Source organism: Mesoplodon mirus (assembly GCF_964341445.2).
Source record: "Mesoplodon mirus genome assembly, chromosome: 18".
Lineage (NCBI taxonomy): Eukaryota > Metazoa > Chordata > Mammalia > Artiodactyla > Ziphiidae > Mesoplodon > Mesoplodon mirus.
Window position 1 is genome coordinate 55805207 of NC_138994.1, and position 142612 is coordinate 55947818.

The 142612-nt window shown below is 44.7% G+C and overlaps 3 protein-coding genes and 1 long non-coding RNA gene across 16 annotated transcripts; 2 read left to right on the forward strand and 2 right to left on the reverse strand.

The window, feature by feature from the left end:
• Window positions 1-12508: 12508 nt before the first annotated feature.
• Window positions 12509-17404, reverse strand: LOC309793811. Its single transcript, XR_014291948.1, has 3 exons — window positions 17313-17404; window positions 16461-16557; window positions 12509-13340 (listed from the first exon to the last, which is right to left on the reverse strand). It is a non-coding gene; the product is annotated as an uncharacterized lncRNA (long non-coding RNA).
• A 431-nt stretch (window positions 17405-17835) lies between these two features.
• On the forward strand, window positions 17836-60069 carry RHBDL3 (rhomboid like 3). 3 transcript variants are annotated; one of them, XM_082603141.1, is made up of 9 exons: window positions 17836-17981; window positions 19491-19514; window positions 33396-33554; window positions 37400-37636; window positions 40812-40960; window positions 43069-43181; window positions 48500-48600; window positions 56679-56739; window positions 59692-60069. In XM_082603141.1, the coding sequence occupies exons 1-9, from the start codon at window positions 17871-17873 to the stop codon at window positions 59961-59963; spliced, it is 1227 nt and encodes a 408-aa protein (XP_082459267.1). In that variant the 5' UTR covers window positions 17836-17870; the 3' UTR covers window positions 59964-60069. The 3 variants fall into 3 exon arrangements, with proteins under 3 accessions (XP_082459267.1, XP_082459268.1, XP_082459269.1); XM_082603142.1 differs by lacking the exon at window positions 19491-19514 and having other exon boundaries at window positions 37400-37624; XM_082603143.1 differs by lacking the exons at window positions 19491-19514; window positions 33396-33554 and having other exon boundaries at window positions 37400-37624.
• A 1672-nt stretch (window positions 60070-61741) lies between these two features.
• LOC309793021 (protein Njmu-R1) lies at window positions 61742-79622 on the reverse strand. Of its 5 annotated transcripts, none has more exons than XM_082603138.1 (10): window positions 79328-79613; window positions 78372-78452; window positions 75847-75972; window positions 74799-74939; window positions 74496-74553; window positions 72567-72686; window positions 71719-71783; window positions 71429-71565; window positions 70509-70612; window positions 61742-63196 (listed from the first exon to the last, which is right to left on the reverse strand). In XM_082603138.1, exons 1-10 carry the CDS (start codon window positions 79465-79467, stop codon window positions 63158-63160), a joined length of 1011 nt encoding a protein of 336 aa, XP_082459264.1. In that variant the 5' UTR covers window positions 79468-79613; the 3' UTR covers window positions 61742-63157. The 5 variants fall into 5 exon arrangements, with proteins under 5 accessions (XP_082459264.1, XP_082459261.1, XP_082459263.1 ...); XM_082603135.1 differs by lacking the exon at window positions 61742-63196 and adding an exon at window positions 63203-63778 and having other exon boundaries at window positions 79328-79614; XM_082603137.1 differs by lacking the exon at window positions 61742-63196 and adding an exon at window positions 65485-67282 and having other exon boundaries at window positions 70556-70612; window positions 79328-79614.
• Window positions 79623-83655: 4033 nt separating this feature from the next.
• Window positions 83656-98788, forward strand: ZNF207 (zinc finger protein 207). Of its 7 annotated transcripts, none has more exons than XM_082604126.1 (12): window positions 83657-83832; window positions 85265-85391; window positions 89645-89783; window positions 90500-90670; window positions 90790-90865; window positions 91379-91426; window positions 92509-92579; window positions 94371-94528; window positions 95706-95798; window positions 96796-97038; window positions 97634-97793; window positions 97936-98788. In XM_082604126.1, the coding sequence occupies exons 1-12, from the start codon at window positions 83792-83794 to the stop codon at window positions 98094-98096; spliced, it is 1488 nt and encodes a 495-aa protein (XP_082460252.1). In that variant the 5' UTR covers window positions 83657-83791; the 3' UTR covers window positions 98097-98788. The 7 variants fall into 7 exon arrangements, with proteins under 7 accessions (XP_082460254.1, XP_082460255.1, XP_082460252.1 ...); XM_082604127.1 differs by having other exon boundaries at window positions 90503-90670; XM_082604128.1 differs by lacking the exon at window positions 91379-91426 and having other exon boundaries at window positions 83656-83832.
• Window positions 98789-142612: the final 43824 nt, after the last annotated feature.

Sequence of the window (142612 nt, forward strand, 5' to 3'; positions counted from 1 at the left end):
CGCTGCATTCTGGTAAGGATTAACTTCTACCTGCTACCTCCAAGCAACAGTTCAAGTGCTGCTTACACTGTATTTTAGCTAAAGATCTCAAGAACAAAATGGAGGGAATTCCCTGGCGGTCCTATGGATAGGACTCCGCACTTTCACTGCTGAGGGCCCAGGTTCAATCCCTGGGTGGGGAAACTAAGGTCCCTCAAGCTGTGAGGTGCGGTGTGGCCAAAGACAAACAAACAACAACAACAAAAATGGAAAATCTAGATTCTGATACTCTAAGCAAACCTAGGCCTGGGGGAATTGACAGATAAGCATTTAGGTGAGCAGACAGTCCATTGTCATCCCACTTCACCTTAGGTCAGTTCACGTGTGCAGGGGTGCGTGGTGGGGTGGTATCCGTTTCTTTCCTCTTTGTGTGATATTTAAAGGGTGCTTACATTAAGGGGGCACCCAATCTGCATGTATCTTTACCCACTCATCGATATGAGTTCTTAAATTCCCCGCTAGCAGGTTGGATTCCCATTCATCTTGTCGGTAGGATGGCTCTATTAGGGTGCCTCTTCTCCAAAAATAGAAACAACAAAAAAGGCAACAAATCCTCCTGAGAAGTGGGTATGGGGTTATAGCAGACAAGGGTAAAATGCCTGTCACAAAAGATAACCTGTTTTGCTCATCAGTAAGTCATCTGTCCTTTGACTTCTCAAGGTCCTGGAGAAACAGGAGCTCAGCTGGCTGTGAGCTAGTTGGGACCCCTACATATGCTTCAAGCAGTGAGTAGTTTGGAATGGAGGGCAAGGTAGCGGTCCCTTCTTGGTTAAGAAATAACTCCTGAGCCCTTGTAGAGGGCAGTACAGCATAGGAAATTCTGGATTGCAAGATGAGAATGTCTGTGTACCAGCAGGCTTCTGCCTTCAGGGTCCAGTCTGAGGCCCTGGGGATGGAGGGATCCTCAAAGTGCTTTGACCTCTTGCCAGGACAGAAACGGAAAAGTGGCTAGAAATGTCAGGAATTGGTAGGTCTCGTTTTCCTCCCCCACTCCCTGCCTCCCACATAAAGCCCCAGAAGGAAAGAGCAGCTTAGCCCCCCTACCAGCAATACTGAACAGTCACCCCCACCCACCTCCAGATCACCCACCTCTAGCCTGTATGGGAACCCTGACCCTTGGGGAAAAAATGCTGACCTACGAACTCCCCCCATTCTCCTCTAATGCACCGAGAGCAGAGTTTTGACTGAACTCATCAATCCTTTCTTTGGAACCTGTTCTTCCAGCTTCATCTTCCTTCCCTTGTTTCCTTTATTTCTAGAATTCTGAGAGCTGTACTGTTCATTGTTTCTGCCCATCATTGTTAAGGGAGAGATATGGAAACATTCCCATGGTAACAGTTTCATCTCAAAATATCTGAATGCTATTAGCTGCTTTCCCACTCCAGGGAAAAGACTAGATTCTTTTTTTTCCTTCTTCATCTTCAGAGAACAGTTGACAGTTCCTCTCTACACTGCAGGGAGGCCTGCCCAGGTCAGGAGTAGAAACTGGAGAGCCCAGAAAGTGAGACTTGTTTCTTAGCTAACTTCACTTTCTGAACAAAGTAGAACCATTTCAAAAACTTTAAATTATGTGGCTCTCATACTGACCCAGAGAATTGCTGGTGGAAGCACTGATGAAAATACCGACTTCCCTGGGGGAAATCATCACCTGAGAACACATGCGAGGGGCCAGCACAGACATGGTTCAAAGCCCCACACGCCGCACTGTTTTACCGCAGAGCAGTGTGGTTTGAGCAAATTCAGACGTACGTGCTGATGTCGTTGGAGACGCAGCGAGAGGCAGTGGGACGAGAGAGGGTTACGCTTTATGTTCACGGCAGGCTTTATGGTTGACAAGGGATTTTCAGATTGAAATAGGATGATGCAAGAGACAGGACGCATTTGTTTTAAATGTGTATATTTGTTGTCTCACTGTTTTGATGGGTCAGAAACTTAGGAGCAGTTTAGTTGGGTGGTTCTGGTTCAGAGTCTGTAATTAGGTCGCCGTCATCTGAAGGCTTGACTAGGGCTTGAGGATCCCTTTCCGAGATGGCTCGCTCATACGGCTGTTGGCAGGAGGCCTCGGTTCCTCACCACATGGGCCTCTTCCCGTAAGGCTACTTGAGTGACATGGCAGCTCGCTTCACCACAGTGCAAGTGAGTGAAGAGCTAGAGAACAAGGAGAAGCTGCGTTTTCTTTCATGACCTAGTCTCGGAGGACACACATTGCTTCTGCCATATTCTGTCTATCAGAAGTGAGTCACTAAGTCCAGCCCACACTTCAGGGGAAGGGAATTAAGCTCTACTTCTTGAAGGTAGGACTATCAAAGACTTGTGAACATAATTTAAAACCATCACATCATAGTAGTTATGCAAAAGAAGGAGGCAGTGCTATATGTACTGATATGAGGCAATCTCCAAGATATATTCAGTGAAAACAGCAAGATGCAGAACAGTAAGTTTGGATACCATTTGTAGTTTAAAAAAGCAATGAGGGATACATATGCAAATATACACACATATGGTCTCATATACATAGATTATCTCTTAGAGGATATGCAATAAACTAGCCTCGAGGTAGGAGAGAGATTTGCTTCTGTACCTTTTGAATTTTATTTGTGCAGCTATTACTCATCAATAATAAAATAAAATTTAATTTAAAAATACATTAAAATAACAGAAATAAATAACATTGTTGCAAGAATTCAGAGTAAAAGAATGACCAGTTTGGGTGGAATGAATTTTAAACAGCTACTGGGGTAGATGATTTCTGGGGATTGGTTTGCTTGCTTGCTTGCTAATTTTCTTTGAAGCTAGTTTGCTTTCTTTGAAGGCATGTGTTGAGACAGGAGGCTGTAAGCAAGAAGTTCAAGGAAAATAGACTGAGCTCTCTGAAGGAAGGCACTTGGGAGAGAACTTCCTCAAGCTCCCACACCATATATACCTGCATTTGTATGTATCTGTTGTCCTTTCTCTTCTGTTAATACGGATAAACTGTCCACAAGGCAGCCCCATTACTTCAGCATTAGATTCCATCCCCTCTCATATGCATCCTCCGGCAATGCTCTCCCTCTCCACCCCCTGCATCATCAACTTTTCTTTTTTCCTTTGTGCTGGATTTTTTTTTTTTTTTTTTTTTTGGCCACACTCCGTGGCTCTTGGGATCTTAGTTTCCTGACCAGGAACTGAACCTGGGTCCTTGGCAGTAAGAGCGTGGAGTCCTAACCACTGGACTGCCAGGGAATTCTCTCTCCTGGATGTTCTTATACAAACATATTGTTATTTCTGCCTTCTGAAAAAATGATCTTGTCCCCATTCTTCTGTTCCCCTTTACAGTAGCATTGCTTGAAAGCTTCTCCTATGTCTTCTCCTATTCTGTCACTTAAAAACTTGAGATGTAATTCACCCACCATAATATTCACCTGTTTAAAATGTAGGATTCAGTGGTGTTTAATATATTCACAAAGTTGTATAACTATCACCGCTATCTAATTCAAGAACATTTCATCACCACCCCGCAAAAGAAACTCCATATACATTAGCAGTCAGTTCCCCTCCAGGCCCTGGCAAACATTAACCTACTTTCTGTCTATGAATCTGCCTATTCTGGATCTTTCACATAGATGGAATCATGCAATATGTGGCCTTTTGTGTCTGGCTTCTTTCGCTTAGCATGTTTTCAAGATTCATCCATGTTATTGCATGTATATCACTTCTTTTTATGGCCAAAAAATATTCCATTGCATGGATATACTACATTTCGTTTATCCGTTCATTAATTGATGGATTTTGGAGTTGTTTCCACCTTTTGGTTATTATAAATAATGTTGCTATGAACATTTGTATGCAAGTTTTTGGATGGACATATGTTTTCAGTTTTCTTGTGTATATACCTAAGCGTGGAATTGCTGGGTCATATGGTAACTTTTTTTTTTTTTTATCATGGTGTTCTGAATTCACAGAACAATTTTTTTAAATTTATTTTAATTTTATTTATTTTTGGCTGCGTTGGGTCTTCTTTGCTGTGCGCGGGCTCTCTCTAGTTGCAGCGAGCAGTGGCTGCTCTTCGTTGCAGCACACAGTCTCATCGCAGTGGCTTCTCTTGTTGCGGAGCACAGGCTCTAGGCGCATGGGCTTCAGTAGTTGTGGCACGCAGGCTCACTAGTTGTGGCACAAGGGCTTAGTTGCTCTGCGGCATGTGGGATCTTCCCGGACCAGGGATCGAACCCATGTCCCCTGCACTGGCAGGCGGACTTTTGACCAGCGCGCCACGAGGGAAGTCCATGGTAACTCATTTTTAACATGTTGAGTAACTGCCAGACCGTTTTCCAAAGTGGCTGCCACATTTTTACGTTCCCATCATCCTTTCCTGACGTTACACTTGTTATTGTCCATCTTTTTATTATAGCCATCCTGGTAAGTGTGAAGTGATATGTCATTGTGGTTTTGATTTGGATTCTCTAACTACTAGTGATATTGAGCATCTTTTCATGTGCTTATTGGTCATTAGTATGTCCTCTTTAGAGAAATGTCTCTGAGTTCTTTGCCTATTTAAAAATTGAGTTATTTATCTTTTTATTGTCAGGTTGTAAGTTTGTTATTTTCTCTCATTCTGTGAGTTGTCTTTTCATTTTCTTGATAGTGACCTTTGAAACACATAAGTTTTCATTTTAAAGAAGTCCAATTTATTTATTTATTGTGTTGTTTGAGCTTTCAGTAACATATCGAAGAAACTGTTGCCTAATCCAAGGTGACCGAAATTTATACCCATGTTTTCTTCTAAGACTTTTAGCTGTTACATTTAGACCTTTGGCCCATTTTGAGTTAATTTTGTGTATTATGTGAGCTAGTGAGCCAACTGCTGTCTCCTGCATGTGGATATTCAGTTGTCCCAGCACCAGTTGTTGAAAAAAACTATTCTTTTCCTATTGAATAGTCTTCTCTAGGTCCATTCATATTGCTGCAAATGGCAATATGTCAGTCTTTTTTATGGCTGAGTAATATTCCATTGTGTGTGTGTGTGTGTGTGTGTGTACACACACACACACACACACACACCACATCTTCTTAAGCCAGTCATCTGTTGATGGGCACTTAGGTTACTTCCATGTCTTGGTTCTTGTAAATAGTGCTGCTGTGAACATTGAGGTGCATGTATCTTTTTGAATTAGAGTTTTCATCTTTTCTGGATATGTGCCCAGGGGTGGGATTGCTAGATCATATAGTAGCTCTCCTAGCCTGAATTCTTGCTTTGTTTTTCTCTATAGCTCTTACCACCATTTTATATACTGTACTTCTTTTTTTTTTTTTTTTTTTGCGGTACGCGGGCCCCTCACTGTTGTGGCCTCTCCCGTTGCGGAGCACAGGCTCTGGACACACAGGCTCAGCGGCCATGGCTCACAGGCCCAGCCGCTCCGCGGCATGTGGGATCCTCCCAGACTGGGGCACGAACCCGTGTCCCCTGCATTGGCAGGCAGACTCTCAACCACTGCGCCGCCAGGGAAGCCCATACTGTACTTTTTTTATAATTAATTTTGTTAATTGTTAGTCTCCCCAACACTGTAAGCTCTGTGAGGGCAGAATTTTTGTGTTTTATTCACTGCTTTACTCTCAGCTCCAGCACAGTGCCTGGCACATAGCAAACACTCAGATACTTGTTTAGTGCCTGCTGGGGGTGGATGGGAGAGTGTAATAAAAAGGAGGGAAGATTAGCACATTTTATAGAGCTGTTTCCAAGGTCCTTTTCACATATCATTTGATTCTCAAAACCAAGAGGTATGGTATCATCATCCCCATTAAAAATATAACAACTGTGGCTAAAGGAATTTGGGTAACCAGTCACAGACCCAGTTAAGTAGCAGGACTGGGACCTGAACAAATGCCCTCTGTCAGATGCCTTGATTGAGGTTAGTACCCAGTTAGCAAAGGTCTTATGGGACAGACCGTAAGCTCCGTTCAGCTTTGATTTTGCGTGTGACCATTTCCCAGAAGAAGGAGCAGAACTTCTGACATGCACTTCGTACAAGCGCCACCACATTTCTGAGTTACAGCCTCCTAAGACAACTCCAGCATGACAGACCGAGCACGCTACCTGCAGATGCCCAGGAGAGCCTGGGACTTATTTTTAGCCAGAATAGGAAAAAAGCCGAATATCTTCTAGGAGAGTTGGCAACTGGCGGGCTGCTGATACAGCTGTGTTTATGTAAGCCAGCGGCAGAGGAGAGTATGAGGGTTAGAAAGGAGGCGGGAGGTGCTGAATCCACCTCTACACTTGCTGATGCTCTGATGCCCAGTGCCTTTTTGGGGGGAAGTTAGGGGTCAAGAGTTATCACTGAGGAGAGAGGTTTGTGCAGATAATTTGGAGGTTGTAGAGAACATGGGAGCAACGGTCCCCCTGGCCCACATGTCAGAGCATTGTCGAAGCGGTCCCTTAGAAGATGTGTCCACTGGTTCTTGGCCTCTTCCCAGCCTATTATCCAGGAGTAAATAAAAGAACAGAAGCTCATTCAAATGGTACAGCTGTAAAGCACGGCAGCTCATCTGATTCTGAGCGTGTTTCTGATGTTCCAGGTGAAAGCAATCCCTAACACCCTGTCCTACAGAAGTTGTCGAACCGTGGGCTCCTGTTTCCTCATAGAGGGAGAGAATAAAGCTTTAAAGGAGTCTTCTGCGGGCTCTCCTGAGGGTAATCACGGTGGAAACTTTTTCTAGTAGTAATTTTTTTTACATTTAATTATGAAAATGTTCAAATAAAAACAGAAATAAAGCAAACAGCGTAATGAACCCTCATGTACCCATCAGCCACTGTCAACAATTATCAACGTGGCCAGTCTTATTTCATCTGTTCCCCCACCCACTCTGAAATGATCTTGAACAAATCCCAGACAGCACATCATTTCATCAGAAAATATTTCAGTGTGTACCTGTCAAATATAGGGAATCTTTAAAGAAAATAACCACAACACCACGTTCACACTTAAAAGAAATAAACAATTTCTTAAGATCAAAATACAGAGTTCAGATTTCCCCAATTGTCTATAGTTTTTGTGGGTTTTTTCCCATTTTGTTTAAATCAGGATCCAAAAAAAGATTAATCTCTTTCCCTCTTTCTTTGCAATTTATTACTGAAGAAAGGAGGTCATTTGTCCTGTAGAGTTTTCCACAGTCTGAATTTTTCTGACTGCATCCCCGTGGTGGTTTTCAACATATTCCTCTGTAAATTTATTTGTTGACTACCAATTTGTTTCCTGTAAATTGGCGCTTAAATCTAGAGACTGGGTCAGACTCAGGCTCAGTTCTATGGCAAGAATATTTCACAGGTGGTGCTGTGTACTTCCCTCAGAGGCAGCGAATGACTGGTCTCTTTTTGTGATGTTGGCAGCCTAGAATCATTGCCTAGACCCCATTCACTGACTAATGCCTAGTCATTTTAAGGAACAAGTGTGGCTGCAATGTCTGTCTCTGAGTAATACAATCAGAAAGGCATTTCCTGGAAAATGTGTTGTCTGTTTCTTTGGTATTTCCCAGTCATGAAGAGAGCCCTGGAAGTCCTGGAGGCTGCACCCTGGGGTTGATCTGGAGCCCTTTAGGCTCCTGGGCTTTGTATGTCTCGGTTGGGTCTCGGGGTGCTCTGGCTATTTTTCCCCACTAGAGGACACTCTGGCTCCAGGACTTCATGTGGTTCCCCACCAGTCTTGCAACTCCCATGCCTCTCAGAAGGCCAAGGCTTTGGTGTGCATTTATTAGGCACCAACTGTGTGCCTCCTGTGTCAAGGTGAGAAGAGGTCAAACACAGTCTTGTGGCATTGTTTCCCGAGCTAGTTTCTTTGTATTCTCTTTTAAAAATAAACGACCCTAGGTACTTCTCCATCTGTTGGAAACCGCTTTAGACCTCCACAAGGTGGCTGCCTCCTGCTGTAAACTGCAAATTTGGTGCCTTGGTGTTGGTTTGGGGAAAAAAAAAAAAAAAAAAAACTGCAGTATATGGGCTTTTTGGAATGTGAATGTATCCAAGAACGATGCCAAAGTATATTCGTCTCTGAAATAATGTATTCATTTATTCAGCGCCATGTATTGAGTGTCCAGGGGGAAAAGGGAGGGACACTGGTGCTGACTGAGAGGTACTGTGTGTCAGCACTGTCTCATCCTTTTTATCCACACTATGGCAAGCTGTGTCTTATTAGCCTCGTTCATATCCACGGAAACTGAGGCTCATTGAGCCTAAGTGAACTAACCTGCTGGAGGCAAACAGAGATCTTATGAATAAAGATATGTGGTTCCCACTAAGCCCCCTAGATACCACACCGACAGGCATTGTTCTAAGAGGTAGAGAGAGGGAGCTGATCCCAAGGGCATCCTGTCATTGTGGAGGTCATGATCTAGCACGGAAGTTACAGCGAATGGACAGTTACAGACAGGTTCCCCAATAAGTGGTCATCCTCCCGACATACAGACTCTGCTGCTCTGCTGCTGTCCTTATGCAGGGGGAGGCCACTGACCACAAGTAAAAGGGCAACACCGGGCTCTGCAGTAGGGATGCCTTTGTGTTGACTGCCCACTCACCCTCCCCCCATCTGCCCTGCAACCAAGGCTTTCAGGAGCATCTGTGGGATTCAGGCTATGACCACTCTACCTGGAATACGTAGCAAAGCCAAGACAGACATAGCACATACCGCTCACAATCTAGTTTCACAGAGGAAGACAAAGGCAGACACATGTGATAGCAGGGGAAGACAATGAGCTCTTGAAGATTCTGTGCTAATGTAGCAAATAATTTCAAACCCACTCCCAGCCTAGTCCCCATTACCTCACAGTTCAGCCCTGGCAGCGCAACCAAACTCACATCATAGGTGCCCAAGCTGTATAACTGACTAAATGCCGACAGTTACATTAAGGAGAGAGAATGACAGCTGGCAGTTAGGAGAATGGACTGAGTGGCTTAAGCTGGGAAAGAAGATACAGGTGGCAGGTATCTAAAGAAACAGAGCTAGGAGGACTTGGAGAGGCCCAATCCCCATCACCACCTCAACCTCAGGCAATCAGAGCTCCTCCAGATGAGCCCTAGGATAATGAATGAGCCATCAGCCAGTGCCTTTGCTCTCCAATGGAAGGACCCCACCCCCTGCAGACCGTCCCTCTGCAGATACAATTGTGCTCCAGGAACCATCTGGCAAATGTGCCTGTTCCTTCAGCGGTTCTGGTATTTCCCTGACTTGCCGCCCTTTTCTCTTGGATATAAATTGTTGCAGCAAGCCAAGCCAGCAGAATGCTTACTGGTGTTTCACAGGCTTTCCCCGAGCCTGGTTAACCCCATGGCTCACAGCCTGTGAGGCTGTTCACAGCTAATGGATGTCTTGGATGTGTGCGTTTCTCCTCTCTGCTGTTCTTGTGTCTACGGCAGTATGCAGAGCAGGCATACAAGCTGCAGACTGGAGCCGCAGCAGCCAGATTGAGAGGCCGGGGGGGAAAGCACATTTCTGTTGCAGGACGTCCTTCACGGAGAAGGGACAGGTCAACTCCATCTCTCTGCAGAGGACTTGGACAGCTCCCCGAGGAGCCACAACAGGCCGCCACAGCTGTAGGACAGATCACGTGCTCCGGCCGCACGTGGGAGGCTGCCCAGCAAACCCAGACTGCCCATGCCAGGCAGCCACTGGCCCCCATTTTGCACAAAGCCACGTTCCTCCTCTGACCCAGCCTGATGGTGTACAAGGCTGGAGAACTGTGGGTCACCTTGGAGCCCCTGGAGCCAGCCCCCTATTTCCAGCCTGCTTTACTGATTCTAATTTAGAGAACTGATAAAGGCAGGAGATGGAAGCGGAGACTTATTAGTCTCTCATCTCCTTGGTGATATGCTTTATGGACAGGGAGGCCAAGCTGAGCCATCAACCATAAGCCCCTTCACCCCCATCCAGGGAGTTGTTCCAAAGGGGTGGGAGAGGAAGCAGTCCATGCAAAGACTCCCAGAATGTCTCCATCACCCTAACAACAAGCGGGCAGTTTCTATGCAGATTCACACCTTCCTGCCTTAGTACACGCAGTTCCCTCTGTCTTGAACGCATCAAGCCTCATCCACCTGGCCAACTCCTACTTGGTCTTTTAAGATTCAGCTCTGGCATCATTTACTTGGACCGTCTTTCTGCCGCCACATGCTTTGTATATATCTCTACTGAGTACCCATCACATTGTACCTGCAGTTGTTTTTTTTTTTCTCTAGCATTTTAGCATGTCGTCTTCTCCACCTGTCTTAGACCTCAATGAGGGTCTAATTCATCTGTGTCTGGAGCCGCAGGCTGTCAAGATGTTTATCAGCGGTGTTTGGGAGGGGAAATCAGAGATCTCGGAATTTCAAGGTGGATTCTCCTACTGAAATCTCCTAGTCCCACCCACATGTTTCACAAAAGACAAAACTGAGGTTAGGAAACTGTGCCTTCCCCAGGGTCACATGGCTAAATAAGAGCTTGGACAAGAACCCAGGTCTGCTGACTCCTGGGCCTGCTCGCAAGTGCTGAGGAATCACATCCTGATCTGTATTTGCCCTGGCCAGCCTGGGTGGAAGGGATGATCGAAAAGGAACAGGCTTCTGAGCAGACAGCAGGAGAGCAAAGGATGAGAGTGAGAACACTTGAACTGCAGAGCTGCTGGAAGAGGAGTCACAAGTCATCTGACCTCTGCGTTTATAGATGAGAAAATGGAGGCCCACGGGGTTGAGCTGCTTTGCCCAAGGTCGCACAGCAAGCTGGTGGCAGAAGTAGGACGAGAATGCAGGCTTCCTGATTCCCGAGAGATCTGAGGGCTCACCTCCCACCCCCACCCCGGAAAGAGGATGACCAAGCCCCCATGACCAGCTGCTGTCCGAGGGGCGGGTCCCTGGAGTCTTGGACTCCTCTGGGCTTTTCTCTCCCTCTCCTGGTGGCACAGCACTTAAGCAGGGTGCGTTCTGCATAAATAATAAAGACTGCTTCCCTTCCAGGGAGGAAAGCCGCGTCTGGGCAGGCAGGGTGACAGATGGTATTTACAATGTGTACTGAGAAGTTCTCACACAGCCTCACTTGGGCTGCGTGGCTGAGAGATGGAGGAAACAGATTTGAGCGCCCGCTGTCTCACTCCTCTGCCTGGTGTTCCTGCTGCTGCTGCTGCCACCACTGCCGCAGTTCTCTTCTGTCTCCCTTGGGCCGGTTGCCCCATGTCAGCCTGGATCTGGAGCTCCAGGGTGTTTGCTGCTGCTGCTGCTGCGAACTCGTCATCAGAAAGCCTGCCTCTGGGGCTTCCCTGGTGGTGCAGTGGTTAAGAATCAGCCTGCCAGTGCAGGGGACACGGGTTCGATCCCTGTTCCGGGAAGATCCCACATTGCCGCGGAGCAACTAAGCCCATCCGCCGCAACTACTGAGCCTGCGCTCTAGAGCCCACGTGCCACAACTACTGAGCCTGCCTGCGCTCTAGAGCCCGTGTTCCACACCAAGAGAAGCCACCGCAATGAGATGTCCAAGCACCGCAACGAAGAGTAGCCCCCGCCCACTGCAACTAGAGAAAGCCCGCACACAGCAATGAAGACCCAATGCAGCCAAAAATAAATAAATAAAATAAATAAATTTTTTTTAAAAAGAAAGCAAGCCCGCCTATGGACCCCAAGGCATTCTTCCCCATAGCGCCTCACCAGAGGACTTGCTGGATTAATGGACACTGTTCCCCGAAGGAGGCCAAGGAAGTCCTCTGAGGCCAAACACTGGGCAGAGTTCCCAGGAATTCTGACATCTGGGAGGCCTTCCCCAGGCCTGGAGAAGTATGACTAGGACAGGTCCGTTCACTGAGCACATACTTGCTGTGAGTCTTCTAGGTGCCAGGAGTCGTTCTAGGAGTCAGAGATTCTGCTGTAAGCAGACAGAATCAAGTCCTTGTCCTCGTGAAGTAGCCCCTCAAGCAGGAGGTTCACCACGGGCTTTGTGACAAATTGCCTCCAGACTCTCTCTGTCCCTTTCACTCTGCACAGACTCATGTCTGGCTCTGTGCAGTGGGGAGTGACAGCAAAGCCGTCCCCCTCCTGGGGGCACTGCACATGTAGCTTAACAGAAACAAAGCAGAAAAACAATCCAATGGCTTTGCTCCACAGCCAGAGACACCCCCCACTGTTCTGACTCCTACTAGCCTGCAGCTGGACAAGCCCCCCCGGGTGCCCTGACTTAACCCCACCCGCTTGCCTTGGTAGAAGGTCACTGCGGTCAGTGGTCAGGGCTTTGGCCTTTCACTCTTAAAATAAGAAATTTGGTGAGAAATGGAGAATCGAACCTCCTCTGGGCCTGGGGATCTTACTGTCCCCATTTGTACCTGTTCTGCTACCTCAAAAAGGCCAGCTTTTTGAGGATGGAATGAAATGACAAATGTGTAAGTGCTTTGATATAAAGGCAGCAGGGATACAATTGTATTTTCATTATGCAGAAAAACTTTTCTCTATAACATAAAACTTGTTTCTTGTTGAAGGCTGAGAGTAATAACTATGTAATTAGACTCCATGTCAGATCAAGAGACATGCTCTGTTTTTCATTAAACAGACATTTGTTCAGCTCCTACAGTGTGCAATGTTGTGTATTGTGATGGGTGCGAAATTGAATAAGCCATAATCTCTCCTTCAAGGAATATATATTTTCATACAAGGAAGACAAAACTTAGATAATTTAATGCAAGGTCAAAAGAAAAAAGTGATCCAGAGGAAGCAGTGGTCCATTTGGGCTTGGAGGGTTGAGGAAAGGCTTCTGGAGGAGAGAGCATTCATCAGAGAGGCACACGATTGCACATGAACGTGCTGTTTGCTAAGGACACAGGGCCTGCCTGTGGCATAACCAAAGATCACACAGACTGTTGGAGGCCCAAAGAGAATCCAGAAATGGGACCCTGGGGACAGCCTAGCCCCAAGCAGATGGCAGAGAAGGAAGGGGAGACCCAGCAAAGTAGCTGAGAGTCTCCCTGAATGTGGGGCTGGCTGAATCTTGGAACCAGGAATGTTTCCTCTGCTTTTCTGAGCTTCACTTTTGGGTGCCCACGCCTGTCTCTGAAAGGGCTTGGTGTCTGTGGACCTAGGCGTCTTTCAGTAATGATTTAAGTTCCTTGGAAAATTGGCCCTGGCGTGAGAGAGGAAGAGACGAAAGGAGAGGGAAAAAAAAAAGTCCGTTTAGCAGTCATGTTCCGTTTGATCTCCTCGACAGCGGGCAATAACGGAAGAATGCTGGAGCTGGGGATGGAGGGTGGTTGGATTCCAAGTGGCGGTCTCCTCCCCGAGCTGCGCCCGCTGTTCGGACTTGAAGACTTCAAACATGACTGGGGGATTCCTGGAAGACAAAAGAATTCAGGGCCGGGGCTTGGATCTCAGTCAAAAATAACTCATGTCTTCATCTCGGGCAGCTCAGGGCTGTTTGCAGGTTTCTCAGAAGATGGAGCTCCACGCGGGCAGGGAGGACTGTGAGGGTCAGTTTAGGTTTGCTTTGGGGAGAGAAAGGACCTTGAAGGGTGTGGGCTGTTGGGTGGGAAACTGTTGTTGAAGCCGAGAGGTTCTGGAAAGTCACCCCCGTTTACCCGCCTTCTCGGCGCTGCCATTTGCTTTGAGCAGTAATTACAGCCCTTAATGTTTCTTCCCTGGCTTCTCATTAGCTCACGGTGTCCACAAACAAACTCCCGACTCCCCTCACCGCCCGCCTTCCCTCTCCCAGTGGTTCCTCCTGGCTTTCCTGGTTCCCCATGGCAGCCCCATTGTTCCAGCCCCTCCCCCACCCCAGGTCAGAACATCAGGTCTTTAAAGAAATCCCCTTCCCTGTCTTGGTGGGTGCATCTTAGACACTCAGCCCCCAGACAGCTCTTCCTCACTTATCCCACTGGGCTGTTACTAGAGGATTATCTAATTTTCTCCCAGGAGGCCAGGGCCTGGGTCTTATTCCCTTTGTATTCTCAGCACCTCGGCCAGGGTCTGGCAAAGAATGGACACTCGCAATGTGTTAGTTGAATTGCTCTCTTGGGCTACTGCCAACTTAATCTTCCTAAAATGCTGCTCCAGTTAGAAGCCACCACTGCTTCTCCATCGCCCATTAAGCAAGGTCCAGCCTCCTCAGACTGGTACTCAAAGACTTTTGTGACAGTTTCTCACCCACCTGGCCATCCCCACTTTGTGCTCACCCACTGACTTGTTCCCAGGACAGTCCGTGGCTTTCCTGTCTCTGTGCCTTTACTGCAGTGGCTCCTTCCACAGAGAAACCCTTCCACACAAAGCTGCCCCCCTTTCAAGGTTCATCTCAATAGCACGCTCCTGCCCCTCTGAGCTTAGTTTGATCCTTCAGGGTTTGAACCGCTCGCTCCCAAGCTCTTATCCTGTTCTGCATTGACTTAGTGTCTGGATAGGAACTTCAAGAGAGGTCATGAGTGTAGAGCTCTTACAAAATGAAGAGCAGGGTGTAAATGCCAATCAGCCCTTGCTTGCTGTCATCTCCAGGTAGACCCGGGGTTCCCTAGGGCAGAGCCTGTGAACATCTCTGAGCGCCTGGCCGTGCACCGTTCAGTGAAAGTGAGTGGTCACCGTGCCCCTTCTCTCCTCTGTCCCCAGCAGGGCTCAGAATGTGCTGATCCTCAGGTTGTCTCAGAGTGGGACAAAAGCTATCAGAGAGCCTGGCCACTCCCACCCCTCAGAGGTTCTGGGCCTCAGGACCCAGGCTCCACATCCCACTACCTGCCGGAGAGTGGGTTATTCCCAGTTGCACATTCCCCTGGGGCTGAGGGGTCCAATGAGCTGGCTGGTGAGGCTGAGGCAACACTGAGGGCGAAAGGTGAGTGTGGCCTGAGGTCCACAGGGGATGCTGGATGTCACAGCTCGTCTCCAAGTCCAGATGGCCATGCTCCTTCCAGCAGGGGCCAGGGAGAGGGAACCCATCTCCCGAAGGGAGGATTCTGGCTAGAGGTCAGGAATTCTTCCCTAGGAGACTTTTGGGAACAGTCTGCCAAGGTGGGGTGAAATGTTCTAGGACAGAAGGAAGAACAAGATACCCTTCTGGATACTTCCCAGAGTCTCGCTGCTGCCCTCAAGACTCTTGGATGGCACCTCCCATTCTCATCTCCCTATGCTCAGGCCAGCCTTCTGTAGGGGATCTTTTTTTTTTTTTTTTTTTTTTCAGTTCCCTGACCAGGGTTCTAACCCAGTCTCTCAGCAGTGAAAGCTTAGAGTCCTAACCACTGGACCTCCAGGGAAGTCCCTGGAGGGATCTTTTTAAATATTACCTTCCTGCTCACAATCCTTCGATGGATCCCCATTGCCCTCAGGGTAAAGTCCAAGCCCCTTTCTCAGGAAACTCACAGCCCTTCAGACCCTCCACTCCAGGCTGGGTTCTTTACATTGAGCACCTTGCTCTCATTTCCAGCCTTGCCAAATTGCTTGTAGTTCCCCTCCCAAACCATACTGCTTCCCAAGCCCAGCCTCTGCCCATGCTGTTCCCTCTGCCTGGAATGTCCCACTTTGCCTGGTTCTGGGGCATATCCTTTGGGAAGCCCTCTTGGACCCACAGGAACCCCCCCTCCTTTGGGTTTCTGTACCCCCTGGACTTCCCTGGCTGTCACCCCCAATTAAACAGTTTCTGAAGGTCACTGTCTGGATGCTATCCACCTCTCCCTTCCCAAAGTTCTGTCACTGGCACTTAGTAGGAGCTCAAGAAGTGCTCAGGGAGGGGCTTCCCTGGTGGTGCAATGGTTGAGAGTCCGCCTGCCGATACAGGGGACACAGGTTCGTGCCCCAGTCCGGGAAGATCCCACATGCCGCGGAGCGGCTGGGCCCGTGAGCCATGGCCGCTGAGCCTGCGCGTCCGGAGCCTGCGCTCCGCAGCGGAAGAGGCCACAACAGTGTACAGCCAAAAAAAAAAAAAAAAAAAAGAAAAGTGTTCAGGGAACTGAACTGAGCCTGCTGAGGTCCTTTCCACTGGAGAAGATGAAAGAGTTGGATAGGTTGATAAGAGCTGTTCCTTGGCTGGAGAAAAGGCAGAATCCAAAGGGCAGCTGAGGTCAGAACACTGCCCAGGGCTGCTGGGCATCTCACAGAGACCAAGCCCTCTCTGAGCTCTTCTCCTCCCCCCTCCCCTGGAACCGCCCACTTCCTGGCCCACTTCTCCAGCCCCAAAGATCTAAGTGTAACACATCCAGCACCCGGGTTGTGTCATCCGGCAGTGACACTGACCTCAGGGCCCCCAGCCACCCCTTGTCCTTCTGGGCTTTCCACGATGAAGTGTGTCGGCCTCTCTTCTGTCCCCTGAAGGCTGTTTTCAAAATCACACCCTATGCAGTTTTATTTACAAGGAAATCTTGGCAGGATCTTGACTTAGTAGAGTAGGGCTGGGGGGAGGGTGGTGAGAAACAAAAATAGTTGGAATGATCACACTTTCTGAAACCGAGATGAAAATTGGTGTCTGTAGCAAACTCACCTAATTAGAACGGAGTTAATTTCCTTCTCTGTGTTTAGGGGGAGCAGGCATTGTCAGGTGAGATGGTCACAGGTTGGATCCTGGGGTTATGTGTTTGCTTTGGGAAGATGAGAGCATTAATTGCAACTTTCACGACTGGAGAAGAGCGTCAGTTTCTGAGAGGGACAGGAGCAAAGGCTGGTGGGGGAGTGGGTGGTGGTAAGAGGGGTGGAAGGAGGTGTGGGCTGGGGACTGACTGTGGGACATCACCAGAAGTGAATCCCTGAGCCCCCTGGGAGAGCCGGGCCCCTGTCCCAGCCGGCCACTGGCACCATTTCCAGGCACGGCCTCTGCTTAAGGGAGACAGTCTCTCCTGGGAGGTCTTTCCTGCAAGGAAACGGCACCAATTGTTTTCTTTAGAACCCCCGTTCCTCTGGTCTAACTTGATTCCTACTTGCTGTAGTTGCTTTACCTCCCCTCTCCCAGTTGGGGCACTTCCCTGGTCTTACCTTTGTAACCTGGTCCAGTGAAGCCAGGGCACTGTCACATAGCTCTGGGGTGTGGGGAGGGAAAGATTTAGGGTCTGGGGTCCGGGACTCCCCTGACTTCTCTCATCCCTAAACTACTGAGCCTGCCTGGACCTCCCAGGATCTGAGACCGAAGTGAAGAGAGATGGAAGGGTGGTCAGGGCATCCTGTCTTCCCAGCCTCCGGCCCCCAATTCACTCCCGGTTAACTCCGACATTGCCAACTTAGTGAAAACCTCGCCCCTGCCACCGTCACGCGTCTGCTGCCTCCAAGTCATCTTTAACCCGGTGGGTCCCGGCAAGTAGACGCTGCACCCCCACCCCCGACCCAGTCCTGAGAGACAGACCTGAACCCGGGGTGGAGGCAGGTGGGGATGGGGCCATCCCCGCCCGGGACCGTGCAGCCACTTCCCCGCCAAGCCCGCCGCAGCCCTCCTCCTCTCTGGGCCGCGGCGCTCTGACCGATTTGGCCCGGGTGGTGGCGCCCGGGGGTGGGGGGGTAAGGGGCGGCGGTCCCAGGAGCAGCCCCGCCCCCGCCTGCGCACCGCCCCCGAAGAGTCCGCGGGGAGGAGGAGACTCGGGTGCGGAGCGGGGAGCGGGAAGGCAGCGCGGGGAGCCGGGAGGCCGGGGCCGGCCCAAGGGCGCCCTCGCCTCGGAGCCGGGCGTTGGGGCCGGGGCGGAGGCGGAGGCCGGCGGGGCCGCGGGAGCCGAGAAGTTTGCGGCGGAGGGCCGGGCGTCCCGTGGTCGCAAGACGGCGGCGCGGGGGCTGGGACCATGGGGGCGGGCGCGGAGGCGGCGCGGCGCGCACTGAGAGCTCCGAGCGGCGCGGTCGCCGCGGCGCAAAGTTAGCCTGGCGCCCCGGGACGAGCCCCGCAGCCGCGCCCGGCGCCGGACGCCGCCTCGGCATGGGCGAGCACCCCAGCCCGGGCCCCGCAGTGGCCGCCTGCGCCGAGGCGGAGCGCATCGAGGAGCTGGAACCCGAGGCCGAGGAGCGGCCGCCGGCGGCGCCGGAGGACGTGAGTGCCCTCTCCCCCGCCCGGGCAAACTTTCTGGGGGGCTCCAGGGGGAGAGCTGCCCCCGGCTCGCCCCCCGCGGGGCAACTGGGAGGTTTCAGGGTGACGCGGGAGAGCCCCGGATTGGCCGGGTCCCCACGGGCGAGAGAGGGCGGAGGGACCGGGCTCCCCGAAACGCGCGCGCCACCCCCCGCTTGGGCTCCCCGGGCTTCCCTTCGGAACGCAGCGCCCACCGCCGTGCTGGGGACCCGTCGGCCGCCGGAGACCCCTCCTCGCGGCTGGTGCAGTGCCTGGGACACGGCGTTTTCCCGCAGAGGCGGCCGCGTCACAGCAGTGGCTTGGCTCCCCTCCCTCCCACTCGCGACCTGCGGGCTCTCCGAGTCCGGGGAAGGAGCGGGCGCCGCAGAGTCCCCGGAACCCGGCGGCGCAGACCGGTCTGGCGACCCCCTTCACCGCTCCCGGATTAGCTCTCGCCCGGCACCTGCCCTGTCGCGACAATGATTGAAATTCAAGCTGGCCCCTGTCCCTGAGCCCGGCCGGAGGAGGGAGAGAAGGAGTGCTGGGAGCGCTTTTGCTCCCAGAGGGGGGCTTAGGAGCCCCAGACCACGTCGGTGCCAGCGACGGTCCCCTGGGCGAGGATAGGGAGGGGCTGCCCTAGAGGGCTTCCCTGCCATCTGCTGCCTGTGTCTCCCTCCCTCCGGTCCTGGGAGCTGTGGGCAGAGCCGGCACTGGGGAGTCCTGGGAACTGGAGTTTCTTAAGCTTCTCCCTCCCGAGGCTAACCTGCTAACAGACGTGAAAAATTGGGCAGACGTCCTGCCCGTTCCCTCTCAGGGTGGGGACAGGGAAGTGAAGCCAGGCCCTCAACCTACCAGACCTCAGCCGGAAAGTCTAAATTGGGTTGTATCCCCTGTAACTCTTGTGCTTAAACCCCTCACTTGCTTCTGGCCCCAACACTCTGGCAGACTCTCATGTGCTCATCACTTAGACTCAGTCTGGAAAGAGGCCGGGGGTGGGTTTCAGTGCAGGCGGAAACCCCCTCCTCCCAAACTACAGGCAAAATGTTAATGCTTATGCAGGGGTGGATTTTCCTGACAGGGGTCATTGGCCCCCAGCAGGTGGAGACCGTTGCAGCAGGTCTGATGGAATTGCAGGAATTGCACCTGGGCGTGCATTCCCACGGAGCTAAGCTTTAGCCAGCAGAAGTTATTAGAGGCCCTCGGACGGAATTGGACGACTTGATTTAGCAATTGTTGAGGATCACCCTTGTTCTGCTGATCCCTCCTCCTGCCTGTCCCAGAATGAGGGACGCTGTCTCTCCCCAACCTGAGTTCTCCCACCTTTGCTATGTGTAGACTCGTTTGGGAAGCTTCTCCCAGGTTTTCCTGATCTCTTGTCCGCGCGGGTCCCTGAGTCTGGGCAGCAGCTGGGAGGCTACAGAGGCCTTGGTGATAACTGTGTTTCTTTCTTTCTCTCTTCTTCCTCCTCTCCTGCATGGCCTCCCTCTCTACCAGCACTGGAAAGTCCTGTTTGATCAGGTATGTGAGCAGTTAAATCCTCTCCCCCCACCCCGCTTCCTTCCAGCCCTCCCCGCAGTCTCCCTGCTTGCGTGGGCTTCCCCAGCTCTGCACTCCTGAGATGGTGACGTGGGGGCGTGGCTTAACGCAGCTCTGGAAATGAACGGTCCTGCTCTCCAGGTTTAGGGGGGCGGGCTCCCCTGAGAGATCCCTCCCTCCCTCCTCCTCCCAACGCCACTTCACCGGGACCGGCTTTATACCAGGGAGACACTGGACAATATGTATTGAAAGCCTGGGACGTTCTCTGTATGCCAGGGGATCACCTTTGGGGATGGAGAGGAGGGGGAAGGGCTTAAGTTAACGTCCCCTTTCTTCTTCGCCCTCCACCGTCAGAGAGCCACTGGAGTCAAATCTCTGCCATCCTTGAAGGGCGACTCGATATGAGCACTTTTGAAAGCTGACTCTAATTTTGCTGCAGGGATGGGGGAGTCATAGCTGGAAACTTGTATGTGATTGTTCGCAATGCTTAGAGCCTAGGCGTGGTGGATGGAGTTGGAAGTGCCACGCATTGGCTTTGGAACCGGGAGACGGACATTTGACCTTCAGCAGGGAAATGGTTCTCTTCTTTGCTTAGTACTCCTGTTGCGTGCTGTTGTTATGTGTTTCCTTCTCCCTCCCCGTTTCACGATGCAGAAGGAGAGGTGGCAAGAGCTGTCCCGGTGTGGGGAATAGTGAGCATTGTGGTCCTGGGGTGAAAATGACTATACCGTGAAGTGTGTGTGACTTTAAGAGACCAGTCTGGTTGGGCCAGAGGGAACGTGTTGGGTTGGAGAGGTAGATAAACCTGAAAAAGTAGCACGGACCAGACCTGTTGGAGGCAGGGGAAGCCTTTGAAAGCTTTTTTGACAAGTTTGTTACCAGATCCAGGCAGCGCTTTGGGAAGATCCTGTGTGAGAGTGGGATAGAGGTGAGATGGGTTGCAGGGATGAGAGGAGCTGGCCGGGAGCCTGCTGCCATGAATGGAGACAAGCACCTTGACTTGGAAGATGACAGTGGGAGTGGAAAGGAGGAGGGACATGGTGATGGGAGAATTGGAAGATCTTATTAGACCCAAATAGCTGAGGTGAACCCCATGGATAACTTGGAGGTCCTGCCCCTAGGAGGAGAAGGAAAAGTCAGGCTGGGGGCAGGGGGGTTTGTAAAATTGACAACTTTGGTTTCAGACCAGTTCAGTTTGAGGAGTCAGCTCAGTGCAGATGGCCAAGTGGGACTGACAACACGGAATTCCGCTTGAAAGGCATGGTGGGCCTGGGGTGGGGATTGGGGGCTGTCATCCACCTTAACACAAGGCCTGGCTGTGGCTTGGGGAGCATCCTGCTGCTCCTGTCCCTCTGGCATACACCATCTCTCCCTCCGGCTCTTAAGAGTACAGCAGCTTCTGGCCTGACGCCCTGAGGCAGGAGGGAGCTGCCTGCTGCCACAGATGCCACGACCAGCAAGCTGCCAGCCCTTCACACCTCCTGCCAGATTTAGAATCGAAACCTAGAACAAAGTGTATCATTCTTTTTTTCCCCTCTGTCTGTGTCTTTCTCATTTTGATTAATTTCCTTTGCCAATCCCTGCGTGTGTTTACATTGTAAGACGAACTATTTGGGCGAATGGAGGAAAACTTTGAGGGGAAAGAATCTGGAGCTTGAGGGAGCAGAGAGAATGTATAACACCTAATATCAGCACGTGGTCTATGAAATCCCATTTCTCCCACTGTAGGGAGATCCTGGGTGTCACAAAGAGCATCCACCTGCTTCTGGGAAGGCCCACTCAGAAACCATTCTGGACAGACAAAATTAATTCTCAGAAAGAAACTCCCAAAACTTACTCTGGACAGTTTTTTCTCTCATGATAAGTTCTGCCTTAGGTCCACTCCCCAGCCCTCACGTGGCTTTAGCAGCCTGTTTCTGTTGTTTTCCTTCCTGTGGGTGCTTCGTGTTTGAGAAGAACTGCTCCTGAGCGGGGGCCTGACCTCTGGCAGATATCCAGTCCCTCTGCGTCTGTTCCCCCTCCTTTGTGCAGCCCCCCTGGACCGTTCCCCTGATAGGGCTGAATGCAAAGCCGGTGTGAAGCTTCATAAATGGATGTACAACTTCAGAAGGATGCCGGGTTATTTGGAAAGCTGAAGGGTCTTATCCTCTCTGACGCTTCCTCTGGGCCTACTTAAAGGAAGGCTTTGGTGATGGTGAACTTGGTGCACTCAGGAAAGAATATTTGGCTGGTGGTTGCAGGCAGCCTTCCCACAATTTCTTACAGAAATAGCCCTGATGGGTCAAACTCTGCTGAACGGGGTAGGATTCACATGACATCCGTCAGAATCCCTGTAAACTAATGTGGCCCTGGAATTCACCTTCCTGAGGTCACTGGATTGGGAGGCTGGCCCCAGGCAGTCCTCCCTCCCATCCTGGGTCAAGGGGATGCCAGCGGCCACCTGGTTTCAAACCAGGATCAGCTGGGACCTTTTTCCAGGTGTTAGGAATGGAATTAGACCAGTGCCTCTGTGCTGTCTGGTTCTTCAGCATGTAGAGTAGCTTTGACCCAGCATGTCCCTAATTGGATCCAAGGGCTGGAGCCATGACCTTGGCCTTTTGGTCCTCTGTGGTTACCCCTCAACTCAATGGCCAGAATGCCTTTTGGGGAGTTGCAGGTGCAGAAAACAGGTGACCCCAGTCCCTTGGAAGTTTACCTGGCCGCCACCCACCCACCGGCATCCTGGATGTTTGTCTGGTCTGCTCAAGCAGGGGTGTAACACGCCACCCAACCTCACCCCCTCCCCAGTGTTTCCTCACAGGTCCCAGAAATTGCAACAGACAGGAACCCTGAAGATCATCACGTTGACCCCCAGATGTTCCAGGTGTTTGTTCCCTGTTTGAACTGCTCCTTAAGGAAATTGTCTTTTCATATCCTTGGGTGGTTTTCCTAAATACTAGATTTTAAAGTTACCATAAATATTAACCCGTCATTATAGTGTAATATCATGGTAAAAATGTCTTATTTTTCTACAGTTGGATCTGTTGGGCCTTTCCTTCATGATTCCTTATGTTGCTTTGGAGCTGAGACACTTTCCTTCCCTCTTCAGATCGCATAAATATGTGCTTCTGTTTCCTACTGTTTTTTCTGAATAAAAAAAAAATCGTCTAACTCTTTACTCCATCCAGATCCTATTCCTATCCAGTTACACCAGCATCGCTTATTAAGAAAGGCTTCATTTATTTATTTACTTATTTACTTAATTAAATTTTTTTTTTTCTTTTTGGCTGCTCCACGAGGCATGCAGGATCTTAATTCCCCGACCAGGGATTGAACGCATGCCCCCCGCAGTGAGGGCACAGTGTCTTAACCACTGGACCGCCAGGGAAGTCCCAAGAAAGCCTTCCTTTATATATTGAAAAATTGTATCATTTGGTAAATTTTTATATGTGGTGAGGTTTATTTTTGATTTCTGATCTATTCCCCTGATATTTACAATTGTGCCCAGGTAATGTACCCTTTAGTTATCGCTCCCACAGGTTTCCTACAAGATCCTCTTTTTCAGGTTATGCTCTGATAGTTTCACTCCCAGTCCCTTCCTGAACTCCAGGGAGGTGCCCTCAAGGACCGAAGGTCAAATAGCAGGTCCATGGCAGATATGGGACTGGAGCCCGTTAACCCATAAAAGCCTTCCAGGGTTGGAAAACCATTTCCAGGTTCACCCTTACAAATGCCTTCAAGATCTCCAAATGTTTAATGAGCAAAAGGGTTTGGAGCAGTCAACAGAGCACAATTGCTTTACAAGCTCAAACAAGCAAGAGGGAAAAGGGAGAATTGAAAGGAACTTGATCCTGTCTCCCTTTCTCCCTTCCCACTAGGAGCATGCATTTTCCAGACTCCAAGAAGGGACCCTAACTTTGCTTATCTCCCAGAAGGGAAGCAGACAAATCTTGACTATCCCTCCAAAATTATAAACATGCTACAAACACAACACGGAGCTGCTTGTGTGGGCTGCTGGGGAGAACCCTGAAAGTGGGGTCAGAGAGTCCTGGGTTCAAGCCTTACTGACTTTGTGATTGGGGTCAGTGACATTAGCTCTCCAAGCCTCAATTTCTTCATCTCTAAAATGGGGGGGATCATCTTTAACTCCAGGGATGACTGTGGGAGTTAAATGGAAGTGGAAACTCTCTTAATGATGTCTGATACCCAGTGGGCTTTTTTTTTGGCCATGCCGAGTGGCATGTGGGACCTTAGTTCCCCGACCAGGGATCGAACCTTTGCCTCCTGCAGTGCAAGCGCAGAGTCTTAATCCCCAGTGGACGTTTGACAACTGTCTTTTGACCAGGAACCAGAATTTGCTGGAAGAAGCATAGGGCTGCTTCTGAGATCCAGGCCCCTATAGGGAAGGCCGCTGCCTCTAAACCAGCTCCTTCCCAATCCCGGCTCCTGGAGAGATAGCCACTTCTGCGCCCGGAGGATTTTTCTCCTTGCATTCCCCAAGTGTCTCCCCTATCCAGCCCCCTTGCCTGCAGCCTGAGCGTCTTCCCTTAGTCTGACCCTGAAGCCTGCCTCATTTACAACCCTGCAGCCTGGCTTAAGAGGGTTCTGGGAGCTGGAAAGAGGTTCAGTTGAGACTGCTGCATGGATTAGTGAAGAGCCGCACAGAAAGCACCTGCCCCAGCGTCAGCCCCCAGGACACAGGATGAACCAGTAGAGAGGGATTCCCTTACTCAGGCTCTGCATCTCCAACCCCTTATCAGGTGGCGTCCAGGCCCCTAGAGTCTGTGGACTTCCCTCCACCGCAAAGCCAGCTTCCCTACCCTGCTCCTGCCCCAGTGACCCCAGCAGTCGTGCTGAATTAACCCTTTTATCCCTGACCACTCCCAGAAATGCATTTGATAGCGGTTGAGCAACAGGGCCACGGGACCTGAGGTTGTTTGCTGCCTTCCTGCCTGCCTGACACGGAACAGGCACGCGCATGCTGGAGCGAACAAGTTCAGCTACATCCCTGCACATGTTGTCTTGGGTTCTAATGTCTGCTCCAGGGGCAGGCCCTGACTGTGCGGCCACCTCACCTGTGTCAGCCCTTCTGGGGCTGCCGCCACCTCAAGGACTGGGGATTATTAGAAGGTCGGTGGAAGCATCTTGTCCGATCTGCTCATTTTGCAGATGAGGAAACAGAGGTCCGAGGCCTTCTGAGGTCACTTGGTGCAGTAATGTCAGAGCTGGAACTAGAGTCCGGCTCTACTTTCTTTCTCTCTCTGACCGGTGTTCCTGCCCCCGGGCCTCGCAGGCTTCCGTCTGCTTCCTTGGCGCCCTGAGTGACTCAGGCAGGGGCGAGGACACGGAGTCTGCCTTGGGCCCCAGTTCTTCTCCTCGCTGTGTGACAAGGGGCAAGCCGGGTAACCTCTCCAAGCCTTGGTTTTCTCATCAGTAAGCTGCCTGCCCTCAGGGCTGTGGTGAGGCCTGATGAGAGGGTGTGTGCATAGCACGTGGCTCGGTGTGTGGTGAGCCCCTGATAAATGTGGTGGTGGTTACCGCGTTACTGGAATTTAAAGAAATTAACACCGTTTTCAAAATAACCTCTGGCACATAATAGTTCTAGGTCTTGAATCAAAGTGTCCAGATCCCCAGTCTGGGGTTCCTTCCACCATATCAAGCTGACTTCTTCAGGGCAGGAGCTGGAAAACCACGTTCCCCCTGAACTTCCCAAAGAAAGGAGAGAAGTGTTTGGATAGAGGCTGCCTGGGGGAACGTGGACGCCCAAGCATTTTCCCTCCGCTCACTGGCTGCCTGCATGGCAGAGGGTGAGGGCGAGAACGAGGCATCGGGCACCACGTGGCCAGACCCCAGGGCGGGCCTGCTCTGCCTAGTGTTCAGATTTGGCAATTCCTGGTAGTCGGCTGTGAGACTGGGCCCAGGGCGCTGTTCTCTGTTATGGAAGTGAGCTGATGTGTATCTCGAGTTGTGGACAACCCACTCCCCTCCTTCTCCCTGGATCTCTCTTTTCTGGGGAACCAGAGGGATCCCTTGGTGGCTTTCAGGAGAAGCAGCAGGAGGAAATGAATTTAGGCTGAAGGGGGTGGGATGGGGCAGATTAAGACCCCTCCCTGCTCGAACCCGCTCCCACCTCTCCCGGCCTGCAGCTCCCCTGGGACTCCTGCCTTTATGGCTGTGACTCGGCTTCAGTCCCCAGGTGTCCTTGAGGGTTGGACCTGGGCGAGGCAGCACAGGTGTTACGTCTGCTCCTGGGACCCAAGGGGCCTGCCTCTGAGTCACAGCCCCCAGCTGCCCCCTCAGAGTCTGTGTGTCTCCAAGGCCTTCTGTGGTGTGAAGTGGGAGCAGCAGGGTCTTCCAGGAGGCTCTCTCTCAGGGTGGAGATGGGCAGGGCCTGGAGGAAAGAGGCGGCCCCCACTGGACCCCAGCGTTCTGCCTTCCGGGGAAAGTCTGAGAGCTCTTCTCCTCATGGCCCAGGTATTGAGAGAGAGAGAGCTGGGTAGTTTTCTGGAAATTTGCCAATTGTCCAGCGGCTCAGCCTGGATTCAGGCCAGGATGTCCTCCGCTTCTCTGCTGAGGGAAGGGTGTTCTAGCTTCCTAATCAGCCTGCCAACCTCAGATCCTGGCATTCAGCTCTTTGACTTATGGGGGGGATGTTCAGGAGCCTGACTTGGAGCTTCTGGGAGAAGCCCCTTGAGAGGGATGAGCTCCCTCCCCCGGACCCCTGGGGTGGCAGCTGGAAGAACAGAAATAATGTTAACTGGGAATCTTCGAATTGCTGAAGCTTCCCCAGCTGTCAGATGCCTGGCCAAATCCCAGGGGAGCACCAGAGCCCCTCGTGCCTCCATGTGGGGAGACTGGAGAGCAGGAGGGGTCAGAACCTGGCTTTTAGGAACTGGTCTCTCTTCTTCCCAGGGAGGCTTGAGGTCTTTATAAATCCTCTCCTAGCTTCAGCTGAAAGCAGGCCCGATGGTAGCCTGTTTTACTCACTGAAGTGCCTCTGGACAAGTCGTTCATCTCTGTGTGCCTTAGTTTCCATATCTGTTAAATGGGACTAATCACACTTATACTCTAGGGTTGATGTGAGAATAAGAGCAATCAAATATTTGTGCCAATGAGTATTTCACGTCTGGGGGGAAAGTCAGGGGATGGTGTGAGGTGGTTTTCTCTGTGGGGTGAATTAACATCTTCATTTGCAAGGCAGACGCGCTAGAGAAAGCTGCTACTCCCCTAACCTCGCCTCCTGACCTCAGCAGCTGCAGGCCTGGGCCTAATTTATGGGGCTGTAAATATCCCTGAATGGGCCTGAGTTCCCTGGTGGGCTCTGGCTGTTGGATGGGGACAGCTCTGCTGAGCTGGAAACCCCTGGGCAGCCTCATTAATTCCGCTCTGCTCAGAAGCCGGTGATGATGCAGGGAGCCAGCAGATGAGCCATGGTAACCCCCTAAGCGGGGAGGGGCGGTTGCCTGCACCCTCCTCTGCCCCAGCACGCACACCATGTGGTCCTTTCCCAGGGCTTACTCTGTCTCAGTGGACAGAGAGGGGACAGTGGGGCCTGAGATGGGAGGCTTCCTTAGACTCCAGGTCCCGACCTTCCAGGCGTGAGAGGTCTGCACAAGGATGGCTCCCCAGGTGCTACCTTTGGGCTCCCACACCCCTCACTGAGGACATGGACCTCTCGAGATGAAGGAGAGGGAGAGGTCCCCTGGGAGAAAGAAGAGACCAGACATGTAATTGTCCTGGAAATGAGTCGGTGCAGATCACACATAACATAAGAGCTATAAAATAGACGTGTTCCTTTCTTCTTTCTCTTCTGCTTTGCTGCTGCTGGGTGGATTCTGAAGCCTTGGCCGGGCTCCTGGGCCTGCAGCAGGGAGGGGAGAGGTGGCGCTGCTGTCCTGGGTGCTGAGCAGGCAGATCCCAGACCCTGCGGGCTTGGTTCCCTGGAAGCTCAGCTCAGCCCATTAGGCCAGTCACTTCCTGCTCGGCCACTCCCGGGGCCTGGCACCCTCCTCACCCCTCTGGCTGGGGCCTGGATCCGGCAGGCTTCTAACTTGGCTGGAGGACTCCGGACAAAGTGTCAGCTACCTCGAGGGCCTGCGCCACTCATGAGATGGAGGCGAAAGGCTGATTCAGAACCACTGACAAAGGGGCCTGGTTTCACAAAAGGGAAAAGTAACTCTACTATGGATTCATGCATTTTCCCCGGATTGTGTCTCATGGAGTGTTACTGTGAAAAAATATTATGATCAAAGACCCAATAAGTTTGGGAAATGCTGGGCTGAACAAAATCAGACAGGATTCTCCACTGTAAGATCTTGAAGAACCTTTAATATGGTTTTATACATCATGCCCTTCCAAAAGGGTTTCCCAAACTTCTGGAACCACAACACCCTTATTTCATGCACCGTCTTGGGCCTGGTGTTCCACAAAACACACACTGGGAAACCCTGAGCCAGTTATATTTCATATGACAGAACAGGACAGAGAAAAACAAGGAAGAGCAATGCTGGACCAGCCAACCACTATGGAGGAACCCTGAACTATTTCCATCTTGACCACTAACTTGCTCTGTTACCTTGAACTAGTTTCTTTTGCTCTCTGCGCCTGTTTCCCCGTCCATAAAGCGAGTGTGATGCCAGACACGTAGTCAATCCTTAGCAAGTATTTGTTAGATGAACGAATGGGAGAACTGAACTGGGGTCTCTCGAACCCTTTTTAGCCACAGCATCCTAATGATGGGGGAGTGCAAGCTCTGGGCCCGTCCACCTGGATGTGAGTCCACCTGCACCAATTACCAGCTCTTCAAACTTGGGCAAGTCTTCTCTTGCCGTGTAAAATAGCACCTACCTCGTAGGGTTGTTGTGAGGTTTAAATGGGGGACCACATAATTTATTATCCAGATTGGGATGATTTTGAGGGTGAAAGGGGCACTGTTAATAATCATGCCCAGGGACTTCCCTGGCGGTCCAGTGGTTAGGACTCTGCGCTTCCACTGCAGGGGGCACGGGTTTGATCCCTGGTCAGGGAACTAAGATCCCTCAAGCTGCGCAGGCACAGCCAAAAAAAAAAAAAAAAAAAAAAGGGTCATGCTCAGGCAATAGGTATAAGAAGCCAGGACTGTCCCAGACAAACCAGGACATGGTGGGGTGACCTGAGGTTTCGATGAGGTAGTGCCTGATACCTGGTGGGTATTCTGCATACACAGCCACCATCATTGCTGTTCAGCCAGGTAGTATGCAGAAGGCCAACACAGAAAACAACTCAGAATGGGGCCGCTTGGCAACCCCCGCCCCGCCTCGCTGGGCTTCGGAAGTCCCCCAGCCCCTAGAAGTCTGCAGAGCAGTTTGAAAACCACTGAGGTTCCTGTCAGCTCTCCTGGATCATGACTTATAATTCCCTGACCTGCTGTCCTTTCCAGTGTCACCAGGTCCTTCCTACAGCACAGACCTCCCCCCTCCCCACCCCCAAATGTGAGCTGCCTCGTCCTGATTCCAAATTTCCCGTCAGCCCTTTGACCGAGCAAGGATGCAGAATTGAAGATCAGCTGCCCCCATGGGCTGTGTGGGTTGTGGATGGCTCTTTCCCCAGCCCCCATTTGCGTATGGTATGCTTAGGTATGCGGGGCTGGGGACGGACCACCTTACATCGCCCCAAGAAGGGAGAGTTCCTACTACATGGTGGAGGGGGAAAGTGAGGCAGTGTGGTTAATGATCTGCCCAAGATGGCACAGCAGCCGGGGCCGGGGTTCCTTCCAGAACTCTCCCCCAACTCCTTGCCCCAGAGGAGGGGAAGAGCCCTCGGTGGCAACAGTAGAGAGAGAATCCGGTGGGTCCTTTTTGCATCCAAGGTCATAAGTGAGCCAGGAGGGGGCCCAGGGTGGGAGATGGGATATGTATATGGCAAAGCATGCGTGGGGCGCCGGGGGTGGGGAGAACTGGCGACCTAGAGGATTAAGGGGCCAGAGGGCTGGGTCTGGTGGGATTAAGCGCCCCTGGAGTCTGGAAGCTCTTTTCAAGGCCAAGGCAGGAGGGCAGGAGCTGTGGGAAGGTCACTCGTCACTTTGTGTTTTCCTCCTCTTCTGTGTCAGCAGCCTCCACGCAGGCTGAATGTGGACGTGGCTCCCCCTTCACACACACACACACACGCACACACACACACACGGCCCTCCCCCTTCACACACACACACACACACACACACCCGGCCCTCCCCCTTCACACACACACACACACACCTGGCCCTCCCCCTTCACACACACACACACACACACACACACACACACCCCTGCACAGTGCTGGGGAGGCAGCTGCAAGGATGCTCCCGGCTCTCCAAGGGGCCCCTGCCTGCGGCTGTTCACAGCCCCATTCCTCCCGCTGCCCCGCCACCCCCAGACCAACCCTGGTCAGGTTGTCTCCAACCCACCCGGCCTAGACCTCATTCCAAGAGCCCCCCCTCCGCCCAAAGTGGGTGAATCCGGGTCATGGAGCACCCAGGACGGGGAGCTTCGGGGCCTTCAGTACATTATTGACAAGGAAATTGCATTTGTAGGGTTTGTTTCCCCCAAAGCTCCAAACCACGGTGCTTGTATGATCCTGTCCCCAAAGCTGCCCTTGAGAAGGCCCAAAGGCGGGAATGGTGTCCAGGAGGGTCGGCCAAGCCTCCATGGCAGGGCTGCTCCCTCCCCGCTTCGAATGAGGCAAGTGGAGCTGGACACTGAGTCCGGGGGGCCCTGGGCCCTGGAGAGCACAGCCCTGCGTTTGCTTCAACCCACCGCACCCCGAGGGCACGCTCCCCCCTGCTTGATGAATGAGGCTGAGGCAGTTATGGCTCGAGATGTTTACCCTAAATTACACAAACTGGTAAGTGGCTGAGACCAGAGTGGGATTTTGCCTTGCTGCTCGCAGCCTCCTTTAGAAGCTCCATCAGGGCGGTGGTACCCACCTCTCTCCGCCTCTGCACGAATCCTCTCTGTGTTTCTTTTTGTCTCCCCCTCGCTCCCTCTCTCTGCACTACCCCCCCACCCCGTGCCCCATGCCCCCTGCCCCCTGTCAGCTGGGGCTCTTGCCCTCATCTTCCCAGGTGTTCAGGGTGGTGGTTGGAAGGTGTCCCGTGTACATCTGTGGAGCCCAGGCAGCTGGCCCCTCCCTCCCTCTCCCACCCCCTCCCCCAGTCCCCCTCCTTCATCCCTGAGGCCTCATTATTAGCGTAGCTATGACCCCCCCCCGCATTGTCTGGGCTGTCTGGCCCTGGCATGAAAGGTACAGTTTTGGCAGAGAAGGGAGGCTCGGCCTGCTTCCAGCTCCTTCTCTGCGGTCTGGAGCCTGTAATGTGCTAGGGGCAGGCCTGGCAGGCCCTGGTGGGGGGTAGGGGGAGGAGCCACAGGGCAGCCCCTGTCACTAGGACGACAGCAGGGAGCCCTGGAGGGGGAGGGAGAGCAGGGGAGCAGGTGGTCCTTTGTCTGGAGCTGGAATGAGGGAGAGGGACCCTTGCCTGATCCCAGCGCCTCCACCCCACGCCCCCCCCCAGCTGCGGATGGGCCCCCGGGGCGGGGATTGGCTCCCTCCCCCGGCCTGGGCAGCAGAGGCTCCCTGCCCTGTGCAGCCCACTGCCCCCTGCCCTGTGCGCCAGTGGAGGGTTAGGGAGGGGATGCATCTTCCCAGGGCTCAGGGCTGCTTCTCATCCCCCACGTCAGCCCACCCAGTATGAGGGCCACGTGGGCCCAGGCAGCGGCCAGGCTGGTGAGTCCCTTTAGCCAGTGCCAGCCTGTGGAGACGGGAGGAGTCCCAGGCAGAGAAGGAGACCTTCCCTAGCTGCCGTCGCCACTTTGCCACTCCAGGCGTCGTTTCCTGTCTGAGCTATAAGGAGATGAGAACTGTTGCTGTTTGAGCTCTTTCCTGCTTTAAAAATCTGTGTAGAGTGGGCCCGTGAGGCTCCTGGAGCCCCCTCCACTCCCGGGCCTGCACTCACCTCTTTGACCCTTGACATTTGGCTTCTGAGCAGCAGAGCAGGCCCTGGAGGCTGACGGTCAGCGGCAGCCAGTGGTTAGAGGCAGTGCCAGGCTGCCCGGGTCTCAATCCTGGCTCTGCCACTTGCAGACACGTCACTTAACCTCTCTGTGCTCGTCGTTTTCCTGTGTCTCTACTTCCTCATCTGTGACATGGAGACAATCATAGGACCTGCTTATAAGGTCGCGGTTGGAGGTCAAAGAAATCATATATTTATGTGAGGTGCTTGGTATGATGTTTGGCCCCATGAAAACACTCAGCAAATATTAGGCGTTTTTGCTTGTAAAGATCTTTCTGGAACAGAGGGTAGGTGAGTTTCCTGACGTACTCGCTGGTGGGAACCAAAGAGGTGTCATCCCTGAAATCTGGTATTTTGAGTGGGGGGTTGGGTACACAGGCAGATTCTTAAATAGGCTCATTAGAGATGTCCTCACTCGTTGAGTTCCGGGGAGAATTGAAGGAGTCATGACTTGTGACTCTTGGCTGTTTCTCCTGGATTGTCTTAGACAGGCTGCACACAGCATCAGCCTTCCGAAAATAGTCTTCACTGACCTTATCCAGAAAAGAGGGAAAGGTGGATTCGGTCTTCCGGGCTCCCTTGTCATGCACACGCAGACGTCCGCAACGTTTGTCTGCCTTTTAAAATCTCAGCAACCCACAGCAGCACCTCCGTGTGCAGTGAATTCATGTGGGGACGCGGTTTGTGAACAGGACTTCCCTGGGCAAACTGGCAGCTGGTTAGTGTGTGCTGAGCAGGGAAAGAGAGGCGATGGAAGGGTGACAGAAAGCTTATGTGCTTCTCCGGGAGAGGTGAATAAGCCCCTTTTCTAACTGAACCTGTGAGCCTTTCCATGGAAAATGGGTACCTGTCTTTTCACCCAAACATCCACTTGTTCACCCAACAAATCTTCACCGAGTGCCGACTCTGCCCGGCTCTGTGCTATAAGCCCCGGGGATAAGTTGTGCACCAACCTGCAAGGAGTTGAAAATGGAGGCCAGTGCAGGGTGGAGGCCAGAGGGCTGTCTGACATGCAGGGGGAGCAGATCATGTATTGAGGGAAGGCTCCCTGGACGCGGGACATCTGAGGAGTCGGAAGGGTGAGTTGGAGTCTCCCAGGGAGCTGAGGGGAGAGAGGGAGTTTTAGGCAGAGGCGCCCACGTGTGCAAAGCTGCAGAGGGAAAAGGGCAACGTCAGAAATCCAACCAGGGACCTCCCTGGCGGTCCAGTGGTTAAGACTCCATGTTTCCAATGCAGGGAGCGTGGGTTCGATCCCTGGTCGGGGAACTAAGATCCCACAAGCTGTGTGGCATGGCCCCCAAATAAAGAAAACCAAAAAAACAACCAAACACTCAGAGCACAGTGTCTTTGGGGAGCCCTGTGTGCAGGTTGTGGGGTATACGTGGGTGCAGGCGTGGGAGAGGGGCTGGCAGGCAGATGCGGAAGTGCTGTCCAGGCTGTGCTCCCCACTGCCCGGGGCCTCGTGCCTTCCCCGTTCAGTCCCTCTGCGCCAGGCCCCAGATTTCCTCATCTTCCTCCGGTCATCGCCTTTTCATTCCCTCTTTCCCCTTGTCCAGGGTCAGGAGTTAAGGGCAGAGAGTAATAACCTCTCTGAGCCTCCGTTTCCCTTCTCCACGCACCACAGGGTTGCGCTGGGCCATCTCAGAGGTCTCTAGGGCCTTCTAGGGTTGTAAGTGGTTGTCCGCCCTATTTGGATGTTTCCCCTGGGGGCCTTGGAAACATCCCAGATGCCGCCTAACCCTCCGTCAGCAGAGGGCTGGAGACAGGAGCCGTGAGTGGTGACCGTGATGGGGCACCTAGGGCGGTGTGGAGAGGGGGACGGAGCCCTGCTGACCCCGCTGCTGTGTGTGCTTCTCCCTCAGTTTGACCCTGGGAACACGGGCTACATCAGCACATGTAAGTTCCGGAGCCTCCTGGAGAGCCAAAGCTCCAAGCTGGACCCGCACAAGAGGGAGGTGCTCCTGGCTCTCGCCGACAGCCATGCCGATGGGCAGATCTGCTACCAGGATTTTGTCAACCTGGTGAGCGCTCTGGGCCCCTCGCCCCTGGGAGAGGCCTGTTTGGGGAGGATCCTTTTGGATAATTAATGGGATCTGTTGGTCTGCAGCACTGAAGAAGTCCAGGCTTCAGCAGGTGAAAGGAAATCACCAAGGACCCAATTTCTCTTTATCTCTCAGTTCTGCTTTCTGCAGTGTCAGCACTACTCAAAAAAGCCCCAGGCAATTCCAGACTCTACCATCGTGGCAGCAAAGTGGCTGCAGCTGTTCCAGCCCTCATGCCCTCAGGCCTCACCATGAAGGGGAGGAGAGGGACTTTTCGTATGGTAGCTCCCACGTGAGGCCTGGGATTTCCTTCCTCCAGTTGGCCTAGATTGGGTCAGTGGGTTGTGCTGATTGAATCAAACCAATCAGTGCCCACCCGTGGAGCTGGGAGTGGGGTCATTTCCATGGAAACGAAGGATTGGGAGTGGGAGATGGGAGGTTATCGTTGGCAGGAGAGGAGATGGGGAGTGGATGTTGGGAGGATCAGGGCAGACCTTTCGGGAGCAGCGGGGCACATGGGTGAAGGCCGGAGCTCGTCAGACCTGCTGGCAGCTGTCCTGGGTTGTCGGAGGGGCTGGAGACGGGAGGCCCGTGAATCCTGCCCAGTGGTCTGGTGTCTTGGAGTCGGGACTTCCTCCTCAGTGGGGTTACTGCTGTGCTGTTCTGGGGGCTACTATGGCGGGATTGGAGTGGGGTTCAGTGGGGTTAAGCAGGAAGCATCCCTCTGTGGGGTAGATGGCACATGAGTAGAAGCTGCATGAACTAGCAGGGTGAACACGAGGCTGGAAGGCCCCACTTGGTTTCCCTATTGGTGAAATGGAAACAGTCGCCCCTCTTCTTGTCACCCATGAAGTGACTGGTGTGGAAGTCCCCAGGCTCTTGGAATTCAAAAGCGTCAGTGATGGAGGAGCCAGGACCTGCCATCGTGCCAGGTTTGCTTTCTGATGTGGATGCGTGGGCTTTGGCATTGTTTTAATTGCCTCTTGATTAAGGACCTGCCTTTGCCCAGAGGTTAGCGTGATTGCAAGGAGCAGCTGTAGGGCTTTTAGTGGTGAAGAAACCTGCTGTTGAGAGTGGACCCAGGGAGCAGATCTCCTAGAGGGCGGGGGTACAGAGCTCAGATAAGCAGGGGAGTTGGGGACAGTTGGGATTCATGGGATGGGCCGTGGAGGTGAGCCCCGTGACTGGGAACCCAGCAGTGCCAGCAAAGACCAGGCCATGGAGTTGAGCCTGCACTGGCTCGTCCACAGCCCCAGCGCCAGCATGTTTGCTGCATGCCCTGCTCAGCCCAGGGCAGAGTGAAGGCATGGCTGGGCCAGGGGAGCTGCTTCTCCCCAGCTGGGGGTTCGTGGAGTCCTCTGTGTGAATTCCCAACAGCAGATTACTTGTTACCATCGAGATTTCTCTATTTGAATTCTGAGCTGGAGCAGCCAGCCATAGCCTGGATTCTTGTGAGCAGGGCTGCCCTGGAGGCCAAGACTAAGAAGGGGTTCACCAGGGGGGAAGCTCTGGGCAGGGCAGAGAGCTCAGGGGCTGGAGTCAGGTGGGCCTGGGTCCTGCGACAGGCTCTGCCTTTGCCACTCAGTGGCAAAACTGAGCCCCGGTTTTCCCATGTGTAAAAGGAAGCCAGAGGAGACCCTCTTCAGGGCTGTGGCAAGGATGAAATAAGAAGAAGTGTTTGAAAGTTTCTGTTGCCTCTAAAGTTCTTCTACCAGGTTAACTCCCCTGCATCCTTTGTGAGCCCTTTCCCACCCCAACCCAGGCAGAATGAACCAACCTTACCCAGAGCCCCCGCAGTGCTTTTCACAGGCCTGTCTTATAGCACAGACCACATTGCATTACAGCTGAGTGGCCAGGGTTGTCATGTATGGGTGTGCAGGTTGTGGACTGCACAAGGATGCCGGGCAGAGAGAGGAATGGGGACTGAAATCTGGCCTGGGCTTTGTTCAGCAAGGCCTGGAATAGGTGCATCCACCTGGAAGGAGAGGCTCCCTTATCTAATTGGCACAAAAGCTCCACATGAGCCAGCATGGGCTCCAGAGTCAGGCAGATCTGGATTTGAATCCTGACTCTGTGATTTACTAACTGTGGGTCCTTGAGAAAATTTTACGCTCTCCAAGCTCTCATCCCCGTCTTTATAACGTGGGGATAATACTACGCACCAAATAATGAAGATGACATCCTCTTTTGCTGCCATTTGTGCATCTGTCTCCCCTGTATGCTCTGTGAGGCCAGAGACTGTGGCTGCTGCTCTGCCCGGCACAGTTCTAGGCACATCGGGGCACAGGTGAATGGTGAGTGTGTATGTGTGTACACACTGCTTCTCCTGTATTTATGCTGAGCTCCTTCCCACCACGGGTCTTGCAGATGTATTGTTTGTGAGTATATGTGTGGTACACGCACATGTGCATGTACACATCCAGGGATTGGGGGAGAGGACGGCTACAAACATATTTGATGACATGTTCTTATCTTGGGCTTGTAGTGATCATGGAGCCCCAAGTCCCATCCGCATTTACAGAACCACCAAGCCACTAAGAACCAGACCCAAGCTTTGCAGGCGTGGAGGGGATGGGAATAGGCCATCGTTGGAAGGGGTTCATCCAGGAAGGCCTGCTGGATGGGGGAGGCTTAGGTCAGATTTTTCAGGTGTGTGCAGAACCCAGGAGAGGGAACGGGGCACTGCAGATGGAGGCTTGTTCCACCTGGCCTGGTCTGAACCCAGATCCTCCCCAGCTCCCTGCCCCCTGACAGGTCTTCAAACCCATATGCCTTGGTTGGGCTGGCTCACCTTCCCTGCCCTGTCTGGACTCCTGCCTTCAGTTTTAACCTGATGTTCCTGCTGGGCCCACAGTCCCAGGAATATGTTGATAATCCCCACCCCGCAACCACAGAGCAGCCCCTGGGTGGCACTGTGAGCTCTGGGGTTGGGAGAGCTGTGTCTTTAGGACATCTCCCCGTAGGAAGGGTCTAGAGTGTGGTCGTGGAGGGTGGATGGGAGGTAACAGAAGCCTTGGGAGGCTGGAAGTCAGTAGGACCGCCTCTGATCTCTGGGGGTCAGGCTGACCACTGGGTGAGGCAGCCAGGACTCTGCCTGGGGAGGGGCCAGTCCTGGGGCTCCCTGAGCATCACAGTTCCCATGGAGGCACTCAGGGCTGATGATCTTCCACAAGCACAGCTTTGGATTCTGGTTCCGGGAACCGAGGATGCTGACCCCTACTTATCCTTCAGTTCTCACTGATGCCACCTCCTTCAGGAAGCCCTCCCTGACTACCTTGGGACCGGGTTGGACTCTTTCCTGTGTGCTCCCGCAGCAGCCTTCACTCCGAACCGTTACTTATTGCTGGTTACTTATCTGTCTTGAGCACCACTGTATCCCCATGTCTGGCAACACCTGATGCTTAGTAGTTGCTCAAGAAATTGTGATGGATAATGGACAGGTGGGTGGAAGGGAGGTATAGTGGATATGAATACAGGCTCTGGAGCCCTACTGAGTTTGAACTTGATGGATTCCTAAAACTCTCTCTGCTTTGGTCTGCTGTCTGGTGGAATGGGGTTATTCATGGTCTTTATCTAGCAGGCAGACTAGTGGCATCCATGAGCCAAGCTGTGATGTGCTTAGAACAGCCCCTGACACATAAGAGCTCAGTGAATATTGCTTCTTGTTAACTATTACATTTAACTTCTTGTTCACTATTACAGAAGAAAGAGGAGGGTAGAATCGGGCCTGGTTGGTCTAAGGAATGTGCTGGCTGGGAAAACGGGATGGGGCTCCCCTGAGGCTCCGGTTCTGACCCCCCTCCCCTGCCCTGTTTCCCGTGTAGATGAGCAACAAGCGGTCCAACAGCTTCCGCCAGGCCATCCTGCAGGGCAACCGCAGGCTCTGCAGCAAGGCCCTGCTGGAGGAGAAGGGGCTGAACTTCTCCCAGCGACTGATCCGCCACGTGGCATACGAGACCCTGCCCCGGGAGATTGACCGCAAGTGGTACTTCGACAGCTACACCTGCTGCCCACCGCCCTGGTTCATGATCACCGTAACACTGCTGGAGGCAAGGACGAGGGTTGGGGAGGGGCTGCTGGCGCGTCAAGAGGATATCTGCGGTCAAGTCGCTGCAAGTCAGGCCCTGTTACAGGGCACGCAAGTGTTGTCATAACCCCGGCCATAGAGAGATCACAAAGCTCATTACCTCAGGCAATGCGCCCTGCAGCAAAATCCCCATGTGACCACCTCCACCGAAAGCCACAGCAGCAAACACAATGTCAGTAGTTCATTGACGGGGGACTTAGCCGGGCTAACTCATGAAGACACCTTCTTTGAGTTCCTCCTGCAGCGGGTGTCCTCGGGGACACCTGTAAAGTAGGAATAACCAGACCTGCCCTCCTTCTCCCACAGGACTCCCCTAGTTAGAGCCGGAGAACGGCAGGTGGTGCTTTCTGAACACAAAAGCATTGCACAGATACATATGGGAGGGAGCATACATGAACAGGTAGATGTGGGCTTCACGTATTTTGCAAGAACATTCTCCCCTTAGGAAATCATCCATGTCTATTGTTATTCTAAAAGTCTCATGCTTATGCAGCAGAATCCAAAGTACCGCCTTCTGAATCAGCGCTCCTGTATGAGGAACTCTGAATGCTTTCTGCTCTTCAGCCCAAGAACCAGCGGGCCTCCCAACCCCAGCTCTTGAACGAACCGATGCTTGGCTTCCCTGGGGCGTTTTATAATCTCCATCGTTTCTCTTCCAGAACCAGGGGCCTACTTACCGCCCCTGCATATGTTCTTGTAAAGTTCCTGCCGAATCAAACTGCGGGATCATCATGCTGCATGGCGTCCCTCTTCTTTTTTTCTAAATCATAATATCTGGACTGCAGGCTAGAGCTCCTCTGTGGTTCTGGCTTCATCCAAGTACATGTGGAAGTTGTGATTTTTCTGAGATATTCTTGGACTTGTTTTCCAAGCGCTTACTGTGTTGGTCTATTTATTAACTTCTATTTGAGGACCAGTAATAACAAGCTGTCTTGGAAGCTGTATTTGCTCCCAGGCCACCTGTACCCACGGTGTTAGGTGGACAGAATGGCTCCCAGAGAGCCCCGGGAACCCAGCTGCTGGGAGGCCTGAGCCATTCCCAGTCTCAGCCCAGGAGGGCTTAGCCACACACTAATTACAGCTGCCTTCCCTCAGTGCATGCCTGCTTCTCACGTACTTTATCAATTTTAAACCTCACGATCACCGTGGAAGTGTAAGAATTAGTATCCCCGTTTCCAGATGGGGAAACTGAGGACCAGTAAATTAAAATAATTTGCCCAAGGTCATCCAGAGGAGTCAGATCTTGTGTCCAGATTGGTTTCAGATTTTCAGAAACCTCAGCTGTGTAATCTCGAGCCACCAATCTAGAAGAAACTGGAAAATGATGAAGTAACTGTTTCAGAGTCCTTATACTAAAGCCCAAGGTTTTTGTTTTACATACAGTTCTAGTAACCTGGTTTTCTGAGTCCGTAACAGAGTGAACATGGTGGGAAGCTACTAGAAGGGGCCCCCTACCAACCAACAATAGGAAGTAAGAACCTTGTTGTAGTACCTGGTCAACAACGTGCTGACACCCAGGCATTGCGGGAGAGGACAAAAGAAAATGTGAAAGCAAACCTGAGTCGTAAAGAAACATGAGAATTTGGGACCATTTAGTATAGGAGCAAAATCCCTATCAATTACTGGAGAAGACATCACTCCTACAGCCCAGATCAATACCTGAGACATCCTTAAAATTAAGGGACATGAATTTTGCATTCTAGAAAGAGTTCCAGGGGACTTCCCTGGTGGCGTGCTCCCAGTGAAGGGGGTCTGGGTTTTATCCCTGGTCAGGGAAGTAGATCCCACATACATGCCGCAACTAAGAGTTCACATGCCACAGCTAAGGAGCTGGCGAGCTGCAACTAAGGAGCCCACCTGCTGCAACTAAGACCCAGCGCAACCATATAAATAAATAATATTTAAAGAAAGAAAAAGAGTTCCAGGAAAAAATAGTTCAGATAAATACTCTCTTAGGGCTTAAACAGGTACACATCAGTCATCTTTAAAATTAACTTATGTGGGACTTACCCGGCGGTCCAGTGGTTAAGACTCCATGTTTCCACTGCAGGGGGCACAGGTTCAATCCCTGGTCGGGGAAGTTCCGCATGACACACAGTGCAGCCAAAAAAAAAAAAAAAAAAAAAAAGAACAATTATGTGAGGTGTTGGTGAGAATTCAAAGAAATTGAAACACTTGTGTACTGTTGGTGGGAATGGAAAATGGTACAGCCACTGTGGGAAACAGTATGGCAGTTCCTCAAAAAAATTAAACAGAATTACATGGTCCAGCAATTCCACTTCTGGGTGTATACCCAAAAGAATTGAAAATGGGGATTCAAAGAGATATTTGTACACCTGTGTTCATAGCAGCATTGTTCACAATAGCTAAAAGGTGGGAGCAACCCAAGTGTCCATTGACAGATGAATGGATAACAAAATGTGGTAGATACATACAGAGGATTATTAGGAAGGAAATTCTGACATGTATTACAACACGGCTGTACCTTGATGACATTATGCTGAGTGAAATAAACCAATCACAAAAGACAAATACTGTATGATTCTACTTATATGCAGTCCCTGGAGTAGTCAAATTCATGGAAACAGAAAGCAGAATGGTGATTGCCAGGGGCTGGGAGGCAGGGAATGGGAATTAATGTTTAATGGGTATAGAGTTTTTTTCAGTTTTACGAGATGAAAAGAATCCTGTAAATGGATGTTGGTGATGGTTGCACATTATGAATGTATTTAATACCACTGAACTGTACACTTAAAATGGTTAAGATGGTAAATTTTACCTTATGTGTATTTTACCACAGTTTTTTTTTTTTAATCAACTTATGTGGAATTGCCTCAGCCCCCAAGTGGGTATGTGAGTTATTATCAGAATTAAAGTTTAAAATCCTACAAACCCTTCCTGCTTAACACCGAGGAAATGTGGGCAGAGACCATGAGACCATTTTGTGAACATTTAACACAAAATAATCGAACAGAAGTGGGGCAAGAGATGGTGCAGGGCTAGCTTGGCTCTGGTTGTAGGGATGTCCCTCCTTCTGTGAGAAGGAAAGACGACAACTTCCGTAGAGATTCCAAATGTCAGCACAAGAGGGGTTCCTGGGCAGTTTCACACCTAGTAACAGGCTCTCTTCATCCTGTGCTCTCATCCAGGTTGCCTTTTTCCTCTATAATGGGGTGTCGCTGGACCAATTTGTGCTGCAGGTAACCCATCCACGATACCTGAAGAACTCACTGGTTTACCATCCACAGCTCCGAGCACAGGCTTGGCGTTACCTGACCTACATCTTCATGCATGCGGGGTGAGTACACTCTATCAAGAGTCCCTGTGGGAAAATAACTGGTCCAGAGAGCCTGGACTGAAATATATATATATATATTTTTATCTACCTGGACACAGGATTTGAGGTGGCTTCTTGAAACTTACGTAATACCAAACTGTATGAGTAAATTATTAAGAGTGTATGGGAGGGGCTTCCCTGGTGGCACAGTGGTTGGGAGTCCGCCTGCCGATGCAGGGGACACAGGTTTGAGCCCTAGTCTGGGAAGATCCCACATGCCACGGAGCAAGTAAGCCCGTGCGCCACAACTACTGAGCCTGCGCTCTAGAGCCCGTGAGCCACAACTCCTGAGCCCGTGTGCCACCACTACTGAATCCCGCGTGCCTAGAGCCTATGCTCCTCAACCAGAGAAGCCACCGCAATGAGAAGCATGTGCACCGCAATGAAGAGCAGCCCCCACTCGCTGCAACTAGAGAAAGCCTGTGTGCCCCAACGGAGACCCAAGGCAGCCAAAAATAAATAAATAAAATAAATAAATTTATTTAAAAACAAAGTGTATGGGAAAGGGAAAATAGAGAGAGGAAAATGCTAAAAAGCCAACAGAGAGCTTTTTAGCATATACACAGCATGTGATGCTATGTACTTGCTGTAAGTGGGTTATAAATTTATTCTGAGCTTCCTAGCGGCCAAAGCAAAGAGGGAAATGTGGTCAGCCACCAGGTTCATTGTCCATAAACCATGTGTGTGAGTGCCCTGTAAGTGAAATAAAGGGCAGATTTATTGACAGGAGGTCTCGCAATGTGGTGGCATGAGTCTTCTTGAGGAACTCTAGCGATACTTAAAGTCTCTGTTTGTGGAGCCATGTGGCCTCTTGTGGGGCCTGGAGTGCAATCTGTTCTCACTGGTACCTCCTACACCAGGATAAGGACCAGGCGACCACCCAGGTCCAAGTCCCTTGAAGAGCACAGTCTTGGCTGGAGACTGTTTTTACATAGTAGAAGCATGGAGTTGGGAAATCAGAGTCCCCAGACACCAGACCTCTGTGGTGTCTTCTACAGACTGTTCTAGAGAAGTAAAGGAAAAGCCTGGAAAAGTCCTGTGGGTGCCTGTCCCTGGGGTTGCCAATGGGAAGAGGATTATCCTGGCCCGCATGGCTCTTTCCTTGGCAGAAAGACCCACAGTGGCCAAGAGGAAGCTCCACTGTGGGCCTCCCTTCCTGCTGAGCCTCCAAAGGGGGCACAAGAGCCACCCCCTAACTGGCTGCACGTGCTGGGAAAGGTGCTTTGGCGTGAGGAGACTTCTGGATGGTTGTTGATGGATGTCTCCACTCTGAGCCTGAGGGGATGGATGCCTTGCCTGCTGTGTCCCAGCTTCAACTTCACAGGCTGAGGGGCAGGGTCGGGGAGGCACTTCATGCTTCAGTCTCCTCATGAGCCAAGATCTGGACACAACAGGAACTGGAGGATAACTTTGATATACTAAGCTCTAACAGATATCTTTCATGCTTGCACTTGTTTGGAAAACATCTTTCTCTTTAAATATCAGTAGGTCTTACAATAGTGAGCCAGAGCGACTGAGTAGCCTGGATAATGGACCAGGTCCCACACATCAGAGCCCAGGGCCGTGGTCCCAGCCTGACCACTAACCAGCTGTGTGACTTTAAGTCGGTCAGTGCCCCTCTCTGAGCCTCAGCTTCTTCTCTTGTGTCAACTGATGGAGTTGCTGCATCTTGACCGTTGTTAACCCCTCATTGGCAAGTGCAGACACTGCCAGTCATCACCCAGCCCTGTACCTGTGTTCCTGTCCCAGCTGGCAGGGAGGGTGTAAGGAACACTCCAAAATGGTCTATCTGCATTGTAATTCCTTCCCCTCCACCCCCCAGACTGTGAGCTCCTCAAAGGCAGCTATAGGGTCTTTTTTTTCTTAATTTAATTTTGGCCACGCAGCATGGCTTGTGGGATCAAAATTCCCCAGCCAGGGACTGAACCTGGGCTACAGCAATGAAAGCACTGAATCCTAACCACTAGACCACCAGGGAACTCCCAGCTATAGGGTCTTGTCCACTACTGGATCCCCAGCGTCTTGGCATGCTAAATGAATGGATGAGTGAATGTGATCTCTCTGTACAGGATAGAACACCTGGGACTCAACGTGGTGCTGCAGCTCCTGGTGGGGGTACCCCTGGAGATGGTGCACGGAGCAACCCGCATCGCGCTTGTCTATGTGGCTGGTGTCGTGGCAGGTAGGCAGGTGGGCCCCGTGTCCCCAGGGGTGAACCTCCCCAGGGCGGCTAGGAGACCCCATGAGGTCAAGCAAGCCCCAATTTCCGGAGGACCCTCACCATCCAGGCTCCTGACCACTAGGCTTGGCCTCCAGGCAAATCTCCCCACTTCCCTGGGGTTACTGGAAAGGGAACTGCCACCCACAGAGGGAGGCATGTGATGACAAAGGAGGGGAGAGCACAGGATTTGGAGCAGGCAGACTGACCAGAGTTTCAGTCTTCACACTGCCATGTTGCAGCTGTGCGGACTTGGGGAAATGCCTTACCTTCTCTTGGCCCCGTTAAGCTTTAAGAGGGAACTGATGAGATCTGCCTGCTGGGCGTGAGGAGGGCGGAGTGAGGTGAAGGATGAAATAAACCGTGCAAGGGAGGTGAGATCCCTGTGGAGACATCCAAGGAGTGAGTGGAGCCAGGTACCTCCCCTGGCCAGGCCAGCACCTGTACCCTAAGGGGGATCTTGCCTCTGCCCGGGCTGGCCCTTGATTGACCCACGGCTGGCCGGAGAGAGTCTGGCCTGGGAGGTAGTGCTCACTCGTGCCAGCTGGAGGAGTCTGGGGCCCTGGCTGACTCAGCGCACGTGGCAGGTGATGATAGTGATCATTGTGGCCTTGAGGATAGTGGCCAGCCCCCTGTCCCCCTCCCCAGTGGCAGGGGAGGAGGACCGGGATGAGGTGGGGAGAGAACAGGTTTCTGCAGGAAAAGTCTGCACCAGCTGGGCTTCTTTCTGAAGAGAGGGATCTCCATCGTGATGTTTCCAGCTTTATCGCTGGCTTTTTTCTTTACAAGGTTTGCCACCTCAGCTCTTCCCCCCTTGACAGCTGTGCCCAGGGGAGCTTTGTGTGTACGTTTAAGTAAGATCTTAATCCTTCCTGAGTGGCATTGAAGTTGTCATCAGGAGAGCAGGGCAGCGTCAGCCTTGTAAACAGTGGGCAGGCAGGGACCCTGGAAGTAAGTGGAATGACTTCAGGAATCAAAGAGGGAAGGGTCCCACCACCACCACACACACACACACCCCCCAATCCCATGAGAGGCTGGTCTGCTAGTTCGTGAACCCTCAGCCTGGGAGATTGGCCCAGCGCTGTCTCCTTCACTCCTGTGCTGAGGTTAAAAACTTGGCCACCTTGGACAGCACTCACTCCAGCTTCTCCCAGAATCCAGCACCTTCTGCATCCTTGAAAAAAGGTCTGATGAACATCTCTGTGTGCGGACTTCCTTAGCCACTGACACACCCCTGAGTGTCGACATCTGGGGATTTAGAGCCTCATTTTCCATACCTACATACGCGGAGACCCAGATGGTTAATGGCGAGGAACGGGAAAGATGCTCGTAACACTTGCAGTTGGTAGTTAATTAGATGGGAGAGCCAGTAACCTAGAAGACAGACATAGATTCAAGATGACTCAGGCCTCGCCCAAACCAGACGACACCCAGAGGGAAGACAGTGCAGGTATCACTTCCCAGTGATGCCAGTGCAGAAGGAGATGGTGTAAAGGCAGACGGGGGCTTTCCAACTAAACCTGAGGGTGTGGGGCTGTATTGCAAAGCAAATGACACGCACTGTTCTATCTGAGTCATTGATTCAGAGCAGAGGGCATTCTGGTCACCGCATATCAAATCGCTGATCTCCAGGATTGAGTTGATTGACCTGCCTGTACCCCTTCTTTCCTCTCTGCTCTGTGTGCATCCCTCCTCAGAGAGGGGGGCCCGTTCAGACAGCCAGACCCCGACCGGATAGCCAATAGTTATCAGGTGCCTGTCCTGTGCAGGCTGTATTTAATCCCCACGACAACTCCATGAGGCAGGAACTGTTAACTCTCCATCTGTTACAGATACAGAAACCGAGACTTAGGGATGCTAAGTGACTTGCTTAGGAAGATACAGTCATAAGTGGTGGAGCTGGGCTCTGATCCAGGCTATCTGACCTCAGAGGCTGTGCTCTAACGCTGTCATAGTGTTACGAGAATTAAAAGGCAGGCCTTAACCTTTATGCACATAATTTGTCAGAAACCAAGGGAGGTCTTAATAGACATGGACCCCTGCCCTCTAATTCCTGCCCAATGAAAACATTCCAAATCCAAGGCCATCGCATTTTGTAACGATAATAACTAACCTCTGCTGAGTGTGTCTAGTAGTCCAGGTATGTGATAAATGGTTCACACGTATGTTATCTGCTCTTCTCATCACAACATTCCTATGAGGTAGGTGCTGACACCCTCATTTTATAGGCAGTTCAAAGAGGTAAAATCAACTCTATTTGCTCAGCCAAGAAGCCCTAGAACTGGAGTGGAAACCCTTCCTCCGCCCGGGGCTTCTAGCCAGTGCTTGAAGCCAACGTGCATCTCACTTCCGGCTAATGATTACAGGGCTGAGTTTAAATACTTTAAGATCCAGTCTCTTCGCTGCTCTGCCCAGCTTTATGATAGATTATATAGATCAGAAGCAATGGATGCATCCCCAGAGCCTAGCACAGGGTTTGGTACATGGTAAGCAACAAATATTTGTAAACGAAGTGAAAGAGTACATACATAAATAAAGTTGTACTGCTTAAAGGTAGATGTTCTGCCAATTTTTATTTGGATTTGTTTGGGTTTTTTTTTTAACGGCTAAGGGAGATGCTGGAGAACACCTGCTGTAAATTTTCCAGGCTAAAATTATCGCAGCTATGCATTATGGCAAAGTCACCAGTTCATCCCCGTGCTGGCATGGACCCAGGGTTTTGGGGGAAAATTCATAGCCCTGACTAGCACTGATCCTTTGGTTTGTCTGCTGTGTACAGGTGTGGCGTGTCACTCCAGCTTGCCTTTCTCTCCCCGTCCTCTGCCCCCATGACCTCCAGGAGTTCACACTGGCCTTTATTGAACTGTGTGATCCATTCAGTTCATCGGGAATCCTGCCTGGCCCTGGCTTTCTGTCCTGAGATGACCTGTCTTACTTTATTGATATGAATACATACATTTATACTTGACCTCTCTTAGTCCCTATAGTCCAGGGCTAATCTGCAGTCACTTAAGGAAAGTCTTTCTACCACAAATGGAGGGCAGGTGGATCCAGGTTGTCACCTTCCAGATTCTAGAACCAGGATCCGAACCTCAGACCCTGGATCTTAGGCCAAGACTTGGATTATTGTATTTCTGATCTGGAAGGAACCCTTGAGATGCCCTCCAGTGGGGGGCAAACTTTACTCCCCAGGTCCCACCCCCATTCAGCCAGAGCAGCTCTCTGCACCATGGGGTAGGGGTGTGAGTCAGGTGTCTTTGAAAACAGTGTCTCCCTGCTCAAAAGTTAGAAAGCCTTAGACTAACCTCCTCATTTCACAGATGTGAAAACTGAAGCCCAAAGAATTCAGGAGCTGTGCCCAGGGCCACAGAAGTAGCCAGTCACGCCCCCATCCCATAATCCTGCCACAATCCAGACTGGCCTCTGGTCCTGGGGTCAGGACTCTCATCCGTCGTCAGGGTGAGGGAAAGGTCAGTGCACGGAAGCTGGACCCTGGGGGCTTCTCTGCCGCCTCCCTGTCCTGATGCATCCCACCGGGGAGGCCGAGGGAGCAGAATCTGGCCCGGTTTGTGGGGACTCACGTGGAGGAAAGAGGCCAGCCCCAAGGAGGCTGGGGCTTCCTCTGTCCAGACGGTAATTACTGGGCAGCCAGCCCTGTGCAGCCCTGCAGTGCAGCCTTTGCAGCCAGCCCTGCCGCCAGGGAGAGTGAGAGCGTGGGAATCCTTTGTCATGCAGATCCCGCTGCCTGCCTGTTGGCCACCCTGGGATTTTTTTTTTTTTTCTTTTTCCTGTTATATAGGGCTGACCCCAAGGCTAGGCAGTTAAAAAAAAAAAAGAAAGTTATCTGACAATAGATCAATACCTAATTAAAGCCAGAGGGAAAGCGTGAAAGGGGAGAAGAAAGATTTATAGTTGCCCTGGGAGGGGAGAAGGACTTGGTGCCCTTAGTTCGTGACAGTTTGTATTTTCCTGAGAGACGACATTCCCCTTGAGGCTAAGAATCTGTTGTGGGGATCTCTTCCTCCAAGGATCTCAGTGAGCCAGGAAGCCTTGAGAGTGGTCTGGGGGTGGCGGCACGCCAGGGAGAAGGCACATGACGTGGCAGGGGCCTCTCCACGCCCAGGGTGTCCGGCGCGCTGGTTCCTAGGCCGGGCCATGCCTTACCTCCTGCTAAGCAGTGAACCCTCCACCCCTGTAGGGCCTGCAGAATCTGGCCTTCTGCCTGGCCCTCTTCTCTCCACCCAGGCAGCAGCTAACCGGCTCCTGAGCCTGCGGACATTTTCCAGCGGTGATTTCTGCACACTCACCCAGGCCAGCCACCTCTCATCCTCTGAGCCCTGGGTTCTAACTCCCAGTTATTTTTAGTCTCCTGTGTCCTTCCCTGAAAGCCAAAGCATTGATCACACTTAAATGAGACCAGAGCAACACATTTCCCATCTTCTTCTCTGCCCAGCTTCCCTCCCAGGATGAAAGTTTATCATCCCCCAGACCAAGCGTCTCTACCATTCCTTTCCCCCAGAGGGTATGACATCATCTTGCTCTCTTCCCCGGGACTTCTCAAGGACGTTTTTCCTCCAAAGAAGCCCCGCTCTGGAGATCCTGTTGGCCTGTTGTCATTTCACTCGGTGGGAGGTGATGCTAGGCAGGTTTTTGGATGCGGTTGAGGAGAAAGAGCGAGGGTAGAGGGTGGAGGTTGACCTCTGACCCAGTCTGGGGCGTGGCTGCTAGAGAGGCTGAGAGCACCGGGCTTTGTGTCAGGCAGACCTGGACTGGTATCCTGGCTCCGGCCCTCCCGACCAGGTGACTCTGGGCTCAGCCTCCTCCTGTCTGCACCGAGGCCACTAGTGCCGCCGCCTCAGAGGGTGGGCTTGAGGGTCAAAGGGAAGGATGTCTGTAAAGTGCTTGGCCGGTGTCTGACACACACTGCCCCGTAAGGGGTGGCTGTTTCTGCAAACACTACTGCTACTATTTTCGTCGTTGCTCAGAGCCCTGAGATAGCACAAGGGGAGGCTGGATGGCCAGGCAGATGATCTGGGTGGCAAGTCGCTTCTCTCCTTGAGACTTTGCTTCCCAGCTGTAAAAGGAGAAGTTTGAACCAAATGGTTCTTTCAGCCATAAGTGAATCTTCTAGGAAGCTCCGAGGTGACATGGGATCAAGGGAGGAAGAGAGCGAGCCTCTTGCTCTGGGGTCTCAGCCCCGAGGCTACAGCATCCGAGGGCCTGGGACTGGGGTGGGAAGCCGACTCCAGCATCCTTGAGTTCTCCGTCTCTCTCTGTACCAGGGTCCTTGGCGGTGTCTGTGGCTGACATGACCGCACCAGTGGTGGGCTCCTCTGGAGGGGTGTATGCGCTTGTCTCTGCCCATCTGGCCAACATCGTGATGGTGAGCACCCCCTGTCCCAGCAACCCTCTCTTGGCCTCCCCTGTGCTGTCACTGGGCCTGGCGTTAATCTGTTGGAGCCGGGTTTTAGATCCTCCTCCACGCTCCAGCCCGGGCTTGGCAAGCACCAGGTGGCCTTGGCCAGTAGCTGAGTTCAAGGACACTCCTCACCCTCTGCGGGATACTTCCAGTGGGGCCCTTCCATATATGATTCATATTTTCTCCAGCCATGGCTTTGCCCATCTTCCTATTCCAACTGTTTGCTACTCAGTGACTTTAAAAAGTTTAAATCCTTGACCACTAGCATGCGTCGTAATTGTAACTCCTTGTTTGTCATTGGTTGTTAAAAGTAAGGGGATCTTAGGGACTTCCCTGGTGGCACAGTGGTTAAGAATCCGCCTGCCAATGCAGGGGACGTGGGTTTGAGCCCGGGTCCGGGAAGATCCCACATGCCTCAGAGCAACTAAGCCCGTGTGCCACAACTACTGAGCCTGTGCTCTACAGCCCGTGAGCCACAACTACTGAGCTTGCATGCCACAACTACTGAAGCCCATGCGCCGAGAGCCCATACTCCACAACAAGAGAAGCCACAGCAATGAGAAGCCTGCGTACCGCAACGAAGAGTAACCCCCACTCACCACAACTAGAGAAAGCCCGCGTGCAGCAACAAAGACCCAAAGCAGCCAAAAATTAAAAAAAAAAAAAGAAAAAGTAAAGGGATCTTACAGATGATCTCATCAAAAGTCCCAAACAGGAAAGAAGGCTCTGGGAGGTTAAGTGATTTGTCCAAAGCCACAATCCAATTTGTGGCAAAATGGGGACTTGAACCCACATCTCCTGGCAATCATTCTAGTGTCGCTCTCCTCCACCAGCCCCTCAAAGCGACTGGACACCATCATTCCATTTCTCTTGCTTTTCCTTGCCTTTTCCTGAAAGGCAATCTAGTGTAACTAGCTAAGAGCAGGAGCTGTTATTCCTCCTAGATCTGAATCCCAGCTACCCATTTCCTAAAGAGTGACCTTGGGCAAATGACTTTACTGCTTTGTGCCTCAGTGTCTACATCTGTGAAATGGGATGAGATGGGATCAATGACATAAAGTGAAAATAACCACTCAGTAGAAGTGTGAACTTAATTCCTGGCTCCCCACAGAAGAGGCCGGGGTAGACTCAGAATAGAGACAGGATCTTCAAGGCAAGCAATTGGAAGCCATCTGATAGTCTCAGAGGAGGTCAAGACGGCTTCCTTGTTTTAGAAGCAGTCTGAAGTTTGGAGGCTGAAAGAGGAGTCACTGGCAGTGCTTGGCTTACCCTGCCTGATGCCCCCACTGGCCCAGGAGCCTCCAGGCAGAGCCCAGATCTTACTCATCTTTTCCCCAGTGCCTGGACTAGGGCTGGACACATGGCAGAGGGTGCCCACTAAATTGGGGGGAAGGAGGGAGGGAAGGGCCGGAGGGAGGGCAGGAGGGACTGTCAGGAAAGGAGTAGCTTCTCTTTGGGGTCTTCTTGCTCTCACCTCTCTCCTCCATCACTGTCTTCACCCACGCGGCAGATGTGTGACTGCTCAGTGACAGTTTATGGAGTTCTTGGAAACACGAGTCTTAACCACTGGACCTCCAGGGAAGCCCCACCCGCATTTCTTCATTATTATTGCCACTGTCACCTGGCCTGCTCCTCAGCACCATCCCCTTTCTTTGCACCAAAGTCCCCTCTGTACACTGAGAGAGAAAGAGAGCTGCAGCAGGGGCGGCTGGGTGTGTGACAGTGTGTTTACACACGGGGTGCTTGGCTTGGTCTGCTAAACACCTGGGAGCCCAGGGCCGCCTCACATGGCCCTTTAAATGGGTCATTCCGTATCAGTGCCACAGCTTTCCCCAGACACAGCTCTTCCTCTGAATTCTGCTTCTGCCACTCCCCACTCCCCCTGCCCCAATTCCTTTCTGCAGGGGGAGGAAAGGCCACCCTCCCCCTCCCCTTCCCCTTCCCCCCAAGGTGCATCTGTGTATGAAGGGGATAAGCCAGCACAACTAAGAAAGAAGAGGTAAACAGGACTTCATAACGATGACCTTTTGCACCCCTTCCCACCGCCTGGGAAGCAACCCCGATGCCCCAGAAGTTCCTGTGGTGAGGGCAGACCACCTCTAGGACCCTGGACCGAGGGCTGGGGCATGGGGTTGAGGAGGGGGGTGGGAGAGCAGTTTTCTTCCAGTTTATGTTTCTTTCTGCAAGTAGCCTGTGGCTGTGCAGATGAGCTGTCCCACCCAAAAGCCCAGCGATCTTCCAGAAGGACGTGGCTTTCCCTGGCCAACGGGGAGCTTTGGGGCCCCCTGGAGTGTGACATAAGGTAGCCTTTCCCTTAGAAAGTTGTGTGGTGCTTATTGGACAGTGAAAAACACTCACTTCCTCCTTAGAAGGTCAGTTTCCTTTCATCAAGAGGCTGCCTTTACCCAAGCTAGCTCAGTGCCCAGCAATTCAGAGATACATTAGGACACACCATATGAAATTACCATTTCTGCGGGTCAGAAGCATTTAAGCATTGGCAGTTTCATGTGGTTCAACCTAATAGATAGACCATCGATTTTTTTTTTTCCCCAGAATGTTAGCAAATATACGGGGAGAGTTCTTTTTTTAAAAAAATGTTTATTTTATATTGGAGTATAGTTGATTTACAGTGTTATGTTAATTTCAGGAGTACAGCAGGGACTTCCCTGGCTGTCCAGTGGTTAAGACTCTACACTTCCACTGCAGGGGCCAGGGGTTCGATCCCTGGTCGGGAAACTAAGATCCCACATTCCACTCGGCCAAAAAAAAAGAGTACAGCAAAGTGACTTATTTATACATATACATATATCTGTTCTTTTTCAGATTCTTTTCCCATATAGGTTATTACAAAATACTGAGTAGAGTTCCCTGTGCTATATAGTAGGTCCTTGTTCATTATCTATTTTATATATAGTAGTGTGTATATGTTTAGACTATTAATTTTTAATTCCAAAATGAAGACTTGTCTGTGTGTCCCAATAAAGCACCTCATCAGAACAAAAAGGAAAAAGAACATGCACTTGACATCCAGGAAATCTGGATTTGAGGACTGGTATCACCATTTTAATAGCTGTGAGTTCCTTAACTTCTCAGGGACTCTGTTCTGTCATCTGGAATGCCTTCTTCACAAGGTAGTTGTGAGAAAGACATGAAAAAATTGGATGTGAAAATGTTTTTCATGTGACAAATCACCAGACAGCTGGGAGACCCTGTATGTATATGTGTGTATTTTTATATATATATATATTTTTGTGTGTGTGTGTGGCGTGGGGGGGTGTGGTACACGGGCCCCTCACTGTTGTGGCCTCTCCCGTTGCGGAGCACAGGCTCCGGACGCTCAGGCTCAGTGGCCATGGCTCACGGGCCCAGCCGCTCTGCGGCATGTGGGATCTTCCCAGACCGGGGCACGAACCTGTGTCCCCTGCCTCGGAAGGCGGACTCTCAACCACTGCGCCACCAGGGAAGCCCTATATATTTTTATACATATAATTCTTTATCTTTATAAATTCCACCTGATATCTGTACAGAGAATAATCTGAAAATGTGTCCTTTATGCTTCAGATGCATAACAATGTTAAACACTTCTGTTCTCAGGACTCTATTTAAGTGAGAGATTCTGCCTTAAATGAAAGTGTGTCTTATTTTTCATAAAAAACACTCTGAGTTTCAAAATGCTTGTTTACATCAAAGGAATAAATCTAGAAAATATTTCAGCAAATGATCTGGCTGGCATTAAAGACCTGTAATCAAGACTTCTTATTTTAAATTCTAGCAGTATAAAGACACACATAATTGAATAATTTATTAATTGCCTTTTGCTGGGGCCCATAGGGCAGAGTTTCATTTTTATTTATTTATTTTTAAAAATTTATTTATTTTATTTTATTATTTATCTTTGGCTGCATTGGGTCTTTGTTGCTGCACGTGGGCTTTCTCTAGTTGCGGCGAACGAGGGCTATTCTTCGTTGCAGTGCGCAGGCTTCTCATTGCGGTGGCTTCTCGTTGTGGAGCACGGGCTCTAGGCTCACGGGCTTCAGTAGTTGCGGCACATGGGCTCAGTAGTTGTGGCTCGCAGACTCTAAAGTGCAGGCTCAGTAGTTGTGGCTCGCGGGCTTAGTTGCTCCGTGGCACGTGGGATCTTCCCAGACCAGGGCTCGAACCCGTGTCCCCTTCACTGGCAGGCGGATTCTTAACCACTGCGCCACCAGGGTAGCCCTCATTTTTAAATATACGAGATATTTTCTTTAACTTTGCCCCATATGATAGTTGTTTTTCTAAAACATTTGAGATCTAAATTTTCGCAAATGGAACCATACTGTCAAAGCACAAGGAAAGATTGTTGTCGAAAAGTCACAGAAGATTTCTGTTATAAGGTTCATTTTATTAAGTAAAAATCCTTCTGTAGGATTAAATAAAATGTAATTTTATCTGTGACATGTTCTTTTTTATCTGTGTCACGCTTTCCTTGTTTTCTGTGTTGGGTTTTCTTGAAGTGATTTGACAAGAAATTGTTTCCACTGGGGTTATGTAAAGCTGTCTGGGAACAGAACCTCTCTCGCTTGGGTTTCAGCCTCTCAGCTCTTGACTGGCTGGGTGAGCAAGATGCCGAGGGGACTGGTTACTGCCTTGTTGGCCATTGGTGAGTTACCATCTCACCCTGTGAGGCTCTGGTAGAGAATGAAATTAAAGGACCTGAAAAAAGTTTATATTCCCCAGGGGCCTGCAGGCTTTTCAACATTTATAGCAGCAGCAGCCTGTCTCTGTGTGAGATTTTTTTCCTTCTCTCCTGTTGTTTCACTGTGCTTATTTTATTGGAGGGAATAATGGGCAGGAGGGGGGGAGATGAGGCAGCTGGTGGAAAGGAGTGACTTTCTAGTTTAACCCCTCAGCTGCTGGGAGGCTGCTCATTTACTGATGTTTGCTCAGCTCTGGGGGCAGCCAGCATAGACAGACAGAATGTGACCCTGCCTTGGAAGTGTGGGCGGACAGAGCCCTGGACTGGGAACCCTGTCAAGCTCGACATTAACTCACTGTGACCTTACACTTGCCCTCCTGGACCCTCAAGTGCAGGTCAGAGGGTGGGTGACTGGATCAGCTTGGCAAACTCCAGTGCCTTCCAGGGCTGGGCAGGTATGGTAGATGAAGCTGGTCCTGGGAGCCATGTTGCAAAACTGGAGCTCCCCGGCCTCCTCCAAGGTCATGGAGAGTCTGAAGCTTCTTTAAAAAAAATTTTTTTTTATTTTTATACAATTTTTAAAGGTTACTTTCCATTTACAGTTATAACAAAATATCGGCTATATTATACAATACATCCTTCAGCCTGTCTTGCCCCCTAGTAGTTTGTACCTCCCACTCCCCCATCCCTATATTTCCCCTCCCCCCCTCACTGGTAACCACTCATTTGTTCTCTGTGTTATATTCACTAGTTGGTTGAATTTTTTAGATTCCACATGTAAGTGATATCATACAGTGTTTGTCTTTCCCTGTCTGACTTAGCAGAGATTCTGAAGTTTTAAAGCCGCTCTGCAGGGCAAACTCACCATCTTTGCCCCAGGTCCAGATACTATCAGGCACTTAGATGACTCTTACCACGTGCCAGACGGCGTTCTTCTTTACACATATTAATTCATTTCACCTTCGCAACAAACCATGAGGTGAGTAATGAGTTAGGTCCTGTTGTCATCTCAGATTCACACACGAGGACACTAGAAAAAGGAATTCTGAGCCACCACACCAGTGGCCTTGCCAGACCAAAAATGCAGACAGTGCTTTTTTAGACAGATCCCAGGTAGGGCCCAGAGGGGCCTGGACCTCAGCTGAAGGAGAGAGCGGCCAGTACATTCTAGACTTACTCTGCCAGATACTGTCACTCAGAACACAGTGAAAGAGACTTCAGGTAAAATATTCAGAGGGTTTTTATGAGGAAAAGGGATCTTAGAAGTGTTCTATACCCACATGAATCGCCATCTGTCCACAGAGCTCTTTCTATTTTGCAAAACAAAAACTCGATACCCATTTCATAACTTCCATTCCTCCCTCCCCCAGCTCCTGGAAACCCCTATTCTACTTTCTGTCTCCATGAATTTGACTACCTCTGTAGTCTGTACCTTGTACAAGTGGAATCAAACACTGTTTGTCTTTTTGTGAGTGGCTTATTTCACTTAGCGTAATGTCTTCAAGTTTCATTCAAGTTGTAGCGTGTGTCTTAATTTCCTTCCTTTTGAAGGCTGAGTACTATTCCATTGTGTGGATGTACCACCTTCTGTTTCTCTATTCACCCATCCATGGACGCTTGGCTGGCTTCCACTTTTTTGGCTGTTGTGAATAACACTGCTGTGAACATGGGTGTCACATTTAAGGGAGAATGACGACCCATGGGTGGACCTCACAGGGAGACAAAGCCTGGCCGGACAATAGCAGGAAGAACTTTTCAGTGATTGGGGCCCCTTCACGGGGCTGCTTCAGGAGGTGCTGAGTTCCCGGTCACAGGGGCTGGAGGGCCATTTTGTCAGCTTCTTGGCAGGGGTGTCCCTTTGGGTGGAGATGGCCCATCAGGTGACTCCCAAGGACCCTCCCGTCCTTGGGCTTCATCTTGGAGAGGAGCTGAGGGGCCACCGACCTTCGGCCAGATGAGCTAGCTTGGATTAGGTGGCCAGATCCGGTGGAGGGCACCAACTCCCGTTTTGTTGCCTGTGTCCCAGCGAGGGTCCCCTGTGGGCAGACGCCAGCAGGTGACAACGTTGTCCTGCCGTCTGCTCCTTAGCACAGAACATGTCAGCAAGCAGAGATTAGACTCCCCCACCTAAAGAGGGGCCGTGTGTCACTCACCTCGCCTTTTTTGAGGTTCAGGTCACTAGGGAATAATAGGGAGGCAAAGGGCAAGAAGCCGAACGTGGCAGGATTTCTCTGTCTTTTTGGCAGCTTCCCGGCATCCTGCTTGGTCCACTGAAGCTTCCATAGACATTATTGTGCATGCCAGTGTTCAGGGCCTCTGTCAAGTTTCACGCATGGGTCCCCCAATGTCAAAGGAGTTCAAGACGTGCCCCTGAGCTGGGCCTGGGCCAGGCAGCAGAAGCAGGGGAGGTGGGTGGGAGGGCACAGAAGCCCCGGCTGTCCCCACTTGCCTCCTTCCCTAGGACTGATGTGTTCCAGGGAGATGCCAGGCTCGTTTCTGCTTCTGGGTAAATGGAATCGAGCTTTGAAAGCGCTGCAGGAGTGCCCCTCAAAGGAGCCCTGTGGCGCAGTCTTTTGTAAATTGAACAGTCCTTTTGTTAGGAGAGTAATTATACTCTGATTATCTGCTTTGGAGGTTCAGAGATTCTCAGGGGAAAGAGGGATTTGTCTGAAGCCCATCTGGCCCACCCCCTTTCCAATGCCTGATTCTCTTGAGCATCCCCTCTGAGTGATGCGAAGCCCCCATGTGAACCCCTCAATGATGGGAAACTCACCATCCCATGGATCACTCCATCTTTGGACAGCTCAGCTTATCAGAAATGAAAGCTTATCCTGAGCTTAAAAAAAATCTCTGAAGTTTTCATCCTTTGAGTCTTCCGCTTACAGGTTACACTGAATATGCCCTTTCCTTGCGTTGACTCACTTGATACTTGACGTCAGTGAACTTGACCCCTGAGTCATCTCCTCATTCGTTCCTCAGATGGAGGATTTTGAGTTCTTTTATCATCCTGATGGCTCTGCTTTAACTTGGCTTGCTTTGCTGTCCTGCATCCCTTTGCAACCATGGGACCCGGCAGTTGAGGCAACCGTCAAGACATCTGTGTGAGGGAAACAAGGACTGTCATCTCCCAGGATCTAGATTCTCTTCCTCTGTTCGTGCAGCTTGAGAGCTTTTATGACACTAATAAACTTACCATTGCCTGAAATCTCAAAGCCATGCTGGTGTGATCTGGGACAAAGCCACGACCAGCTCATTCAGGATTTAATGGAGATGATTTTTTTAAATGTCAGGTTTTCCTAAGCAGGTTACCTCTGCAGAGGAGTGGTCTGATCTGGAACTAATGGAACTCTCTCTCCTTTTTCCCTAGAACTGGTCAGGCATGAAGTGTCAATTCAAGCTGCTTCGGATGGCTGTGGCCTTGATCTGTAGTAAGTTCTGACGGGGCAGGCTGGGGGAGGGGAGCCCTGTACTGGGCCTGGGGGATGTAGAGATGGCACAGTTCCTGCCCTTCTGGGGCTTGTGGTCAAAAAGAAAAGGGAGACGTGTCCACAGTGTGCAACACAGTGGGGATGTTACGAGAGGGTCTGGCCTACGATGCCGCTACCTAACCTTTCTTCAGCTTTTCACTGATGTATAATCTGCAAACGGAAAAGGGCATGCAGGATAAGTGTCCAGCTCAATGGTCAGATCAAGAAGAATAACCTTTTTTGGCTTTTATTTCTTTTTATTTCAAAAAAATGTCTGGCTTTAGTATTTTTATTTAAAAAATGTTTTTCCTTCCAGCTTTATTGAGATATAATTGACATACAGCCCTGTGTAAGTTTCAGGTGTACAGCATGATGATTTGACTTACATACATCATGAAATGATTAGTACATTCAGTTTAGCGAACATCCGTCATCTCATACAGATAAAGAGTTAAAGAAATGGAAAAAAATATTTTTTCCTTGTGAGAAAAATAACTTCTTAGCCTTTTGGGTCAAGGAGTTGATCCTTTGAGATCTCCTGTTGGAAGCTCAGGATTCCTTTCCAGAAAAGTGCCTGTATGCACGCGTGCGCGCACACACACACACACATACACACACTCTAAAACTGGCAGTTCAGCAGGTTCACAAACTGTAGCTAATCCATGAACCCCCGTGAACAGGTGCCATGGGGGCCTTAGTTGGGAGAAGTCAGTCTACCTGCAGAGTCTACCTGCATTTTGAGTGTGAAAGACAGGCAGGTGTTTGCCAGAGAGACAGGATGCAAGAGGACACTTCAGGTGCAGCAGGATCAAAGACACGGCTGGGTGAAGGGTCATGGCTGGCAAGTCAGTTAACAAAACTGCCCCAGGAGGTTCAGGACTGTGTGTGATTGTGTAAGAGGTCATTGGAGTCAGATCATGGAGGGATTTAAATGCAAAGAGAAAAATTGGGCTTCCTTCTGAATGTACTGGGAGGCCACTGGAGGCCTTTAAACAAGAGAGATACTGACAGTTTTGAGTTTGCGGTCACTCATCAGGCTGCAGGATGAAGAGGATGTTGAGTGAGGGGGATGAGACCAGAGGCCAAGAGGCTCATTGTGAGATGGGAAAAGGTGAGTCTGAACAGAGGAGAGAGGAGGGACACACAGACTCTCATTCAGTCCCCAGAACATGGCTATGAAGAGTGGATTTTTGTCAGGCTTAATTTACAGGCTCAGAGAGTGAAGTTCCTTGCCTGGGGTCACCCGCCCTAGAGGTGGTAGAGCCAGTATTCAGAGCCAGCCTGTGTCATCTCTAATGCCCCACACTTTAGCCAGGCTGGGCAGGAGCTCCTGGACTGTCTGTGCCTGGGTCAGCTACCTGCTGTGCGGGGAAGAGGAAGACTGAGCCAGAACAAAGGAGCAGGGGCCTGGGTGGGCTCCACTTAAATCCCCTTTTACACCCCTTGTACCCCTGGCGTTCAGGGCCCTCTGGTCTCCGTTTCCTGGTTGGGGTTGGAGGATCTCTAATCCCAGAGAGGAACTTCCAGCCCTAAAACTCACAGAATCTTTGAGCCAGGGCCATGGTGGGCCGTGGAGGGGCAGTGGGCTGGGAGCCGTTGGGGAGCATAGCCTCCAGTTTGCTCAGACTGACTTTGTTTGCAAGGAAAGGAACAGAATGATAAGTCTTGCTGTTTAGAAGAATCCAACTCCAAGCACCGTAAAAACTAAAATGTGGTTTTGGAGCTGGAACCAATGCTATTCAAACCTCGTGTGCGGACCGCAGGGCCTGTGAAGCAAAGGCAGGAAGACGCCCCAGGGCCTGGGGAGGCGTGTGGGAGGGCACGGTGGGCGTCCCTCGCCTCTCCTTTTCCGCCATCTATTGGCCACCCCTGGAGTTGCAGGGTCCAGGCCAGGAGGCTGGGCAATTCCCCTGGGGAAGGATCATCCCTGGAGGTGCTGGCATCTCTGGGACGGTTAGTGTGGAGAGAGGTGCCCTGGTTAATTAACTGGTAACGAAGAAGTAGAAAATTCCCCTCAAGGGCTTTAGTCTGTCAAATGGGGATAAGAATCCCCACAACTTGGTGTTTTGGGGTGGTAGGTAATGCAATGGCACAATTTCCCAGCACTTATCCTTTCCAGAGAGTACATCCCCATTGAACTGGCCAACCCAAGAAGGTCGTGCGAGAGCGATGGGTTGGAGAGCGGAATGGGGGCGTTTTAGAATCCGTTAAGATTAAATTCCAGCACTTCGCTGGGATTGTTTATTTCCATCCCTTCTTTGCCCGTCTTTCCCTTCATCCCTTCCTTCCAACCACAAAAGCACTGGTTCTGAGGGTTCTTTAAGGGTTTTGAACTAGTACATGAAGACACTTTATAACGTGCAAAGGGCTAGCACGTACTGAGGTTGTTATTAATGTCCCGGCCGTGCAGCCTGGTACCTAGAGGCTGAGACTTTATACAGATGGGGAAACTGAACCTCCAGGACTCACGCCTGCAGGGGTGCAAGGCTTCTGCACAGAGCTGTCCCCTCTGCCTGGAACGCTCTTCTTAGGGTCTTCTCTTGATATTCAGATGTCAGTCCTTTAGGAAGATCTGGCCTGATTCCCCAAACTAAAGAATCCCCCTCCTTAAATGTGGCGTTGATTTTAAATCACCTATTTTTTTCCCCATAGAATTTCTTTCACTCAAATTATCTTATGTAGGTAACTATATGCTGGTCCATCTCCAGACCCTGTAAGCGCTAGGAGGACAGAGGTTTGTGTGTTGTCTCCACGATTATATTTCCAGTGCACAGAGCAAACAGTGCTTGGCCTGATGGGTAGTGAATGCCTTAGTGGGTGGACGGCTGGATGAATGGATGGACTGCAAGGCCTCCTGCTCAGCCCCCGCCCCGTGGCCCTCCTGTGACTTCTCTGTGCTTCCTCCCCTTGCAGTGAGTATGGAGTTTGGGCGGGCCGTGTGGCTGCGATTCCACCCATCAGCCTATCCCCCGTGCCCTCACCCGAGCTTCGTGGCGCACTTGGGTGGCGTGGCTGTAGGCATCACCCTGGGCGTGGTGATCCTGAGGAACTACGAGCAAAGGCTGCAGGACCAGTCGCTGTGGTGGATTTTTGTGGCCATGTACACCGTCTTTGTGCTGTTCGCTGTCTTCTGGAACATCTTTGCCTACACCCTGCTGGACTTAAAGCTGCCGCCGCCCCCCTAAGGGCCTGGAGGACCTTGGTCGGGGAGGGGAGGGAGAAGCAGCGTCGGCAAGCAGCAGCCGCGTTCTTTTGCTCATCACCAGCTCAGTGAGGCCAGGCAGGCGAGGACAAGAGACGCTGGGCCGCTGTAATATTTGTGTTCCGATTTGAACAGAGTGGAGACATTTTTCTGAAAGGCACCTGTTGGAGGATTTGGTTGTGGCTTCTGTAGTTTTTCTAGATGGTTCTGAAAACCTCAGGCCAGGGTGAAGGCCTGGGGTGAGATGAGAGTGGCCGTCCCCTCAGGCTGGGCGTGTCCCACGTGTACAGGGGTCCCCTCCCTTGTCATAGACTGGGCACCAGCCTTCTCATTCATCGCCACCTTGAGACATCTAAGCGCGTAAGGACGGCCTGAGTCTGTAGTAGCCAGGCGGGCCCTTGTCCAGCCCAGAGGTCACTGTGGGCCAGGAAGTGTTCCCTCCATAGCTGTTGGGTCTGGAGCTCTGGAGTGGAAGGGGGCCTGGTGGTGGAGGACATGTCGACTTTGGTCTGGGGGGGCCCAGGGTGCCCTCCCATGCATGTTAGTGGGTGCTGGGATGTGGCCTCTAGTGCCTGGGGTGGGCAGAGGAGGGCGATTGTGTAACTCCAGGCCCCACCTTTGCCCTGCAGGTACCCAGCGAGAGGAACCCAAGCGGGAGGGAATAAACTTCGTTCCAAGTTCCCCCCGCGGAAGGGTATCAACGTTGGGCGTCTCCTGGGTGCTGACATCTCACACCAGTGCCCCAGCATCCATGCCTTTATGTCCAGGGCCTTTTCCTCCCCTTCTACTGCCCTGACCCCGCAATGTGCCTGTCCTTTGTTTATAGAGCCAGTGTTCTGATACGTGCGTGCATGCGTGTGTGTGTGTGTGTGTGTGTGTGTGTGGTCTGGTGGGCGGATGCACGTGGGATGGGAAAGACAACGTGAGGCCAGTTGGAGGCTGCAGAGGAGGCTGCGAGGGGCAGAGGGGGATAGGGCGGGAGTTTGCATGAGAGGAAGGAGGGTGCTGAGAGACGGGAAAGAGCTTGCCCCCTTCTTCCTTGTCTTTCTCAGAGAGGCTACTGGCCTTTCTTGCCTTTCTCAGAGAGGGTCCCAGTAGCCTCTCTGAGAATCACTGACCGTGGGAGACTTGCCGTGGTGGAGGGAGACCTCGGGCCTTTCCAGGGACCCTCAGGATGCTGAGGTTTTCCTCGCCTTTGCCAAGTTCTGCTCTGATTCTCATCTAGAATAGACTCCCTATCTGAAAAGATTTTGTTGTATCTCCCTTAGGAGCTTTGGGGGCGCAGGAGAGGCTGGAGCAGGAACGTGGAGGCCAAGTGCCCTTTTGAGTTGAGGGCACAGGGGGCTACAGTAAAAGGAACTCAATTCAGATGGAAAACTGCTCCTGGAGAAGAACTGTAGGGTGCTTGGGTGAGTGTCACAGGTGAGGGTAGCCCGTAGACTTAGATGCTCAGAGCTGGGAGGGAACATGGAGATGATCAAATCCATCCCCCCACCCATTACACAAGTGGCAAAACCAGGCTGAGGCAACGACCCCTGACAGAAGCTTGTGCCCACCCTGAGGGGAGGGTGTGGGGAGGATGGCCTTTGACAAACTACGCAGTTCCCTTTATGCCGCTCTGGGAGCTCACAGCCACTGACAGCCCAGGAGGCTGCGTTCGTGCAGGAATGGGGAGCCCTTAAATATACCAAGGTCCAGAGTCAGCCAGGCCAAGCATTTGGCGGTCTTGGGCCACTGTGATCGCATGTAAATGGTCAGGGACACCCCCAAGCCATGCCAAGCCCTTCCCTGGCTGTGCCCAACAATAGATGGTTCTGGTCCCCGCATCTGGCTCCCGAGGTCCTGCTGCACTTGTACCAACGCTCTGCTGAGGACTCCCAGCCCCAGGGTAGGGGTGAGCCTGGGTGTGGCTGAGCTGTGCCAGTCTGTGTCCTGCCAGCCACCCTCTGCCCTCCTGAGAGACAGGTGTAGTTGGAAGAGTCTGCTTCTTAGGAGACTCTGAGCTGGAATGGGGGCCGAGAAGTCTCGGGTGAGGATGGAGGGGGGGCCTCAGCCCTGGGCTGCCGCCACTGCTAACCGTGAGTGGCACTGTCCTTTCCTGGAGGGACAGAAGCTGCTGGTGCCCTGCTGCAAGGCAGGGCTCCCCCTCCAGGCCCTGGCACCTGAGAGCTCTGGGATGTGGGTGGAGGGGGCAGAGAGGGGCCTTCTTGTTTGGTGCGGCCTGGAGAGGGGCAAGAAGACTGTGAACCAGAAGAGTCTAGAAAGCCCTCAGAGAAGTACCCAGTTCCTTCAGAGTTTCAGATGGAAGCCTGTTACCGAGACGGACTGCCTGAGGCGGAAGTCCTGTCTCCCATCCTGTTAAGTCTGCCCTGCAAGGTCTGGGACGCGCTAAGGGAGCCTCCTCCACACCTCAGGCCTCCAGCCCCAGCTGCTCCCTGTCCAAAAATAACCCTGAAGTTCTTTGCTGTGCTTAACGCCCACCTGCACCACCTCTCCCAACCATCGCCCCAAGCAAGACTGCCCAGTGATGACGGTAGTCACTTCACACCACTCAGGTCTCCAACCCAGGGCCGGGAGACAGCTGTCCGGTAAGAAGGCTTCACTTTTGGAGTCTGGCTTTCTCCCCAGCAAGTCCCTCTGTTCCCAAGCTCCCAGCACCTGCCAGCAGCACGTCCCCGTCGTCCTCCGTCCTTCCGCCTCCAGTAGGGCCACCTGGCCAGGGTGCTGGGAAGCAGAGGGTGGAGTGAATCTTCAGGCTGTGGAGGCCGGTCGCCTTTCATCCACAGGCTCCAGAGATTGAAAGCTGAGGTTCCCCAAACAGCAGCCCTAGACTCACTCCCTCCCGAGACGGAAGAGGAATCACGGAAACTGGGGAAAGGAAAACAAACCTTCAGAGGAGCAATTTCGGTTTAATGACACCATTCATCATTCATTTTTTAATTAGGAAAAGCTCCCTAATGAGACGCTTTTGACAGCTAATGGGATTCTCAATTTCCATGAGAATCATTCTAGCCCAGAGGATTAGGGGAGTTGCTGCTCGCCAAGCCTGGATCTTCTTTCCCCAGCGTCCAATTTCGTTTGCAAATAATGACGGTTCCCGGGTGCAGTGGAAACCCTTTCCTGACATCATTCATGTGGCTCCCAGTGCTGGCCGGAAAGCTCTGCAACTCCTCTGCCTTAAAAAACTGCCCAACACTGATCTTCCTCCGCCCAGGACTTGAGTAAGTGGAAACAAAAAACACAAGCTGCAATGTTTGTTTCTAAATATTTTTATATTGTGTATATTCTGTATATTTTTGTTGTAACATATTATTTGAGCACAGATTCCATTAAAGATTTTTTTTTCTTTAAGCCATTGGTTATTCAAGAAGTGACCTCAAGGGCTGCCATTGGACTCTATTTCATCTCAGTTTGGGTTAGGGAGGGGGAGAGTGTGGACAACAGTGGGGGTGGGTCTACGATGTATGCGCTACAGATGGGGCGTCCGTGCTCGGTGCTGGTGTTTCCAGCTTGGTGGTTCTTTTTTTTTTTTTTATAAATTTATTTATTTATTTATTTTTGGCTGCATTGGGTCTTCGTTGCTGCGCACGGGCTTTCTCTAGTTGTGGCGAGCGGGGGCTACTCTTCGTTGCGGTGCGCGGGCTTCTCATTGTCGTGGCTTCTCTTGTTGTGGAGCACGGGCTCTGGGCGCCAGGGTTTCAGTAGTCGTGGCACGTGGGCTCAGTAGTTGTGGCTCACGGGCTTAGTTGCTCCGTGGCACGTGGGATCCTCCCGGGCCAGGGCTCGAACCCGCATCTCCTGCATTGACAGGTGGACTCTTAACCACTGCGCCACCAGGGAAGCCCAGCTTGCTGGTTCTTACCGTTTCTTGAATTACTGAGTTCTTTTGAGTGGTTGATGAAAGCACGATTTCTCTGCCCATAAAAATGCACAGATAGACAATTTCGTGTACGATTTAGGGGGAGAGGGCTGTGAATAAGGAAACTCATCCATAGTTTCAGGTCAAGAAACTGTGCCAGCTGTCCTGGTGGGTGCCCTGCCTTCCCCTTCCACTCTTACACGGTACCCCAATGAGAGCTTAATATTTTGACTATTATTATTGGAGGAATTGTCTTCAAAATATCCTAGGTACTTCCTTCTTTACCCCAATGGTCTAGTCTTTAGGTCTTTCTAGAGGCTGTCAGCACCCTGATCTTGAGAAGCTATTAGGAATGTTCTCAGGGTAAAAGGGCATGGACAGTTCGCATACAGAAGGGGAAAATAGGGGCTTCCCTGGTGGCGCAGTGGTTGAGAGTCCGCCTGCCGATGCAGGGGACACGGGTTCGTGCCCCGGTCCGGGAAGATCCCACATGCCACGGAGCGGCTGGGCCCGTGAACCATGGCTGCTGAGCCTGCGTGCCCGGAGCCTGTGCTCCGCAAGGGGAGAGGCCACAACAGTGAGAGGTCCGCGTACCGCAAAAAAAAAAAAAAAAAAAAAAAGAAGGGGAAAATAAGAGGAGCATTAAGTGTTAAGGTAGAGTCTGGTACTTGGTAAGTTTAACAATCGAGTGGGCTTTGAATGGATGAAACCTGAGGAGGTGATCCGTTCTCACCAGTTTTTCTAAGCTGACAGCAGTGTATGTAGTTTTGCCGTTCATAACTTTCGCTGGAGGATTAAACAACCCTGTTAAATTCACTGTGGGAGTTGTTTCCCTTAAATGTTTTCACATCAGTTTCCTGTGTATCATTTACAAATATTTTTAAATGCTTTCTGGGATGGCAGAAGTCACCCCAGAACAAACTTGAGAGCAGGGTTCAGCCTAAAGCTCCAGGAACCCACTTCTGTTTGGAGTGTGGAGAACTGACTCCCCTAGAAGGAAAGTCTGGATCCTGTCGGCAGCCGTGTTCCCAGGACTCAGTTCCAGGTTCCGACACCCGAGGCAGTTAAAGGTAAGCTCCCTGGCAGCCAAAAGTCGTTAAGCCAGCTTTGGACTTGGCCTCTTATCACTTCCTTCTTCACTCTTCGGCTTCCTCCCTTCTACTTAATGAAGATTCTTTCTTCCCATTACTTAATGTTTACCGATAATGAGGTAATTATGAAGACCAGTTACTGGGTACCTACTATGTGCCAGGGCACTGGGCGAGAGGCACTTTCAACCTTACTCTCATTTAATTGCACAGCTACTTGGTGTGAAGTGGGTGTAAGTACACCCGTATTGACACATGAGGGGAAGGCTTAGAGAAGTTCAGTAACTTGCTAGTAGGGTCACACCCAAGACTGCCTGGTTCCAAAGTTCGTGTTCTCAGCCTCCGGGTGTTTGTATAGAACTTTAAGGACACTAAGTTTGTAGAAGCAGCAGGGTGTTTGTTTAAAGAGCCAGTCTCATTGCCCTGTGCCTAGGGCCATCGGTCACAGCCGTGAACCTTGGAACATGAACTCCGGTGTTCACTTAACAGGATCTCCATTTTGTCAGCCCTCCCAGAGGTAGGTCACAAGAAAATCAGCAGCTATCACCCCCTATCACCCCCAATTTCCAAAATCTAGCATTTATGCCAGCGCAGAGTGGTATGAAGTCCATGAGGCACATTTAAGAAGTTTAGCAGATATAGGACTGGAGCTGCCTTCTTAGACCTCCAAATGGAAAGACTTCATTGAAGCCAGTGGGGTTTCCATTACTAAGAAGACACATGGTTAGGAAAATGTAGTCCCAGTAACTGAATCTTATTTCTGAGACACGTGCAGGCTTTTCTGGCATCTGGTATAAGTGATCCTCTGGTAAAGGAGAGGCATTCTGTCATGGTTAATAATGAATGAGAGTGAAAGGAACTGACTTGGGTTATTGAGTTCGAAAGGTAAACTCTACTAGACAATGAATAAAACATTGTGATGGGAATTGCTCCTACACTCTGCCTCATGCCTCCTGCAAGATGCAGAAAGGTGTCTCCCAGCAGGTGATTTGATTTCCTTCAACAAATTCCTTAGCCTAACAAGTATAATTTCCCCCATAAACTTGTTGTGAATTAATAAAAATGTCAGGCTGGAGAACTGAGCTCACTGAATAAAAATGACTGTGCTGGTGAGAAGCTAAGTTGTTTTATTATTATTATTATTATTATAAATATAATTACAGATAAATTGAGACCATTTTTGATATGTGACAAACATACATTTCCTGTGTATAGCACACAAATAATACATAATATATTCCACACTTGAACAAATGCTTTTTAAAACTTTAAAAGTTAATATATTAGCTTATTAAAATTTGAATACAGTACATGTTTTTGGTCATGAGCTCTTTGAGTTTCTTCTCATGGCCCACAAGATATTCAACTCCATGTCACTATTTTCCTTGTCTACAGTAGTGATATACAGTTTATCATACACTTTTAAAATAAGACTGTTTTATATATAACTGTGTAATGTAGTGAGCTTACATTACAAAAAGTATATATAAAAGTACATATAAAGAATATGTAATTATGCCTTGACTCTTTCCATAAATGACTTGAAGCAGGTAATACATTTGCTTTTAAATGCTATTTACAACATGGACTCTTGAATGATATGTGAATTTGAAAATGAAAAATATGTTTTCCAGACTCAAAATGTTGATGTCTTAGCATTGTTTATTTAAAAATTTGCATTTCCAAGTGGGCAACCCTACATTAGAAAAAGATTCAAGGGCTGTGCCATAAAATCGCTTGTTTTCCATAGTCATTCTGAATTTAATGCTATAAAAAAGATGCTACTTGGATTTTTTTTCCTACACTGACTATGATCCAAGTTATTAAAGTTTAAAACCATATGAAAGGCTTTATGAGGATCCTGAATTGTATTTCTCATTAAAGAAAAGAAATGGCTCAGTGAGTCATGTCTCTAGACTTCAGTATAAGAGAAAGCAGAAGGCCATTGTCAGTCATTTGGAAAGTTAAAACTCAGCACTTAATGTGAATTTAGATGAGTGTAGGAGAGAATTTTTATGGGCTTGTGTTCCTCTGAGCATCCTGAGGGCAGTGAGAACACAAGACTTCTGATCTTCTAAACAAAAATCGTTATCAAATGGATTTATTAAAGAGCTAGGCAGAACAAACTGCAGTCATATGTGTGTAGATACAGTTGGCTTCCATGGGAATTATAAATGGCTCTGAGAACACTTTCAATTGATTCAGAATAAAACAATTTAAGGCTTGCAACAAATGTACAAAAAACTAAGAGTAATGATTAACCCTGACATGAAGAATCTCTGTTACATTTGCTTGTAAAATTTATGTACTTTGTTTCTTTTTTAACACTCTGTTTAAAAACTCCAGCATTTTCATCTGAAAGAAAAAAGAAAATATAGGCTCTTGGCAAATACCTGTGAACAAATGAAGAAAAGTGATGGGGCCACTTCTGCAGTAGCTTTCCATCAGAGATAATGTTTTATCTTGAAGCTAGTACATCTTTTTTTTTTTTTTTTTTGCGGTATGCGGCCTCTCACTGTTGTGGCCTCTCCCGTTGCAGAGCACAGGCTCCGGACGCGCAGGCTCAGCGGCCACGGCTCACAGGCGCAGCCACTCCGCGGCATGTGGGATCTTCCCGGACCGGGGCACGAACCTGTGTCCCCTGCATTGGCAGGCGGACTCTCTACCACTGCGCCACCAGGGAAGCCCAAGTACATCTATTTTTAAAGCTCATTTACTTCCTTACACACTCATGATTTATTTGCATATTGACATGAAGGCTGGCTTCATCATCCATCCATTATCAATCAGACAAAAAAAATCTATCAAGCACCCACAGGATGCACAGATCTGTTTTTGAAATGGTGTCGTGGTGTTAATCTGTCCTAAAACTAGGAGTACTTTTTTTAAAAGAAGCTATAGTACGTTGAGAAAGAAGTATTATCATTTTTCTGGGAGGAAAATTTGCTAAATACTGCAGCAAACTCCTCACAGAAGCCACAAAATCACCTCTGAAGTTTTTTAAGGAACAACTCCCTGAAGTCTAGAATTTATGAGACCAGCAAATGTAAAATTTTCACAACTCTAACACACATCTCTCTAGGGCTCAGTGAAGACTTGCCTCAGATTTATATGTCTAATTAGGTTTAATCTTAAAAGTACAACATGAAAAAACCTAGAATGTTTCAAATAATCTGAAATAGCAATCCTATGACAGTTATAACAACTGCAATTTCAAACACCAAGGCTTGCGTAACTTCACAATATAATCATCTCAAAACGTGATCAAAAACTTTGGGTAGGAGCTTCTTTCATAAATTCTTCGAGGACAGCTACCACACTTTTGGCTTCAGGCATTTCTTCGTGTTCCACTTTAACAATCTTCAAAAGGATATCTCCACTACCACAGTTCTTTAGGAACATGTAACATTTAAACAAAGCATAATGATTCATTTCTGCCTGCCGGATAAATCTCTTCAAATTATTTGTGTCTTGTATGGCCTAGAAAAAGATTATCCAGTTAAATATGTGTTTAGTGAGATAATAATGAAGCCTGAAAAAGATCTCCTATCCAGCTGAGAGCTCAACATATGTTACTGAAATGTCTGCTTTTTATTTTTGAATATGTTCATCTTTTTTTTTTTTTTTTTGCGGCACACGGGCCTCTCACCATTGTGGCCTCTCCCGTTGCGGAGCACAGGCTCCGGACGCGCAGGCCCAGCGGCCATGGCCCACGGTCCCAGCCGCTCCGCGGCATGTGGAATCCTCCCGGACCAGGGCACGAACCCGTGTCCCCTGCATCGGCAGGCGGACTCTCAACCACTGACTGCGCCACCAGGGAAGCCCCTATTTTTGTCATTTTTATTGCTAATATGCTTTGCCCTTGGTAGAACAAAATCTTTTATATATATAAAGTAAAAATACTTTACAAATCTCCTAAATAAGGTGACAACATGCCTCCCCACCAAAATTTTGAACACTTAGGCATGGAACTCCTTTTTTTGTGCTTTCCAACTAAGATATGTCACAAATTACAAGACTGACGTCCTTGAAATATAAGCAAGCATTCAATCCAATTAATTGGATATGCAATGGTACATATGCAGAAGCCACTGAAAAATATAAATGGAATGCCTTTTGAGGATTCTAGTTTGTGTTTGTTTTTAAAAAATTATTTTAATTATTGTGAATAAGGCTTATGGTACAAAATAGATACAGAATAATGCAAATTTATGGTTAAGACCCAGAGTCTACTTGACAATTTATCAAAAACTATAAAGATATTGTTTACATATAAAGAATGACAGGTGACATCTTTCATTAGTATTGCCTTTACAATTTATAATGTCGCTATATCATAGTGGATAGATTTGCTCCATTGAAATGTGTCTTTTTGTTTATTTGCAAATAGTAAATTAATATGAAAAAATGTTCAGCCTGAATAATAATTAAAGACAGATTTGAACAGCTATGGAGTGCCAGTATTAAATTAATAAAAATAAATAAGATTGATAAAAACTGTTATATTAGGTTCTGCATAGAAAACCCACACTCATTGCTGGCCATTCTGTAATTTGTTCCTATTTTTCTGAAGTGCAAGCTGGCAATTTGTAATAGGAACCAAAGCATTCAAACACTTTGACTTGGGAATCCCACTTTAGGGAATATCCCCTAAGGTAATAATCCAAATGAAAAAGATACGATCCAGCAATGCTCCTTCTGCATCTACCTGAAGAAAACAAAAACACCTATTCAAAAAGGTATCTGCACCCTCATGTTCCCTGCGGCATCACCAACGACACGAAGAACCCAAGTGTCCACTGACGGATGAGTGGACAAAGAAACTGTGGTATGTATACCCAGTGGAATACCACTCAGCCTTGAAAAAGAATGAGATCCTGCCATCGGTGACAACACGGATGGACCTCAAGGGCACCATGCTAAGTGCTAAGTGAAACAAGTCCGACAGAGAAAGACAAATACCACACGATCTCTTCTACATGTGGAATCCAAATATATAGAGAGTTAAAAAAAAAACAAAAAAAACAAGCTCATAGACTTCGAGAACAGACTGGTGGCCACCAGAGGCAGGAGGTAGGGAGTGGGAGAAATGGGCGAACTGTTTTGGTTTTGGTTGAAATGAAATAAACTGAATTTTTAAAATGCAAATAAAGGGACTTCCCTGGTGGTCCAGTGGTTAAGAATCCATCTTGCAATGCAGGGGACGCTGGTTCGATCCCCGGTCAGGGGACTAAGATCCCACGTGCTCTGGGGCAACTAAGCCCGCGCGCCACAACCAGAGGGCCCGCACGCCGCAGTGAAGAGCCCACGCTCTGCAACTAAGACCCGACACAGCCAAAAAATAAAAAATAAATAAAAAAGCAAATAAAAACAGTGATATACCATCGTCACCCTGTCAGATTAGCAAAGATGAAAAGTTTAGGTACCCAGTGGTCACTGGGTGTGGGAAGACTGGCACTAAGGATTCTAGTTTTGAGAATGACATCATAGCTGTAAAGCAGATTTGTTACTCTGTCACGGGTACTAATTACAGTTCAGACAAAGACTATGCGTGGCACTCGGCACACAGCCAATCAGTTACCTTTAGTTTAAAGTTCTCCAGGACTTGTCGAAAAAGAAAAGGGTTACCTCCCTCAGCACCATTCAAAAAAGCCTGCATCCAATCCTCACAAAACCGATTGCTTCCTATAAAATATTTTAGAAAAATAAATAAAAGTGAAATCACAAGACATTTATTATTCCTTTCTTTTTATTTATTTTCTTTTTTAAAATTGAGGTGTAATTGACATATTAGTTTCAGGTGCACAACATAATGATTCAATATTTGTATACATCATGATATTCTTTCCTCCTTTATAAAAACTCTTAAAATGAATTATTTAAGACTTCTATAATGGTCTAAAAAAACTTAACTCACCACCAGGTTAAGAAATACCAAAATGGTTGAAGCTCCAATGTGCCTCTTCCCAATCACATCCCCTTCCTTTCCCATCAGAAAGAATTATCATGCCCATGTCTTTCTTTAAACTTATGCCACATACTTTATCTATAAGCCCTATATAGTATTATTTTGCATATGTTAAAGCTGTATTTTTCTTTCATGGCTCTTGCACTATATAATACGTTTGTGTGCTATACTGAGACATATAGCTCTAGTTCACTCATTGTCACGGCTATATAGTATTCCATTGTACGAACAGAGCAGTTTACCAGTTCTGTTGACAGACACTTAAGTTGCTTTCAGTTCTTTGCTATTTCAAGCAGTGCCCTTATGAACATCTTGTATTTGTCTCCTTGTGTACATATACAAGAGTTCTCTATATACCTAGGAGAAGAATTGCAAGGCATGACATGATTTCCACGTTTCTAGAACTGCTATTGTTTTTGGTGATTTGGGGATAAACATGTAAAACTGCACAAGACAGGAAGGATAAGTTTGCATCATTTGTTCTCAGCGCAAAAAAGGAGATTCACAAGCCTGCTCCCGGGGTTGTGGCTCACCTGCGTTGTGGAACTGAGGCCGGGAGCTACTACAATCGATGATCACAGACTTATGCTGCTCCTCCGTCATGGCCATGCACAAAGACGTCATGGTGCCTTCGTGAATAAGGCCTTGGAGACTGGCCACACTCAGAAACCTGCCACATACACAATCCTTTTGCACAAACTATATTACAGGATGGGAAGGAGGAAGCAAATTCATTCTGCATTGGGAGCGGGGGTGGGTGTTAAAAACATAAATATCAGGCTTGCTGTGGAAAAGGTTCTCTCTTTGCAAAACTGTTCTTTACCTGTGAATGTCTCTCTTTGTTTTTTCATCTGATTCTTTAACCTCAACAGGAGTATAACTCAGAGCCTATGAGAGAAAAATAAAGCCTAACTGACACATGTATTCCAGTTTTCCTTGTTAGGCAGCCACTTGTGACTAAACATCACCTCCCCCAATAACCACCACGCTAGACAGTGCTTGCTGGGCACTGTCCGGGAGCTCTCCAGAGCCTTGTTCAGCTGTTGCTCACTAATGGTCTGAAACCTGGCTTCACCACCTGGGCTTGTGGGGGGGCCATCCAGCCTCAGCTGCATCTACCTACCACATATTTACATGAAAAACCTGGCCATTTACTCGAGCCTTCCCCATTGTCTGGATATTTTAGTGAATTTTTCATTTTTTTTTTGGACATTTTTATATAGGTAGAATCACTTTTGATTTCCATTTTCCTTCTCAAATTATTTTGGAAATTACACCTCTTCCAGATCACTTCAAAGAGTAATTATTTTAGGGAGTTCCCTGCTGGTCTAGTGGTTAGGATTCGGGGCTTTCACTGCCGTGGCCCAGGTTCAATCCCTGGTCGGGGAACCAAGATCGCATATGCTGTGCAGCGGGGCCAAAAAAAAAAAAGGTAATTATTTTAAAACGTTTTATCCTATTAGAAGACTCAGTATTTGCAATTCTACCTTAGTAGTGTAACTTTCTAGATCTGAATAAATAGAGTGTGGTCTATCCTAATGCAGGCATTGTCTGAATGAATATTCGGGGGGGAAGGTAATGTTCAGAGAAAATAAGTATGCCTTTAAATAATCCAAACTCGGCCAAAGCGATTCTCAGTTAAGGAAATGCTTTTGTTTGGGCAATACTTACAGCATGTAGCAGAAAGGTAAGCTGCTCCTGAAAGAGATGAACCACCCTTTGGATTGGGCATACAACATCCTCAAACCAGCTGCTCAGGTAGGACTGCACGTGGTTCTCCCCACCCCTTTCCTAGATCAAGAGAGAATGTCATTTGCTTTGATATCAGCCTTCACCTTGGACTTAACATTTTCTTCATGATACTCTTGACAGTGAAAAGAACTGGGGACAGACACCTTCTTTTAAGCTAACGCCACAAATTTTAAAAAAGGAATTGTGATATAACTTTGCTGGGCTTGTTGGGCAGAGTGGGGATTAATTCAGTACTGCATTTCTTAAAAACACACTAAGAAATGCGTTATATAAAATGAAGAGACTGAATTAATAGGGTTCCATGCTATTTCTTCACTGAAGGGAGTTGGGGCATTTACATGTCAGTCTCCTCCCACTGTACTGTGAACTCTTGGAGATACTCTCTTAATACTCCTCATCTCCCCAGCACCTGGCAGAGCGTCTGAAACGTCCATGGATGAGCTTATAAAGTGCCTGTTGAATGACTGAGAGAATGCAGATAGTTCATTCACACTCGAAATGCGAACAGGGAAGGATACAAGTCATCGCATCAGAGCACTCAAGCCCACTCTGGGTGTCAGACACGCTGCCAGGAGCTCATTTGGCTTCCTTGGCTGTGCTGCTCCCTGGGGCTGGAGGGAGAGCTCCAGCCTGGGAGAGCAGCTCCCCCTAGACTCGTATCCCCGGCTCACTCCTATGCTATCCTTTCCCCTCCTGCAGTGTCTTGTAAGCACATGCACGACAAGTGAAAGGAATTATTACCACGTGTAATGGGGAGTAAATTTTAAGAGTTATGACTTAACTGCCACCAACCAAATGCGTAGTTTTTAAAAGGTATGGATAAAGGAATCGATACGGATGTATCTAATTCATAAAAGATCGATTAATGAAAAATGGGATGTTTCTAAAAATCTTTGAGGTTGAGTTCAAGGACAGTCATCCCATTGCATAGCATGTCTCTGGTGCCAGAGGCTTTGTGGGCCATTAGTTCTGACCAGAATATAAATCTTATGTGTCTAGAAATTGGGAAAAGAACGTCATCTTCCTCGCTTGGCATGTTACTATATACCTTTGAATTTAATTGAATTTTTCATAGATGCAAAACTTCAGAAGCGGTCTTGTGAAACTTACAGCACTTACAGGACTATGTTCCCTGCTTCCCTTAACAAGCACCTTTCTTTTTTTTCTTCTTTTTTTTAAAACAGAAATCCATTTTAAATTAATTTATTTATTTTTGGCTGTGTTGGGTCTTCATTGCTGTGTGCGGGCTTTCTCTAGTTGTGTGGAGTGGGGGCTACTCTTCACTGTGGTGTGCGGGCTTCTCATTGCGGTGGCTTCTCTTGTTGCAGAGCACGGGTTCCAGACACACGGGCTCAGTAGTTGCAGTGCACGGGCTCTAGAGCGCAGGCTCAGTAGTTGTGGCGCACGGGCTTAGTTGCTCCGCGGCATGTGGGATCTTCCCGGACCAGGGCTCGAACCCGTGTCCCCTGCACTGGCAGGCGGATTCTTAACCACTGCACCACCAGGGAAGCCCCCAAGCACCTATTAGCCCGCAAAGTAGCACATGTTCAGAATTTCTAAGTGTCTGTGTCCACCTGGATGATTTGACAAGTATAGCAGTCGCATAATGTTAATCATCTCAGTCTTTAAAAATATTAATGCAGGTACTTCCCTGGTGGTCCAGCAGTTAAGACTCCACGCTCCCAATGCAGGGGGCCCAGGTTCAATCCCTGGTCAGGGAACCAGATCCCGCATGCCACAACTAAAGATCCCACCTGCTGCAACTAAGACCCGGCACAACCAAATAAATGATAAATATTTTAAAAAAAGAATGAAACTCTTTAAAAAAAATTAATGCAATCATCTTACCTCACAGTTCATGTTATTTTTCAGCCCTTGAATATACTTGTCCAATTCAAGCCTGAAAGTATGTTCTTAAGGAAGCAATAAAGGATGAATCAAGAAAGGGTTTTATTTCTCAATAGGTAATATAAAAATCTCTCAAATAACTGTCAATTAAAACAAGCCAAGACAAACTGGTCGTATGGAGGTCTGAAATTGAACTTAATGCATAAGAGGTAGAAAACCTTTTCGGAGGTTGCTAGTAATAATCCTCTACTTGCCTGCCAACATTTTCCTTCCTGATACCCTCAAAGACCAAAGAAAGGATATAGCTCAAGTCCTTTTTCAGACCCTCCTAAAAAGCAGACCACATACTCTGAACAGTTATGTTCAGAGTCTGTTGTTGTTTGGGAAAGTAGTTTTTCTTGTTGGAAAAGGCAGTAATAACAACCAACTCGGTAACCTGGAGTTCTAGAAAAGAAAGAAAAAGGTTAAATATATTATTTTGATAACTCATGCATGTAGTTCTGTAGACTCCTCTGAGCCCTGGTCATCCTGATCTGGCAATACCATTAGACTGCTCAGTAGGTCAGAGCTTCCCAGACTTCTTGGTTTACTTGTAACAACAGAGAAAAATGAACATATACCATAATGGGCTTTAGCTGAAGCAGCACCTAACAAACATGGAATTTCTTTGAATTCTCCTGTCTTACGTGAAAAATTCATGCAAATTTCACTCTTGTTCATAGTTTATCCGTGTTCACATAAATATAATCATCTTTTCTCCCTCCCCTAAACCTTCACGAATCACTGAAGCTCCAGGCAGATGTGAAGTGTTTATCCGATGGCCTTATCTTTGGTATGTGGCCTCATACTCCTGAGAGGACTTGATGCCAATATCATGGTCTGAAGTGAACTACAATCAAGGGGTGTAGTGGAAAGATGGCTGGAATTCAACTGAGGACACCTATATTTAAGCCTGAATTCCATCAATGTGACCAGCCTTGGGGCCTCAACTTCTCTGAGTTTATTACTTCATCTGAAAATGGAAGTAAGAGTATCTGCTTTATCACCCCTTTGTAAGGAGAATGGCATTGAAGCTTGTGAAAGCCCTTTACAACTGTCAAGTATACACTTATAGTTTTGGTAATGAGCTCTTTTCTTCCAAGTACAAGACTATGTACGTAAACTGAGGAGTCAGAGTCTCTGCCATTCAGTTAATTCCATTCCACGAAGTGTGGGAGGCCCAGTGCTCAGCTGCCAGGGAACAAAGATGAACTTTGCAGGTCTAGTAGGTACTGATCTTTTGGAGTTTCTCACCACTTCTCATATTTAGCTCAGAAATAAAACTTCAGGATACAGCACATTTTATACTTACCTCAGCTCCACAGATGCAACATTACCCAGCCCTTCAAAGACTGCTCCCTTAGAAAGACGCTTAGCAATGAAACTGCACAGCTCTGGCTCCAATTCAGATGGTAGATTAGTATCCGCCAAGGAGAGGCTTGACAAATGAAAAGACACACGTTCCTTACCAGTGGACTCTGCATTTACACCCCGTAAGTCAGACAGGACATCGCTAAAAGCCCTCACTAAGGACTCGGCAAAGCTTTCCATCTGACTCCTGTTGGTGAGGCTTCTAGGAATGTATATCACCAAGTATGATCTACCTCATCCATTTAAAATAGTTCTATCTTTCCAGCTCATTCTCTCTAGTATTATGACTCCACTGGGACCCCCAAGCCACTGACCTTATATCTTTTTCACAGTAGTCTCAAGTTTCTCATCCTCACCTCCTTCCTCCTTACCCAGCATAAATTCCAGTCATTGTAATCACACCCCTGCACACATTCTCATTCAACCCCTTTGTTTTCACCTCCCTGTACCTGCTTAGCAAAACTTCAGCCCTGGTTAGTCCAGCTGTCTACCTACTCTGCATCTGCACCTATGCAGCTGAATGTGGTTGGACAAAAACCCATATCCACAGTGTCTAGTCTCATTTTAAATTAATGACCACTAGGAATTCCCTGGCGGTCCAGCGGTTAGGTTGGTGGTTTCACTGCCGTGGGCCTGGGTTCAATCCCTGGTCGGGGAACTAAGATCCTGCAAGCCGTGCAGCACAGCCAAAATACATACATACATACACAAATGACCACTAGCCTCCAGTGGGCCCTACTGCTGCCCAGCTATCACATTTCCTGGTTCACTCATTCTTCAACTCTTTGAGATCTCTATTTTTCTTTAAATTTATTTATTTATTTATTTATTTTGGCTGCATTGGGTCTTCGTTGCTGAGCGCGGGCTTTCTCTAGTTGTGGCGAGTGGGGGCTAATCTTTGTTGCAGTGCACAGGCTTCTCATTGCGGTGGCTTCTTTTGTTGCGGAGCACGGGCTCTAGGCACGCGGGCTTCAGTAGTTGTAGCTCGTGGGCTCTAGAGCACAGGCTCAGTAGTTGTGGGACACATGGCTTAGTTGCTTCACGGCATGTGGGATCTTCCCAGACCAGGGCTTGAACCTGTGTCCCCTGCATTGGCAGGCGGATTCTTAACCACTGTGCCACCAGGGAAGTCCCTCGAGATCACTGTTTCATGCCTCCTCTTCTTTCCTCAATCCTCCAACTACCTACTACCCATGAATAAACACACCAGCTTAGTGATCATTTATGAGCTAAACATAAACACTTCAGTTTGGCTGAGATTAGAATATAAACAGAAACTATGAATTGAATATGCAGGAAGAAAAGCTCTTCTATCACCAAACTTCCCAATATAAAGTATAAACCCAATACATCTCACATCTTTGGTTTCATGTTATGGAAAATTTCAAACAAATAAAAAGTAGAGAGAATATTATAATGAACCCACTTGTACCTAACACCCAGTTTTGACAGTTATCAGCTTATGGGCAATCTTGTTTCAGCTCGGGGGGGGGATAATTGGGAGACTGGGATTGACTTTTACACACTACTATATATAAAATAGATAACTAAAAAAGACCTAGTATATAGCACAGAGAACTCTACTCAATACTCTGTAATAGCCTATATGGGAAGAGAATCTAAAAAAGAGTGGTTATATGTATACATATAACTGATTCACTTTGCTGTCCACCTGAAACTAACACAACATTGTAAATCAACTATACTGCAATAAAAATTATTTTTTAAAAAATCTTGTTTCACCTGTACTCCCATATTGTCCATACCTCCCACTTCCCAGACTTATTTTGAAGCAAGTTTCTGGAATCATATTATTTCATCCCTAAATTTCTCATTAGGTATCTCTAAAAATGAGGACTTAAAAAAAAATATATATATATATCCACAGTTCTATTACAGTACCTGAAAAATTCCTTAAATCATCCATCATCCAGTCACTCAATGAACATATTTTTGTATTATACTCCACTTTGCATCCATCAAGTGTTGAGGTTCATTCATTCATATATATATAAGTATATATTAAATATCTACCCTGTGCCAGGTACCACTCAAGGTACTAGGTAGGGAGACATCGATGAACAAAAGAGACAGCAATCCCTGCTATCCTGGAGTTTACACTGTAGCGTGCAGCAGAGCAGCTATGAAAGGGTATTCAGTGGGGGGGGAAAGGAGGATTTTAAATTTCTTGATACTTATATTGAATATTTACTGGAGTTCCAATCAAGAAGCTCAGATTAACTGTGTGGCTAATCACCCTGGGGCTAATCACAAGGGAATTTGGATCCGCCCCAGCCTTGGCTAAATGAACGAATAAAATCAAGATGAGGTTCCTAGGGGAGAGGTGGGCTTGATGGTTTGACTCAGGGAAAGCTGCGTGGAGACGGGGTACCCACTGACATCTGCAGGCCAGAGATGCCCTTAAGAGAAAAGCACATACGCGGGATATGGCCAAGCTGTTTTTACCTGAAATCATCACCAGAGGGAGTTTCTGCATTTGTGCCACTTGGGCTTCCATCATCACTGTCCGCTCGCTGCTGTGCCAATCTGCACGCCGCAAAAGCAAGTCAGCTATCAACTTATGGGTTCTAACTCAAGCGGAGTATGGGGCCCCACCCCCCGCAAGCAGGATAGGGGCAGTCAACTAAAATGCTGCAAGGTAGAAGTGCTTGAATCCTCCACTGCGTCCATTGACAGGGAAAACCCATAAAACAGCTCAGACAAGAGCTCCTTCTCTCTCCAGGCCACTTAAGGGGTGGAGGAAAGGCTAAATTAAACATCCAGAAGAGTCAAGGAAATTTACTCTTAAAAACAGACTTTACAGGGAATTCCCTGGCGGTCCACTGGTTAGGACTCGGAACTTTCACTGCTGAGGGCCTGGGTTCAATCCCTGGTCGGGGAAATAAGATCCCCCAAGCCACGCACTGCGGCCAAAACAAAAACAAAAACAGACTTTACAGGGCCAGAAGAACCCCAGGAAGTCTGCTGGGGCGGAGGGAAAAGAGGCAAAGGACAGAGGGTAACTAGCAGGTGGGCGTGGGGGTAGGGATGGCGGGTTGGGGATGGAGGAGAGTGGAGAGACAATGACAGGAAGGACAGGGGATGGGAATTGACATTACTGAGTGTGCGTGGCACTGCGCTAAACAAAAGGCAGGGGCGACAGGAAGGAGCTGGAAGATGTCAAGGACAGAGCGCAGAGGCATGGGAGGGCCAGGCACAAAAGTCCTGGGGGCCCGGAAGTACCGCGTAAGGCGAGGAGGGCCCTGAGGGCCAGAGACCTTGGCTGGGAGGGGAGAAGACGGCGTTTGAGAGCAGCCAGGCTGCGGGACCCGGGGTGGGCTGCGGGGCCGGGCTGCGGTGCCGGGCTGCGGGGCCGGGCGGTGGGGCCGGGGCGGGGCCACAAGGGCGGCCGGGCGCTGCACCTGCTTCCGCGGTAGCTGTAGAGACAGTAGTGGCTGCTGGGCGGCGGCTCGAGTCTCCGCTCCTCAGCGGAGCCACCCTCCTCGCTGCTCTCCAGCTCCTTTTCATCCCCATCCAGCGATTCCTGCAAGGAGGGGAGCATCGCGGCGGCCACTGAACGGCCCTGTGTCCCCGCCAAACCGCTCCCCCGCTGCCGTACAGTCCTCGGTGGCCCGGCTCCTCCGGCTCCCGGCCCTCGCGTATCTGCGTTCCGCCGGTTTCCCGGGCTCTCAGGCGAGGAAGCTGGACCGCCCCCTGATTTTCATGTCTTCTCTCAAATCATTCAGGTCTCTGCAGAAACGTCACTTCCTCAGAGAGAACTTGACTTGCCCTATGCAAAACACATCCCACACGCACGTCTACTGCTGTCCCATCAGTCTCTGTCCCGTCCCCTTATATTTCCTTCTTCTTCATCGCACTTACCCCCCACGTTATGTATTTGTTTACTATGTCTCTCCCAGTAGAATGTCAGCTTGTTCACTGCTATATCCTCTGTCCTAGCCCACGGCCTACGGTGCTCAAGAACTGTTTGCTGAATTAGTTTTAAGATTTTGTAACGCCTAGGCATGTTTTTCTTGCACGTTTCACCCTATCACCATATCAAAGATATTAAAGTACACCTACATCCCATGTTAACTTTATATAGAAAAATAATAGCTAACATGTACTGAGCAGTTTCTGTGTGTGAGAACCCTTCTAAGTGCTTTACAAATACTTACTCATTTAATTCTCACAACTCCATGAGGTAAATATTATCCCATTTGACAGATGAGTAAACCAAGGCCAGTATTACTTAACTTGTCCATGGTAAAATAGCTAATAAGTGGCAGAGTGGCATTCAAACCCACTCTGGTTCTAGAACTCTTTTTTTTATTATTATTATTTTATTTTTGGCTGCCTTGGGTCTTCATTGCTGCCCGCAGGCTTTCTCTAGTTGTGGCGAGTGGTGCACGGGCTTCTCATTGCACTGTCTTCTCTTGTTGCGGAGCGCAGGTTCTCAGCGTGTGGGCTTCAGTAGTTGTGGCTCGTGGGCTCTAGAGCACAGGCTCAGGAGTTGTGGCGCACGAGCTTAGTTGCTCCACGGCATGTGGGATCTTCCTGGACCAGGGATCGAACCCGTGTCCCCTGCATTGGCAGGCGGATTCTTAACTACTGCTCCACCAGGGGAGTCCCTCTGGGGCTCTTAATACTGCAAAATTGAATTGAGGATGACTTGACCTAAAATTATTGGACAATTAATCTCAGGGTTGTTTTGTTTTGTTTTTTTGTTTGTTTTCACTTCTTTAGATCTTTAATTTCTTACAATATTTTGGTTTTCCAGAGTATAGTTCAGAACTTTTGTTAAATTTATTCCTAATTTTTATGCTTTTTGATGCTATTGTAAACAGAATTGTTTTCTTAATTTTATTTTCAGATTGCTTGTTGCTAGTGTATAGAAGTACAATTGATTTTTTTTTTTTTTTTTTTTTTTTTTTTTGCGGTACAGGGGCCTCCCACCGCTGTGGCCTCTCCCGCTGCGGAGCACAGGCTCCGGACGCGCAGGCTCGGTGGCCATGGCTCACGGGCCCAGCCGCTCCACAGTATGTGGGATCTTCCCGGACCGGGGCACGAACCCGTGTCCCCTGCATCGGCAGGCAGACTCTCAACCACTGCGCCACCAGGGAAGCCCGCCCCTCGATTTTTGTATATTGATCTTGTACTGTGAACTTTGTTGAACTCTTATTAGCTCTAGATTTTTAAAAAATGTATTCCTTAGAATTTTCTATAAACAAGTGTATTAGTTTTCCAGGGTTCCCACTAACAAAGTACCACAGACTGAGTGGTGTAAACACACACACACACACAAATTTTTTTTTGGCTGTGTGGCTTGCAGGACTGAACCTTGGGGTCCCAGAGTGAAAGTGCTGAGTCCTAACCACTGCACCCTAAACAACAAAATTTATTGTCCCACAGTTCTAGAGGTTAGAAGTCCAAAGTCAAGGTGAAAACAGGGTTGGTTCCTTCTGAGGGCTATGGGGAAAAGTCTGTTCCAGGTTTTCTCCTTGATTTATAGTGGTCTCCTTCCTATATCTCTTTATATTGTTTTCTTCTGTACCTATCTCTGCAACCAAATTTCCTCTTTTTGTAAGGACACCAGTCACCAGTGTCCACCCCCATGACCTCACCTTAGCATTATTACCTCTGTAAAGACTCTATTTCCAAATAAGGTCACATTATGAGGTACTGGGGGGTAGGATTTCAACACATTACTTTTTCTTTGTGGGCTTTTTCTTTTATTCACACACTCATGCCATCTCTGAATAGAAATGGTTGTACTTGTTCCATTCCAATCTGGATTCCTTTTACTTCTTTTTCTTGCCTAATCACCCTGGCTGGACCTGCAGTACAATGCTGAATAAGAGTGGCAAGAGTGGACATCCTTATATTGTTCCAGCACCTTCCTTCTTTATTTTTGTTTTTGGTAGAGCACTGGGCACCATCTAAAATTATCTTATTTTTTATTTTAGGAAGAATGAGTAAATGCTTTTCTATATATAACCACTCCCTACTTCAGACCAATTTCATCTCTTATCGAGATTACTGTCACATTCTCTATGACTTGCCTTTCAGCCTCCACCAATCCACTGTTCTCACTGTAGGCAAAACGATTTTTTCTAAAACTCAAATCTAATTCAGCTTCATACTTACTAACTCTGTGACTTTGTGTCAATTACTTCAACTCCCCGCCCCCCCCCCCTTTTGGCTGCTCTCCCCGCAACTTGTGGGGTCTTAGTTCCTCGATCAGGGGTCGACCCTCGGCAGTGCAAGTGAGGAGTCCTAACCACTGGACCACCAGGGAATTCCCTGCTTCAACTCCCCTAAACCTCTTTTTCTTCATCTGTGTTAACCGGGTGATAACAATGGCACCTCCATCACAGGTTTGTTGAGACAAGTAATGTAAAACTTACCACCTTGTCTGGCGCACGATAAGCGCTCCATGGATATCTACTATTACTTTTTCCTTTTAATAGTAACATCTAATTTACATTACTAGTTATTTCTCTATGCCAAACTCTGTTATAAGTGCAGACAGAGGAAGTTTAAGTGGCTTGCCCAAAGCCATGCAAATAGGCAGTGGCACTGGTGGAAAATGAACCCAAGCACTGGACTCTTAACCAGCTATACTCTTATTTGCGTTTTTCTCTAACTGCGCTCTTAAAACTCGTCTGTTGCTTCCCAGAGACTTCAGCATAAAATCCAGCTCCTCAGGCTGCTGGAGAATCTCCGGAAGTCGCCTTTGCCAGCCTCCCTAGGATTATCTCTTGCCATCAGCCTCTTCATTACAAGCTCCAACCCTACTATCTCTAGTGTTTTTTCAGGTGCTCATGCTCAAAGACGTGCACTTTTTGCGCCCTTAGTGAGATACCCTCTCCTCCACCTCGTTTGCTCCCATTGACCCTGCAGGAAACCTTCCTCGATAGCCCAATGACCGCCAAGGCCCTGTAAACGGTTCCTCTCCTCTGAGGTTCCGCAGCACCTCGAATTTCCGTCACCGCGGTGGCCACGCTGCGTCGTTTACGCATCCGTCACCGATCTGTGAATTACAAGGCAAAGACTGCGACTTCTTCGACTTAGTGGGCAAACGTCCAACACTTACTACAGAGAGGAGTAATCCGGGAAATGAAACAAAATGAAAAATTCTGTCTCAATTATCCTTTATTTGTAGTTTACCTTGAATTACTCTGGTAACCTATTGAGGTTTTTTTTTTTTTTTCTCCAATTCGCGCTGTCTCGGCGCACGTACGTGTCACCAGCTCTTTTTTTTTTTTTTTTTTTTTTTTTTAAATTTATGGCTGTGTTGGGTCTTCGTTTCTGTGAGAGGGCTTTCTCTAGTTGTGGCAAGTGGGGGCCACTCCTCATCGCGGTGCGCGGGCCTCTCATTATCGCGGCCTCTCTTGTTGCGGAGCACAGGCTCCAGACGCGCAGGCTCAGTAATTGTGGCTCACGGGGCCAGCTGCTCCGTGGCATGTGGGATCTTCCCAGACCAGGGCTCGAACCCCTGTGTCCGGCATTGGCAGGCGGACGCTCAACCACTGCGCCACCAGGGAAGCCCCACCCACTCTTTTACAAAGTAAACCCGGTGTAATTCACACGCACGGGAGAACCCGGACAGGACGCACGGACAAGATGGCAGCCGGCCCTCCTCAGGCGCGAGTGTCCGCCCACTCAGGGCGTAGGCCTCGTCATGTGACCATCCCCTGCCTGGCACCGCCCCCGGTCGCAGTGCCTGACGGGAGGCAGAGCAGCGAGCGAGGGCGTCGGCCATTTTGTGGCTGTTTCCTGTGGGACGCGGTGGTGGCGGTTGGGTCGGGAGAGTGGGAGACTCTTCGGCTAGTTTTTCCTGCTTGTTTTCTCCTCCTTTTTTTTTCTGTCGGTAGAGCGCAGTTATGGGTCGCAAGAAGAAGAAGCAGCTGAAGCCGTGGTGCTGGTATCCTTTGTCGGTTTGAAGTCGAGGCCGAGCGGGGGCGCCGGTTGGTGGTGACTGGGACGGGGAGGCCTGGCTTTGGCCTATGGCGGAGAGTGGGATCTAGGCCTCGGGGTCGGTGGTTTGGTGGCTGGACTCGGATTTGGGAAGCTTTCTCGGAAAATGGGGTCCCTGGGGCGAGAAGCTCCGGCAGTTGTGGGTCGTGGGACTTCGTGACTCAGGAGGGTCTTGGTTTGGTGCGAGCGTTGACCCACGGGGAGGCGGCTTGGACCCCCTTCACCAAGGACAGAGTCCCCTGAGGAGTCTTCTGCCACACTCCGTTGTTTTGGGGACGGTTCAACAAAGGGACTTCCTTCGAGTATAGTACGCTTATTGACTCTGGCGGATCAGGGGGGAGCTTCCGGAGTCGGGCACCCACTTTTTTCTTTCTTTCTTTTTTTTTTTTTGTAGAATCGGTGGTTTAGTAAAGGCTTATGTTAGTCAGCCCTGATTTCGACGCCCTCCCCACCCCCAGTTTTTTTTTTTTTTTTTTTTGCGGGGGGTTGGGGGGAAGATCTAGCTTCCGCCTCCCACCCACTGACGCCTTAATCTTGGAGAAGCGTTCTCGTACAGGATGGGGTTTCTTGTTATCTTTACTTGTTTTATTGGAGTGAGAAAGTGCCTCTTACTAAGGAAACGTGGCGTCGGTCCCCCCCCCCCCGGAAACGTTAGTAAACTTTACGTTTCAATTGATTTTATTTACTGTCTGGTACCTAAAAACGCTGCATTTATTTATATAATAGTTGAAAATCGGTTACGGATTTTGTAAAGCGCTTTTAGGAAAATCTGACAAGGGAGAGAAGAATTCTCAGTATTATTGACAGAACTTATCTGTGAGTTTAAATACATTTTTGGGCGACAAATTCGTACGGAATTGCAAGCAACTTTGTGGATTGTTCATAGGAAGTTGTCGCAATGAACTTATTTTCAGATTCTAAATAATATAAACATTAAATTTTAAATGTTAGGTAAATTCTTAGTATTTCGATTATTTTTATCTTCTGATTTTTGAAGTTCTGTCCACCTTAACTTTGGGTATTTTTTTTTAAACATTTTGAACCCTTCCAGTTCACAGTGTGCATTTGTAAATGTTGAGACACTGAACAAAAGAAAAGTTAATTTCACATAAATCTGTGTGAAACGCGGGAGTTTGACAAAACTATATTGCCTACTGAGATGTGTTTATTTAGGGGTGGTGAAGAGAGATTGTGAGCTTCCAGGACATTGAAAATTCCAAAATTATGTGGCAGGTTAATCCTTAGTCATTATATAAAGTATTGTTGGTTTTAGCTGTTGCCTGTTTTTACTGTTACTACTATTCTCTTTCATTACAGATTTATTTTTTATAGGCAGTGTCGTTATTGTGCTATTTTTGTACCTTAACAATAGTGATCAGGTATTGTAATAGAGATTTTGATGATGAGAAGATCCTTATACAGCACCAAAAAGCAAAGCATTTTAAATGTCATATATGTCATAAGAAATTGTATACAGGACCTGGTTTAGCTATTCATTGCATGCAGGTAAGGAGTTTCTTCTATTTAATTTTTGCTCTCTTGTAGTTTGGAAACAACATGGGGAAAAAATCTTGAATTTCTCTGTGATAGCTGTAGAGTTTTTTGTTTGTTTCTTGCAAAAGATTAGATAAGATGGCCAGTCAGCTTTAAAATAGAAAAAAACCCTGTTCTTTAGCCATTGAGAAGATGAACAATTGATTTTTCATGTTTAAAGAGTTTATGCTAGTATTTACCTTTAAATTATTGATACTACCTTTTATCCTAGATTTAGATGGGTGACAATTATGTTGAGATCACGAAGTATTTTGTCAGTACTTGGCTAAGAGAACAAGGATCAGTGATTTAAATTTTGTGGGCAGTCTGACCAAATCCAATCCCATAAGAATTAGTACATAATTAACTGCCATTACTCACTGTCTTTGAACGATTTGTTATAATCTGTTGCCTGGGGCTAGGCTACCGTTTATTCCATGGACCTCTTTTGGAATGGCGGCATGGTGTTTCATTTAGTAATTCCTAGGTTTCTTGAGTTCTTTCACTACTGGGTGGGGAGGGCTTTGTAATTTATATTTTTGAAGATCTAATAAGTACCTTTTTTATTCAACATTATTTCTTTTACTACTTCTACTTTTTCTACTTCTACTGACAGTCCTAGAGCTGCCTGAATTTTTGCCTAATTTGACTCTAGAGAGATGCGAGATGAGCAAATCCTCATTCATTGGAAACTACTGTTGTAGGAGGCAGGGAGGTAAATTAAAACAAGATATTGCTTCTCCGAGTTTAAAAATAAGTTTGTAAAGATCTGTTTCACTCCAATTATGTCGCTATAATAGCAATTCAGTATCCATTTAAAAATATGAGACCCACAATTTTCCACTGTGGTACTAGTTACTTGTGGCTATTTAAACAGAAATTTAAAAATTAAAACTTCAGTTCCTCAGTCACATTATAGTCACATTTCCTGTGCTCAGCCACAAGTGCCTGGTGGATGACTGTTGTATTGGGTAGTACAGACGCAGAGCATTACCATCTATCACAAAGTTTCTGTGAGGCAGTACTGTACAGTGTTTTAGGCACTGAGTATACAGCAGTGAATAAATCGAAGTCATCATTGTGGAGTTTAGATTTACATTGTGGAGGAGAACAGCCTATAAATATTTAATTTTATGCTGATATGTGACAGAGAAAACTAAAAGTAGGTAGCGGTTAAAACTAGGTAGGGGGCATAGGGGAGGGCCACAAGGTAGTACAGGCCTGAATGAGAAAGTGACATCTGAACAGAGATCTGAAAGGAGGTGAGGGAGAGATTCCAGGGAACAGCAAATGCAAACCTTCACGTCAGGAGCATTCTCCTATATTGAGGGCAAGGGCAGCAATGTGCTACTTTACATAGGAGGGCTTGCAGGCTATTGTAGGCCATTTTCTTTAATATTGAGTGAAATGGGAGGTTTTAATTGAGTTGTAACATGCTTTGGCACACTTTTTAAAGAGTCATTTTGGCTGCAGGGTTGAGAGTAGACTGTAGAGTGCAGTAAGACCACTTAGGAGACCAAGCAAGAGTATTCCAGGCAAGAGGTGATGGTGACAGAATTTGCTGATGAATTAGATGTGGAGTATGAGAAAGTGAGGAGTGGAGGATGTTCTGAAAGTTTTTGGCCTGAGCAGTGTGAAAAGTGAGTTACTGTATTCATTTGGCCCTTGGTGTCCACATCTGCGTATTACACCGCAATTGAAATGCGGTAAGTTGAATCCACGTGTGCAGACTCCGTGGCTACAGAGGGCTAACTGTACTGCGCCGTTTTATATGAGGGACTTGAGCATCCTTGGTATTGGGGGGGATGGCCCTGGAACCAGTCATGCCTTGACATCAAGGGACGACGGTACTGAAATGTGGAAAGCTGCAGGAAAAACAGGCTTAGGGGTGAGGCTATCAGATCATCTTATGTTAATTTTGAGTGTGGGTATGATGTTAGTTTTGAGATTTTGAGAAAGTCTGTGGAATATCCAGATGGAGATGTCGTATAAGCAGTTGAATCTACAGGTCTGCGGTTCAGAGAGGTTGGAGCTGGTGATAGAAATTTGGGGGGATACAGTATAAGGATGGCTGTTTTAAGCCATGATATTATATGTCCTTAGGGAGTAGAATATAGATAGAAAAGTGGTGCCAAGGACACTACCTTGGGTCACTCCCAGCATTTAGAGGTCAGAAGATGAAAAGAAACCAATCAAGACTGAAAAGGTAGGAAACCCAAGAGTAGTGCCGTGGAAGCCAAATGAAGTGTTTCAAGGAGTGAGTTGTTTATTTAAGCCAAACGCTGGTGGTAGGTTAGTTAAGCACAGGACTAAGATTGGATTAATCAAAGTAGCGGTCATTGGTTACTTGCCAACAGTGATTTCCTAGAATGAAGAGGATGAAAGGCTGATAGGAATGCTTGCAAGAGAAAATGAGAGGGGAAAGTAGAGGTGCTATTTCGAGTTGTACTACAGAGAAGAGCAGAGAAATGGAGTGGAAGCTCGAAGATAAGAAACTATTAGTAATAATCTTTAATTGACTAAGTGCTTCTGTTTATATGTTCTTCCATAATTTCACAGCAGCCTGTGAGATAGGCATGGCAGTTAAATCAGACACATGCTGGATTGGAGTTTTCTAGATTAGATTAGGACGTTAGTAATTTAGATGTTTTACATCAATGTTTGCTCCTATCTTTTCAGCCGAGACCATACTAATTTCTACTATGTAAGACTAAGAAATCTAATTCTGGCTGTAACATAAGGTTGGGAAGATTTTGAGTGAATGGCGTTATTTTTTTCTTCTCTTTCCAATACCTTTTAATTAAGATATTTCTTTCCTTCATTACTTAGAAATGTAGTGAAAACTAGTTAATGTGTATGTGAATGTAATTGTATTTTTTCAGAGAACATATATATGAGTTACTTCATCTGCTTTCATCAAGAGAAGTAACATGTTCCAAAAAATTTCGGAAATGGTGATTGACACTTATTGAGTAGCTTTATTCATGGATCTTTTAATCACAATAATATAATTTGTGAATTTGATTTGCATATCACTTTTTAAAATCTTTGAGATACTCCTACAGGAAAATACTTAGTTTTCTTTAATTACCTTTCTATTCTTCCATGAAAGTGTCTTGGAAGGAAAGAAAAATTGAGTATTACTTGGACCAATATATCCAAGTCATTAACGTAAATAAGTGGTTCTCAAACTTGAGTATGCAAAGGAATCACCTTGACGTCTTGTTAGATAGATTTGTGGCTCCACCCAAGAGTTTCTGATTCAGTAGGGCTCAGGTGTGGCCTGATAATTTGCATTTCTTATTTATTTTTTAAAAATTTTTATTGGCGTAGAATTTGCATTTCTAATAAGCTTCCAGGTGAAACTGATATTTTAGGCAAACTACTTTGACATTCTTTAGCCTAAGTTATACCTTTTGCGGAAGAAACCAAGACCGACAGGGATTTTAGCATATTGGCAAAAGTTATTCGCGTTTGAGGGTTAGAAATGTTTGATCTAGCAAAACCATACAGTGAAAAAAGGTGCTAGATCCCCAGTGTTTCATTTTACAATAAAACCTCTGAAGGACTTCTTTTTGTGATCTGCCAAATAAATTCAGAGATGGAAGGTGGCAGGATCACTACTGTGGCAGTGTTCAGCTCTTCAGGTGACTCATTAGTTACGGGTAATGCTAATGGGAAATGTCACTTTTGTGGTTTGTAGCCACTAGCTGTCTCAGGATGCATTCTTGGAAAATTTACTTTATTGTAATACCTAATTTTAAGACTTCATAAGCTTTACTTAGTTCAGACTCCACACTTCCCTGATTGAGTAGCACTGTCAGTTCATGGTTAATAATTCAAGCAATCAAGGTTATAAGGTAAACTTGAAATTGTTTATTGAGCCCTTGCTATGTGCTTCACATTGCCAAGTGCTTTTTTACATACACAGTATCTTTTCTAATCCTACAAATGACCCCAGAAGTTAGGTGCTGAATGGGTGAAGTAAACTGAGGCTTAGGTCAAAGAATTTGCCTAATCTTACGTAGCTAGTAGGCCATAAAGCTGGGGGTTGGATCCACATAGTCTCACTATGGAACCAGTCCTTCTTAACCATTATACTAAGTGGTCTCTGAGTAATTTAAAATTACTCTTTAAAAAGACTTTCATGAGGCACTTTTGTCTATCTAATGGAAGGTTTTTGTTTTGTTTGTGTGGGGGTTTTTTGGTTTGTTTTTTAATGTTAGGTGCATAAAGAGACAATAGATGCAGTACCAAATGCAATACCTGGGAGAACAGACATAGAGTTGGAAATATATGGTATGGAAGGTATTCCAGAAAAAGACATGGATGAAAGACGACGACTTCTTGAACAGAAAACACAAGGTAAATGCTAAGATGTATGCTTTTTCTCGATACAGCTTAACTAGTGAGAGGAGTATTACAGTATTTTCAAGTATAAATTTAATGGTAGATGTTAGGTCTATTCAGAATTTCAATTTGAGGGTTTTTTTTTTTGTCTTATGTTCAGAGTTAATGTATTTTATTTGTATATGTGGTAGCATTTGGATCATTCCATACATTTTATTATATTTTTACTCATAACTGAATTCCAGGTGGATTTAGCAAGTGTTGAGGCCTTTGAAAAGGAAGGTAGCTTGTTTTGATTTATGAAACCAGTAATTGTAAATTTTTTTTAGTGGTGTATTTGACTTAGGATTTGCAGCCCTCTCCTATCCAAATGATAGAAACTTACTAATAAACTATGAAATCTTTTGTTTTGAAAAGCATTCTGGAGAGGTCAGACTAGTTTTCATAGTTTACCTTTTGGAGTGGAATAGAAAGCTGTTTTTTAAAAGTATAACTGCCTTAGGAAAATGTTCTTTACCTGCCATAGAATAGGGAAAGGATGTTAACCTTCTTGCTTAATACATACTGAGAAAACATGTAAAGAGTGAAGAGCAGTGTTGACTGGGTTTTTGTGGAAGAGAAGTCTCAGGAGCTCGTTGCACTGAAATGAACATTTTAAAGGTTGAGTGTCTTACACTTGCTTAGGTTTTCCTGTTTTACTCTATGGGAAAAATTAATGTAAACGTTTTTAGCAGAGAGTCAAAAAAAGAAGCAACAAGAGGATTCTGATGAATATGATGATGACGACTCTGCAGCTTCAACTTCATTTCAGCCACAGCCTGTTCAACCTCAGCAAGGTTATATCCCCCCAATGGCACAACCAGGACTACCACCAGTTCCAGGAGCACCAGGAATGCCTCCAGGTAGCACATAAGGCTTCTTACAATTTAACATTCTCAGCTCTTTGTTGATACAGTTTAGAAGTATTAATTTTTTCCTCTTAACCCTTTTTTATTTTTTTGGTTGAAATTCTTGTTTGTAGGCATACCTCCATTAATGCCAGGTGTTCCTCCTCTGATGCCAGGAATGCCACCAGTTATGCCAGGAATGCCACCTGGGTAAGAAAACCCTTTTAATTGACTTGTGGGCTTGTGCCTAGTAATGATCTTTTTCAACTTGGGTGTGTTACATCACTTAAATGTTACTTTGCTGTGTTTTTTTTTTTTTTGCTTCTAAAAGGTATGGGCTCTGTAACTATTAAACTTACCTAATAAAGGGATCTACTAATAAATTTAAGGAATATAAATTTGACTCTGAAGAGCATAGATTTTTTGGGTTTTAGGATGTATGTAGGCAGCCATCTGCTTCAGTTGCATCTGATGTAATTAAAGTAGTTGGTTGTAGATTTGAGTTTCTGAGATTCAAAACTGTCCATGACACTTTGTAGTTGTGACAAGAAGCAAACTCTGTAAATGATTTATTTGTCAAGTCATCAAGAACTAAAATGAATATGAGGTGCTCGTGCCCATCACTTTTATTTAAATATTGTTGGATGTGAGAGGTATACAATACACTTACCCACTGTATTTTGAAAATCAGTTAGATTTTGATTTTGTCATACATTTTCACAGATTGCATCATCAGAGAAAATACACCCAGTCATTTTGCGGTGAAAACATGTAAGCATCTCATTCGTAATGTAATTCAGGAGGTATAATCATAATGTCATTTTTTTGTGTGTTTAATGGTATCTATTAAGTTGACTTCAGAAGTTTTCTAATCTTCCTCACTAAAACTTCTAAACTTTGCAAACTGATTGACACAGATCTCTTAAAGGAGGGAACTAAAACATCTGTGAGGAAATCGTAATAGACTCATATAAACAAAGCATTTTCTAATTGTGCAGCTGTTTTCCCCAAACTGCTAAAAGTAAGGGGACTTACTAAAAAGGGTTGATATTTAAGAAAGAGTATATATTCCTTTGCCAAATTACGTGCTCTGTTACTATAGAAGGTAATTGATTTTTTCTAATAAAATCTATATATAGAAGTTATTCTGATAAGAATCCTAAATCATTAGTTCACAAACTTATAATTTTTTAAGTGAATTGGACCCTGATATTTGAAGGTGAGCTCTTTTAAGGAAAGGAAAACAAATATGGGTTGTGTTTTTAAGTCCTGGTTTAGTGTTAGGAACTTTGTACATGAAAAGTAGGGATTCTGAGTTTACTTTTGATTATCTTTAATTTTGATGGTAGTTTTTCCGTGCCTGTCCAAAACAAATCTTTACTCCACAGAGTACATTCAGTATTTTCTTTTTGAAAAAATCTGATAACTGTAAAATAAAGAGGTTTTTTTTGTTTTGTTTTTTTGATTAATATTCTGTGGATATTTTCCAAGTGAGACAAAAGGTGATTTTGTTTTCCAGTTACGCACGTTTTGGATAAGGCCTCTTGTTTATATTAAGGAGAGTATAATAATTGTTCTCAATGACTTTAAATGTATTAAAATGTTCTGTTAACAAAGACTGAATTTTTTTCCCCTATTTAACTGGTAAACCAAAGAGTTCGCTGGTTTTTAGGGAATTTATTTTGATAGAATTGTTTTAGTGTGTTGTGTGTTCTTTCAGCTTGATTGATTTCAATATTAGGGGTCAAATTCAAGTCTTATCTATTGTTGTTTCAGGCTTTAGCCAAAATATTTTCTAATGTTTTATACTGTTAATTAACTTTAGTTGTCTCTTGAAATTTGCTTTCTAATAGAATGATGCCAATGGGTGGAATGATGCCACCTGGACCGGGAATACCACCTCTGATGCCCGGTATGCCACCAGGTATGAAATGTTAGACAGTTTCCTTTTTAATATGACAGAAGTGCTTTATTTCTTAAGTATTTTAGACAGTCGATTTGTGGGCATTGGTGCATTTTTTTTTTTTTTTTTGCGGTACGAGGGCCTCTCACTATTGTGGCTTCTCCCGTTGCGGAGCGCAGGCTCAGCGGCCATGGCTCATGGGCCCAGCCGCTCCGCAGCATGTGGGATCTTCCCGGACTGGGGCACGAACCCATGTCCCCTGCATCGGCAGACAGACTCTCAACCACTGCGAGGTGCAGTTTTAAAATTGGTGTAATTTTAAAGTTTCTATAGGTTAGTGACTTCTTTTTAAAATTACTGTGAGAAATGTGATTATCTTGTTTTGTTCTGAGTTCCGAGTTTTGAAATAGATAGTAAAAGTAGTCCTCAAAGCAACCAGAATGAGTCACTGAGCCTGTGACTTAAGAGTGGTTATATCTGTTAGGAATATTTTAGGCAAGTACTGGAGACTCTTAACAAGTAATAGAGAAATCCAACAAACTATTAAACAACGTAGGTATTTATTATCTCACTCAACCTAAAAGTGGTAGACTCAGTGGCTCCAGTGATAACAAGAACCCATACTTTAAAAATTTTGCACTTGCCAACCTTAGCTTTCTCTCTCAAACATGTAACTCAGTAGTTATCTCAAGCAAGAAAGGGTGCTTTCCTTTTTCTTGTATTAGGGAACAAAGTAACTTTCCCAGAATCTCCTTAGCCTCTTACATATCATCGTCCAGAAATATGTCTAATGGAGCTTCTAGGTGCAGGGAAGCCTGGGAAATAAAGTATCTTGACTTTTTAGCCTACAGTGTGGGGAAAGGGATTTGGTTAGCCCAGTAAATGTGCCACAGAGGTCTTCATGAGGCTTTCTGAGTCCATTGCCTAGCGTTTTAATCCTAGCAAGTTTGGTTTGCAGTCCATAGCAGATGCAGATGTACTCAAGTGATAGTTGGTGTAAAAGGAACAGAAAAATAAAGCAGCAGCAAAATTTGAATCATGCCAGTGCAACCATTAATTTATAGGCAACAGCTTCACATACATCATGCTCTGAGGTAATTTTAGGCATTTAAATGAATACAGAAAAATAACCTATTTCATTTGGTAATGTGAAGTCAGTAAAAGTTTTAATTGAGGAACTTCAAAGAATGCCTAGTGGTATATTTTAGGAAAATTTGTGTATTTAAAGCACACTTAAAGGAATAACTTAGTTTCTGGAATAACTTTTATGGGTATATGACCTATTAACAGTTTTTACTGTAGTTTGCATTAGAGTTCTGGAAACATCTGTCTGTTAGATGATTGAAATAATTCTATGTTTCAAAAATTTGTTGCATCAGTAATATCAATAAGCCTAATTGTTGGCTTTGCCCATATACAGGGTTTCTAGTGGTATCTTTCATGTCCCAAAATTCTGAAGAGACGCAAAGGTGTAGAAAGTTGGAGGCAAAACTGTCCCGGGGGGCAAGTGCCTAAGTACTTGGGCTTCATTGAGTTCAGCAGTCAGTCATCAGTATTGATAACTTTGTATATAGAATCTTTGTGTGTGTGTGTCTGTGCCGCACGGCTTATGAGACCTTGGTTCCCTTACCAGGGACTGATCCCGGGCCATAGCAGTGAAAGCCGAGTCCTAACCACTGGACTGCCAGGGAATTTCCTAGAATCATTTTTAATTTAATTTAGTATGTTTTAATGGCCAAGTTTTGAGGAAGTATTTTTTCTGAACTAAATGTTTCAGCAGCGGGGTCCCACTCCAGTGTTTCTTCTCTGCAGGTATGCCCCCTCCGGTTCCACGACCTGGAATTCCTCCGATGACTCAAGCGCAGGCTGTCTCAGCGCCAGGTATTCTTAACAGACCACCTGCACCAACAGCAACGGTTCCAGCTCCACAGCCTCCAGTTACTAAGCCTCTTTTCCCCAGCGCAGGACAGGTGAGGAGAAACGTCCGAAAACGAGCGCGCCTACAGTTAAAGGTGAAGTGGGGCTGCTGACCGGACTCTGAAACCGTCAAGTCATGTTAAAAGTGGTGATCTTCTTAATACAGTTTATTAACTATACTGAAGAAGTGGCGTTCTCTCCCATGTTTGCACACACCGATTTCCTTATAAAAGGTCGACTGGAACCAGAAAATAGTGTAGTATGTGAGTTTTTTGTAGTTGTGAACTCTGGTTATTCTTCGCTTCAGTTAGAAATGAAAATTTAATTTCTGGGAACTTAAATACATAAAAATGTTAGGAGGTCCTCCTTTACCTAATGAGCTATGAGTAGAATAAAAACCAAAGTCAAAAACTCCTAAGACCTTAGCAAATAATTTTTGGGCTCTTCCTTTAGAATTGTGACAGACAGTAGTGCCTCACTGTTGCTGGAAGGGCATCATTTAACGTCTTTTGACCTAGTCATACTCATTTCCTACTTGTCCTTTTATTTTTTTTTCTCCCCAGAACTCAGAAGCAAAAAATCCTTCTTTTATATATAGTATGTATATAATGGTGGTTACCTTTGCTTTTTCCCCCCAGTTTGTTTCAGAGTTAAGCAGATGTATTTAATTCATTCAGAATTGAGATGCTCAAGATGTATGTTCTTCATCGTTCACCTTAAAATTATCCCTTAGATGTTTTCTTTTTTCAATTTTTTTTCTGTTTGTAGTTGCTAAATTAAAAGCATTACTTTTTAAGTACATTAATTTATGTTTTTGAGGTGGGGGGATTTTGTTTATTGTTTGTTTATTTTGTTTATCCTATTAATAACTTGGCAAAAATTGTAGTTATCGATGGAGAATTGGATTGAAGTGTCAATAATGCATCATAATTCTCAGTTTAAGGTTTCAGTTTTGAAATATCATAGTGTAAAACGTTAGTTTTAGGGGAAAAAACCTGTGGTTAATTAGGTTTATTGGTGTAGAATTTAAAAAGTTTTTTTGAGGCTCATACTGTCACTCTGTTTATTGTAAATGCATTAACTGCCTGCCTCTCTATATAAAACATCTGATTGCATTGTATTTTGCATTTAGAAAAATGCAATCTATACTGAAAAAAAAGTCTACCACGTGGCTTATTTTCACCCATTTGTTTGGAGACTTTTCATTGTTTCCTTTCTTTTATGCTACAGATGGGGACACCTGTAACAAGCTCAAGTACAGCTTCATCCAATTCAGAAAGTCTGTCTGCGTCTTCTAAAGCTCTGTTTCCTAGCGCAGCACAAGTACGCAGGAAGTTGCAGTTTAAAATTGTTAAAAATGGCTTTATAACTTCATTAACCCTTTGGACCCTACTTTAAAACTAAATCTTTTCCCAAAAATATGTTTAATTTTTTTAAAGTAAAATTAATGGCTTATAAATCAATGGTATTTGAAAATTTGAACCACATACTAATAGAAAAAAATATACCCCAAACTCCTATGGTTCTAAAGGGTTAAAAGCATGTAAGCAGTAAATGCATTTTAGTGGCCAATGGTTAGCCTGATGCATGATTAAGCTATTCTGTTTTATGCTGTTTAAAGCATCACATATAATGTAAGGAAATTTAATACTCTGCATTTGGTTCTAAAAGTTGGCCTAGTTTACATGTTTCAGATGTTCAGTGTTATGAAAAGTAACAAATTTATTATTTGGTAACTTTATACTTAAAAGCTTACTAAACCCTTTAGTCCATCATAATAATCTAGCCATTGTTAATTGGGAGGGCATTGTATTACTATATAAAGAATACTTCTGAAGGACATATCTTTAATGTGTCACCATTGGTAGTTATTATTTATGCTATACTTAGTAACTGAAATTTATCCAAACATTTGTATTCTATAATTTCTAACTTTTTGTTTTGGAACTCCTTGGTAGATTAATTTTAAAAAGGAATTTAGAATGATGATAATAGAAAATTTGCTATTGCATTATATGATCATATCTTCAGTTAGGAATAAATACAAAGCTTTGTAAATTAAGTAATTTCTGATGAGGAGATAGATGATATCTGAGAAGTTACATAAGCAGTCTAACTTGTTTCTTGTTTCCACTGCTGTGTTTTGGATGTGCATCTTTTGGTATTATGTGTTATCTTGAGTTTTGTGGATTGTTCATGATTTTAACTTTAAGTTTTGTTCCTTATTGAATGTTAGTGTCTTGTTTTTAAGTTAAGTAGGTCGTAGATGTATTCAGTTTTGGGTTTTGAAGTGTTGTTGATGAAAGATGATGTTTTACAGGCTCAGGCAGCTGTCCAAGGACCTGTTGGTACAGATTTCAAGCCCTTAAATAGTACTCCTGCAACAACCACAGAGCCCCCAAAGCCTACATTCCCTGCATACACACAGTCGACGGCTTCAACCACTAGTACGACCAATAGCACTGCAGCTAAACCAGCAGCTTCAACAACAAGTAAGCCTGCGACCCTTACGACCACCAGTGCAACCAGTAAGTTGATCCACCCAGATGAGGATATATCGCTGGTGAGTGGTGCACATGTCTACTAGCGGACTTTGGTTGAGGACTGTGGTAGCAGCGTGTCCATTTGAAAAGTTTTAATTCGAGTACCAGTGGTCTTATGATCTGGTTGGGTGCTAAGTGATGTTTACCATTCTGAGTTTTAAGAACCACAAAACAAAGTGAATATTGCATGTTTTGACCTTAGATACATCCCCCCTAAGACTATTTCTAAAAGAAGACAGTAAGTTGGGTTCTCACTCTCTCAAAAATTACTTTTGTTGTTCATAAATTTAATTAATTGAAGAAACAAGTGTGAGATAGAGTCTGTGGGTCCCTTGCAGTCCATATACCTTCTTCATTACACAGTTTCCTGCTGAAGCAATGTATAATTTCTGGAAAGTTGTTCAATATAATGGGCTTCAAATACAAAAATAGGTAAAGTTTTCTTAAGGCATCAAGATTTTAAGTTGGACTGGTTTGTGGGGTGAAAGTAATTGGGATGTAAGGGAACATTTAAAAATTACTCTCACTCTGTAAATATAAAGACTTTAGATGCTTACCTTCATGCTTAACTCTCTGTGTTCAGATGTTTCACATTTCACATATTTTTATTTCTAGGAAGAGAGAAGAGCACAGTTACCTAAGTATCAACGTAATCTTCCTCGACCAGGACAGGCTCCCATTGGTAATCCACCTGTTGGACCAATTGGAGGTATGATGCCACCACAGCCAGGCATCCCACAGCAACAAGGAATGAGACCCCCAATGCCGCCTCATGGTATTCCTCTTTTTACGTTTATTTTATTTAGTGGATTTTCTGAGTGTACACATGAAGCAGATTTATCTGCAAAATGCATTGCATTTAAAAGTACAAGGCACAGACTCAATCTATTTTTTTGTGTTTTAAATGTGTTTTTTAGGTCAGTATGGTGGTCATCATCAAGGCATGCCAGGTTATCTTCCTGGTGCTATGCCGCCATATGGGCAGGGACCGCCAATGGTGCCCCCTTACCAAGGTGGGCCTCCTCGACCTCCGATGGGAATGAGACCTCCTGTAATGTCGCAAGGTGGCCGTTACTGATCTTACTTCATCCAGTCTAATAGGTTTGGAGATTAAACCTTTTCTCAACTTGTGCTGTTTATATAGCCAAGCTTCCGTCAATAAGGCTTCATTGTGACTTTTAACAAACATTATCTTCCCACATACCAGGAACTATTGGACATTTATTTTACATGGGAAAGTTTATTTGGAATAATAAAGCAGGAACTTTTCCTGAAGTTGCAATTTATACTGTATGGCTTCTTTTTCATGTTTCATCTAGGTTTTTAGAAGTGAAGTATAGTAAATTTGGTTCGTTATATTGTGAAGGCGCTGGAATTACATGAACATACCACCCTAATAAAGGCAAGTTCTGTAAGCTTATGTTGCTATTTGTAAAGTTATGCCTTCACAGCATTTCAGATGCTGTTGGACTTCATGTCCCCAACCTAGCTTGGTGAGGGCTGTAACTGTCTTCAAGTTACCTGTACATTGGAAGTCTGAATGTGTAACAATATTTAATGTATTTAGAGTTCCTCATGTTTCAGGGTTTAAGTAATCTGACCCACCAAGGTCATGTGACTTTTCTGTACTGTTCAACTTCATTGTAATAAAATGAGAGAAAAATTTATGCCTTTTTTATTCATAACCCAGCTGTGGACCACTGCCTGAAAGGTTTGTACAGATGCATGCCACAGTAGATGTCCACATAATAAAATTCGTAGTTATACCAATGCAGTTTTGATATATCATTGGACTCTGTCTTCGAATTGTAGGTTGTTCCTTAGCTGCATGTTTTAAACTGGACAGTATATGTAGAATTGTATGTTAGTGCTTCAGTTGACAGAAAAACTTAGATATACGTATGAGTCATTACATGGGTATGAAATCTTTGTATTGTGTCACCTTTCCACCCCCTTGGTGTGTCAATACATGTTAGCTATCATAGATATTTGAAATGTAAACCTTAATATTCCTTCCTTCCTGCTGATGTTTAGAGCCTAGTGCCAGACCCATTCATTTCCTTCTGATTATTTTTGAGACTGCGGTACTGTGTGGACCTCAGAAGCTTTTCAGGTGCAAACTTCTAGAAGCTTAGGTGCATGCAGTAGTAGCCTTCTGTACTGTTAATGACTGGTATATATTCTAATGTTATTATGAGAATCTAAATGTGCCTTCTGTTAAGATGGTTAACAGATGGATTTGAAATTTTTTATTTTATTATGTTCCTGGAAGATTACATTATTTCTTTGATTAAATGGCTGCCTTCTGTTATTATTAAGCCTAAATGGCTTTTTACTGTTAACCTTTTCATCCTTGGAAATTTGAATGTTCAACTGTGTTCTGTGGAGAACTTTGCTGTAGAGATGACTGCTATTATTCAGTATCTTACGTTGCAAGTCTCATATATTAATAGCCTTGTTGACCTCTTTTTGGCATCCATTTTTTTGATCTTCATTTTTGCAGAGTACTTTTATGACTAAGTATCAATGATCTGTACAAAGTATAATTATTAATATATTATGAACTCAGGTTTAGTTTCCTCAATATAAAGTTAAGACAGCTAAGAAAATAACATTTCTTTATAACCTTTATGTGAAGGTGTAGGTAGAAGGCACAGAATCTGTGAAGTTTTGTTTAAACAAAAGAAAGCTTTAGCCATATAAGAAAATACTGAAAGGTGTTTTAATTATCATAAGAGAGTGTATATAAGTGACAAGTAAAAAAAGTCATTCATCTTAAACAAAACATTGTAAGTATTAACAAAGCTGAGTGTTATTTTAAATCTATTTTGCTCCAGTGGTTTTACAGCTCCTGTGCTATTTTTGAGGGTCAAAAAATTTCGTAGTTTGAAAAGGCAACATGCATGTATTGCCAAGAATGCATTTCTCCTGCTGCCAGCAGCCAAGTCTGTACGTAACCCTTTCTCACCAAACGCCTGTCTACGTAAATAGTTTTGAAATTATCATATACTTCTTAGATTTGGCAGCATGTTTATCATACTTGAAAATCTTTTGTGTTGAAAATCTTTTATGGTAAAAATGGCATAATTTAGAATTATTAAATAAGAAATATTCTCCCACACCAAATATCTCTCAAGCATTTCATGTACAGGCTTATCAACAAACTACGAATGGATTATAGCAGTGGGGGAGAGGGATCAGGAAGAGGAAAAAAATGGGTTAGTAATGTTTCAAAAATTATGCAGAGCTTGATTTGCATTTGATGCAAAGAGAACCAATATATTGAGGTTTGCTGCTTTCTGAGATCAGAAAGGAGAAAATATTGCCACTTTTAAAGAAGTGATAGAATTCTAATTAAAAGTTAATTCAGGGCTTCCCTGGTGGCGCAGTGGTTGGGAATCCGCCTGCCAATGCAGGGGACACGGGTTCGAGCCCTGGCCCGGGAAGATCCCACATGCCACGGAGCAACTGAGCCTGCACTCTAGAGCCTGTGCTCTGCAACAAGAGAAGCCAAGACAATGAGAAGCCCGCGTACCGCAACGAAGAGTAGCCCCTGCTTGCCTCAACTAGAGAAAGCCCATGAGCAGCAACAAAGACCCAATACAGCCAAAAATAAAAACAAATTAATAAATTTATTTAAAAATAAATAAATAAAAGTTAATTCAAAATGTTATGCACAACACTTAGGCACATCATTCATCTCCTCTTGTATTTTGTAGGTACATGGCTCAGATGGTGCCCATTTGGTATATTTAATGTGTAATTTGTGCATGCATCAGAGCGTAATTAAGCTTCTAGAAAATATCTTTTACCTAATTGCTTCTGGGGTCCATGATGTGGTTAAATCACGAGTGGAACAAATTATGTTGAAATAATTAACTCTGACTTAATGCTTTCTTAAAGAATAGATGGAGTTGAGTTGAAATAAACTTCATCTGCCCTCACAGAAGACAGCTTTGGGGACTTGGTATATACCGGCAGGCATTGTGATTGCCATAATTTAGGAAGTTGTAAGATTAATGGGGCTGCCAGTTTTGGCTCTACCTTATATCCACTGTTACCACTTTCTTTAAAAAAACAAAAACGATTTTTGTCTGGCACTAGTTTCTATTGTGTGTATGACAGTAACAAGACCAGCAGGTGAGGCTCAACTTTTGAGTGACTGCTGGATATCATTTGATTTGAATACTTACTATTTTAGCAATCTTTCACACTTTTACTGTCAGTAATGGGGTAAATATTCTTTGAGCACTCCTGTTCCACTGATCAAGTCACATACTGAACTTAAACTCAGTTTAATTAAATTTAGTTATTTGCAGGGGTGGGCGAGATTCCCAGTAAAAGTATGGGCTCAGAGTGGAATTATAATGGACAGTAGATTTTTTTTTTTTAAGAGCTACTCTTTTTTCCTTTGCTTGCTTGATCATTGGGATTTTTTTTAATGCATGTCTTAAATTAATTGGGTAATGTTTTTCTAAAATTAAAATTTTCTTCTTCCTATAGCCCTGCCATAGGACAGGCTGAGGCTGAGTCTCAGTGTTGCCCTGTTCAGTCTGAGGCAAGTGGGATTTATTTTATTCCTTATAGGGGCTTTCACAGCTTTATGGCTGTTGGATATTCATGTCCCCAAACTTGCAGCAAGTTTGGTGAAGGCCCCTAAATTTAATTAAATTTAGGATTTTTATACTCTTTTGGCAGAGAAGGCTCTATATTAATATTCACGTTTGACTGTGGTGTTAATAAACAGAAAAAAGTATTTGACATATGTAATTTTACGTAATTTACTTTGTGTTACATAATATTTAACAGCGTCAGTAAAGCTGGTGTTATTTATATTGAACTTGAGTAAATTGGCAAAATTTGACGTTCTTGATTTGGAGGCATGAAATGTTTCATTCAAATTTTCCCTTTCACTTTTAGGAAAATCTTACTGGTTATTTTCTCCTCAAACTATTAAATTTAACCTCAGGGATAATAATCATTGGAAATGCCACTGGATACTGAAATCTGCATTTTTAATCCCAAAGTTATGCATTGAACGTTAAGGTTGAAAGGTCATCTGGAAATACTTGTGATTTTTAATATTTCCAAATCTCACCACATTAGAGCAAATGTTAATGTAGAGCCCTGTGAAAAGTGGGAAGATGGTGTGTATGTGTGGTATGTATGCGTATACACTACACATTTGATATAATAAGAGTCTGGGTGTTACACACGTATCAGTATGGATGGATTACAAATTTTCAGGCAGCCAAAAACTGAAATTGTTTCACATAGTAAAGTTTAGTATATTGAATTGTGGTTTTGGAATGATTATTTTGAGTTTCATTTTTATCCTTACTGAACAATATTTGATGCAATATGCACACATGAAAAACATCCGTGTTTGTTTCCAACTAAAAATTGCTTTTATTTGGTGGAAAACGTTGTGTTTATGTGTGTATGTTGTAGTGGGCAAGTAACGGGGGAACTGGAAGAGAGGCCAAAACATTAACTTGGATTACTTTTGTTCCTTCCCGTGTTAAAGCCACTGTTTTATGCAGATAGCATTTTCCTCTGAACAGTAACAGTTCACTTACAGTACAATGTTTAGCAAACCCAGGCTTGTGTTTCTCTGTGGTTATAATTCTTGGAAGCATAAAGAAGAAATATGAATTAAATGAATTCCAAATTTTCACCTCTGTAATTAGAATATAAGCTTTTCTCTGTAACTGAATCATGGAAAAAAGATATTAATGTTTGAAAAAAGAATTGTGTCACAACAAAAAAATTCCACTGGAATATTTTACTACCTGCTCAATAACTGCATCTTTTAAGACTCCTCAGCTGGAGTTGTTCTCTATTGCATCCATCATTCCCCAATATACTGAAATATTCAAGAGTGAAGTTGCTTGTCCTAATTCTAATAGTGATCATTGAAATAATTATAATTGAAATGCCCTCTTAAATGCTTGAGTACTGGGATGGGAGGGATTTTCTAAGGGTGACATAATTTGTTGAAGGTGATACAGATATCTAAGATGTAGGTTCTTCAATCTTTGTAGTCCTCTGACTCAGACAAATACAGTTTTGAGAATTACTTAACTTTCAGGTATCTATTATATCCACAGGTAAAACTTGGTAAATTACTGAAAGGAAATGTTGAAGTCACTTCTTTACCGAGATGAAATTTTGTTTAAGTAAACTGACACTTGTATCGGTTAGGGGATTTTTTAAAAAGTAGTAAACATGTTCCCTAAAATTTTGTGTAAATCAAGTATGTCTTTTTTTAAAGGCGGTATTTATCTACCTTATTGAATAACCTTTGTATGTTATTCCAAAATGAAACTGGTTTTCTTACTCTTTTATGGAAATCTTCTAAAAGAAGAGATTCATTATAAGACTATTGACTATAAGGCAGAGTTTTGTAAGTAAACATTCTCCCACTTCTGCTGGTTATCTCATGATTTGAATATTAGTATAGGTTACTCCTTTTTAGCCTTCTTTCTCAGTATTTTGTTTTCTGTCATCTGAATCATTTTAATAAATGATCTTTTGTTTTAATAGTATAGCAATCATCTGATATTTCTTGGCAAAATAAGCAGCTACTTTAATGATGTTATATATAGTGTCATGCACATAGTGGATATTCATAATTTTGTAATTAATGTTGAATTTCAGAACTATACTTTTAATATCTTGGCTCTTAGGCATCCCCTGTTATGAACCTAATTCAAACTAATACATAGCAAATGGGGAAAGCAGGACCTCAGTTTGAGCTCCCTAATACTTTAAATATCTCCAACATTTCCAAGTGTTTTCATGTTCTTACTTGGCATTTTTGTAGGAAAATAAGTTTGAAAGTATCATTTTTTTAAAAACTAGATTTCAGTAAGGCTCAGAGGAGAATTGCTTTTTATAAGCATTGTTTTTCTTGCTGTGGACTTCATACATTTTTGCATAATAATTTGGCCATAAAAGAAAGAGCTTTTCATTTTCTTCCCAACTCTGGAAAAATAATAGCTTGAAACTGTATTAGTTTGAAATTTTTGAACCATCTCTCTTTAAGTCTATTCAACTAATCTGATGTATATTCTCAGGGGAAATTACATTTTATGAGTCAGGATATAGAAATCATATTAAGGCAGAAATTGGAGACCCAAAGGAGATCTTCACTGAAGCTAATTTGAACTATTTCTATTTGAAGCAAATTGAACACTGTATTATAAATGAAGACTGGTTCATGGTTAGGTTCTTTAGGAGGCAAATAATCAGCTTTATCATGAGAGTATATGTTGTAATTTTGGGCACATTAACTACAGAGAAGATACATGTGAGTAAACTGTTTTAACAATTGATTACTTGGACCCCAGCCATTAATTCCAAATGCTGTAATGGTATGTAAGGTTGTGATACTGCACAGTTTCAGTAACGTGCTGTGTGTTTGGTCGGGTTTGTGTAATGCTTTGTTTGTAAAAAAGGGGAAGTCCTTTATTGGAATTCTCCAGGCCTTTTGGCATTCTTACTGTGTCTGTTTTTTTTTTTTTTTTTAACCATTATTATAGTTAAGAAACGTATGCCTTCATTTTTGTTTAAATGTGAGGAACTGGCAGTGAAATTCATTGATACTCAACTTGGATAAAAATGAAGAATGTTGTTTGCCCAGCTTACTACACACAAACCAGTAGTGATTTGGGTGAGAGGCCATTGTACAGTATTGTTAGACTTTTAAGAACCTTAAATGTAATGAAAGGTAATAGTATTTTGGTCTTGGTTTACATTTGTTATGCGAGATTTCATCAAATCATTTATTATAATGTAGCTCATTCTTAATATTTTTATTTATAAATAATTTGGCAATCAGATGAAAATAAACAAGGTTTGCCACGTCATTTTCCAGTTTCTACTAATAAAACAAGTCTGCTTAACTACGCAAGTGGACCAAGGGAAACGTTATTAAAAATTTCTGTAAGTTTGAGTTAGGAAAACATGGGAGATTTAGTTACTGAGCATACCCTGCCTTTTAGCTTGTTAGTGTACTTCTAGGAGAAGCAATAGAATGTACTTTTTAGCCCATGCTTTTAAAATTGAAAACCTTTAATATATGGAAATGAAGTCAAGTATTTTAGAAGTTGAATTTAAAATATTAGAAATTACTTGTTTCTGTGGGATGTGTCTACATGTACTTAAAGTAGAAATTATCATGCAGAGATTTTTTTTCCTAGATATATGTACCCCCCTCTCCTTTTAGAGTAATCCATATCTTTATAGTACACATACTGGAATATATAATTTATTAAAATTGAGAGGTGTCCAAGGGATATACAGTATTATTAACTGATTCTCATAAGGTCACTCTAAATTTAGTAGCCAATATAAGGTACTTTTTGTAAGACAGGGAAATTTTTTTTAATGTAGTAATGTCAGGCTCTGAGGAAATTTTATGCACATTGACTTTTTAAGCTATGAATTGAACTCCTTAGTTTAATACAATTTGTGTTTTTGTTAACTAGCAGCAGAATTTCAGCATTTGCTACTTACTGGTAGAGAAGAAAAATCCCACAGCCCTGCCAGTACAGGTTAGTTTAATCTGTAAGTACCTGATGTTCCTATTTTTTTCAAACATACCCATATAACCCACACCAGGGAGAAAGCTGTGCAGTTACTTAAATGTGAGTATGACATTGGACACTTCTTAAACACTCAGTACTTGGGCCAAAGTAGCTCTAGGTTTGCTCACCTTAGTTGTAATAAAGGTGTAATACTGCTCCTTTATTATTGGGTTACGGTTAAACCTAAATAGATATGTTGTACATAGAAGGAAGACTGAAAGTTTTAATTGGCTATATGCTCATGTTGGTATATGGAGTGCAGGGGGTTTGGGTCCAGGGTCTCCTACTTAAGCCACTCCTTGGTACTCATACTTACCTTTTAACTTTTTACAGTATGAATCAACAGATAAAAAGTCAAGTTTCCTCACCTCTAGTAGTGATAAATGGTGTGCAGTCGTATGCCAGAATATATTTTTATACTGCTTTTTTGTTCTTAGATGTTTTTAGTAACTCTTGTTGTAAGTACTAATTTTGTTCATCCTTTTTGTAAACTATAACCTGTTGGTGCACCACCACTGTGGGTTCATTTTAATTTGAACTAAGAAGAACCTTTTTAATATTCAGATGAAAGCTGACTACCCATCAAGAAATCTAGACACATTCTTTGTGTATTCCTTTTGAGGAGCAGTGAGGACATAACAGGTTATGAAAGTTTTTATTAATTTCATTGGTTCTACCAGCGTTCATTGTTGTCTTGAACCATCCTTCAGAGATTTTCTTTAACCTTTAAATATTGTGCTCTTATGTTGATAAAAATTTTAAATACTGAGGAAAGAAGAAGAAAGTATACAATTTAGTTTATACAAGCCTACCTGAACCATTCTGCTATTCTGTATGGCTTCCTCTTCACCTTAAGTGTAATGTTGTATAATGTGAGTCTGACCGTACAACTACTGATTTTTTTTACTCCTATTAAACTGGGATGGTGATAAAGACCTTGATTTATCAACCGATAATAAAATATATTTTATAAGATGTCCACTTGTTTTTTAACATATAAAATTGCCTAAGGGCTTAAGTTTCATTGCCTTTCACAGTTTAATCTGTATAAGAAATGGCGTAGATACAGTGGAAATGGTTTTCCTTAAAACCATCTCTTTAAAGCTGCTTTTCTGGTGAGTACTATTTTATACTTTTATATGTCACTGTTTTTCCATTTCAATTTAACTTAAGTTGGACACTTTGATCAAAGTGTATGAGTTTCTACACTCTATTACCTGAATCGAGAATGTTAAAAAGGTGATTATTTTGCCTCCTGATGTTTCTCTAATAATTGGGGCTCACTTTTTTCCTGACCTTCAGTTAATAGACTATATAACTGCAAAAACTTTAACATGTAAATTATTTATTTCTGGTGAGATAGGAAATATGTTTTTACTCAAAACTAGTGTTAAAAAATTTTTTTTTAACTTAAAAATTTTTTTAGTTGACAGGCAAAAGTGGTTTTTTTCCTCAATGCTTTTGGTTGCCATGTTGCGTAGGTTTAAAATTTAAAGACCAGAATTTCTGTCTGTCCAGTGATTCTTGAGTAGTTAAGCTGGGAATAGAGTTGAAGGAAAGCTTGCCCAAAATGGTCATGCAGACTAATTGCTTACAGGAGTCTCTGAGTGAGGCTTGAGAATTTCAAATGTATTCTTAAATCATTCTAACCTTGCATGAAAAACTTGGGTTGGACTACTGATTTCTGGGACTGTGTATACCAGTGAAAATTAGCCTGAGCATATTTCTAGTTACTTGATCCCCTGTTAAATCCCTTCTGTCATTGTAACACATGGATTTTTTCTCTCTAGCTTTTAGCCACGTCCTAGCTAATGTCAGTTTATTTAAGGATGTTTTCACATTGTATTTCCTGCTTTGATCTTTGTAAGCCAATAATAAAAAGTCAACTCATGCTTTTTAGTATGAACAGTGATAGTCTTCTAAAATAAATCTGAAATTTGATAATTTAAATATGTGATAATGGTAATGTATTCTAGATAAGCACTACACAAAGTGTGGACCCTCAATTTATGTCTTTAAGATTTAAAGTGAAGTAAATTTCTAAGGAACTCTGTTCTTTCCTAGCAAAGATAAGCAGACACTGAAAATTTGGTAAGTATGTAACTAAATGCATGTAATAGTGATGAGGATAAGTAGCCAAATTTCCACAGTTTAAGCTAATATTTAGATGTGAACAAGAATTCTTGAATCTTCTTTGCGACTTAATGTACGTGTCTAGAATTTTTACAAATTTGTGTGCACACTGATTAAATTGAAATGTACCTTACTCCTTTGTCTGCATTGTTTTCTTTTTATTTTGTATGGTGCTTTACTAATTTCATATTTCAGGGTTTTTTCAGGGCAAAGAAAATATCTTCAAGAAGAATTATTTAAATCTCCCTATCTTAAAACTCAGTGATGACTTTTGGTTTATGTAGGCCTTCTGTTTTTCAGCTCCAGTTAAAGCTGACAATAGACAACTGATCAAAAATGGGAAAGAAATCTTTGTGCTCTTTCTGGAATATTGTAGGAATCATCGTATAATAATATTAAGCCAATGCTGGATTTTCATGGAAGGAGTGGTTTTTAAATAAGAGAAAAAGGTGGTGAGGTTTTGGAATCTCTCCTCCCTGGTACTGCATTACTATTAATAAGAAGAGTAAATAGAGGTTAAAGTGAAAACATTTAATTACTACAGCAGGGAAGGTGATTTATATCTGAGCGATATGTCTACAGTTTTCTAAACTGGTACAGCATTATTTTGTGAAGTGTTACAAGATCTTAAAGGGTTGGGACCGGGGTTGGGGGGTTGGGGACGGGTGCCTTCCCTCCATTCAGTCTCCAGGCTTCACTCCAGCGTTGTACTGACAAGGAGGGAAGTGAAGAGCAAGTCATACAGGGGTGTGATATGATGGTAAGGAGGACCTGAACAAAACCAACAAGGGAGGATAAATGCTAGTCTATGTGTATGATTAAAGGGTCTAGCTAAACAAAAAAATATTGGCTAGTGGCATAACCATTAAGTAAGTGAACTCTCTGATATAAAGGTTGTAATTAAATACTAGCTTTAAATTATTACCAACTTTAAAACTCTAGCCGACCCCCCCAAAAAAATCATGGGGGAATTCCCAGGCAGTCAAGTTGTTAGGACTCAGCGCTGTCAATGCCAAATTCCTGGGTTCCATCCCTGGGCAGGGAACTAAGATCCTGCAAGCCCGCAGCTTGGGCCCCCTGCAGCACCCCCCCCAAACAAATACTAGCAGTTAATACTTGGGATTTTGGGGGGCAGGGTGTATTTAAAATTTTTTCTTACACAAGTAGTAGTGCATTTCGTCCCTTGGACATAGCACCTGGAAGCTAGTGCGTGAGAAAAACGGATGACCACGTTCATAGTCGCTAACTATATTAAATTTTGGCCTACTGGTAGGGTTTGGATGGAAGAGATGTTCCTAGGTGTTCTTTAGTGTATGGAGCCGTGTAATTATTAGAGCTCACAAAAGACAATGAAGTGTTTATTTTCTTTCTCTTTTGAGGTCACCTGGGAGTGCTTGCTAGGCTTTAAGAAAGCCAAAACGACCGTTTGAGAAATGGTGCTTTATTTTCATATTGGAAGCAATTTTTAATTTGTGTTTTCTTTTAAAGGTTGAAGGATTTTTGCTTCTGCATTATTAAAAGCAAGCCTCTTTTTGTTCCAAGGAAATGATTGACCATTAATAAACATTTGAGTGCTTATTCTTAACAAAGATGAGTAAAAATTTTTTTCATTTATTATTTATGATACTTGTCTGAGCCCGTTTTATTAAGTTGTATCCAGAACAAATTCTATTGAGAATGAATGATAATGATACACATCAGCTGTCCTGAACAGTTTTTGGTATACCTTGGGAAATAGAATACAAAGTTATTTTTATTAAATATGGAATGTGTATTGGGAGAAAGTATTTAAAGGGTAAATGAGGTTTAGACGGTGGGTATGGGGTAATTGTGATTAGGTATTAAGGTTGAACAAGTAGATGGAGCCAGGAGTAGCATAGTGGTTTAGACTACAGGCATAAAATTAGACCTTGCAATCAGATCCTTCTCCATCATTTAGTAGTAGTATGACCTTGAACAAGTTAACTTCTCTAAAATGATGGTAATTTTCCTAGACTTGTGAGAAAAAGTTACTGTGTGAAACAACTTAGCCTTGCCTGACGGATCAGTGGAAATGGCAGGGTTAGGGACGGGCTAGGCAGTTATTGAAAACCTAAAAATTTCATTTAGTAAATATGAATGCCTATGACATGCTTGGATACTCTTCCTGTGTACAGGTAGACAGGGAATACATCTCAAAAGGGACCTTGGAGTTGAGGATTTAAGAAGCCAGCCATTGCAAAAAGTCTTGTTGGGTAACAGTATTACAGGCAGAAGGAATAGTATGTGCAGAAACTGAGATGGAAAAGCATAGCACCTTGGAGGAACAAAAAATGTATATGTGGTAGATTGGGATGGCCTTTGTGCAGCTTGGAAAGGTAGACCAAATCACACGTCATGGTTTGAATTTTATTCTAATGGAAGTCATTGAAGGACTTTGAGCTGGTGAGTAGTATAAATGATTTTTAAAAGCTCATTCTAAGTTGTATGAGGGTGGGGGGATTGGTGGGCAGTATAGGGACTAGTTAGAAGGCAAGAACCTGGCTCTAAACAGAACTCAGGAATAACTGATGTTATGAATTACTATGGCTTAGATGATCATTGGAGAAGTTAGATGATGCCAAACCTAAGCACAAAAAAAGTAAGGATTTGAAAGTTAAACTCTTACACATGGTTTAGCCTACACCTGACCGTTCATTTAGGAAATGTTTATTGAGGATCTGGTAAAGGCATTGAGAAAGCTTCAGTCTTTTTAGTTTTAAGGATAAATGCTAACACAAGAAAGTGAAAATGCCCTCTGAGGAAGTTTGGAGGATGGTAATTCCACCTGCCTTGTGTCGGGAAAAAGGTGGCATTTGAACTAGGTCTTGAAGAGTTGTTAGGATTTGGACAAATATGAAAAAGTGTTAAGGGAATGACTAGAAAACCCAACAATATAAAGAGGTATGTGAGTGAAAATTGCAGAGAATAAGAAAATTTAAGGTGTGCCTGTAAAGGTCCTTGAATACCACATTAGGGATATACATTTCCTCTAGGAATTGGAATGCCTTTGATCTTCACTGATGAGAGTTTCGTTTTGGACTCCACATCTCTTCAGAAGCATCCACAGTCTACCACCAGATCACCAGACGCTGTCACCATTTCCTCAGTGCCACTGTTGTCCTGGTGATGTGGAGTAGTAGGATTCAGGAACGGTAATTGGGCCTGGCTGCTATTGACTCAGTCAAGTTAAAACTAGAATTCCTCCTGTTCACAAGGGCTAGCTTAAAACGCTTTGGCAACCCTCTGTATCTCAGACTTGACTTGGTCAACGTCTTGTAATCCCTCAGTTTTTTCTGGCACTTTTCAGTAGTAAGACTGCTCCCCTGCTTCAAAAACCTTTCTGTTAGGCCCAGGTAAATCCTATTTTACATAACTGAACTCTTTATAAAACCTTCCCCAAAACTGGTTTTCCATGGTCAGTTTCTAATAGTTGGCAGAGTGAGTGTGCTGTTCATCCAGCTTATTTGTACCTGGAGTTTGAAAGGTAGGATCAGTGAGCTCATTACCTGAAACAAAACAAAACCGTTATTTGTAAGCTCATTTGTTCCATTTGGTCTCATGACTTATCCCTCTGCTTTAATTTACTGACTCCTGAAAGTTCCTTTTTGAAGTCTTTGGCACACTGCTTACGTAATAGGTGTTCAGTGGTTTTTTGGTTTTTTTGAGTGAATGATTAATATTTTTTGAAGAATATGGGTTGTAGTGACACTACTGAAGCCATCACACAGCTTTGCAAGTTGTTGTCTAATAGGGTATAATCATACACTGTGGATGGATAACGTAAGCATTCCAACCTTTGCTGAGCCCATGGTGCTGCGAAGCAATTCTGTGTAAGGATATAGTCACCTTTTCCGCTCATTTGTTCCACGTGTCTTCAAATCCTTGTCTGCTTCCTTCCCATGCCAGCGCACGCGGCATATGTGTACTTGTCTCATGGCTTTGCTTCCTAATTCATGAAGGTAATAAAAAGTCAAAGCCTTTAACTTTTAGATACCGTATCAGTAAAATAAAATAACCTGTATTTACACCCTTTATTGCTTTGGACTCAGTATCCAATTCTTCATGGTAACCCCTTTTACTGTGCTCTGGAATTCCACCAACTGCCTTTTTTTTTTTTTTTTTTTTTCCTTTTATTTTAGAGCAGTTCTAGGTTTACAACAAAATTGAGAGGAAGGTTCAGGATTTCTCATATACCTTCTGCCCCCACACATAGCCTCTCCCATTATCAACATCATTTACCAGAATGGTACTTTTTTTTTTTAATACTATGGATGAATGTACACTGATACATCATAATCACCCAGTCTATAGATCTGTAGCTTACCATAGGGTTCACTAGATGTACTTTGTATGGGTTTGAATAAAAGTATAGTGACATATCCATCATTGTAATATACAGAGCGTTTTCACTGCCTTCAACATTCTCTGCTCTGCCTATTCATCTCCCCGACTCCCACTCGTAGCAATCACAGCTTTTTTTGTTTTCATAGTTTTACCTTTTTCAGAATGTCGTACAATTGGAATCATACAGTATATAGCCTCAGATAAGCTGCTGTCAGTAATATGTGTTTAAGGGTCTTCCATGTCTTTATGGTTTGTTAGCTCATTTCTTTTTAGTGCTGAATAATATTCAATTGGATGTACCAGTTTATCCATTCACCTACTGAAGGACGTCTTGGTTGCTTCCAGGTTTTGACAGTTGTGAGTAAAGCTATAAACATCAATATGTAGGGTTTTGTGTTGACATAAGGTTTCAGATCCTTTGGAATAAGTGTGAAGAAATGTAATTGCTGGGTTGTATAGTAAAAATTGTTTAGTTTTATAAGAAACGGCCAAACTCTGCCAGAGTATGCCATTTTGCATACCCACCAGCAACGTATGCAGGCTCCTCTTGGTCTGCATCCTTGCTAGCATTTGGTGGTGTCAGTGTTCTAGACACTGGCCATTCTAATAGGTGTGTAGTCGTATCTCATTTAACTGTGCTTTTCCTTCATATAACATGTAGCATCTTTTCATATGCATGTATCTTCTTTAGTAAGGTTTCTGTTAAGGTCTTTGGCCCATTTTTAAATTGGGTTGGTTCCTTACTGAGTTTTAATAATTTTGTTTTTATATTTTGGGTACAAAGTCCTTTATCAGATTTTTTTTTTTGCAAACGTATTCTCCCAGTCTGTGCTTGTTTTCTGTGCTTGTCTTGATAATGTCTTTACAGAGCAACTTCTACCTTCTTCAGTGTTCTCTAGATGATTCCTTTTGGTGCTTCTTAAGCTTCTTTTCTGTTCCTCATTTAATGACTTCTCTTTTTCCTCAGGATAAAACTTGAATGATTGGAAGTGCCATAAAGGGTAGGAGTGAAGAGTGATACTCAGGTTTTACTTCTTTATTTGGCTTGGAAGACCTTTCATAATCTGACCACTGCTTATCTTCCCAGTTTCACTTCTTTGCATTTCCCCTTTGTACTCAGTTCAAACTCTCAATTCTCTTAGGCTGAACACCCTGTCTCCTCCCATTACCTCTTGTCTTGGTTGACATCCTCATCTTTACACTTAGCAAATTTTAGTTTAGAGGTTATTTCCTCTTAAAAATTCCTGAGCCTTCACGATGACCTTCATATATGCTTTCATTACACCAAGTACTCAACCGTTAATGTTGCCTGTTTGGACTAGAGTGCAGCCTCCTTGAATGGAAGTGTGTGTCTTGTTCATTATATTTCTAAAACCTAGAATGCTGCTGCGTGGTATTAGGTTGGCCAAAAAGTTCGTTTGGGTTTTTTCTGTAACTTACAGAAAAAGCCGCATGAGCTTTTTGGCCAACTCAGTACTTAAAGAGAGGCACTTAATAATTGCTGACTTCAACTAATTTGTCAATAGTGGGTTGATTTCATCAGAGCAGACTAGCGGTTCAGATAGACATGTGCCTTTATTTGAGCATTGTGCAGTTTAAATCTGACTAACTCACGCTGTTCTTTTGAGCAGGATTTTTTTTTTAAGCAGGATTTTAGAAGGTACTTATTGATTGGCTAATGAATAACCCTTTCCAACGGTAAAGGTTTCTTGGACAAAACTGTTCTGAGAAACAGTGTAGTTTGTGCTTTTCCAGGAAGATTCTAAGGATTTTTGAGAAGTAACTTTTCCTATAGGATGTCTACCAGAATAAAAAGTTCCCCTTTCCTACATGGTGAAAGATCAGCTCGAATTTAGAATAAAGGTAGGCTGGACTAGGGATTGCAAACTATTAATAAAATACCTAGAACCAGATAGGTAGTAGAAATGAGTGAAACGAGCCAATTGGAGAGTGGTGAAGTCCTGACCCTTCTGAATGAGGTTCATGCCATGTGTAACGTTTGGTCAGGGTTGTCCGATTTCATTTTCCTAGAAAAGTTAGAAATCTTTTTGAATTTGGCAAAAAGGTAGTTCTTTTTTTAAAATTAAATGAAACTATGAGCCAAACACACCTTCAGACCAGTTCTTCTGTGGGTCACCAGTGTGGGGCTTCTTGGATAGAAGCTGATGTTTGTGGGAATTTATCTAGCAGCTGTCAATAGCAGGAAACCCAGATAGTCCCAGAGAGGAAGGTTTGATAATGGACAAGCAAATGATCTGTCACCTTGATGGAGCATGATGTCGGGGAACAAGAGTGGTGCAGTTGAACCAGTAATTGGCCACTATGACCGGGTTGAAGGTTGTAGATGGGAATAAATAAATTAGTGTTCAACATCAGGATTTCAGTTCCTAGAAGGGTTTTGGTGGCAGTGCAGTATTATTCTAAGAGGGTTGAGATCATGAAAGTAAAACGTAAGAACAACCAGTAAATTGTTTGGGTGGAAGTCATATCTTGGAAACAGTTAAAATAGGTGACTAAATTTATTACCCTGGTGTTTATTCTACCTCTGGTTCATAGTGCCTGGCACATAGTGGGCAATAAATGTTTGTTGCATTGAATAGGTTCATCTCTGTGATCTCAATTCTCAAAAAAGCTGTGATAACTGTCAGGAGGATACTGACAGGCATACCTCAGGTGTCTGTTTCTCAGCAAGCAAGTAGTGAGACCAAAAAAAAAAATTTAACTCCAGAAATTCATAATTTCTAAGAGCTCCTAATCTTTTACATGGTCCCTGGAAATTTGTACAGAGTTCATACTGTTACTTTTTTTTTTTTTTTTTTGCGGTACACGGGCCTCTCACTGTTGTGGCCTCTCCAGTTGCAGAGCGCAGGCTCAGCGGCCATGGCCCACGGGCCCAGCCACTCCGCAGCATGTGGGATCCTCCCGGACCGGGGCTCGAACCCGCATCCCCTGCATCGGCAGGCGGACTCTCAACCACTGCGCCACCAGGGAAGCCCCATACTGTTCCTTTTTGAAACAGTAAATTTTTGTTTAAAGTATTGCATATCACTTTTAAAAATCGGATGTGGATCAAATAAAAAAAGCAATAGGGAACTTCACTGGCAGTCCAGTGGTTAGGACTTGGCGTCTTCACTGCCATGGGCCTGGGTTCAATCCCTGGTCGAGGAACTAAGATCCTGCAAGCTGTGTGGTGTGGCCAAAAAAAAAGGCAATAGTTCCCTGCCCCACCCCCAGTCACAGTACCAAGGAAGAACTACTTTTAATAGTATTTTCATTTGGCTTCCTCTCAGTATGTATAAATGACATCTTTCTGTTACTGACTTATAAATATTAACATTTGTTGATTTCCACTGTCTTAAGTAATGATTTAGCTTATTCCATCTATACTATCCTTCTTTATGTAATTATATCACTTTTTTTTGTTCCACTGTTTGTTACCTCTATAACATATCTTTATTCCTTGTTCCATCAATTAAAGACAGTATCTCAACTCCTTCCTTAATAACATAAAGATATCATCGTTTACTCTTCTATTCCTTCTCTACCTTTCACTTTTTACTTTGCACATCTATACTTTCTGCAGTCTCAAGGCTTGGGCATTTGCATTTTCTATAAAACATAATTAACATGTTTTGTCTATAGATTTTTAAATTTCTTTTTACAGATTTTAAAATTAGAAATCGACAGATTTCTTAGGATAGTAAATATTACTCAAAAGGCCATGAAGTGTAATGTGATGACATTTCCTTTTCAGTAAAGTTTTTTTTACTTGGGAGTCAGTCTGTCTCTCTCTTTCACTTTGCCTACTTTATTACATCCTTTAGTTCTAACGATTTTTTGAGGACAGTGTCAGTCTCTGGAATTCCTTTTTTTTTTTTTTTTGATTGTTGTGTGCCTTTTATAAGAAAAATCCATCATGTAGTATTTTAGAAGTATGTTTGTGAATTCTGGATGCTTTCTGAAAGATGTCTTCATATTCAGAACTAAGAATTACGTTCCCAGTCTACATATACTCAAATTAAAATGCTGTAAAACCATGTTAACCTCCTTGTTGGACAGCTAAGAAAACTGAAGTTAGCTCACAACAGTAAGGTTAAGTCAGGAAGAAGTATTTTTATATATATATTTATCCAGAATATTTAAAGCTTTTAGTTGACAAGAAGAGTACAGTCCAGTGGAAAAATGGGCAAAGTATCAACAGGAACTTCACAAAAGAGAAGACTAGAATGACCAAGAAATATGAAAAGATGACTCAACTTCACTAGGAGTCATAAAAATACAAGTTAAAGCAGTAGAATACCATTTCAAAAACCTATATCGATTTGGCAAAAATTAAGGTCTGATAAAAATGTTGACAATGATGCGGAACAACATATGTTCTTACACACTGCCAATGGGAGTGTGTTTTATTAGGATACACGTTCTGACTGTTGTAACAAAAATCCAACTATAACGTGGTTTAGTGAGGTGAAAGTTTTTCTCTCGTAACATTCCAAGCATAGAGCTGATAAAATGTTTATGACACAGGCTTCTTTTAGTTTTTTGATCTGTCAGCTTTAGTAGGCACCTTCATTCTTTGGTTTCATGATAGCTACTCCAGCTATGGCCATCATATCCACATACCAATTAAGAAGGGGGAGGGTCCATCTCATGTTTTTAAGGGTATCACCTAGAAGTGGCCCGACTTCTATTTACATCCCATTGGCCAGAACTTAGGCACATGGCCACAGATAGTTAAAAAAATTTTGAGAAAAGATACTATATATTTTAGTTGGCTATGCGCCCATCTAAAATTTGGAGGATCTGTTACTAAAGGAAGAAGCAGAGAATATCTTGGAACTCTTAGAAGATATTGCCACATAGAGTAAATTAGTTCAGTCACTTTGGAGAGCATTTTGGCAAGATTATGAATAAGATTGGAGATGACAGATTCCTAGATCCACCAGCTCCACCTCTGGATACATGTCTTACAGAAACCATACGTGCACAAGGAGATGGACGAAAATACTGTGATAGGGCTTCCCTGGTGGCGCAGTGGTTGCGAGTCCGCCTGCCGATGCAGGGGACGCGGGTTCGTGCCCCAGTCTGGGAAGATCCCACATGCCACGGAGCAACTAGGCCCGTGCGCCATGGCCACTGAGCCTGGGCGTCCAGAGCCTGTGCTCCGCAACGGGAGAGGCTGCGACAGTGAGAGGCCCGCGTACCACACACACACAAAAATACTGTGATATTATTTGCAACTGAAAAATTTGAAACCAAAATATTCATCAGTAGAGGAATGAATAATTTAAATATGTATAGGTAAATGCAAAAAATACAGTTAAAATTAACTATCAACCTGGATAAATATCAAATGCGTGATAAAAGCAAGTTGAGTATGTACAATGTTACAGCATTTGAATGTTGGAAACACGCAACACTAGTGTTTATGCATACAGATGTATGTAACAGAAGTATGGAGAGCTGCATGGGAATGGTAAATACCAAATACAGGGTATAAGTTGCCTCTTGTTGGGGGTGGAGGTAAAGTGCTTCAACTATTACCTGTCATTTTTATAAATTATTTATTTTTTGGCTGCATTGTTGGGTCTTTGTTGCTACGGGCGGGCTTCTCATTGTGGTGGCTTCTCTTGTTGGTGGAGCATGGGCTCTAGGAGCGCGGGCTTCAGTAGTTGTGGCTCACTGGCTTTAGTAATTGTGGCTCACGGGCTCTAGAGCGCAGGCTCAGTACTTGTGACTCATGGGCTTAGTTGCTCCACGGCATGTGGGATCTTCCTGGACCAGGGATTGAACCCATGTCCCCAGCATTGGCAGGCGGATTCTTAACCACTGCACCACCAGGGAAGCCCAAGTCATATTTTATTTCTTAAAGATCTGCAGCAAATACAGCAAAGTGCTAAAGCTAGGTGGTGTATATGTGGATATACTTATATGTGTTTGCAATATTTTATAATTAAGAAAATAGCACATGTTCTCATTGAGCATACAGTCCAGTGGAAGAAACAGACAATGGTTTTAGTGATGTAAAATGTGGTGTAAAGAGAGTGGTGTGCGAAGGGCTGTAAAAATAGAAATGGAGTACTTCGTAACTCAGCCTGGTGGTGGTTGGTTGAAGAGGGAAGACTGTACAGAAGTGATTACTTCTGAGTCTTGAAGGATGTTGGGCGGACAGTAGATGAGTGGGAGAAAGGTAATCTATTGCAGAGAGGTCAGCATATAGTAAACGCCACTGTTTGCATGGCAAACATTTATCTATCCCGTGTCCAGATGAAAGAAGCAGATTGATTTAAGCAGGTTGCAGCTGTCTGTCCTGTAGATAATCCAACCACCATCTAGCATGAAAAGTGAACTCAGAGAAAATTATAAAATTTCAGAGGTCGAGCTCTCTTATAGAAAGCTCTGGGCAAACATCAACCAAAATTAACTGTTAGATACAGGATCGTATGGAAATTTAACCTAGAGTATCAAATCGAAGAGTAAAGGATACAGGCCTCATAATTCTTATCCAGTCTGTTTTTGCAGGAGTGAGGACTGTTTAATTGTAGCTGATCCACGTAACTACAGATGTCAGATTGGCCTGTAGGTACAGCTTCTGGTTATGTTTCCTAATTAAAACACCACTACACCACTCAGGGACTGTGTATTCTTGATTAGCACCTGGGTTATAGCTTAACCTAAATAATACATTTTGCCACATTGCAAATACTGAAGTATTTTAAAGTAAATTACAAGTACTTTCTTCTTGACCTCATCTGGGCATCCTCAATTTTTTAGAGTATAAGGTGCCAAAAACACCAATAATTGGGTGTTCTTGGGTGTATTTCAGTACTCAAGTGCTTCCTTGAGGATTTCATTTTGGTAAAGTTAGTGAATGGATAAAGAGTATTGGTACTTGTCTCCTTAATCTTATATCTTCTGGGTTTTTTTATAATCATTAAAAACTTGACTGAGTTTTTGCTGGAAAGTATTCTTTTTTTAATGTTTCTTTTTCTTCTATTTTTTCTCTTTGGAAAGTCCTTATTCATTTTTAAATTTTTGGCTGCGTGGGGTCTTTGTTGCTGCACATGGGCTTTCTCTAGTTGTGGCGAGCGGGGGCTACTCTTTGTTGCCATACGCAGGCTTCTTATTGCAGTGGCTTCTCTTGCTGTGGAGCATAGGCTCTAGGTGCGCGGGCTTCAGTAGTTGTGGCACGTGAGCTCGGTAGTTATGGCTTGCGGGCTCCAGAGCACAGGCTCAGTAATTGTGGCACACGGGCTTAGTTGCTCCGCGGCATGTGGGATCTTCCCAGAGTAGTGCTCGAACCCGTGTCCCCAGCTTTGGCAGGTGGATTCTTAACCACTGCGCCATCAGGGAAGTCCCATGTGTATCATCTTATTCATGTAAATTTCATGAAACTAATTATGCTTTTAGATAAAAATTAGTACAAGTTGTAGACCAATGTATTCTTTTTTTTTTTTTTTAGACCAATGTATTCTTGACCAAGTACCTTAGGGCCTCTTATATTACTGGAAAAAAGAATTTTAAGATCTCCAGGGATAGAGACAGAATTCCGATTTTCATTCAAAAATATTTATGAGCCCCTTTGCATAGCTAAAAACTAAATTTGAGGTGTTTTGTTTTCACCTAAAAAAACTTGGAGAAAGTGGGTAGGAAGTAGTTAAAAGGGATACAAAATATTAAGAGATTTGATATCTACAAAATGAAGTCTTCGTTAGGGAGTTTACTTGGATATTTATCCATATTGCCTCTATTCTTTTCTTGTTCTCCCTGGCCCTCTTCATATGATCTCTTTTGATTGCTTCTGACTCAACCTTGGTATTTTCTCTCTTAAGAAATACTCTAGTGGTGGGAAAACCCTAGTCCTGGGAAACCCAAGACACCTGAATTGGTTCTTCTCAGCTTCCCATCAGGAAAGGGAGACACATTTAGCTTGTATTTTAATTTAAGCCTAGCAGTTAAAAGTTTTACATTTGGGATCAGAACTACTGTATCTGGTTTGAAGGTTGGAATTTTAAAAATTATCCTGCTTAAAAATACTGTCTTTATAGAACCGTAGGATGTTAGAATTAGAAGGCACCTTAAAGATCTAGTCTAACCTCATTTTACAGAGATCCAGAGATGAACTGCTTGAAGCAGCTGTTTGAAGCAGATGTAGGATGGGGCAAATTAGAACCTGTAACCCACCCAAATTAGTAGCAAGTGCTTATTTTTTAAAATGTGATACTTTAGACTACCATGTCTTAAATAACATGACTGTTTTTATTGCGGACTTTTTGTGTGTGTGTGTGGTACGCGGGCCTCCCACTGCTGTGGCCTCTCCCGTTGCGGAGCACAGGCTCCGGACACACAGGCCCAGCAGCCATGGCTCACGGGGCCAGCCGCTCCGCGGCATGCGGGATCTTCCCGGACCGGGGCACGAACCTGTGTCCCCTGCATCGGCAGGCGGACTCTCAACCACTGCGCCACCAGGGAAGCCCTATTGCGGACTTTTAAACATAGTTATATATGTTTATCACTTTTTGGTCTTGTTTACTTGAAATTCTTTTTAGAAGTGAAGGAGAGAGGGTTCCCATGGTGATATGACATTTTTCATCTTTAAACTGGAAATTTGTAATGCACGTTTCTAAAATATTTAGTCATCACAAAGCCCCATTTCATTCTAGAAGTTTTCCTTAAAATTTTCTGCATTCACATTTTATCAAGAATTTCCTAAGTTCCTGAAAATGAACCAGTTTATTATACCTCACGCCTTCAATTCTTTCACTAATTAAACTGTATACAACCAAATGATATCTAGTAATTTCCTTTCTTCTCTCCAACGTAAATAGTGCTGTACTTTTGAATTCAGTATTTGTAAAGGGTACCGCGTACAATTTTCTAAATTTACATGAGCCTAACAATACATTTGCCTTAATTTTATTGCTGACAGACTACATCAAAATGTGAAAGAAAAGAAAGTGAAGCATGTAACTTCAGAAACTCAAATTGTATTGAAATAAGTTTAATTGCTCCAGTTTGCTCCTAACTAGGACATTTTTATAATCTTCGACCCTCTGGTGCTGAGACAAGTACTCTCTTCTTTATATTCTCATAGAACTTTCTAGTACTTCCATGAGTGGGGATAATATATATGACTTGCCTCGTAAGATTATTATGAAGATTAAATGGAACACTTTATGTGAAGTGTTTAAAACGGTTCCTAGCTCAATAAAAGTTAGCTGTTTTTATTAATAGTCCTTCAATTATGTCACCTGTCATTCATTGAGCAAATATATATTTACTGAAGACATACTCTGCTATATATAGGAAATACAGTTGTAAAATATGGTTAGCTTTAAGTCAGAGGCCTACTGTAATTTTTTAAAGTTTTTCTTTTTAGAACTAATACATTTTAAAAAAAATTCATTGTTTGTAACCAAAATTCCTAAAAGTGTAGTATTCATATTTGAATGATAGATATGGTCAACTCCAAAGTGAGGTCCAATTTTTTTCTTATTTAACTTTTTATTTTTTTAAATAATTTTTTGCCTGCGTTGGGTCTTTGTTGCTGCACGCAGGTTTTCTCTAGTTGTGGCGAGCCGGGGCTACTCTTTGTTGCGGTGCGCGGGCTTCTCATGGCGGTGGCTTCTCTTGCTGCGGACTGCGGGCTGTAGGTGTGCAGGTTCAGTAGTTGTGGCTCACAGGCTCAGTAGTTATGGCATACGGGCTTAGTTGCTCCCTGGCATGTGGAATCTTTCTGGACCAGGGATTGAACCCGTGTCTCCTGCATTGGCCAGTAGATTCTTAACCACTGCGCCACCAGGGAAGTCTCCTTATTTAACCTTTTTTAAATAGCTGACACAAAAGAATATATGGAACATGTTTATCATACTTTTGCTTTTGTTTTTATTTGTATATCTACTTACATCTAAACAATGTACTTAATTCTGTTTCTAAGCTTTATAAAATTGGAATCATGGGGATTATGCTAAATCATACTAAGATTCATCCATGTTGTTTTGGGTAGCTGCAGTACATTCATTTCCACTTTTGTCTGGTGTACCAGAATTTATTCATTTTCTTTTTGATGGCTGTTTAGGAGTCCAGTTCTTTTGCCCTTACAGTGTTGTGGTATAACGTGTGTCTCTTGGTGCATACATATGAAGAGGTTTCTCCAGCAGTGGAATTGCTGGGTAATAGGATATGCAAATGATGAACTCTATAAGAGAATGTCACATTGTTTACCAAAGTAGTGAATTGATTTATACTCCACCAGTGACATATGAGTTCCCATTGAGCCATATCCTTTCCAACATTTAAGGTTCTCATATTTCTACATTTTTTTGCCAATTAAGTGTGCATAAAATGATATCCTAGTATAGTCTTACCTTTCACTTTTTTAACTAACTTCTCTCTGCTTTTATTTCTTTCATTTCTCAAAAGTAAATAACTTTATTTTTTTGTTATGATTACAGAATTGACTTATGGATATACATTTTTCAACAAATATTATGTGCCAAAGTATGCTTCAAGGTCCTAAGGGGAGATACAGCATTGAAACAGAAGGGACAAGCCCCTCCCCTCATGGAGCTTCTATTTCTAGTGTGGAAGATTAACAATATTCAAAGAAAAAATAAGATAATTTTTAATTTAAGATACTGATAAAGTGCCATGAACACAATAAGACAGTAAAATACTAGTGATTTGTGGGGATGGGACTGCTCTAGACTGGATGATCAAGGAATGCCTTTCTGAGGAAATAAATCATATGTGAGCTGTATCTAAGTAATGAGAGAGAGAGACAGCCCTGCAGAGACGGACTTAGCCGTGTGAAGATAGGTTAAGAGTATTTCAGGTGGCGGGAGCAGCAAGTCCTAAGGCTGTGAGGTGGGGAACTCTGGTGAAATTTCAAGAATAAGAGAGCAGAGGGCTTCCCTGGTGGCGCAGTGGTTGAGAGTCCGCCTGCCGATGCAAGGGACACGGGTTCGTGCCCTGGTCTGGGAAGATCCCACATGCCGCGGAGCGGCTGGGCCTGTGAGCCATGGCCACTGAGCCTGTGCATCCGGAGGCTGTGCTGCACAACGGAAGAGGCCACAACAGTGAGAGGCCCGCGTGCTGCAAAAAAAAAAAAAAAAAAACTTAGCCTCAATCCAGCCATCTGGAGATAACATGTTAATATGTTTTGTTGCATATTCCTCCACACATTTCTCTATGTATTATTGGTATATCTTCCCATCTTCTGGTAAATTAAATGATAGACTCTTTTTTTAAATTGAAGTAAAGTTGATTTACAATATTGTGTTAATTTCAGGAGTACAGCATAGTGATTCAGTTACTTTTTTCTGTGATTATATTCCATTATAGATTAGTACAACATACCTAATATAATTCCCTGTGCTGTACAGTAAATCCTTGTCGCTTTCTCTGTTTTTATTATAGTTACTTTTTTGTATCTTTAAATAATATTCATATATATTTCTTGATTCATCAAGAATAAAATTTATTTGTTCACTGTATTAAATGTGAAGAAATGATCATACTTATATTTCTTCTCATCCTCCTACTTGTTTAGCCTTAAAGGTTCAAATATTAACTGTTAGTCCTTTCATGTCACACATTCCAAATCAAAAGCGTGTTTTCTTTTTTCATTAGTTGGTTGGCTGGATGATATCTTCAGATACATTTTTTGAGAAGAAGTGTACATAGCTGGTGTATTTCTTGACTCTTTGCGTACTTGAGAACATTTTTCTGTTGCCTTCAAACGTGATCAACAGTCTGGATAAAGAATTCCCATCAATATTCTGTAAGTTTTGTACCTACTGGCATGTGATGTAGCTAAGAAGGAGACCAAAGCCAGCTTTCCCCCCACACTCCTCCTTTATAGATAAATTTACTTTTGTCTGTACTTTCATATGATTTATTTTTAATCCTTAAAGTTCACTACCTTAACTAGGAATTACGTTCCTGTTTGCCGTTTTTTTTCTTTTTCCCTTGGTATAAGATGAACCTGTGACGTACTTACACACACAAAAGGAAGTTAGAACTGTTAGAGTTCCTGTCCAATCCTTGGAGCACTTCTTAGCCAGATTGAAGGGGTAGGTTCTGCTTCTAAGGCTCAAAAGTAGGGAGATGGAAAAATCTCTGCCATTAGAAGGGTCTCCTGGCTTCCTGGAGGGCTATGAGAAGTATTGAGAATTATTTTGAAGCTAACTGGGCTTATTGGGAAAGAGTACTGTGATTGGTTAGTGAAGTCTGCCTCAGGTGAGGGAGAATATAGTACCACCTAATATGCTAGGTAACTGACATCCCTCCTCTCCCTAAGAGCTATCTTAGATTGTCCTCATAAGAAAATTAGGGACATTTTTGGAGACCAGTGAGGGCCCTTTAAATCCAATGATGCCAGCCAAAGGCAGCAGAAACCCCAAGGCTGCTAAGACTCCACACTCCAGAGAGCTGGTGCTGTTCTCACTATTTTACTTAGCTCAGAAGCTATAGATAACCTCCTATGGCCAACAGCATGATGTCCAAACCCCTCCTTAGCCTATCAAGGCCTTCATGTTCCTTCATGCTCTCTTTGACAGATCCTGTGGTGCAGTTACCCCAAACTAATTTTTATTCCCTGTACATTTCTATAATCTTTTCTTAGCACTTGTCTACTTTGCCATGGTATACGAAATGCACTTAAAGAATTAGAATGTTCAAGTTGAAAGAAACATTAGATATCCTATCAGTGCCTCCCAGTCCTGGGTATACATCAGAGTCACTTGGAGAATCCCTAGAGTTTTTTTGCTTTAAGAGGTCTGGGGAACAGATTTGGCATGTGTATTTTTATTTTTCAAATTTTATTTCTGTATACTATGCTTTAGTTTTGGTCATACGTATGTTTGTAATAGTGCAGTGGTGAATAATTTTTATTTGCTGTTTGTTACACTTTTCTATGTTGCTACAGTATCCACAATTATTGTCAGAAAGGCTGCATAATAATTTGAGTTATTTACCCGTTTCTTGATTGTTGGTAAGTTGTTTCCTAGATTTTACTTTTATAAATGACTCTACTGTGACTATCTTCTTGCATATAGCTTATGTTTTTTGTTTTTTTTTTTAATGAACCATACTGGACATTTTACATAAGAATAACCTGAAGCCTAGAGAGGTAAGTGGCTTGCTTCTTGTGCACAGTTAAGGAGGAGTAAAGCTTGAACCTGATCTTCCGATTCCCGGTGCAACACGCCTTCCACCACTCATACTTTTTACACCTTGTCCTTCATATCCTTTCTCTGTACAACCAGATCCTATCCATCCGACAAAAATTTTTGTAAATATCACTTGCTTCACAAAACCATTCCTTGCTCACCCACTTGGAAGAAATTTGTCTTCTTGAATGTCCTTAATTATCTACAATTCTTTTTTCCTTTTTCACTTTTGACCTTATATGATAATTATGCTCTTTATGTCTTATCTCCCTTACCAGAGGCAATATGCATAATGGATAGGATTTGGGGCTCTGGAACAGATTGGAGTTCTAATTACAGCACCAGATCCTAGTTCTGTGAACTTGGGCAAGTTACTCAATCTCTAAGCCTGAGTTTTATCACCTTTAAAATGGGATTAAGTGAAATACTAATATAAAACACCTAGTACAATATCTGGCACACAGCACATAATTTATTTTAATTTTTATGTTAATAATATTGCTTTTATTAACAATGTAACTCATGGTAAGCTCCTTGAGAACCAGATCTAGTGCTTAATACAGGGTTTGGGTCCATAGTATGGGTTCCATAAATATTTGATGAATAAACAATAACATTAATATTTAAGGTATGTCACCTCCCCAAATGCTTAAAAGAAGCCCTGGATAAATGTTTAATATGACACTGCTGTTACCCTTCCAGGCAATAATTGAAACTCACCTTACCAGTAACCATTCTGACTAGCTAGTACCTTGTCCATAGTGCTTAACCACTCAGAACTCAGCACCTTCGATTATGTCTGTTTTAATTGGGCATTTCTGGTCTAGACACAACCTTTGTGAGGCCAACTCATGAAAATTTTATTTTCTGGCATTGGTGGGAAGAAACCTTTATTTAATAGTTTAGATTATTACATACGGATTTGTTTTTGTAATTTAGTGATCAATCTCTTAGTTTTACTTGACCAAGAAATTTGGATCTGAAGTAGATTTTTTTGGGCTGTTTTTTGAAAGAGTTAATAGTACTATTGAGTCTAGGGTACATTGTTTTAAAGTTTTACTATTTTAAGGTAATTGACAGCTAGGAGAAAAGGGAATGAACTTGTCTTTAATAATACCTTGAATTTATATTCATATCTCTTTCTGTATGCAAATTGCTTCTTTCTTGAGGAGTTAGGCAGGTTCCTATAGTTTGCTGTTTGTGAATTAATGTCCACTTATAATACTAAAAACTAGAACTAGAGCACAGCACTAATATCTAAAGTTTAATTTCATGGATATTCATCCATGTTGGTGATAGGTCTCATGCTCTGAATGTATGGACTTACACGTATGACTCCTTGTCTGACCTGGGTCCTTTATCTCCACTGCTGGAGCCAGTCAGTCTCAACCACAAACCCAGCTAAACCTCAGGCTTGGGACTGACTTCCTCCCTGCCCTCATTTGTTGAACTCATTCTGACTTTAGTGTGTTTTAGTATCAGAGCACTTGTCTTATTTCCACCTTCTCTGCCATATTCCAGTTTTCAGAACTTGACCCTCTTTCTTGGCCTACCTGACACCTAGTTCACTGGGGACTGCTTTGCTGTCACCACTGCTGTGAGCCCCAGCCCATGATGCTTCCCCATCTGCTGCCCATCTTCTTGTGTGTTTCTTAATGAGTTGCTAAACTGCCCCAGTTTCCATGTATAACAAAGGACAGAGCAGACCAGAGACACATAGATGAAGCAAACTAAATTGATTGGGCACCTCCTGCCCCACACAGGACTGGCTCCACTGCACTACTGCAGGGGAACAGCTTCCATTTTCATCGCTGATGAGATATTTCTACCAAGTATTGCATCACTCTTTTCTAACAAGTTCATTAGATATGACTAAGTATTTGTTTCACTTCTTCCTTTATGGTTCTAGTGAATCCATAGACCATTTTAGGATGTGGGCAAACAACTGGTTGAAATGTGAAGCTTTTTCCAGTTCCCGTGATAAGCATTTGGCTCTTTCTCCTCTTTGCATCCATAACTTTTTATTTGCCTCTGTTATAGTAAAGAGAGTAAATGTTAAAATTGTTAAAGCTTTTTTTCTGCTTACAAAATACATTATCATTTTTTAAAATGTATTTTAAAAGTTATTACCTCTGATTGAGATATTAAAGTGAGTTCATGCTTCTACACAATTCCTCTGCCTCAAACACTTAACAATAACATGTAAAATGATTACGATAAAAGGAAATATATTTATGTGACTAAAAATAGAAGAGAAACCCCTCATGGTGATTGGGAACTCGGGCTCTGGGTCTAGAACCAGGGTGGCCAAGACCATGACCTCTGTTTGTAAAAATCTTTTTGAGAGCTCTGTGACCGAGGCAAAAGAGCTAGGAATAGTGATCAAAGCCAGGGCCTGGGATGGGTGTCAGTTTGTGAAAGCAAGCTGGTAAAACTGTTGACTTTCGGCCTGGGACTGCTGCTTTATAAAAAACTGGGCCCAGTGAGACTAAATGAGAAAAACGTGGCTTTTGGGTCTTTTAAAACCAAAACCAGACAAGTAGCCTGTTGACTAAGTAGATCTATGATTTAAGGGTATCAAAGTAGGCTCAAAACACTATTTAAGACCTAGTTTTTGGACTTCCCTGGTGGCGCAGTGGTTAAGAATCCACCTGCCAATTCAGGGGACATGAGTTTGAGCCCTGCTCTGCGTAGATCCCATATGCTGGGGAGCAACTAAGCCCGTGCACCACAACTACTGAGCCTGCACTCTGGAGCCCCCAGGCCAGAACTGCTGAAGCCTGCGCACCTGGAGCCCGTGCTCCTCAACAAGAGAAGCCACATCATTGAGAAGGCCGCGCACCACAACGAAGAGTAGCCCCCACTCGGCTCAACTACAGAAATCCCATGCACAGCAACGAAGACACAACACAGTAAAAATAAATATATAAATTAAAAAAAAAAAAGACACTACTTTATATACAAAGGGCCACCAATTACAATGGCAGCTCACTTCTCATCAGCAACAATAGAGGCCAGGAAACAATGTCTCAAATGCTGAGAGCGTATATATTGACCTAGAACTTTATCCACAGCTAAAATAACATTCAAGAATGACTATAAATTAGAAACATTTTTAGACATGAGTTTAGTACAGAACCTCACAAGAATTATTAAAAGAGGGCTTCCCTGGTGGTGCAGTGGTTAAGAATCCACCTGCCAGTGCAGGGGACACAGGTTCGAGCCCTGCTCCGGGAAGATCCCACGTGCCACAGAGCAACTAAATCCGTGCGCCACAACTACCGAGCCTGTGTGCCACAACTACTGACGCCTGTGCGCCTAGAGCCCGTGCTCTGCAGCAAGAGAAGCCACCACAATGAGAAGCCTGCACACTGCAACGAAGAGTAGTCCCCGCTTGCCGCAACTAGAGAAAGCCTGCGTGCAGCAACGAAGACTCAACACGGCCAAAAATAAATTTATTTAAAAAAATTATTAGAAGATACATTTCTGCAAGGAGAAAAGTGAATCCAGAGAGAAGATGTGGGAGTAAAGAAGCAAAGGCAGGGCTTCCCTGGTGGTGCAGTGGTTGAGAGTCTGCCTTCCAATGCAGGGGACACGGGTTTGTGCTGCGGTCCGGGAAGATCCCACATGCCGCGAAGCGGCTGGGCACGTGAGCCATGGCTGCTGAGTCTGCGCATCCGGAGCCTGTGCTCCTCAACAGGAGAGGCCAGAACAGTGAGAGGCCCGCGTACTGCAAAAAAAAAAAAAAAAAACAAAGGCAGTTTCTGCAGTAGGAGAGGTGGTGGTTAAAAAAATAATCTGAACATAGAAATTGATTTGACAAGTCTACATTTAAATCAGTTATTGACTGCAAAGTAGACACTTTTTTTGTGATAAGAAAGCTGAAATAAACAAACCAACAGTTCCTGAATGTGTTGGTCTTAGAATCCCTTTATACTCTTAAAAATTATTGTAGACCCAAAGAGCTTTTGTTACATGGGTTATATCAACTGATATTTGCCATATTAGAAATTAAAACTAATATTTAAAAAATACTAAATAATAAACCCACTACATGTTAACATTTTTATGAAAAATATTTCCCAAGATAGAAATTTAATGAGTGTCATTTTGTACATTTTTGCCAGTGTCTTTAGTGTGTGGCTTAGAAGACAACTGGGTTCTTATATATGAATCGGGTATTCATTTTCATGTATATATTATAGATGAATCACATTATTCATAAATTCTTATTTCTGAATTGAAATACCTGTAGAGAATTCAGCCTCACACAGACATGTAGTTGGAGAAGGGAATATATTAATAGCCTTTCTGCTTGACAGATTAAATTTTTTTCTTTTCCTTGACGTGACAAGATCACTTCATTTTCAAGGAAATGTCTGTCACATACCCACGTCTGCAGAACCACAGTTTGTCTGTCAGTCGTTCTTCAAATAAAAATGACGTTCTGTGAAAAAAAGTGGCTTGTTAAACTCAATCACACAAGTGCCTTTCCAAGAGACAACCACTGTACTGTGTGCAGCGAAAGTGCTTTATGCATGTTTCCTATATCATCACCCAGATTTTTAAAAAGACATATTTGTGGGTCAAAATTGAATAAAATCAGTAATTTTTACTGCCTCATCAAGGGCACTCTTAAGCGTAATTGGCTTTTTTTTCTGTGAGTGCATGACAAGAATACAGTGACAGCTGGGACAGTTTGGTACCACTGCCCTGATTCATGTAAGGCACCAGCTGTTTTACCCATCATTGCTTTCATATCATCAGTGCAAATGTCAACAGAGTGGGGAAAAAGCAGCATCTTAGTAATATTATAAAATAGCTTTAACCTTGCAGATTCTTGAATGGGTCTTGGGAAACACACTCGAAGAACATCTGCTCTAGTGAGAGAGGACCTCTTCACTAAGAACCTCTTTATGTTCAGGAGGAAGGCAAACATAGCTGAAGAATATTTAGAATAAAGGTAAAGTTAAGTGTGCCCTCTAAAAGTAAGAATAGGGACTTCCCTGACAGTCTAGTGGTTAAGACTGCTCTCCCAATGCAGGGGACGCAGATTCAATACCTTGTCAGGGAACTGGATTCAACATGCCACAACTAAGAGTTCGCATGCCACAGCCTAAAAAGGAAAAAAGAAAAGAGTAATTACTAAAAAAAAAAAAAAAAAAAAAAAAGTAATTACTGACAGAAAAAGAAGGCATCTATAATTTCCAAACAAGCAGAGCTATAAAAGGGAATATAGAAATCTATCAATTCAATAGAAGGCAGGAGAAAAGAATCAGAAGGATAACAAATATATTGAAAACTATATAAAGTAGGGAAATAAATCCAGCTACATCAGTAGTCAAAAGTATGAATCAACTCTGTAAAAGATTAGTTTGTCATATTGGATTTTTAAAAATTCATTTATATGTTGCTTACAAGAGACACAATTAAAGCCTAATTTTTGAAAAGTGTTGAAAATAAAGGAGAAAACAATTCAGGTAAGTACTAAAAGGAAGCTTGTGCAGCAATATTATTAGGCAAAATAACATTTAAGGCAAAAACCATTAATAAGGATAAGGAGGGACAGTACCTAGTGGTAAAAGAAATCTAAGAAGATACTAAAGTAAAAAACTATGTACCTTCCAGTGTATTCACCGACAACTGCAAGGAGAAATTGACAGACTCCCTGGTCATGGTGGAAAATTTTGGTGCAGCTCAATCAGAAATTAGTATAACAGATTAAAGAAGAAAAACAGCTTACAAAAAACAAAAGCATTCTTGTACATGCATTACAGTTAGTACATGTAGTGGGAAAAAAACAGTAACAACCAACTCATTCTATGATGCTTTTTGCAAGATTACAACCTTAATATAAGGATGAGCAAAGGTGTTCAAGAAAACATCAAGAGCTTCCCTGGTGGCGCAGTGGTTGAGAGTCCGCCTCCCGATGCAGAGGACACGGGTTCATGCCCCGGTCCAGGAAGATCCCACATGCCGCGGAGCAGCTAGGCCCGTGAGCCATGGCCGCTGAGCCTGCGTGTCCGGAGCCTGTGCTCAGCAATGGGAGAGGCCACAACAGTGAGAGGCCCGTGTACTGCAAAAAAAAAAAAAAAAAAAAAAAAAATTGTAAAGAAAAAAGAAAACATTAGAAAACCAATCTCAGGAGTAGAGAGAAAAGAAAAGCAACATTCTCACAAATTTAGCAGTGTAATAAAATAATGCATAATGGGCAAAGAGGATGTATTTTAGAAATGCAAGAATTTAAAAATTCTTTTAAAATATAAGTCATCACTCCTGTGCTCAAAATTCTTCAGTGGCAAAATTAAAAGTTCTGCCTTGAGGGCTTTGCACCTGTGGTTCCTTCAGCCTACCATGGACTTTCTTTGATCTTCCCTCAAATGTCACTCCAGTGAGCCCTTCCCTGACTATCCTACTTAAATTTCATTTTCTAGCTAGCACTCCTTACCCTCCTGCTCTGCTTTGTTTTTCTCCAGAGCACTTATGACTTGTGCTGTATTTTATTTTATTGTTTCTTATCTGTCTTCCCAAATAGAATTTAAGCTCCATGAGGGCAGGGGTTTTTGCCGGTTGGTTCCCTGCTGTTTTCCCAGAGTCTAAAACGGTGCCTGGTACATCACAGTCACTCAATAAATATTTGTTGAATGAATGAATGACTAATTCAACATCAGAAAATCTACCAACAGGGTAAAAGAGAAAAATCATATGATAAGCTCATATGCAGAAGAATTTGATAAAATTATTCATTCATGATAAGAACTTAGCAAACAATAAATAGAAAAGAATGTCTTTAACTTGCTAATGATAAAAAATTTAGAGTTAATGCATACTTGATGGTGAAACTTTAGGAACAGTGACATCAAAGCAGAGCCGAGACAAGAAGTTGCTGCTCTCACCTATTCAATTTTGTGCAAGGACAAGAAAAAATACTAAGGGATATAAAATTGAAAAGTAAAAAAAAAGCTGTCCTGATTGTAAAGGAAGTCTACACTAAATTTTCAAGAGAATCTACAAACTATTAAAACTATTAGAAAGTTCAGCGAAGTAACATATAAAGATTAGCATTCTTACAAGTAACAATTAGTATATGTAATAGAAAAATGATCCAATTTATAATAGTGACTTAAACCATAAGCTACTCAGAAATTAATGAAAGATGCAATGGAGAATTTTGCAAGATACTATTAGGGAACAAAAAAGTCTTGACGTCATGGAGATAGATTCATAGATGGAAAGATGTAATATCAGAAAAATATCAGTTCTCTCCAAATCTATAAACAGGATGCCTAATGATTTTCCCTGGAACTTGACAATAACCTAAGATTTATATGGGGGACTTCTCTGGTGATCCTGTGGCTAAGACTCCACACTCCCAATGCAGGGGCCCCAGGTTCGGTCCCTGGTCAGGGAACTAGATTCAGCATGCCACAACTAAGAGTTCGCATGCCACAACTAAAGATCCCACATGCTGCAACTAAGACCTGATGCAGATAAATAAAATATTTTTTAAAATTAAAAAAAAATTTGTATGAAAAAGTAAAAAACCTGGAGCGTTAAGACAACTTTATTTTTTTTAATTTATTTATTTTTGGTTGAGTTGGGTCTTTGTTGCTGCTCTTGGGCTTTCTCTAGTCGTGGTGAGCAGGCGCTACTCTTTGTTGCGGTGCGCGGGCTGTAGGCGCGCAGGCTCAGTAGTTGTGGCTCACGGGTTCTATAGTGCAGGCGCAGTAGTTGTGGTGCATGGGCTTAGTTGCTCCGTGGTATGTGGGCTCTTCCCAGACCAGTGCTCGAACCTGTGTCCCCTGCATTAGCAGGTGGATTCTTAACCACTGTGCCTCCAGGCAAGTCCCTATGTCTAATTTTTTGATGGACCACCATACTGTTTCCACAGCAGCTGTACCAGCTTACATTCCCAACAACAGTTCACATTTGTTGTTTCTGGGGTTTTTTTGATAGTGGCCATCCTAATGGGTATGAAGTGTTACAGTAGTTTTGATTTTCACTTCCCCAATGATTAGTGACGTTTAGTGTCTTTTCATGTGCTTCTTTTTTTTTTTTTTCTTTTTTTTTTTGCGGTACGCGGGCCTCTCACTGTTGTGGCCTCTCCCGTGGTGGAGCACAGGCTCCGGACACACAGGCTCAGCGGCCATGGGTCACGGGCCCAGCCGCTCCGCAGCAGGTGGGATCTTCCCGGACCGGGGCACGAACCCGTGTCCCCTGCATCGCCAGGCGGACTCTCAACCACTGCGCCACCAGGGAAGCCCTTCATGTGCTTCTTGACTACTTGTAGATCTTCTTTGGAGAAATGTCCATTCAAGTCCTTCGTCCATTTTTGAATCAGGTTGGTTTTTTGTTGTTGTTGCTGTTGAGTTTTAGGAATTCTCTATATAGCCTGAATATTAATCCCTTCTCAGATATATCATTTGCAAATATTTTTTCCCATTCTGTGGGTTGCCTTTTTACTCTTTTGATAGTGTCTTTTGATGCACAAAAGTAAAAAATTTTTTATGAATTCCAGTTTGTCTATTTTTTCATATCCAAGAAATCATTGACAAATCCAATGTCATTTCCAAAGTACTTTTGCATATATTATTTCACTTGTGCCTCAGAGATACATAAAGGATGTTTATTTCAGTTCAGTGATCATTTATAGAGTAGGTTTTGTGCTAGGTTTTGTACTAGATCTTGGGGAACCAAAGATAAGACAAGGACTCTGACCTCAGGTAACATCAACAGACAACATTGGAATATACGGTCAGAAGTGTTTATATGAAACAGTGATTAGGGGCGAGACAGATTATTGGGAGGTGTTAATAATGATAGTGATGGTACTCATACTCTGTTATATATTTTTTCCTTTTTTTTTCCAACTTTATTGAGAGAAAAATGATATGTAACATTGTGTAAGGTAAGGTGTACAATGTGTTGATATATTACATTTTTTGTTTCAAGGAAGAATTGGTGTTTTTTACACTGTTTTGGAATTATATTTCATAATTTATATAGCTGATTTGATATACTTTTGAAAATTGTATTTTCCACAGTTATAATTTTTTTCCTCCAAAAAATCTGAGTGATATATTAGAACATTGAACCTAGGCCACCCTCCTTGATATTGTGTTTGTGGAAGGAGTAATTAATCTATGTGCATAATTTGGCCCCTTGCATCCAAAATGCAATTTCGTTTATTAGAAATATTTTATATAATTAATGCTTTGTAGCTTTTTTTTTTTAATTTTTTGCTTTATAACAAATTTAATCAGTTGTACATATACATATGTTTCCATATCCCCTCCCTTTTGCATCTCCCTCCCACCCTCCCTATCCCACCCCTCCAGGAATGCTTTGTAGCTTTGTGTTGTTATTTTTATTTTATTTTTTAAAATTTATTTTTGGCTGCATAGGGTCTTCGTTGCTGCACGTGGGCTTTCTCTAGTTGCATCAAGCTGGGGCTACTCTTTGTTGTGGTGAGCGGGGGCTACTCTTTGTTGGGGTGTGCAGGCTTCTCATTGCGGTGGCTTCTTTTGTTGTGGAGCATGTGGGCTCTAGGTGTGCGGGCTTCAGTAGCTGTGGCTCGCCGGCTCTAGAGTGCAGGCTCAGTAGTTGTGGCGCATGGGCTTAGTTGCTCTGCGGCATGTGGGATCTTCCTGGACCAGGGCTCGAACCCACGTCCCCTACATTGGCAGGCGGATTCCCAACCACTGCGCCACCAGGGAAGCCCTTATGTTGTTATTTTTAGATCTGAAAAAGATGCAGAGAAATAAAACATGGCAAATCTATTGAAAAGAGTCAAACTTCAGCAAAAACAAAAGCCCCTGAAATGAAGAACAGAAAATCTGTGATTATTATTATTATTAGTTCCACAGGGGTGTTGAAGTGATCAGCATATCAATAACATAATTAAGTAGAAAGGTATTTTTAAATTTTGAGAAAGAGAGAAACCATTCCTCTAGGGTATGTCGATTTTTTAAATTAATTAATTAATTTATTTATTTATTTATTTTTGGCTGTGTTGGGTCTCCGTTTCTGTGCAAGGGCTTTCTCTAGTTGCGGCGAGTGGGGGCCACTCTTCATCACGGTGCGTGGGCCTTTCACTGTCGCGGCCTCTCTTGTTGTGGAGCACAGGCTCCAGATGCACAGGCTCAGTAGCTGTGGCTCACTGGCCTAGTTGCTCCGCAGCATGTGGGATCTTCCCAGACCAGGGCTCGAACCCGTGTCCCCTGCATTGGCAGGCAGAGTCTCAACCACTGCGCCACCAGGGAAGCCCCTAGGGTATGTCTCTTATATACTCAGAAAAATTTGCTTTTTTTTCAGTTAGGCGTCAGTGATGAATAAATAGTCCATTCATATTAAATACACTTGTGCTCCTTCAGGAGCATATATACATATTAATTACACCAATACAGATCTGATACCAAGGAAAAATATACAAATCTGTTGCAGATTCTTTTTTTTTTAATAAATTCTTTTAACTATCTTATCTATTTATTTATTTATGGCTGTGTTGGGTCTTAGTTGCAGCACGTGGGCCTCTCTCTAGTTGTGGTACGTGAGCTCCAGAGCGTGTGGGCTCTGTAGTTGTGGCGCACAGGCCTAGTTGACCAGCGGCATGTGGGATCCTAGTTCCCGGACCAGGGATCAAACCCATGTCCCCTGCATTGGAAGGCGGATTCCCAACCACTGGATCACCAGGGAAGTCCCTGCAGATTCTTTTATGTGTTGTGTGGAGTTCCTTACTTCATGTGGAAGTGACCCTGTGAGCACCGTAACAAAAGCTTCATTAGGAGTTGGTTTTCTTTTGGAATGGGCTCCCTTTATTCTGATAATTTATTCTGATGTAAGAACTCTACCCAAGGAAATAATGGAATTATTTTGAGCAGTGCTACCATCAAATCAGAGAATGCTAGCCTTCAGGGAGATCCTCTGGCTCTGCTAATCTCCTTACCAAGGCCAAGTCAGGATTTTCCACCAGGACTGGCCTTTGGATGATAGATTTGCAATATATGGTAGAGGGCATGTGTTAACATTGCCTAGTAATATCTGGTTGCTTTCATGGAATTCAGATGCAGATTTGATTAGTGACTAACCATCATCCCACATGTGGGGACATCGTGAGATAATTGATAATTTTGGGAAACTCTCATGTTGGTTCTGTAATTTGACCTCCTCTTTTGTGCAGGATTTGGGGATGAAGGTGGCATTCTGTAACTGAAAGAACAGAAGTTTTGTCATCAGAGTGATTTGGGCTCAAATCAAGAGTGTTTGGGTTCAAATCCTGACTCTGACTAGCATTGTAACTCTGGGCAAGTGACTTAACTTCTCTCAATCTCAATTTCTTCATTTGTAAAAAAAAAGCACTAATGTTACTTTGTAGGGTAATGGAAATTAAATAAAATCTTACCACAGTGCTTAGCTTATAGCAAGTACAGTTATTCTACTGTCAGTGATACAAACAGCTGGAGCAATATTTGGCACATTTTATTTGTACCTCAAAGGTATGTAAACTCAGTAAAGAGTTAGAGTTCCCTTCTAACATTAGTTTTCCATTGTTAATACAAAGAAATTTTCATGAAAATATTACTGCACCAGTTATTGAAATTGTGTGTTGTTAACATTTGATCATCAAAGGAAATGCATTCTGTTTTTTAGCTTTGTTGTTAGATCTCTTTATCCAGTTCATATTACACTTAAATAAACACATCCTTAGGCCTACTGCTTTTAGCTTTTAGACTAGGAATTGCTATTGAGGAGGAATAGAGACCAGGCCATATTTATAAGGGCTCTGAAAGAAATCTTGTGAAGTACAAACCAAGATAAGACACTATTATGTAGATGCAAATGAATCAGAATGCATGGGATGAGTAGAATTCAGAGTGCTGTTAAAAAGTCTTATGCCTCAGAGCTAATAGACTATTTTTATTTTTTTTATTTTTTTATTTTTTTAATAGACTATTTTTAAACGATGATAACCCTAAGTGTCTTGAAAGAAAATTTATAAAGGAAAGTTTGGTTTGGGGTGGGGCTCAGGGAGCATTTGCAGATGGAATGGAGAGAACTCTGAAGGTGAGCAGGGATTCAGAGTCCTGAGGAATTTTCAGATGATAAGATTTTGAGAGACAGTCCCTGTGAATCTGCATGGCGAATTTACTTGATGGCTATATTTTCAGGACCTGTTGACATTTTATCCATCCTTAAAGGCCTCTCTTAATTGCTATTTTTTCCCAAAGGCTTCTCCAGCTTTTCTACTAGCTAACAAGAATCCTTTCTCTTTATATTAAATAAAAGGAACCATGAGTTTGGGGGAACATTTTTATATTTTTCTTATGAGAAATTATGTTACAGTTGTGTCATATTATTACATGAATGTGTCTGCTTCTTAACTCATGGTATAGAAGGAAGAACATGAGTTCTTAGGTTGGAAATACCTGGATTTGAATACTACCTCTGATCTTTTATAGCAATGTGCTTTTTTGTTGTTGTTATATAATGTCTATTTCCAGAGGGTTGGGAGGATTAAATGGAATAATATGTAGAGAGTACTTTTTACCTTCTGCTGATCTAATGGCATAGAATTTCTGTTCCTTGCTCTCTGATAAGGATCCTAAGGAGGTGGTTTGAAAAGGGAAATCTATAGATACTAGATGGAATCGAAAACCCAGGTGTATGAGGAGTCATATGTAAGATCTCTGTCTTTTAATCTCACTGATTAAAGTGATGAACAAAGAGAAACTGTGAGATATCAGGAAAAGCTGTTACTAGTCACTCAGATTATACATATTGAATACATTTACTTTATACATTACATAACAGAAATGCTACCACCTTGTACCAGAAACAATTTCTACTAGGAAAATTCATTCTGACAGCACAAAATTCTTGTTTAAAATTTGGACAGATATCTGTATTATTGAATTAGCCAAATTAGAAGAGAAACATTCTAAAAATGTAGCTTGTGACTTACCAACTTAATGCAGACGGTTTATTTGTCTAGTAACCATACAGCTCTGTCCAGATTTTACACATAATATGTCAGAATCAGCTACATAAGATGCAGTGTGGACTAATGCAAAGGGAACCTGGGCTAGAAGTCAGAAGAACTGGAGGCAAGTCCTGATGTTATCTGAGACCAGGCTTCTGTTATATAGGTCTTGTTACTGTGGCAAAACAATGGTAAACTCTAGGCTGGTCAGAGAAGCATTGTGCAGGATGAAACCTTGCAGCTCTGTGTGCATCAGTGTTTGTGGTGGTGGAGGCGGGGCGGGGGGGGGCGCGGCAGTATGAGTTACTAAAGATGGCTAAAACCGACTGAAGCAGCGACCTCTAATCGATAAAAGACAACAGACTCCCTGTGATGCCTAAGAATAAACATGAGTTTGAAAGACCCTCCCTGAGATACACAAAACCCTGACTAGACTTCACAGGTCTGATGATATGCTGGTGGTTCTGTGTTGCCATATCTTGAAGAAGTGTTCATCAGGTCCTGAGAAGCAAAGTGAGGGAAGAGGTCCTCGAATTTACTAACTTGCACCAGACCATCAGGTAGAGGTAGGACATTTATTTGGCTTATAATATTCTTCAGAGAGGGACAGTGAAATACTCATGAGATGATTCAGGTAATAAAAAGGTCATGAAAAATTGTCTCTGAAAAAAAGAATCAAGAAATGGAGACTTCCAGAGAAAAGCTACCAAATGCCTGTGTATCAAAATGCCTGCCAAGAACACAGCCATTGAATGGTGACATCTGAGTGGCTTTGTTTGTTGGAGTTGTCTCAGGTGAGGTAAGTTTATGTCTTCTCACTCTCCTTGATCTTTGTATAATTCCCTGGTGCTTTACAGTGACTCCACAACTTTCTTATTGTGGGTTCTGGGCAAGTTCCTTAACTTCTCTAAACTAGCCTCAGTTTCCTCATCTGTAAAACACAGATCTGTAGTGCCTGCTACTAAAGGCAGCTTTAAGGATGAAGTGAAGTAATATATGTGAGAGTTTCGCTATCGGATACTTGATAAGCTCCCTTCTGCCAAGGAGCTCCTAAGATCGATAGGCAGAGCATGATGTCACTTCACTGCTAGCCTCTAGCTACAGTGACACTAGCACTTTGAGTCCTGTTCTGACTTGTGATCCTTATTTTTAATCATTTTACTTCTGCCCAGTGGAGGGAAAACAAATGGAGCAAGTTGTAGATGCCACAAAGCCCTTTATAAATGGTTGTAAGGCTAGTAATGCTCCAGTTCTTGCACAGGATGGGTTTCCAAACAAGCCTCGCTAGTACAGAGTGTAGTTTCAGAGGCCCGAGGAAAAGTCTGAGTACTCCTCTCAGAGGCAGAAGTGTAAGCAATCAGTTCCTTCTTTTTAAAAAAAAACACAAAAAACAAAAAAACGGCATTATTGAGATATAATTCACATACCGTAAAACTGATCTCAGTGGAAAAACTAGATCTTGGGTAAATAATCCCCGTATGCTTGAGTAGCACCTCGAAATAGAATTTAAAAAAAGAAGAACTTCACTTGAGGAAACAAAGCTAATGGAATTGGAACAGACCTTTAGAATAATATCATCAGAGAGATGCAAGGATACTGCATCCACAGAGCATGAACAGGCATTACAAAAATGAAGTAAAATGGAGATCTTAACAATGAAAAACATACTTTTTGAAATAAAACAACAGATGGGTTGAATGGCAGAGTGGATACACAGAAGAGTGAATACTGTTCTGGAAAACTGGATGGAGAAATTCTCTCAGAACGAAGTAGGAAAAGAAAGTAGGTGGAGGAATGAAAGCCATGGCGGGGTAGATCAAGTGCTCACATCTATCTAATAGGAGTGACAGGAGAAAGTGGAGAAAATGGAGGGCAGATATGGCAACGTTTTTTGTTAATCCTCTAACTGCTGTTCTCCAACCCTTCTCCCCTGCTGGCCAGGCTGTCTCCCACCACAGTTGCTGAACATACCCACCAATTGTTTTTCCAGTCACCCTTGCAACTGGGGCATTGATGTGTGATCCAGTCCTGACCAGTGGGACCAGACAGGAGTTCTGCTAGGCGACTTCTATGAGTATTTCTCCACAATACCAAGAGACGCACAAGGAACGACTGCTTCCTGTGTTTGGATGCAGTTGTGTGAGGATACACTATCTGGAGCTGTAGTGGTCATCTTGCAACCACATGGGGACAAAAGCAATGCTGAGAATGGCTGAACAGAAAGGTGGACCTTTAGTCCTTGTATACTTTAGATGTTAATCCCCTATATGTTTTAGACTTTGCAAATGCTTCCTTCTATTCTGTCACCTATTAACTTTGTTTATGTGGTATCTTTCATGGATAGAAATAATTTTGATATAATCAAATTCTCGATTGTTTTTCTGTATTGGTTTGTGCTTTTGACGTTTAAAGTTCTTCCCTGTCTCTAGGTCACAAAGTTCATCCTGCATTTTATTGAGTTTGATTTATGGTTTTACTTTCACATTTATTCCCTTAACTCATCTGGAGTTCACGCTTATAGATAATGTTAGGTAGCAATCCAGTTTTATTCTTCTCCATGTAGTGGGCAAGTTTTTCCAACTCCACCTAATAAATGATCTCATCTTTCCTCATTGATTTGTGATGCCTCCTTTATTGTATATCAAATTCCCATTATAAATGGGTCCTTCTTAGAGTTTTCTACCTTGTTCCTTTTGTCTATTGCACTGATACCCACCTTTTATGGCCCTGCAATATGTCTTAATATCTGGTAGAGCAAGCCTCCTTTTCCCCATTTTCTCTTCTTTTTTAAGGTAAGCTCAGCTATTCATGGATTTTTCTCCTTTATATACATTTTACAGTATTTTTACTGTTTTTATTCAAAGAAAAACAACCTGAATTTTATTTGTGATTTATAGATTTGGAGATAATTGCTGGACAGAATAAGTAAGAAAAAGCCTGTACAGAGTCATGTAATAATGACATTTTAGAGCATCAAAAAATAAAAGACACTCTTAAAGTTATCAGAGAGAAAAAGCAGATTTCTGAGAAAAGAATAAGAATCAGATTGGCATGTGACTTTTCTTCAGCAACATCTGACACAAGAATGCTGTGGAGCATGTGGGAAAAACAGCGCTTCATGCTATGTTCTTTTTTTTTTTAGAAGACTTCATGATGTATCTTTAAGCTCAAGCTTGATAGCACAGGGAGGCCAGAAAACTGAACTGCTCTCTCTGCCCAGAAGTTTTACACATTATCTATACATTGGAGGGAAAATGCATACATAAAAGAATTGAGACAATTTATAATTTAAATGAATAATAATAGGCATATGTTATGGACCAATATTTCTTACATTTGATATTTTGATATTATGCAATTTTTTGAAACATGTTTTATGAGCTTTGAAGTTAACCCAAACATTGGAGTGAGGAGATTTTATTTCACATGTTAAAAGGAAAGGTTTGACATAAAACAATTTGCTATCTCAAGGAGATATTATCTCTGCAACAAAGCACAGCAAGAAGGGCTGTAACTTATGATAGAAAACAGAGCATGTCAAATTTAACTTGAGACCTTTTACTCTCCTTGATCAAGGCTCTTTCTTTACCTGGATGGATTGTAAATGTTTTGTTATCTTTGTATTTCTTATTGGCATAGAGAATGGCAATTCACAGCATGTTGCAACTCTTGCATAAAGAAAGTATTTTTAGGTCCACAAGATTGCAACCAAGAGACAAATTTTTTCATGTCGCATTTCTCTTTTTAAAAAAAATTTTATTTATTTTTGGCTGCGTTGGGTCTTCGTTGCTGCGCGCGGGCTTTCTCTACTTGTGGCGAGCTGGGGCTATTCTTCATTGCGGTGCGCGGGCTTCTTGTTGAGGTGGCTTCTCTTGTTGCGGAGCACGGGCTCTAGGCGCACGGGCTTAGGAGTTGCAGCGCTCGGGCTTAGTTGCTCCACAGCATGTGGAATCTTCCCAGACCAGGGATCGAACCCGTGTCCCCTGCATTGGCAGGCGGATTCTTAACCACTGTGCCACCAGGGAAGTCCCACATTTCTTTTTAAGTCAGAATTATACCTGCCCATTTCACAAACAATTTCTTCAGAGTGCTGAAAGGAAAATAAATGTTGCAATTAGGAATTATATTCCAGCCAAGCTATCACACAAATTTGAGGAGAAAATATAAATAATTAGAGGCACAGAAGGAGCTTAGAAAATTTGCCACGCACAAATTCACTCTGAAATAACTGCGTTTAGTTATTTTAGTTAGATTTTCTGCAGCCTCACACCCAGGTCCAGTTTTATCCAGAAGTGAAACATCTGCCTTACCCTAGGGGTGCTCCAACCTAGGTGCACACAAAGGGTACTCCTAC

Coding starts and splice junctions, on each gene's coding strand:
- RHBDL3 (XM_082603141.1), top strand. CDS start 17,871: ATGGGCGAGCACCCCAGCCCGGGCCCCGCAGTGGCCGCCTGCGCCGAG. Junction 19,515..33,395: donor GGAAAGTCCTGTTTGATCAG/GTATGTGAGCAG, acceptor CTTCTCCCTCAG/TTTGACCCTGGGAACACGGG. Junction 43,182..48,499: donor TGTGGCTGGTGTCGTGGCAG/GTAGGCAGGTGG, acceptor TCTCTGTACCAG/GGTCCTTGGCGGTGTCTGTG.
- ZNF207 (XM_082604126.1), top strand. CDS start 83,792: ATGGGTCGCAAGAAGAAGAAGCAGCTGAAGCCGTGGTGCTG. Junction 90,671..90,789: donor AGCACCAGGAATGCCTCCAG/GTAGCACATAAG, acceptor TCTTGTTTGTAG/GCATACCTCCATTAATGCCA. Junction 95,799..96,795: donor TGTTTCCTAGCGCAGCACAA/GTACGCAGGAAG, acceptor GATGTTTTACAG/GCTCAGGCAGCTGTCCAAGG.
- LOC309793021 (XM_082603139.1), bottom strand. CDS start 79,467: ATGCTCCCCTCCTTGCAGGAATCGCTGGATGGGGATGAAAAGGAGCTG. Junction 75,973..78,371: donor CCCTCTGGTGATGATTTCAG/GTAAAAACAGCT, acceptor TCATTTGTCAAG/CCTCTCCTTGGCGGATACTA. Junction 71,566..71,718: donor ACAAAGAGAGACATTCACAG/GTAAAGAACAGT, acceptor TGTATGTGGCAG/GTTTCTGAGTGTGGCCAGTC.